This window comes from Megascapheus bottae, chromosome 10 (assembly GCF_031878675.1).
Source record: "Megascapheus bottae isolate mThoBot1 chromosome 10, mThoBot2.hap1, whole genome shotgun sequence".
In the NCBI taxonomy this organism is placed as follows: Eukaryota; Metazoa; Chordata; class Mammalia; order Rodentia; family Geomyidae; genus Megascapheus; species Megascapheus bottae.
In genome coordinates, this window is record NC_143518.1 from 58846035 (window position 1) to 58952812 (window position 106778).

General features: G+C 41.0%; 1 protein-coding gene across 2 annotated transcripts; it reads right to left on the minus strand.

Annotated features, from left to right (window-relative positions):
* Positions 1 to 2314: 2314 nt before the first annotated feature.
* On the minus strand, positions 2315 to 84992 carry Camsap2 (calmodulin regulated spectrin associated protein family member 2). 2 transcript variants are annotated; one of them, XM_090341447.1, is made up of 18 exons: positions 84318 to 84992; positions 68928 to 69187; positions 43559 to 43720; positions 39470 to 39553; positions 34473 to 34505; positions 30942 to 31083; positions 29907 to 30046; positions 23693 to 23786; positions 20312 to 20405; positions 16369 to 16403; positions 15742 to 15811; positions 13202 to 15404; positions 10678 to 10814; positions 10077 to 10297; positions 7760 to 7832; positions 6710 to 6825; positions 5567 to 5685; positions 2315 to 5175 (listed from the first exon to the last, which is right to left on the minus strand). In XM_090341447.1, exons 1-18 carry the CDS (start codon positions 84454 to 84456, stop codon positions 4867 to 4869), a joined length of 4431 nt encoding a protein of 1476 aa, XP_090197573.1. In that variant the 5' UTR covers positions 84457 to 84992; the 3' UTR covers positions 2315 to 4866. The 2 variants fall into 2 exon arrangements, with proteins under 2 accessions (XP_090197573.1, XP_090197574.1); XM_090341448.1 differs by lacking the exon at positions 34473 to 34505 and having other exon boundaries at positions 84318 to 84991.
* Between the last annotated feature and the right edge of the window lie 21786 nt (positions 84993 to 106778).

Here is a 106778-nt window from a genome sequence, read left to right on the forward strand (position 1 = left end):
AGTGTCTACCACTTGAGCCACAGTTCTACTTCCAGGTTTTTCTGAGTAGTTTATTGGTAAGAGTCTCATGGACTTTCCTGCATGCTCTGGCTTTGAACCATGGTCTTTGGATGTCAGCCTCCTGAGCAGCTAGGATTACAGGTGTGAGCCACCAGGCAGTTAAGACTTGCTGTTTGAAGAGCAACTCAGACATAGCAACCTCTACTCTATGCCACCCTCTCCTAAATTACATCAAACCACGAACATCTCCTGTTCTCTTTTCAAAGGTAAACTGCTCAGCAGTAGAGCATTAGGCTAGTGTGTGCAAGGGCCTGGGTTGGATCCTCAGTACCACTAAGAGGAAGCAAAGCAAAGTTGCCATTTAAGACACAGATGTGTTGCCAGCATCTCTGTATGTGAAGGGCCGACAGAGTTTCTCTCTCTCTCTCTATTAAAGATTTTATTAACAGAGCCTCTCTTTTTATCGATGCCTTTTCCAGTTCCAAGGTCCCAGCTTCCCAGCTGTTTTCTTCATGTTTTATTCCATATTATCTCTGTGTAAACAGGCTAAGAATTAAAGGTGTGTGTTTCTGTCACTTCAGAACGTTTTTCTATGGCTCAGTGCAACTCATCAATTAGCCAGGAGGTCAGAGAAAGCAGATGGAGTTTGTGTGTGGGCTCCAGGGAGCTTTATATGTTACTTTAACATGCCTAGCTTTTAGAGATAAATATTTTTATTTGAAAACATACAGTAGCTGGGCGCGGTGGCTCATGTCTGTAATCCTAGCTACTCAGGAGGCTGAGATCTGAGGATCGCAGTTCAAAGTCATCTTGGGCACTAAAGAACATGAGACTCTTATCTCCAATTAATCACTAGAAAACGGGAAGTGGGGCTGTTGTTCAGGGGTAGAGCAGTGCGTTAAGCTGAAGAGCTCAGGGACAGCGCCCAGGCCCAGAGTTCAAGCCCCAGGACCCACCAAAAAAACAAACAAACAAACAAAGAAAACATAAATTACCAAGGAATACTGTATAAGTGTAGCTCTCAGTTGAACCTTGAAATTCTTAAGTTTCCAAGAAGGAAAATCACATTTATTCCTGGAAATAGTGGGTATTTCTACAGGCAAATAATTATACAAGATTTTTTCTAGGAGGGGGGGGGTTATTATCATATTTTTCTTTTGTTGTCCTTGTGCAAATAAGCAGAATCAGCAAAATCAGAAGAAATAGTCAAGGATTGGCCTCTCAAGCTTGGTGCAGTAGCACACGCCTGTAATTCCAACACCTGGATTGCTGAGGCAGGAAGAATGCAACTTTGAGGCCAACCTGGAGTATGTAGATAGGCCTTGTCTCAACAACAAAAACAAAACACAAAAATTAAAAAATAACAAAACCAAAAACCTACAAATCTGCCAGGTGTCAGTGGCACATGCCTATAATCTCTTAGCTACTCAGAAGGCTGAGTGATCTGAGGATTGCAGTTCAAAGCCAACCTGGACAGAAATGTCTATGAGACTCTTATACCCAATTAAGAAGCAAAAAGGTAGAAGTGGAGTTGTAGATCAATGGTAGAGTGCTAACCTTGAGCACAAAAAGTTAGGGACAGCACCTAGGCCCTGAGTTCAAGCCCCAGGACTGGCACAAAATACTAAACAACAACAACAACAAATTGAATAAAATGCTGACTTCCTAATGGCCTCTGTAGATCAGTGCAAGCTCAAAGGACATATTGTATTAATTTTAGTACAACTTAATTATAACTCATCAAAAATGATGACCAATTTTATACACTATATAAATAACAGACTCCCAAGCTAAGCATTCCAGAGCTACAGACTTCTTTCCCCTTTTCTTCTCTTTTAATGTTTAAGTGTTATGACAATGTCACTCCTTCCCTCACTCTCAGTTTTTGCCTCCCATCTCACCCACAAGTTGTATTACTTCATTTTTAACACTGTGTCCTGTGAGTGCCATTGCTGCATTTGTTTAGTCATTGTTTCCTCCATTTTGCTACAGACTTTTTAACATTACCTTAGGTCACTTTTCCAACACTGTCAAATATTATTGAAAACTGCTGGGCGAGGTGGCTCTTGCTTGTAATCCCCAGTGACGTGGAAGGCAGACACAGGGAGGACTCCATGTAGTCTGAGGCCAGTTCAGAAGACCTCCATTCTCAACAAAACCGCTGCATCCTGAGAAACTGTAATCCTAGCTACTCATAAGGCTGACATCCTCAGATCTCAGTTCAAAGCCAGCTCAGCCAATGACAATTCTCCTAAGCTCAAGTAGTTTTGCCTTTCCAAACCTTATTCTATTTAAGAAACAGAAAAGGAGGCAATTTGGTGCCATGCTTTTATTCAAATGGTAGGGGAAAAACTACACTGTACCAGGAAATAGCAAATATGACAGAATTCTACAGCACAGCATCTTTTAGAAAACCTGTAAGCAATGCTTTGGGGTCAACAGGTAAGCACACCACACACTGTACACTGCCCAACAGTGGCCAGAGATCCCAACCTCAAGTAAACTGCCTAGAAGCAGCCCAACAAAACCCCAATGTAACAGTCATTCTGAAACAAAATTTGAACCAAGAAGAATAAAAAGCTTTCCACGACTGTCAAATGCTAGACGACGGCAGGCGCCACTGGCAGTCAGGATGAGCGAGCATTTGGCAACTGTAGTTGAATACTTAAAACCAGCTGATCTGCACGGAGGTAAGCACCGGGTGTTCCAGCAAGGGGAGAAATCCCTCGGCTTTACGAAATGGCATACTTTATAATTTGTAGAACTTTAAACATAATTTTTTAAAAGCTGCACCATAATAAAAAATCTGTGGACTTAAAGAAATATATCAATATGCCTTTTACATTAATAAAGTAAAATCTTATACTGAGAGCAATGAACTTTGTGGCAACATTCACATTCTACCTTCAAGACACTAGATTAGACTGCTGGACACAGCCGACTAAGAGCTGAGGGAAGTTAGACCTGCTTAGTGCTCAATAGTTCTTCATTGTTTTGCTTCCAATTTCTTGTTATCTAATACCCAAGTAATAGAACAAATGATTGCTTTGATAAGGGAAACTTAATTGGCCAACAAAAACAAATTTAGTAATATAAAATGCTTATTTCTTGTTTTGAGTATTATCCATATTTTCATTAGATTTGCTTAAAATTTTTAAATTAGTCTAGAGATGTGTTGGATCATTTCCCTCTATTGTGACAGAAATTGTCTGAAAGGTAAAATGTGTATTTCCCCATTTTTAGTATTCATATATTATATACATAATATGTATACACTTAAAATATAAGAGTTACATATCCTGGTCTCTTCCATGCAAACAGTAGATCACAAATAGTTTTGAGCTACACACATATCTTGCACAGATATTGGAAAAAAAATCTGTGAACTTTTTTACAGTTTTAACAAATATACATAAATATAAGAACATAAATTACAGTAAAATATTGACAGCATTTGAGAAAATGTTGATAATCCAGATGCACTGATGCCAGAAGGCCTTATAATAGAAAAGTACAGCTCAGGGACAGCTCATTCCTATCTGATTTTTAAAATAAGTAAATACATTGTATGAGACATTAATGTTCCCTCTGAACACCTCTGTTAGAGAAATGTACATATCTTCATCTCTACAGCCAAGAAAGAAAAGGTACTACACGTCCCATTTATGGTACAATACTGTCTTCCCCCTTAGTGTACCCAGGTGTCACAACACTGAAACATAACAGGGTCACAGAATCATTCAAGTCATTTCCTGAGAATGAAGTTTTCCCCAACGAACTCTCTGCTCTCCACTGCTAATGAACAATGATCACAGAGAGATTTCAAGTGTGTCCTCATAGTCTATGATGTTCCACATGGAAAGGATTAAAAAGAAGAAAAACCCAATGCAAGTAAAATAAATGTGAAGCGATTTTAAAACTGAAATACAGCCCTTGTACAGGTTCTAAAATTCTAAAAATAAATTTCATAGCAGTTATAAATAATGCCAAGACTCCCAAGAACTTGCTTTAGGAAGTCTTACATTTTTCACACTGAAAGACTACTTGCAAAGTGCCATTTGCTTCTGCCAACTGATAAAGTGACTTACTTTGAAAAATAGAAAAAGCCTGTTTTTGTTAAAATCTCCACTATTCTGAATTGGCTAGTCATGTAAAACAGCACTGATTTAATCAGCAACTTCTTGTATTTCTTGGTTAAGCTCATGTGGTTTAAAGCGAACCTACTAGCAGCTTTTACAACACCTCCTCTTATTTAGTAGAGAAATGTTAATACTTGAGTGAATAATAAATAATACAGGATAATTCTTGCAAATGCTTTAACACCATTAAAACATGAGGGTTCCTGTAAAATGCAACACTAGTGTTTCTCTTAACGGCAGAGAAAGGTGCACGTTACTTCTGAAGGCATTCTTCCTACTGTCAGGTCTCCACGGGAAACAAATACAAAGGTAGCTTAGAATGAATCCCCAACAAACCATCTGAAGACAAACATAGAGTTAAAGGTCAAAAAAAAAAAAAGCAACAAGTACAACACATAATTCGTGATCCTAGCCACATTTCTACCCGATGCCCACTGGGTTCACAATTCAGTGCTTCAGGGTCTCTACCACCAGGCAGGGGAACCGGCCAATGTCCAAATCTCCACTTGCGAATCAGAACCTTTCCTTCCTCACTTGGACTTACCGGCTAAGTGAGACTCTTCTGCATTCCAAAATACTGTGGTTTACATTCCAGTTGTTCACGACATCGGCTAATGTCCAGTTCCAGTGAACAAAAGTCTTGTTGGCAATGAGAAAGATTTTCTCTAGGCAGGAATGATGAAGTGCAAATTTACCACGAATGTTCTGAAGCAAACATTTCCCACTCTTATGCCTTAGTGGTAGGGAGAAGTTTTTTGGGTGTTACTGGTCTTTTGGTCTGCCACAAATGGCTATGAATGGTAATTGCATCAACACTGGCGGATAACGTTTTCGCAGGTATGTGGCTGAACTGTTTCCTGTCAGAATTGTATTTGTAAAGTCCCTCAATCATCTTTTTAGTGATTGATTTGGGGCCTATCCCAGTCAGTTTACTGATCTCTTCAGTTTCTGGGCAGTAAGTATACAAGGACCTGAACTGACAGCCTGAATCCCGGAACAGAATCAGGAAGTTGTTGGCATCCGACTTCTCCATTTCCTTTAGAAAACAAAATAGTAATAACAATAATGAAGTTTCAGTACTCATGTAATGTTTGTTGATCAAACTTTATAACACATTTTATTGGTTTTTGCAAGTGCTGGGAATCAAATCCAGATCCTTGAGCTTGGTAAGCAAGCAAGCACTCTACCACTGTGCCACATTTTAGTGACAAATTTTAGTCTAGTCTTCATACGGAATTTAAAAAAAATTTGCAGTCTTCCGAATTCAACTTGAGAGTGAACTAACTCAATCTAGTAACTGAAACGTCTAGTTTCATAGATGCTGTTGAAGTGTTAGGAGCTCTGGGGGTTTTTCCCCTGCACTGATAGAAAAAATGTCTATACTTTCAGAATGTTGATGAACTTAATTTTCATGCAAACATACTTACCTCCAGTATTTTTTTCTTCTGACCTTCATTTACCTTTCCAGCCAAACAGCAATGAGCCAAGGCATTTTGTATTATGTGTTTATTGGATTTTGCACTGGGTTCTTTGTAGAGCTTTGGTCCTGTGGTAAGCATTTAAAACAATAAGAAAACATTGTTATTATTTCTCTTATTTTAATTTTTTTGCTGGCTCTGGCGTTTGAATTCAGGATGTCTTACTCCACCACTTGAACTACACCTCCAGCCTGGCTTTTTGCTGGTTATTGGAAATGTAATCTCAAGGAGTTTCTGCTTGGGCTGGCTTCAAACCGTGATCTTTCTGACACCAGGCTCCTGAGTCAGCGGTTGTCTGAATTCTTGGTACCTGGCTATTCTTCAATACTGTAACTATTCCTATAGTATGAGATGGCTGGTAAAGAAATCCCGGGCTTCTAGGTTTCTTCTTGGCTGCACTCCAGTCCACACAGGGACACATCTGGAGGATGTACCTATGGCTTTCTGAGGCTGCAAAGACAACACTGCTGTAGCTCTCCCCTGTCTGCCTACTCTTTCTTAAGTCTGGTCATTTTACTTCTGGTGAGCTAACGTGGAAATGGCCCATGAGTAAGATAATTGTATAAGAAGAAAACAAAAGCTTCATCTTCTTCAGGATTAACCAAGGGATTAACAGGGCCATGGTGCCCAATTTCAGCCTTTGTAGCCCACCATAGGAGGCTGTACCAAAAGCCAGCAGATCTGTAACTGGGGCTCTGTGGGGCTCCCTGTCTCCACGTGGCAGGTGAATGGGGCTCTCCTTTGCTTGCCCTCCACACGTGCTCCCCCCACCAACCTTCCCAACTTCCTCATTTCTCCATTGCACAGCAATGAGGATTTACATACTGTACATTAGACTCCCCTGAGCCTTCCTCAGACCCAAACTACCACGCAGAAGTGGGTACTATTTTAAAGACAGAAGTAGAGGAATAAGAGCTAAGTGGCGTCACTGGTTTTACTTAGAATGCGTTTCTCCCCTCCATCAATCCCCCTCTAAGTACAGCTCTGTCACTGAGACTCAGCTACATGTAGATAAGGACTTGCTGTTTTAGCAGATTTAGGCAAGACCATTTTCCGCAGTAAACACACGCACGCACGCACGCACACACGGACCTGTGTATTCTGTTCCCGAAGCCACTGATGAAGTTGTTGATGCATTTTCCCAGTCCTTCTCTCCATTTCGACTACCACAACGACTTGGAGACAAGAAACCTTCTACAGACTCTGACCTAAATGGAAAACCAGAGTCTTCTTAGGTTTCAATCAGAAAAAGGTTTGGGGACCAGAAAGTGTATGTGCAAGTATCAACCAAACAACCTAGAACTTTAAAAATAAAATGGTGATTGTGCTGTGTGTCCAATTTCTGTATATTCACACACGTGTATGTGTGAGATGCATATAGCTATAAGTATTTATCACACATATTTGTTCCCAAACCATAGTAGGCATATTATAAATATCTGTTGAAAGAATGCATGTTTCTCCACATGACAACTGCAGCAACAAGGGTGGCAACACAATAGATAAGAACTCTAAGACAACTACACCAGGAGACACACTCTTTTGTAACATGGGTATTATAGCACAGCAAAACATGATACTGACTTTCAAGGACAAAGGAGATCTTCCCTCTTGTGTTAAATCTTGACACTGTTTTAAGAGGGGGGGAGTAGGGTGGGGAGAGAGGCAGGGATGGAGAGGCTGCTCAGGATATATATATATGTGTGAGGCAATGTCACAATGGAAGCTCCCCTGTACAACTATGTACGCTAACAAAAAACAGACTAATACATTCAAGAAGGGATCTACTTTGGAATAATTCTAGTGTTCCAGTAGAAGAACGCTTACTTACCAAGCTAGAGAGGCTAACACTAGAGGATGTGTTTCCTGTTTCTAACCATTATGACTTAATCACAAACATAGTGCAACTACCTTTGTATAGTTGCATTTAGTATCAGAAGTATCTCATCAACGTAAAGATAAAGACACTGAAAGATGAATATGACTCTTCATAATTTCTTTATAACAGAAACCCTTAAAACTTATGAAAATCTATGGTTATGATTCAGTCATTACAAAATTCAAAACAAACACTCTACAGATTCTTTACTGAAAACTTTGTATAATTGCAGATACCCTATTCTTTACTGTGTGTGGATTTACCTTGGCGTCCTCTTGCCTGAATGAAGACTCTCAGTATCACCAGTGTTCAGTGATGCCAAAGAAAGGCTAGAGGCTGAAAAAACACGATAAAGTCGTGATCCTGAGCAGAAACAAAATCATAACTTTAAAAGAAGAAACAGAAAAGAGTCTGTTCATTAGAGAACACCAGCACAGAAAATGGGCTTCTTTCTTTTCCTGTTTTCTTTCCTCTTAGTCTAAATGTATAATATGCTTGCATGCACATGATTTAAAGAACCTAATTTTTGAAAACAGTAATACTAACTTGATGTTCACAAAAGAAAGTGCTGAGATGAGACCAGATACCACCATCCATTTTTTTGTCAAGAAAGAAAATATATTTAAGTAATACTGAATATCAAATTCTTGGGCAGGAAATTAATTTATTAACTTCAGCCAAAAACTTTCACTGAGCTAGATGTGGTAGTAGTCAACTGTAATACCAGTACTCAGGAGACCTAGGTAACAGTAAGAGTTCAAAACCAGACTGGCCAAAAACATAAGAAGGGGTATCAATGTGTGAGAAGTAATATACCTACTATCTGGTGAATGTAACTGTAACTCCTTTATACATTACAATTAAAAAAAAAAAACAGACTATTAAAGAGTGATATCCTTCCTCAAAACCAACCAACCATGGGCTGGGAGCATAGCCTAGTGGTAGAGTGCTCACCTAGCATGCACGAAGCCCTGAGTTGAATTCCTTGGTACCACATACACAGAAAAAGCCAGAGGTGGCACTGTGGCTCACGTGGCAGAGTGCTAGCCTTGAGCAAAGGTGTCCAAGCACAGTGCCTAGGCCCTGAGTTCAGGCCCAAGACTGGCAAAACAAAACAAAACACTGACCAACCAATTAATCAAAGATAAAAAGGTTTCCTTGACCAAAAAAGACACATTTCCCTTTCAATAGTCAACATTACTTTTCCTTGTGTTTAGGGTAATTCAAGGAATTCTATTCTTTGTTTAGTGGTTATTTTGTGATGCTGGGAGTCAGACCCAGGGTCTCATCTGTCTGAGGCACACTTTACAATTAAGCTACATCCTTAGGCCCAATGTGGAAATTCTTTAACATTTTCCATGAAGTTTACTTTAAATAAAAAGGTTTTAGAAAATAAAAGTATGTACCTTGCTTTTTTTTTTTTTTTGGCCAGTCCTATGGTTTGAACTCAGGACCTGGGCACTGTCCCTTTTGCTCAAGGCTGGCACTCTTCCACTGGAGCCACAGCTCTACCTCTAACTCTGGTTAACTGGAGAGAAGAGTCTCATGGACTTGCTGTGCTGGCTTCAAACCAAAATCCTTTCATCATAGCCTCCTGAGTAACCACGATTATAGTCGTGAGCTACTGGCACCCAACTTATTATACTCATGATTTTCTTATATTCCTTACTGTGCCAAAGTGTTGACTGGGGGTTTAGCCAAGTGGTAGAGTATTATGTGCAAAGCCTTGGGTTTAAATCTCCAGCATATACTCCCCAACACATCAAATATACGTAAAAAAAAAAATTCATGCACATAACATTTATCCTAACTGGGGCTGGGAGTGTGGCCTAGCAGTAAAGTGTTTGCCTGGCATGCACAAAGTCTTGGGTTTGATTCCTTGATACCACATACACAGAAAAAGCTTGAAGTGGCACTGTGGCTCAAGTGTTTGAGCAAAAAAGTGATCAAGGGTTGGGTGCGGTGGCTCACACCTGTAATCCTAGCTACTCAGGAGGCTGAGCTCTAAGGATTGCGACTCAAAGCCAGCTTGGGACTAAAGTCTGTGAGACTCTTATTTCCAATTAACCACCAGAAAATAGGAAGTGGAGCTGTGGCTCAAGGGGTAAGGCGATAGTCTTGAGCTGAAGAGATCAGGGACCACGCCTAAGCTCAGAGTTCAAGTCCCACAACCGACTAAAAAGGAAAAAGAAAAGTGACCAAGGACAGTGTCCAGGGTCCAGGCTCTATGTTCAAGCCCCAGGAATGATGCCAAAAAAACCCAAAATTTATCCTAACTGTATAAATATTTAAAGGGTAGTTACTAGTTCAAGGGGATTATATCTGAGGACAGAATTCCTTAGTTACTATTTAAATTGTTTTAGCTTTCTTATTTGTTCCATTGAATATATGTTGAATATATGCATGCATACATAATACACAGAAGTTGAGAAATCTGCACTTGCTCATTTTGATTTTCCAAACCAGACTATGTGTAATCTCAAATTGTATCCAATTTAGTACTGGCAAAGCATGATCACGTTAACATGACAAACCCAGCTGGTGTTTTATGAACAGACTCGGCACAGTAGTCTGTGTTACCTGGAGGACCTTTGATTGGTGTTTTGGGGGACTCGACATGATCTCTGTGAATGGATTTCGGCCGCTGCTTTTTTTGCTTTGCCACTTGAGGACGGGGCTTAATGACAGTGTCCATGTCCTCCATTAGCTTCAGCTGTTTCCGCCTCATGTATTCTTGCCTGATAAATTCTCTACGTGCTCGCTCATCTTCTTTCTTTTGACGTTCCTCCTCAGTTTTACGCCTAAGAAATAAAAAAGAGTTACAGGTCTGATGAGAGAAGAGAGAATTTCCATCTTCTGGGATCCTGGAGAAAACAGAAATCCATTATTGAAAATCCACTTGAGAAAATTCAGGTTGTTTCTCAGTCAAGTTATATTGACTTGTATCAAACATTGAATAAGATGTGTGTTTCTGGAGTACTTTGGCATGTGAAATCAGGCAATACTTTAGGAAAATAAAGTAACTGCTAGAAATTACCAGAGTGTAGCAGACTGTAAACATCTCTAAAATAAACCCGCTTACATGTGAGGGAGGACGTTCCTTAGGCATTCACTGTGCATGCCCCCAGCCCTTCTCTCCCTCCACAGGAGGTTAAAGGACGGCCTTGTTCCCTCCATTCACCTGGTTTCTTCTTTCTTATGCTCCATCTCTGCCTCCAGTTGCTGTTTTCGAAGCTGACTTTCCTTCTCCCTCCGTAACCGTTTCTCCAACAGCGCTGCTCGTTTCATTGCCATGTCATTTTCTGCCTTTTGATCATCCTAAGAACAAATTGCATGGAGCACTTCAGGTAATGATACCCTCATTTTCAATTGCTGTAGTTGCATATCGTGCTTACTTCAACAACTGGAAATCTGAACTATTCGGACTCTGCCTAATGGAGGACTGTTTTGGAAATTATGATGGAAAAGCTGAATTAAAGTGTTAGTAATTCTGTTAAATAACTTAATGGCCATGAAAAGAAAAAAGGTTCTTAGATCTTAATAACTGAGCACAGGGAGTTTACCCTCAATTTTTTAAAAAACCTGCATGTACAATACATGGTCAATAAAAAGGATAAAACTTTCCCATAGTAGTCAGCTAATGTAGTGTCACAATCGAAACTATAAATTGTTTTTGAAGTTGAGGTCACACAGTTTGATAAGTTCAAAATTACATTGAATGCTTTTCTCTCTCTTTGTAAATATTGGTACTAGGGTTTGAACTCACAGCCTCACACTCTTGCTTAGCTTTTGGGTTTTTGTTTTTTTCCACTCATGGTTGACGCTCTACAACCTGAGCCACAGCTCTACTTCTAGCTTCTTGGTGGTTGACTGGAGGTTAAGAGCCTCGTGGACTTTTCTGCCAGGGCTGGCTTTAAACCTCGATTCTCAGATTTGAATTTCCTGACAGCTAGGATTACAGGCATGGGCTATTGACTTCCAGCAAAAGTTTTCTCTTTGAAGAGAAGATGAGTGAAATTACATTTCTCTACTGAGGGACCTTCAAGCTGACAGTCACGATTATATCTCCTAGGCTAGACTCTTTCCCCCACCCCCCCTCCCCTGCCCTCACCCCGGGTTGGTTGTATGGCTTGAACTCAGGGCTTGGGTTCTGTCCCTGACCATTTTTGCTCAAGGATAGCACTCTATCATTTTGAGCCACAAGCTCTACTTTCAGTTTTCAGGTAGTTAATTATCACTAAGAATCTCATGGGCCAGGAGTTTGGCCTAGTGGTAGAGTGCTTGCCTAGCATGCACGAAGACCTGGGATCAATTCCTCAGTACCACATACATAGAAAAAGCCAGAAATGGTGCTGTGACTCAAATGGTAGAGCTTTAGCCTTGAGAAAGCCCAAGGTCAGTGCTCCGGTCCTGAGTTTAAGCCCCAGGACTGGCAAAAAAAAAAAAAAAAAAAAAAAAGACTAACAGACTTTCCTGTCTGAGCTGGCTTTGAACTGAACTGTGATCCTTAGATCTTGCCTTCTGAGTGGCTAGAATTAGAGGTGCAAGCCACTAATGCCTAGCTTTTTCTTGGCTGCTGTTTATTTTTGCTTGTTTGTTCTGGCTAGCTACTACGGGGGCTTTAACACAAGTCTTGCACTTGCTCAGCTTGCATTCCTTGAGCCACCTGCTCCTCCTCCCAGCCCCTGCCCCAAGTAATGGGAGATGGAGTCTCTTGACTTTTCTACACAGGCTGGATTCAAACCATGATCCTCCAGGTCTCGGCATTCTCAGTAGCTAGGATTACAGTTTTCACCTGATACTTAGGGACAACCCTAATTCTCATAGGACTTCTAAAATACCTTGGTGCTGAGAAAAATAAATACTACTTTTCTTTTTCTGTACTAGTCCTGGAGTAGGTTCAACTCAGGACCTGGGCATTATCAATATGCTTTTCTGTTCACGGCTGGAATTCTACCATTTGAGCCACACCTCTGCTTCTAGCTTTTTGATGGTTTATTGGAGATAAGAGTCTCACAAATTTTCCAGCTGGCTTTAAACCACAATCCTCAGAACTTAGCTCCTGAGTAGCTAGGATTACAGAAGCTTATTCCACTGGTGTCTAATATATTCACAACAAATTGCTGTCATTACAGACACCAACATATGAAAGAGACATGACACCTTAGGTCAAGGAGGAGTGAAACCACTGGAGGAAGAAGTATAAATAACTAAGGCATTTTGAGTAAAATCCCAGATGTACAGAGAATGGAGAAAGTCAGAAGACAACATTAACCAACATTCAGGTGTGTCTATAGGCATGCACCTGTATCTAATGAACTACATGTGTACCATTATTCTCTGGAAATAAAAAAAAGATCTAGAGCCGGGCGCAGTGGCTCATGCCTGTAATTCTAGCTACTCAGGAGGCTGAGATCTGAGGATGGTGGTTTAAAGCCACCCTGGGTACAACAGACCCATAGACTGAAAATCTTATCTCTAATTAAATACTAGCAAAAAGGAAGTGGGGCTGTGGCTCCTGAGTTAGGGTGGTAGCCTTGAGCTGAAGAGCTCAGGGACAGCCTAGGCTCCAGAGTCAAGCCCTATGACCAGGGGTAGGGGGGAGATCCAGTACCTCTGGAAAGAGGGAGGATTGCTGTAAAGAAGAATGTGAACTTAGAAAAAACGAAACTCACACACCCTGAAACTATGCAGACTGACATTACCTTAAAAAAGAAGCCACAGCACACTTTCTGATCATCATCAGCAAACTGTTCTTTATCACTTTCTCCATCATATTTTTCAATGGACACATCGGTCTTTTCAGGGGGTTTCAAGTCCGACAGGGAGACTTCAATCAGGTTAACATTTTTAGGAGCGGTGGGTGGGAAGGTGGGCTTAGGCGAGGGGTCTGTGGGCTGCTTCAGTTGGTCCTCATTTGCTGTCAGACACACAGTCTCCATGACAGGCTGGGATAGGACTTCAGAAACCGTGGACTCACGAGGCTTGAGCTCCTTTTCTTCGGGGTTATGCTCTTGTGGTCCTGAGGCCCCTCTGCATTCCAAGTCCTCCTTTTTAGCCTCCTCCTTGGGTTTGGGTTCCTTTAACTGAGGCTCCCCGTCATCTCCAAAGCACACAAAAGACCGAGTCTGAATGGGCACCTGACTTGGGGAAAACCTTCTTAGTCGGGGAAGACTATCCACAGAGCGAGGGGGTGTCAGGGTTCGATTCAAAGGAGTTATTTTTAACTCGTTGGGCCTGGGAGTCCTTTGATTCTTAGCAGAAAAGGAGGCGCTCTTCCTGCTGGAGGCCTGCGGGGAGGGGTGAGTAGGGCGGGGAGAGTCAGATGAGAAGGGTGCTATGGTGGATGATAGGCTGGCCTGCCTGGAAGTCTTGAACTCCCGAGCATGTTTCTGTGGCGAGGGCTGTGGCGGTGAAATCACCCAGGACTGCTGCTCCCTCATCTGCATTAGCATCTCCTGCTGAAGGGACAGGCGCTGCATCTCCTGCTGGAGAAAATGCAGGGAGGAGTTCAGCTTCTCGATGGAGCGAGTGTATTCTAGGATCTCCCCTTCATTGAGAGTCTCTTCTGAGGGGCTCGCAAGGTTCCACTGCTTCTCAGGGTCCCCCGGCGTGGTTGGGGACTTCAGCCACTTGGCTGGGGGATTCTCCAAGCTTTCTTTTATATCAGCCAGGGACTTGCTCCTCTGTCCATCTGGTTTGTGTGCTTCCTTCTCCTTCACTCTGTCCGTGTAGACCTTCTCGTCCTCGGCACCTGCCGCCTCCTCGCGGAGCGGGGAGATGCCGTCTCCCTTCTTCTTCACTACAGTAAGGAAAGCTGTCCTTCCCATCTTCTGCCTCTGCTTCGTGAAAGCAGCTTCCATTTTCTTCTTCTGGGCTTCTATTGCTCGCCTCTTTTCCTCCAGTTTCATCCTAAGATGCACCATTTCTGACGCCAGCAGCTGCGTGGTATCCCGTCCTGGCGGAAGGCTGGACTCCTCAGGGATGTGGGCCCAGGCAACCACGTGAGGGATATTCAGCTCAGAGCCCTCTGGTGTGGTTTTCTGAGAACTGCTTCCGCTACTCTTCCCATCGGTATGATTCAGTTTCCTGAATTTCTGCTCAGCAAAGCTGGTCATTTTAACACCAGAACTGGAAGAAGCACTGCTTCCCGGCTGAGACTTGGTACTTACAGTACTTGGACAAGGACTCAGGGCTTCCCTGGGGTTGCTGGCTCTGATGTCATAATCCTGGAGAAATTTAGATGCGTCATCCATGTCAGAGTCCAAGCTGACAGTGTAATCCCGCAAAGAAGAGTCTTCGTCCATTGTTTCAGGAATGTCTTCAGAAGGAACATGAATTCCAGTGTCTACTTCTGTAGTGTCAGTCACAGGACTCAAGGCACCTTTTGTGTCACTTACATTGTCAGGACTCGACTGATTTAGCTTGAGATTGGAGTTAAGGATACTCATTTCCTGGCTATGAAGAAAGAAGCCATTAGCAATTTGGTCTGGCCGAGGTGCGTGAGGAGATTTTTCGGTATCATGAATTATCTGTAATGCTTCTTCAATGCTTGGAGTCTCAATCTGATTGCCAAACTCATCTAGGAGTACTCTGTTTTGTAAAGCTCCGTTGGGAAGCTTGTAAGAAATATTCTCGTTAGAGTTCAGCTCATTCGCATGAAGGGGCATGTAAGATTTGAGGTCGCTGTGAGGGTCTACATTAAGTTCTTCTTCAATGCTCTCTTCTTCCTCCCCATTTACTGGCTTGAAGGACAAGTTTTTCCGAATGTGTTTAGAGACACGATTGTTGTTCAGAGGGAGTCCTTCATTGCTAATAGAACGAGTGATTCCTCGGTTTGGAGTGGATTTTGGCACACTATCTTCTTTATCAAAAGAAATATCAAATGAAACACCATGCACAGATGATCTAGGAAAAAGTTTAGAGAAAACCCTTAAGTAATGCCAGAAAATGGATGATTTTGTGAATGTCACTAAATAAAATTATTGGGAAGTCCATTTCTTTTTTTTCTCCAGTTATTACAATTCAAGTGACCTCAAGGTAAGGTTATGCCTGTTTCTCTACTGTTTAAGCTTAGCTCCAGACCTCTCTACTATCTGCCTATGCTGCCCTTTAGATCTGCATACTAAACTAAAAGTCTAGATTTGGCATTCTGGTTAACAGCAATGGAGAGAGAGAGTTGGGGGAGCAGATATTTCTAAGTTTCATAAGGTGAATACACTTAAGACAAATTCTCTTTGCTTACCTTTTTTCTTTGGGCCATGTTCCTATGAAACCATCAACATATGACATGGATGAAGACCTTCTAATTCCTCCTTCAAATGGAAAACAGCCATTAAAATCATGTACAAAACGGGAACATACAGAAATTGAACAGATTTTATATATTTGAGGATTCATCCACAACACTGAAAGTAAGTAGATACCCTGGCGGCTCAAGCAGAAGAATGCTAGCTCTGAGCTAAAAGGCTAAATAAAAGGTCAAGGTCCTGAGTTCAAGTGCTGTTGCTTGTACAAAAAAAAAAAGTGAAGGCTGTATAGAATGGCACACACTTGTAATCCTGAATTTAGGAGGCTGAAAGCTAGACTGGCTTGAGTTCCATAGTGAGAGTCACTCTTGAAAAGAAAGCACCAGGACTGGGACATAGCTCAGTTAGGAGGGAGCTTTCTAAGCAGGTAATATGCAAGGCACTGGGTTTGATTCACAGCACCACATAAAAAGAAAAGCAAGCACCGACTCCGACTTTCTTTTCTTTTGTATATTCACAACGACTTTTCTGATGGGGTATTTACTTACATCAAATCTCAATCATTTCCCAGATAGCCTACCCGAAATAGCATTATTTTGGATAAGGTTTCTCAAATACATTACCTGAGGCTGAAGAAGGAGCATGGGGCCGTGAGTACCTGGAAAACAAATGACAAGGCTGTGTGAAAGTGGCTCTCCCTCACTGCAGTGTACAATACATTCGAAAGATTGATTCTGTTTCAGGTCTTTCACAAATTTTATACAGAATGGCTAAAGAAATAATACTATATCATTTCTGATTATAAAATGTTTAAGTAAAATTTTATATAGTTTAGTCAACTTTAAGTTCCCTCATATATATATTTCAATGCTCTTAAGAGAAAAGATACATTATTTTCATTCTACCAATAGGAAAAAGAAATAAGATTACTAATGAAGCTCAGCAATTTGAAATGTATGTTCTAACTAAATTTCTAAAAGCTACAGACAGAAAGAACACTTGGAAAAGATGACAAGAATGCCAGCCTCCTCGTTCATGGATTGGTGCTTCTATGTCCCAGCTGTACACTGAAGTCCTCCAGTCCTACAAAGAAATACAGCTCTCTTTCCTTATTTCATTCTATCCTATTCCACTTTATGCAGGAAATTAGACTGTCTCAGATCATAATGATGTTTGGCTGGATCAAGCGATTCTCTCAGTTTAAAGCTGCCATTTACCCTCCTGCAAATAAAGTGAGGGTAAACAACATAAATTGGGGGGACAGGATGGAGTGATTTTTGTAGTTCATCCAAACAACATTTCAGCTAATATAAACTGTTCTCAGCACACACGAAGACCTAGGTTCAATTCCTCAGTACCACATCCACAGAAAAAGCTGGACGTGGTACAGTGGCTCAAGTGGTAGAGCTCTAGCCTTGAGAAAACTCAGGCCCCGAGTTCAAGCTCTAGGACTGGAAAACAAAACAAAACTGGGAATAAAACAAGTCAATCAAAGGATTTAAAGATATTAATATATATATATTATATCCATGTCACATTACTATTTAAGGAAAGCTTAATTAATGACCTTTTCCCCAAAGCACACACCTGAAGATGAGGCACACTCTGCCTGATTGTGTGCTCTCCCCCCAACCCCCACTGCTCACCATGCATAGCAGTCTTATGTGTGGTCACTTGTTGGGGCTCCAAGACTCTCACTGTACCTTGTCGACCTCATTTGTGATAATCACTTCCACAGTATCTCCTCTCCTCAGCTCTACATAAACTTAGATACAACTTCTTTGTTTATTAAGATGTATTTACTCGGCCGAGAGTTTGGCCTAGTGGTAGAGTGCTTGCCTAGCATGCACGAAGACCCAGGTTCAATTCCTCAGTATCGCATACATAGAAATAAGCCAGAAGTGGTGCTGAGGCTCAAGTGGTAGAGTTCTAGCCTTGAGAAAAATCCAAGGACAGTGCTCAGGCCCTGAGCTCAAGCCCAGGACTGGCAAAAAAAAAAAAAAAAAAAAAGTTATTTACTATTTTCTTTCCCAGATAGCTAAAATATCTGAAAACCCATGTTCACATTACAGAGGATTTTGTATAGCTCTCAAATAAGCTGCGTGGCTGGTGGGAATGTTGTTTGCTTGGCCTATCTTTTATCCTTATTTAGACACAAGGACATTTGTAGATGTGACTAACTATATTACTCTTGAGTATAGAAGCCTTCTTCAAAACTTTTATAGAGTATTAGAGAACTACAAGGGGTCCTGTGGAGGCTCACAGAAGAAAGAAGACTAGGAGCCTAGAATGACATAGAATAAATAACCTTTAAGGAAAAGACTTTGATATCTGTGTTATTAGAAAAAAAAAGGTTTCAGCTAAGAAAAAGTAGCCACTCAGGAAGATGAGAAAGAAAAGATAAATAAGAAGAAAAAAAATGAGTCTATCATGTACCTAAATTAAAACATTTTTCTGCCAGGTGCTGGTGGTTCATACCTGTAATCCTAGCTACTCGGGAGACTGACATCTGAGGATCACAGTTCAAAAAGCCAGCTCAGGAAGGAAAGTCCAAGAGACTTATCTCCACCTAACTACCAGAAGATCAGAAGAAGTGCTGTGGTTCAAAGTGGTAGAGCACTAGCTTTAAGTGAAATAGTTCAGGGACAGAGCTCAGGCACTACGTTCAACAACCCGCCTAGCATGCATGAAGACCTGGGTTTAATCCCTCAGTACCATACATGTAGAAAAAGCCAGAATGGCACTGTGGCTCAAGTGGTAGAGCACTAGCCTTGGGAAAGCTCAAAGATAGTGCTTAGCCCTTGAGTTTAAGCCCCAGGACTGGGGAGGGGGGGGTAAAGAGGACCCAAGAATATCAAACATTTTCTACATTTTCAAGGACATAAATATCACCATGTAACCAATCAGAGAATAAAATATTTAGAAGGTGTTTCTTCTGGGAAAAACTAGATCAGCAATATTTTAACTTAGTTCTTTTGTCTCCTTTTGCAGAGGCATTAAGAAATAAAAAAAACTCTGCTGGGCACTGGCGGCACACACCTATAAGCCCAGCTACTCAGGAGGCTTGAGATCCACTGCAGTTCAAAGTCAGCCCCGGCATGAATGTCCATGACCCTTATCCCCAATTAGCCACCAGAAAAACGGAAGCAGTACTGTGGCTCAAGGAGTACTACCCTTGAGCTGAAGAGCTCAGGGACAGTGCCCAAGACAAGCAAAATCAATCAATCAATCAATCAATCCTAAAAAATGCCAGGTGTTGGTGGCTCATTCCTGTAATCCTAGCTACTCACGAGACTGAGATCTGAGGATCACTGTTTGAAAGCAGCATGGTAAAAAAAAGTCTGTGAAACTCTATCGCCAACTAACCACCAGAACACCACAATTAAAGATGTGGCTCAAGTGGAAGAGCTCTCATCTCGGGCACTAAAGTTCAGGGACAATGCCCAGGCCCTGAGTTCAAGCCCCAGAACCCACACAAAACAAACAACAACAACAAAAAAAACTCCACAAAATGTTGAAAAAGTAATAAGAAAATTTACAGCAGTAATCATGAGTTAGGGAAAGAAAACTTTCTAAGACATAGCACTGCAGAGTTCGGAAAGGCAGGAAGGCCTAACAAGGAAGAATATCCCCTACAGTGTGCAGTCATGCCTCAGCTTTCATATTCAAAATGGCCCACACTTTAGAAAGAAATCTTTAATATGAAAACTAGATGGCAGCTTCACAATGGATGCTTTTTAATAAAGCCAAGCATCTATGCACAAAGTACTTTGAATTTTTTGCTCATAATTTTAAAATGAATTTTAATAGTTTTGCTCTTTTTTTTTTTTTTGTGGTTATAGGGCTTGAACTCCACCTGGGCACTGTCCCTGAGCTCTTCAGCTCAAGGTTACCCTTGTGCCAAGCCCCACTTTCCATTTTCTTGAGGTTGTTTCAGGTCCTTTTGTGCCCAGGCTGGCTTTAAACCTTGATCCTTAGGTCTCAGCCTCCTGAGTAGCTAGGATTACAGGCGTGAGCCACCACGCCTGGTGTTCTACTCAAATTTCCAAAAAATCCATAAACCATCATTTTTGTCAACTCAGTTCCTGAATTCATCCTTACAAAGCTAAATTTAATATTTTAATTGTTTTACTGCTGTCTCTCAATAGAAACTAAAAAACAAAACAAAGGGAAAAATTACTTAAAACATTTCTTTAGGCCAGGAGTTCGGCCTAGTGGTAGAGTGCTTGACTAGCATGCACGAAGACCTAGGTTCAATTCCTCGGTACCACATATATAGAAAAAAGCCAGAAATGGTGCTGTGGCTCAAGAGGGTAGAGCTCTAGCCTTAAGAAAGCCCAAGGACAGTGCCCAGGCCCCACGTTCAATGCCCAGGACTGGCAAAAAACAAATAAACAACAACAAAAAAACATTCTTTTAAAAAAATCTTAAATTTGAAAATATGAATATAATTTAGACTATTACAACTTATTTAAAATCCAACTATAAGTTTTTAAATTTTATTAACTACAAAATGGTATCGGAACTCATCAGCAATGGGAAAAGTGGAATCACTGAGGAATCTACCTTGAAGTGACGTCAGAACTGGATGAGCCATCCAAGAGGTTTCTTCTGGCAGCATTCAGGACAGGAACTGATGGCCTGTCTTTCACAGATTGCGCTAGAATAAAGATAAAACTCCAAAATCACTCATGCAGCTTGTTTCTAACATTTCAGGAAATCTGATTTACTAGTTACAGAAAAATCACAGTATTTGTAGCTTTTATTCCTCGCCTCCCACACCCTTTAATGGGGTTGGGGATGGACCCTGATATGTCACTCATGGTACAGGACAGCCCTCTTTTTCTCTCTTAAACAATTCCTTCTTCTTGCATCAAACCACTCCCCCTCCCAGACCTTCTTCCCCATTTGTTTTGTTTCGTATTTTCCCTGGAGCCAGGGTGAATTCAGGCTCTGAATTCCAGATCCTCTGACTCTACCTCTCAAGTGCTGGGATTGCAGACATGGTGGATCATCCCTATCACATTCTCTTTTTAAACTTGTGGTAAATCCTTCTTAAAGTGCTTTGACTAGTAAATATTCACATGGAGTAGAGCTGCCATAAAAGAGATACTTAAAGATAAATTTGTAAGCCTCATTTTGTGAAATCTTTCATAGAGTCTCAGATACATATGGCCACTTTTGCTTGTTGTGAAAAGTGACATTTGGTAGTCAAAAGTGGACAGGATTTCACTGGAGAATAATTAACTTACTAAATAGTTTAAATTTTTGTAATTTACTCTGGGTTTGGTTTTTTTTTTTTTGGTCAGTACTAGGGTTTGAACTCAAGGCCTGAACACTGTCCTTGGGCTTGCTTAAGGCTAGAACCTTACCACTTGAGCCACAGCACCATTTCTGCCTTTTCTATGTATGTGGTACCAAGGAATTGAACCTGGGTCTTGGTGCATGCTAGGCAAGCGCTCTACTACTAGGCCAAACTCCAGCCAATAGTTTACTTTTGACTGACATTTAATATAACCGATGTTGGAATTCACAGCTTCACAGATGAAATCACAAAAAAAATAAACTTTATGTTAAATGCAGTAAATTGTACAAATATTATTTTGAAATGACTATTAAGTAAGACTTACCATTAAATAATTAAGACCTTACTTAACAGTCCTAGAGAAGGACCATTTTTTGTTAGCCATGGGGCTTGAACTCTGGGCCTGGCCACTATTCCTGAGTTCTTCACTCGAGGCTACCACTGTACCCCTGGAGCCACAGCGCCACCTCCAGTTTTCTGGTGGTTAATTGGAGATAAGAGTCTCACAGACTTTTTGTGTCCAGAGTGGCTTTGAACCTCAGTCCTTAGATCTCAGCCGCCTGAATAGCTAGGATTATAGGTGTGAGCCACCGACAATGGCTGAGAAGGATCATTTTGTTGTTGTTGGCCATGGAACTTGAACTCAGAGCTTGGTCACTGTCCTTGAGTGCTTTTGCTCCAGGCTACCACTTTGAGCCACATCTCTACTCCTGGTTTTCTGGTGGTTAATTGGAGATAAGAGTTTCACAAACTTTCCTATTTAGGCTAGATCTGAACTACCATTCTCAGATTTCAGACTCCTAAGTAGCCATGATTACAGATAAAAGGCACCAGTGCCTAGCTGAGGGAAAGATCTTAACCTCTTTAAATTTTCTTTGTTATTTAATTGGCTTAATGTTCAATATTTGCTTTACACAGGTGAGAGACTTCAACAGACCATATGTCCACTATTATGTTTCACAGAACTCTGAGTGAAGTAAGTTAAAAATATCCCTTGGGGGGCTGAGAGTTTGGTCTAGTGGTAGAGTGCTCGCCTAGCATGCACAAAGACCAGGGTTCGATTCCTCGGTATCACATACAAGGAAAAAGAAGTGGTGCTGTGGCTCAAGTGTTAGAACACTAGCCTTGAGAAAGTCCAAGGACAGTGCTTAGGCCCTGAGTTCAAGCCCGAGAACTGGCATATACCCTTGGGTATTCTTTCCTCCTTGATTTCTTTCTCTCTTGTTTTTGTGAGGTGACAGAAGTAACTAGAATGATTGGGAAAACTTGGGGCCACGGAATGCTGCTAAGTATCTGTAAGGCATAATAATCATGCTTTATGTTTGGCAAAAGGAAGAACTGGTCCAGTAATTTTTTTTGCTGGAAAGGCGATTAGGAGACTGAACTTATCATTTAGAATCATTTTTCCCTCTAAAAGTAAGCCTCTTCTTTTGTAATGGAAGTGAATGGAAAAATCTATTTTGCTCATGCTAAATTTTGCTTTATAGGAACTGGTAAAGGGAGTCTTGTTCTTTATTCCTGGGAATCTTTATAGTAACCATTTTGTTTCACATTAGTTTTGCTCTTATTGAATATCACCAACAAATTATGATATATTAATAATAATAGCCTGCTCAGTTTGAAAATATATGTGCATTTAGCTGTGCTGTCAACTTTGGAAAAAAGTATCCCAGTTTACCGTGTTGAGTTGGCATTGTACAGAAATTAATAGTCATATTGGTCTAGAAACGTTAAACTTAATTTTTTTTCATTTGTACAGGGGTAAACACACTGTATTAAATATGTAAGGTCTTATCTATGTGGTTTTGATTACAGAAACTAATAAAATATTCTCTAAATAAAAAAAATATATGTGCAAACAAATCCTATTATGCTTTAATAGAAAATTTGAGTTGTAGATTAACACCAGGTCATTCTGTGAATGGATTCTGGATAATATAATGCTAAAACAAAGAACCAGGGATAGGAATAATCAAAAACTAGAAATAGAAGTAAAAGATGCAAAGAGAAGCAAATGTTACACACTTAAATTAAAAACAATGTACAATAATGCTTCAAATTCCAGTCCATTCTCTTTATTTTCTTTCTTTTCATCACAATCATGATTTAGGCATTAAAGGTATTAAAATATTTATACTTGATCAAAGCTATAATCAAGTTGATGGTACCAGATCTCAAAAGAATAAACAGACAAGGGGCCGGGAGTTTGGTCTAGTGGTAGAGTGCCTGCCTAGCATGCATGAAGACCTGGGTTTGATTCCTCAGTACCATATATATCCAAAAAAGCCGGAAGTGGTGCTGTGGCTCAAGTGACAGAGCTCTGGACTTGAGAAAGCCCAAGGACAATGCTCAGGCCCCAAGTTCAGGCTCCAGGACTGGCAAAAGAAGAAAAAAAGAAAAGACAAAAAAAGAAAAAGAAAGCACAGATCCCTGAGTTCAAGCTCTAGTACCGGCATACAGAAACACATTAAAAACAAAACAAAACAGGGAATGGAGCCATGGTTCAAGGGGTAGGACAGCAGCCTTGAGCTGAAAAGCTCAGGGGCAATGCCCAGGCCCAGAGTTCAAGACCCATGACCCACAAAAAACCAGACCATGTAGAATTTGCATTTTTCCTACATTAAAAATGGAAGAGAGATTACCTCCATGTGGATGAACAACTCGAGGCTGCACAAAGGACGGCTTCACAACCTCAAACCACCAGAAGAGCTCTGCCATGAACACCAAGTAATTACTCTGAATAAGAAAGGTAAGGATAATTTTTAAAATAACAATTTTTAAAACACCAACTTAGGTAAAAAGTAATCACAAATTCATGCATGATGAACAGAATTATAATCTGTTTTATCTATTCAAATAGAGGCTTAAATCCTACTTGAGTGCTTGCCTAGCACACACAAAGACCTGGGTTAGACTCCTTGGTACCACATACAAAGAAAAAGCCAGAAGTGGTTCTGTGGCTCAAATGGTAGAGTTATAGCCTTGAGAAAGCACAAGGACAGTGCTCAGGCCCTGAGTTCAAGCACAGGGATTGGTACAAAAAAAACCAACAACAAATTATTACTGAAAATATTGAGGTTTCCCCACTGTTGGGCCTTCTTCCTCCTATCTGCTAATTTTGAATAATCTTCAAGGTACTCTACATCCTCCCATAGGCTTCATGCACTCTTGGTTTATAATCCTCAAGGTGCTTTACTTCCTTCATTATGCTCCATGCACTCTGGTTTGTGTCTTCTATCTCTTATCTGACAGTTCCAGAAGATGACTATATACAGGAGAATCAAGGATAACTCTCATCGACACTTTCATATATTAGCATGGAGAAGACCAGGAGAAACACACAATGAGAAGAATCATCCCCAGCTATTGGTGTGTCAGTCATTAAGGGTAAGATGATGGAAGAAAGGCAGACTTTGGTAAAGTTTTTTCTTTAGGTATTTGTTTTCCCTCTTAACTTCCATGACATTCAATGTGCTCTACGAAATAGTTTTTTTTTGTTTTGGGTTTTTTTTTTTTTTTTTTTTTTGGTGTCTATCCTGAGGCCCTGAGTCCAGGGCATAGGTACTCTTCTGGTTTTTAGGGCTTTTTTCTCCCCCCTCAAGGTTAGCACTCTACCACTGACCCACACCTTTACTTCCAGCTTTAAACTCATTAACTGGAGATAAGAATCTCATGAACATTTCTGCCCCAGCTGGTTCAGAAACACAATCCTCAGATCTCAGCCTCATGAGTAGCTAGCTAGAATTACAGGCATGAGCCACCAGCTCCTGGCAGGGCTTGGTTGGTTTTCAATTTTTTTTTTTTTTTTGCTGGTCCTGGGCACTCTTCCTAATAAGCCTCTTGGTATTCAAGGCTAGCTCTCTACCACTTGAACACAGCATGACTTCTGGCTTTTTCTGAGTAGTTTATGAGGGATAGGAGTCTCACAGACTTTCTTACCTGGACTGGATTCAAACCATCTTTGAATCTCAGCCTCTTAAATAGCTGGTGATTACAGACATGAGCTACTGGCACTCAGCTCTGGCAGCTTTATTAAAAATTACCCAGAACACAAAACACATATTTATGGAATAGAAATACAAGTGAGGGATGCCCACTCTTCCCACTTCTCTTCAATATAGTGCTGGAACCCTTAGCCAGAGCAGTAAGACAAGAGAAGGACATCAAAGGGATCCACATAAGGAAAGAAGAAATTTAAACTATTCCTATTCACAGATGACATGATCCTATACTTGAACAACCTAATAAACTCCACTCCCAAACTCCTAGAACTAATAAACCACTTTAGCAACGTGGCAGGATACAAAATCAACCTTCAAAAGTCAGTAGTTTTTCTGTATGCCAACAATACATAAACAGAAGGTGAAATCAAGAAAATGATTCCATTTGCAATAGTCCCCAAAAGAATAAAATATTTAGAAATTAACTTAACTAAAGATATAAGGGAATTATTTAATAAAAACTCCTCTATAAAAGCCTATAGAAAGAAATCAAAGAGGATACCAGGAAATGGAAAGACATCCCATGCTCATAGATGGCCATACTGCCAAAAATGATACAATGCAATACCCATCAAAATCCCAAAGACATTCTTTACTGAAATAGAGGGCATAATCCAAAGGTTCATATGGAATAAGAAAAGACCTAGAATAGCCAAACCAATTCTAGGCTAAAAGAGCAATGCAGGTGGCATTACAGTATCAGACCTCAAACTCTACTATCGAGCCAAAATATCAAAAACAGCATGGTACTGGCACAAAAATAGACCAGAAATCAATGGAACAGAAGATTCAGAAATAAAACCACAAACCTACAGTCAACATATATTCGACAAAGGAACCAGAGATATACTGTGGAATAAACACAGCCTCTTCAATTACTGGTGCTGGGAAAACTGGACAGCCACATGCATAAAATTAAAAATTGATCCCAGCCTGTTGCCAAGCACAAGCATTAACTCAAAATGGATCAAAGACCTCAATATCAGACCTGAAACTCTGAAACTGCTACATGATAGTGTAGCAGAGACACTGGAACTCATAGGCACAGGCAAAAACTACTGCATTAATTACCCCTTAATACCTTAATAATAACAATGAATTATACTAAAAATATTTCAAGGATCTTGGTAACTATCTTAATAACATAATTGTATTGTTGGGCCACAAGAGGGCAGTACAGTCAAGAAATATTTTCCTCAGGAACTAAGGCTCATGAAGGTTTTTTTTTTTTAACCCCTGAAATTATGATGATTAAATGACAATAAACTGCCATCATAGTCCAGGACTGACAGCACATTAATTTCACTTAAAATCTTTGCTTCTTAAGGTCAGGTAGAGTTACATATTTAAGTGTCAATAATAGGCAATACAAATAGATAAAAGAGAAGACAGGATAGAAATTAAGGTTTGCCTTTGCCCCCCACCCCTGTTTCCTGTGTACCCTTCTACATTCCTTTATCTGTCATCTATTTCAGTTATCTCTCACCATTCACCAGTTAAAGTTTGTGGACACTTAAGAGTCTCACATAAAATGTATATTGTGTGCCTGTCCTCAGTCCAGGATGTAAGTCACATCTGAGTTACTTATCATACTAAAGGTTTAGTACAATATCTACCTAATACAATGTAAATAGTTATTATACTGAATTGTTCATAGAAAAATCACAAAAAAGTACGTATATGTTTGGAATAAATGTAACATTTTCCAAATATGATCAATCTCTACTTGGTTGACTCCACAGAAATGAAGCCCAGGGAGTTCAGAGGGTTGACTGTAAGAGTACAAGTTTGTATATGAATAGAACAAGCAATCTGGAGTTAGGGATATGGCTCACTGGTCCTGGGTTCAGTCCCCAGGGCCACTAAAAAAAAGAAAAAGATATATAAATTGCATCATGCAACATATTGTTTGTTAACTACTTTTATCAGTTAATGTCTGGAGAGCTGTGTTTCAGTAAAAATATTTCTACCTCTTTCCTTTAAATAATTAAATTGTATTACAAAACATTTCAACTTAGATACTACTAAGACAGGTCATTTCCAACTTTTTAGCACCCTAATTCTTATATAGGCCTCCTATGCTGGTGTGTTTGTATGTGTTGTTTTTTCGTCTCTTTCAGTGCTCAAGACTGAATAAGGGACTAAAGTTTTCCGTGCATATTAAATCAGGTTAATGTGAAACTGCCCTCTAAAATGACCAGTTTGGTGTCAGTTTTATACTACCTGTAGGGGAAGAGAGAGCTCATTTCCTAGTCCTCATAAATAGCTGTTATGTGAGTGGAAATGAGGCCCCAGCAACTTGGATGAAACAACTTCTTTCTATTCTTTAAAGAATTGTCTATTTTAAGCCAGGCACAGTGGCTCACTCCTATAATCCTAGTTATTCAGGAGGCTGAGATCTAAGGATTGTGGTTTAAAGCCAGCTTGGACACAAAAAGTCCATGAGATCCTTATCTCCAATTAACCACCAGAAAATCAGAAATGGCATTGTGGCTCAAGGGGTAGATAGAGCTGAAGAGCTGAAGAGCTTGAGCTGAAGAGCTCAGCAACAATGCCCAGGTCCAGAGTTTAAGCCCCATGACGAAGAGAGAGAGGAGAGAGAAGAGAGGAAAGAGGGGAGAGAGGGGAGAGGGGAGAGGGGAGAGAGGAGAGAGGAGAGAGGAGAGAGGAGAGAGGAGAGGAGGAGGAGGAGGAGGAGAGAGAGAGAGAGAGGGGGGGGGGGAGGGAGAGAGAGAGGAGAAAGAGAGAGCACAAGCAAGCAATGTCTATGTTAGGCTGGGAGTGTGGCCTAATGGTAGAATGCTTGTCTATCATACACAAAGCTCTTGAGTTCAATTCCTGGTTTCACATACATAGAAAAAGCCGGAAGTGGTTCTGTGGCTCTAGTGGTAGAGCGCTAGCCTTGAGAAAGTTAAAGGTCGATGACTAGTCCCTGGGTTCAAGTTCTAGGACTAGCAAAAAAAAAAAAGTCTATTTTAAGTACGCCCAATTTAACAAAGCATCTTTATATCTGGACAATGCTGTAATTAAGTGTAGTATTACTACATGACACTACTAAAGGTGCCAAGTGTACAAACTCAAATGTAAACCACATGCCTCAGTATATTTAGCAAGATAATTTCTCCTTTGAGACTACAGTACTATTTAAATTGTGAGTGTGTGGTTTTTTTTGTTTTTGTTTTGCCAGTCCTGAGGCTTGAACTCAGGGACTGAACACTGTCCTTGGGCCTTCTCAAGGCTAGAGCTCTAACACTGGAGCCATAGTACCACTTCTAGCTTTTTCTATGTATATGGTGCATGATAGGCAAGTACTCTACCACTAGGCCAAACTCCCGGCCCCATTTTGATTTTTTAATAGGCATATGGCAGCAAAGTGACTAGGCAAAATACAATGGAAATAATATGCTTAACTTTTCATTTCTAAAAAAAGGCAAGATTGCAAAGCTTCAGAACAAATCAAGAGTTTTCTTCTGGTGTGTTGGGTAGAGAGAGGTACTAGCTGAGTTCCTGGAGGAGTGGGTGCCTCATTCTAGAGACACTTGCACTGGCTTACCATGGGAGGGTAACCACTAGGCCAAACTCCCGGCCCCTAAATCAAACTTTTAAATTAAATCTATTATATGTTTTTTGTTCTCAAAGCTTTGCGACCAAAGTGGCAAATTTTAGGTAAGAGACATCATGAAATACTATAGCCATGGGCTGCTGGGAAAACATGGTATTGTTTCACAATATGCTTCTGGGTCAATAAACTATTTTGTAAACCTAAGGTAGGTGAGTCTGGATGGACTTGCTGCTGAATTTTACCAGACTTAAAAGAATACCAATGTTCCGCAAACCACTCCATAAGTTAGAAATAAGGCACATTTCCAAACTCATTCTAAGGAGCCAGTATTCTTTTGCCTCCAAAGCCTGATAACAGAAAATAGGCTGAGCACCAGTGGTTCATGCCTGTAATCTGAGCTATTCGGGAGGCAGGGATCTGAGGATTGTGGTTTGAAGCAACCTAGACAGGAAAAGTCTACGCCCCAACTACATACCAAAAAGCCAGATGCAGAGCTGTGGCTCAAGTAGTAGAGTGCCAGCCTTAAGCAAAAGATCAAGGACTGTGCCTAGGCCCTGAGTACAAGTCCCAGGGATAGACAAAAAAGGAAAGAAAAGGAAAGGAAAGGAAAGGAAAAAGGAAAAGGCAAGGCAAGGTGGGATGCCTGTAATCCTAGCTACTCAGGAGGCTTAGACCTGAGGATTACAGTTCAAAGCTAGCCTGGGCACTAAAGAATGAGAGACTCATCTCCAATTAACCACTAGAAAATGGGAAGTGGGGCTGAGGCTCAAGGGGTAGGGCAGTAACCTTGAGCTGAAGAGCTCAGGAACAGAACCCAGGCCCAGAGTTCAAGCTCCATGACCCACGAAAAGAACAAGGAAAAAGAAAAAAAAGATCCTCTGTATATCACCTTAACAATAAAGTTAAAAAGAGCGAGTGTGGCTTAGTGGTAGAGTGCTTTCCTAGCATGTACAAAGATCCATGTTCTATTCCTCATTCAATTCCACATATATAGAAAAAGCTGGAAGTGGTGCTATGGCTCAAGTGGCAGAGCACTAGCTTTGAGAAAGCCTGAGGACAGTGCTCAAGTCCTAAGTACAATCCCCAGGACTGGCAAAAAAAAAAAAGAAAGAAAGAAAGAAGGAAAAAAGAAGAAAGAGAAAGCTAATAATGTCTTTTAAAGTTAAAATAGAAAAACAATTTCTTTTCACTAATATACATAATATGTAAACTTACGATAAGCAGGCCATTATTTCTCTTCAGTATTTTCAACATACTTTAAAAAGGCAAGGGCAAAAAAGAACTTAATTTTACCTTTATGGATGAAGCAGCATACAGCATATCTTCCAGGGAGAAATGGCAACACTGGTTCAAGTATTCTTGGCAAAATTCCTGAATCAGCTGCAGATTGTATAGGCTATCAGCCAAAGACATAGTTTCTTTCAAACAAATATCTTCAAATAAAGAGCAAGATGAAGATTTAGGCTTAATCTTAGGAGCACTAATTTCATATTAGTACTTATTTCATATTCGTATTTTTTATTGTATTTTACTGTCAGGGTTACAATAACATTTGTCAAGTAGTAGGCACATTACTTCCTGAACACTGATATCCCTTCTCTTGTTTTTGTCCCAGTTTCTCTCCCCCACCACCTCCCAATCATCTTCTTTTTCCACTTCCCTTTCCTATTTCAAGTAAACAAACAAACCTATGTACAATATACTGGGTAACAATGTCAGATACAGTAAAACATGAGATAATAAGGGGAATAAAGAGTAAATAAATAACTTCACATAGTACCTTAGGAACAACAATCACAAAGATCAACTTCTTGTTTTCGTATCTTAGAGTTCATTTTGCTTAGTGTCATCCTAGATGACCATATGTAAATCGCTTTTTTATTGTACCTTATTGTTGTGGTAGTGTATAGAGGGGTTACAGTTACATTTGTCAGGTAGTGGATACACTACTTCTCGAAAATTGATACCCTTCTTCTATTTTTGTTGCCTTATCCTTCCCACACCCCATACCAATCATCCTATTTCCCCCTTTCTTTCCCTATTTCAAATAAACAAATAAACACATCCTCTGCTAGGAGAATCTTAGATGTGTACTAATTATTACAAATGAGGGACTTTCATATTCATATCTTATTTCGTAAACAGTACTTAGTTCAAATACACAATTATGTGAATCTAGCAACCACATTTTCAAAGAGTATTATCATACAGAAGTTTTCAATTATCTTCCTCAGATATGTCAGTGTTTCTTTTTTAAAAAGCCTTGATTATTAAGTAACTGTCTTGCCCTCTAGCCACAGTTCAAAAACATTTCGGTGGAGCACATACCTTCTAACCTAACAACACCAGGGCAGTAGAAATGAATGAGGGCAGCTAAGGCACAGCCGTCGGTGCAATCCTTTAACAGATTTTCTACCAATGGAATGCAAGGCAACTGCTTAAGCAATGTTTGTTCTTTCCTATAACGAGCCTGAGAGAAAGAGGAGGAGGGGGAAGAGGGGAAAGAGAAGGGAAAATGTTAAGTACTAAGCAATACTCAGAAAATAAATCAAGAATTGTAAACTCTAATATACCAGTAAGAAAATATAAATGAAGATGAATAAGAATACTCACCAATATCCTTCTTTATTAAATAATACTATATATTACTCAAGTTAAATACACAGAGAAACAAAGTTTAAAAATGTGATAGAACATCATGAATTTACATGAAATATTTAGTTTATGTGCTTAAAAATTGCAGAACAGATGTGAACACTTTGCATATAAATGCTCAGTTCTGTTCAGTAAGTGATTTAAAAAAATCACTTTAAAACTAAATTTTACTGAGATGGAAAGTTCTCACACAGGAATGCTAAGAACTCTTACATAGGAAGAACAAAAGTACCTTTTGAACAATTACAAGAGTTATCAGAAGTGGGGGAATGGGAGGACAGAGGAAGAACATCCCTGTCTTGTAAAAGAAATCTGGAGGTACAACCCATCACTGGGTGCTGGTGGCTAACACCTGTAATCCTAGCTATTCAGGAGGCTGAGATATGAGGATCGTGGTTCGTAGACAGCCAGGACAGAAAAGTCCCTGTGAGACTCTTATCTACAAATGATCACTCAAGAACTGGAAGTGGCGCTGCGGCTCAAGTAGTAAAGGGCTAGCCTTGAGCACAAAGAGGCAGCACTTGGGACCTGAGTTCAAGCTCCACAACTAACAACAACAAAACCAAAAAATCATCATTTGGGAAATAGGAATCATCACAGCACAAAAGATATACTGTTCTGTCATTCAAATGCTGACAAAATGAACCAAGTGTCAACAATCTTGTAAAGAAAATTGCTCCAATCCAACCTTTGCTAACCAGTAAGACAGTAAGCATAAGGATTCCTACTCCCTTTCAGAAAAACAGAAGAAACCACTGTTTTCCAAGAACTGGATACAATTTTTTTTTTTTTTTTTTTTTGCCAGTCGTGGGCTTGAGCTCAGGGCCTGAGCACTGTCTGTGGACTTTCTCAAGGCTAGAGCTCTACCACTTGAGCTTCAGCACCACTTCCAGCTTTTTTCTTTGTATGTGGTACCGAGGACTCGAACCCCGGTCTTCGTACATGCTAGGCAAGCACTCTACAACTAGGCCAAACTCCCGGCCCTGGATACAAATTTTTAAGACAGCACTCAAAAAGGGAGGGAGAGAGGGAGGTAGGGAAGGAAACCGGAAGTGTGCTGTGAATGTGGTTTAGAAGAACTTTCAAGTCTGGGTTCCGATTCCAATTCTGCCACTTACTGGCTTACGGTCTGGGCTATGCTTCCTACTGTGAGATGGGTTGCTAAGTGTCTACATCACAGAGCCACTGGAGGACTAAAGGAGATGATGGACAGTGTGTGGTGCCCCCTGTTGGGCACACAGCCATTGTTAGACACTAGCTCTTCAAAGGCCAAGGAAACAGGGTTCAAGATTTAGTGATGGCATACACTGAAGTATTTTATTAGAAAAATTTACAATTATAGGTGAATCACTAAAAGGCAATCAAACTTTTTCAAAGGTAATCAAACTTTTTCAAATTCCATTTGGTGCTCTACATTTTTTTTTCAGTCATGGGACTTGAACTCAGAGCCTGGACAATGTTCCTGAGCTTTTCTGCTCTGTCCAAGGTTGGTATTCTACCACTTTCAACCACAGCTCCACTTCTGTTTTTCTGGTAGTTTGAGATAAGAGACTCATGGACTTTCCAGCCTAGACAGGCTTTGATTCTCACATCTCAGCCTCCTGAGTAGCTAAGATTACAGGCGTGAACCATCAGTGCCTGGCTTACATTTTAGAGTTAAAATATTAATATGAGGAAAAAAATACCTTTGTGCAAACAAAAGTAGAAAAATTCAAGTTTACTAAAAAGAACACTTAACATCTGGAGGTAAACTCAGCTTTCTCTAAAATAATATCTTTCGGACAAACAGTAATGAAAAACGTATTTATTTCTGTCTTTCTTACTAGCTACCCAAGGACAAGAATCACCGTTTGCTTTTAGGAGACAGTTTTTAAATGAACTATGAAGAGGGAGGATGAGAAAGAACAGCAGAAGGCGAGCAGGCAAAGAAAACCAAGAAATGAAAAAGAAGAAATCAGCTAGTAGATTCTCCTGGCCCTATGCCACCACATCTGTAATGTACTGCTCCAGATCCTTTCCTCCTTTCCCTGCTCAGGGCTGGGTTCAAGTAGGTGCCCAGGTCAGTAATGGACTCAACAGATGGGTACCTGGGTCATATATAAAGAGCTGGTTTGTATTGCTATGTTCTATTTCCTTCTGCCAGGACAGAGTATGTGTGGTAATAATAAATAAATGTCCATGGTTTAAACTTGACAATTAGAACTGCCATGTCCTACACTTTCTTGAAAATTATATCCTAGAAGATACACCAAGTTAACCAATTTTAAATGTAAAGTTATGTATAACTCTCAAGACAGTTCATCTATAGTTCATAAAAGTTACACAGAACCTTTTTGTTGTAGTTGTTGGTCATGGGGCTTGAACTCTGGGCCTGGGCATTGTTCCTGAGCTCTTCAGCTCAAGGCTAGCCCTCTATTACTTGAGCCACAGCACCACTTCCAGTTTTCTGATTATTAATTGGAGAAAGAATCTTATGGACTTTCATGCTTGGGCTAGCTTTGAACCTCAATCCTCAAGTTTCAGCCTCCTGAGTAACTAAGATTATAGGCATGACCAACGCCCTGCCAACACAGAACCTTTTATATTTGGGCATGCTATGTGATTTATAAACACACTGTATGAAAATACTTCCTATTCTTTTTACAAACTTGAAAATCTGGCAGTCAAAAAGAGGTCCATGGGCCGGGAGTTTGGCCTAAGTGGTTAAAGTGTTTGCCTAGCATGCACGAAGATCCGGGTTCGATTCCTTGGTACCACATACATACAAAAAAGCCAGAAGTGGTGCTGAGGCTCAAGTGGTAGAGCTCTAGCCTTGAGAAAGTCCAAGGACAGTGCTCAGGCCCTGAGCTCAAGCCCAGGCCTGGCAAAAAAAAAAAAAAAAAAAAAAAAAAAAAGAGGACCATATTTTCTATATGTCAACCTTTATAGTGTATTTCTAAATAATATTTTTATTACTAATTCTATGAAGTAGTTCTTACATGGGTTAAACACAGTCCCTTCAAGGTTTATCTAAAATGTTACTCCTTCAAGTCAAATCAGAATTTAATATAGTTTTGGTCCAGTACTGGTGAAGTACAAAGAAAGTTTTGCTTGTTATTCAGTGACTAACATAATTACAAGAAACAACACTACCAGCAAGACAAAAACAATACCATTCTACAAATGAATTCTGGAGAACAAGTTGAAATAGCTGGGTAAACTTACTGGAACCAGTTTCCAAAACCATTTGGAAGGAGACTTCAGAGGAAGCAGCAAGGAAAAAAGGGGAAAGCAAAAGGTAAACGGAAAATTCATCAAAATTATCATCAATGAACAAATTATAGCAGAGTTTCAGATAGTGGAGTTCCAAGTTCATAGTTCTCATAACATTTTCTCATATGTAAATTATTACTTTAGTTTAAAACATTAGATTTCTAATAATGAAGATTGGCCCCTTCTCCATCCCTCTTTTTCCCATAGCAAAACTTATTTTAGGATACCTAGGATATGCTGGATATTTTGGCAGAAGAGAATTTTATTTCTGAGATCTTCAATTACATATCATACTGAAAATAATTCCATATCATTAAAGAAAAGCACAAAGATTCTAGTGCTAGAATTACAATCAGAATTTCTTTCTCATTTTTTGGTCAGTGGTAGGATTGGAACTCTGGACCTGGGTGCTGTCCCTGAGCTCTTCAGCTCAAGGTACCACACTACACCTTGAGCCACAGCACCACTTCTGGTTTTCTGGTGGTTAATTGGAGATAAGAGTCATTGACTTTTGTGCCTGGGCTGGCTTTGAACTGTGATCCTCAGATCACAGCCTCCTGAGTAGCTAGGATTACAGATGTGAGGCACTGGTGCCCTGCACGATGAGAAGTTTTAAACTAATTAGACCAAGTCTGATCTTTCCGAAGGGAAAAGAAGAAAATTCATCCTGATAAGTTAAAGTACAATACAAATAGCAAAGTAGTAGAAATGACTGAAAAATAAGGGACAACAATTTTTCTAGCTAGGGTGATACCCAAAAGAATAGAAATTTTCTTTTCTCTTTTTTGCCAGTTGTGGGGCTTGAACTCAGGGTCTGGGCTTGGTCTCTGAGCTCTTTCTCTCAATGATAATGCTCTACCACTTTGAGCCACCACACCACTTCTGGTTTTCTCTTGGTTAACTGAAGATAAGAATCTCACAGACTTTCCTGTGTAGGCTGCCTTCAAACAAGCTATGATACTCAGCTCTCAGCGTTCTGAGCAACTACAATTACAGATATGAACCACAAGCACCTGGAACAATTTTTCTTTAACAAAGTGAATATAGTAAGATGCAGTGGCTCACACCCACAATCCTAGCTATTCAAGAGGAGATGGGGGAGGGGATCAAGGTTTGAAGTTAGCTCAGGCAGAAAAGTTCAAGAGACTTAATCTCAACCCACAGCTGGGAGAGGAGACACATGCCCATTAGCCTAGTTGTGGGGAAAGCACAATGGTTGGATGTCACAGTAGTGAAGGATTGTTACAACCCCAACGAGAAGCACACTGACAGAGATGCACAAGTCAACTCAGAAATAAGACCCTGCCTTGAAAATAATCAATGTGTCAGTCCCCCAAGGCTAAAACTTCTAACCCTATCTACTTGAGAGGCTGAGGTAATAGAAATTTTGGCTCAAAACCAACCCAGGCAGACAAATCTAGGAGATATATCTCCCAGATTTAAATTAACCAGCCAAAATCTAGAAGTGAAGCTGTGGCTCAAGTGGAAGAACCTGCAAGCAATAAAGCTGAACAAGAATTCGAGGCCTTTAGTTTAAGCTTCAGTACTGACATACACACACACATACACACACACATATACACACACACACACACACACACAATAGAATAATTTGTTCTGTGAGACTATGTGTCATTTTTTTGTTTTGTTTTGTGTGTGTCAATCCTATAGCTTGAACTCAGGACCCACTCAAGGCATGTGCTCTGCTATTTAAGCCACAGCTCTACTTCTATTCTTTTGGTCATTAATTGGAGATATGAGTCTCATGGACTTTTTTGCCCTGGTTGGCTTCAAATTGTGATTTCAGCCTTTTGAGAAGCTAGGATTACAGGCATGAGCCACCAACACCCAACAAGAGTATGTTTCTTCATAATGTATACATTTCTTCATCATGTATACCCATACATGGAGATGTAAATGCTGTGTTAAATAAAACCCACAGTCATCTGTTTATTCATTCAACATTGTTCAGTTAGTAAGGGCAACTACATGAGGCCTAACAGCTATGAAAAAGTCATCACAGTATAATTTAAGTACTGTCTAAATTCCACAGTTTTAAAAATGTCATTCAATCTGTTTGAAATACAAATTACATTTTTTCCACAGAAATATAATTGAATCTTAGATCATTATACAAAATATGTTTCTAGTAGCATAGAATTTATTTTTCATAATAAACAAGATTCCTGTGGGAAAATTCCATTAGTATTATAACTTAGAATGATAGAACCTTACTCTCATTCCTATCCAGGGCTACATTATATTATAACATCTTCTTGGCAACATCTATATTGTGGAAAAGAGGGGGAAAGATGACAGGAAAGGTTGGGAAAGTGAAAGTGAAGGGATAGGAAAAAGAAACATGTATATAGGGTTCTTGAGAAAAAAGAGATTTATACTCTAATAAGCCCTTAAGGGAAAGGACCCCAACAAAATTAAGAGGAATGATGAAGCCCAGATTATGTTTTCAGGGGATAATATCATCACTATGCTTGTTGGGGGAATGGATCATGATTCCCAAGTATAAAATTGAAACAAAATTTTAAATGGTACTTCACAAAAATTTTTTATAGCAATTTGATAAGAGACAAAAGTTTCCTTCTCTTTTTATTTCCTGTTTTCGTGGGGTTTTTTTTGGTGGGTTATGGGACTTGACCTCTGGGCCTGGGCACAGTGTCTGAGCTCTTCAGCTTAAGATTATCACCCTTCCCCTGGAGCCATGATGCCATTTCTGGTTTTCTGGTGGTTAATTGGAGATAAGAGTCACGTGCGTGGTGTGTCTGTGTGTGTCTGTGTGTGTTGTATGTGTGTCTGGCCTAGTGGTAGAGTTCTTGCTTAGCATGCACAAAGACCTGGGTTCAGTTCCTTAGTACCACATACATAGAAAAAAATGGTACTGTGGCTCAAGTGGTAGAGCTCTAGCCTTGAGAAAGCCCAAAGGACAGTATTTAGGCCCTGAGTTCAAGGCCCAGGACTGGCAAAAAAAAAAAAAAAAGTCACATGGATTTTTGTACTCAGGCTAGCATTGAACCACAATGCTCAGATCTCAGCCTCCTGAGTAGCTAGGATTACAGATGTGAGCCACCTCTTCCTGTTCTTATGAAGGTATAAATGGGAAATGTGTAAATGGGAAAAATGGGTAGAAGCACTGTGAAATTATTAACTAATCAAATGAAAATTGAACAGAAGTACAGTGAAATTATTAACCCAAATGAAAAATAAGGTCCTTTGCTAGGTACATCTGTAATCTTAGCTACTTAGGGGCTGAGGCCTGGAGGATGGAGGTTCAAAGCCAGTCTGGGAAGAAAAGTCCATGAGACTCTATCTCCAATTAACCAGCAAAAGTTGGGCTGAAGGTATGGCTCAAGTGGCAAAGCACTAGCCATGGGCACAAAAACAGGGCTAGAGCTCAATATCCTGAGTTTAAATCCTGATACTGTGTAAGAAGGTCTCTGAACAATTATAACTTCCTGTACTATATATGATTAATAATTACTGTTCATGCTATAAAACATAAAATATACTTTTAATCTAAGCACATAAAAAATATTCAGTTCCTAGCCTGGCACAGTGGCTCTTGCCTATAATCCTAGCTACTCAGGAGGCTGAGATTTGAGGATCGCAGTTCAAAGCCAGCCTGGGCGCTAAAGTCCATGAGACTCATATCTCCAATTAACCACCAGAAAAACGGAAGTGGCACTGTGGCTCAGGGGTAGGGCAGTATCCTTTAGCTGAAGAGCTCAGGGACAGTGCCCAGGCCCAGAGTTCAAGCCCCACCATGGATTTAAAAAAGAAAAAGTTTCAAAGAAAGAAACTTAGCTGGGTGCCAGTGGTTTACGACTCTTACAAAACTTAGGAGGATGACATCTGAGGATCATGGTTTGAAGCTAGCTCGGGCAAGAAAGTCTGTGAGACTCATGTCTAATTAATCACAAAAAAGCTTTACAGGGAGCTGTGGCTCAAAAGTGCTAGCCTTATGTGTGATTGTGGTTCTTAATGTACTATGTTACTTCTCATGTCTTTGCAGTATCTTATTGCAGTACCTCTTATTACAGTATCTTACCTTCTTATCTGGTATATTGTATATACGACTATTTGTTTATGTGAAATAGGAAAGGGAAGGGGGAAAACAAGATGAGGGGAGGAGGTAGGAGAAGGGAAATTGGGACAAAAACATGAGAAGGGGTATCAATGTTTGTGAAGTAATACACCTTCTATCTGGTGAATATAACTGCAACCCTTCTATTAATTACAATAAAAATTCATTACTAAAAATAATATAAAATAGGGGGCTGGGAGTTTGGCCTAGTGGTAGAGTGCTTGCCTAGCATGCACGAAGACCCGGGTTCAATTCCTTGGTACCCCACATACATAGCAAAAAAAAAAAAAGCCGGAAGTGGTGCTGAGGCTCAAGTGGTAGAGCTCTAGCCTTGAGAAAGTCCAAGGATTTTAAAATAAATGGGCTAAAAAAAAAAAGAATGCTAGCCTTGAACAAAAGAAGCTCAGGGACAGCACCTAGGCCCTGAGTTCAAGCCTCAGGACCAACACAAAAAAATTTTAGAGGTGAAATCTACGTTAATATTCTTTCCTAGTGAAGCATATTATGTAGGAATATCATTTTAAAGGTTTGTCTTTACATTTAAAATTATCTTTTTGTTGTTTTATACATTTTTCTAGCAAACACTATTATTACCAAAAAGTCTCAGAAATTAAGTTCCAGTCATTAATAATTTTTTCACAATATTGCCCCATAAAACCTTCATGTTATATTCCTACTTGGTATTTGATATTGTTTCCTAAGGTACAGTTAACAACATTGAAAAATTTAATAAACCTAAGTACTAATATTTCCCAGTGCCTATAAATGAATACATATAAACACACACACACACACACACACACACACACACACACACACGCAGAAGTTTTTTTCCCATTGAAATGTATACCTTTTGACCTCCTGGAGCTTCAACTGTGTGATGTTCTTTCATTTTCTGTTCTTGTTCCATTATGTCTTTCAAATGCTCATTTACCTTAAAATATAAAAACATAAATTTGAGAATAACAATTCAAATATAACAATGAACAAGATGTACTTTAATGTCTGGTTAGATGTCTGATGTCAAACATAATTACCATATAAATGAAGAAAATGCCACTTTAACAACCAGAAAAAAAATCTTAAGAGTTACTTGATATACTAAAATTATTTCTTTAGTTTATCACACAAGTTGTAAAACATTTACTTTATGTCAGAAACACGTAACTGGGTACTAATGAGGAAAAAAGGTTCTAAATGGAAAGAATACAAGTGCTAAGTGAAAAAAAGTTTATTTTAGAAATAGTAAATGAAAATTGTTTTTACTACAGTCAAACATGTTCTCTATCAGCAGCCCACACCATGAGTGCAGTCATTAGCAGTGATTTCACACTTGTGCAGGGTGAATGGGTACGTTTTACTGAGTCAGAAATCCACAGTTAACAGACAAATTCCTACATCTGAAATTGCTTCTCAGGAGAAAGCCCAATTTAACACCTTCCAGATTATTCAGTATTCAAGTAGCCCACAATCCAAGAAAGGTTAAGAAATAGTAAGTAAATCTTGTATATAAATTATCTCTTGATAACACTTTGCACAACTTTTAATTTCAAACTAAAAATGTTGAGATTGATGTGGTAATAGTAATCTAGAGAACATTAGTGCCATTGGCTACCATTAGAAACAAAGGAGAAAGACTATATATATTTGTGGAGAATTTTCTTTCCTTTTGTTTAAGTCAGCTTTTTACTATAAACTTTTCTAATTATTTTATCAATCATTTCTAGGTGTTTGTAACAGTCTGACACAGTGAGAAAATCACTAACATGTTCTGTCTTGGTACCACCATATAAGGAAGTTTTAAAACCTCTGTACATCATGCAAGCATTCTGTACTGTGTGTTAGTGAGAGGCAAAGAAGACAGAACCAAAATATGGGAACATTTATCATCTTTTGTCTTTCCCTGCTTCCCTCCTTTTCCTTTTTATGTTTTCATTCCCCGCCCCCCCCCCCGCCACTTTTTTTTCCTTTAAGAAAGAAACACTTGCCGGGCACAGTGGCTTGTGCCTGTAATCCTAGCTACTTAGGAGGCTAAGATCTGAGGATCTTGGTTCAAAGACAGCCTAGGCACTAAAGAACGTGAGACTCTTATCTCCAATTAACCACCAAAACACCAGAAGTGGAGCTGTAGCTCAAGGGTAGGGCAGTAGCCTGGAGCTGAAAAGCTCAGGGACAAGTGCCCAAGCCCAGAGTTCGAGCCCCATGACTGAAAGAAACAAAGAAAAAAGAAAGAAACATTTTTCCAGTTCACCATTGCAACTAGTTTGTCAATTCTGAAATCATTTTAAGGATTAAAAAAAAAATTATCCAGGGCCAGGAATTTGGCCTAGTGGTAGAGTGCTTGCCTAGCATGCATAAAGACTTGAAGTTTGATTCCTTGGTACCACCTATATAGAAAAAGTTAGCAGTGGTGCTGTGGCTCAAGTGGTAGAGTGCTAACCTTGAGAAAGCCCAAGGACAGTGCTCAGGCCCTAAGCTCATGTTTAGGACTGGCCAAAAAAAAAAAAAATTATCCAATTTTGTTCACAAAGCAGAAACAGTCACAGATTAACATTTTAAAATATTGTGCATTAGTTTTATTACATAAGTTAATATGTATTTATGACATACAAACCCTCAACCTAATTTTAATTATGCTCTAAAATCTAAGTGCCAGTGATTGTTTATAGATTCCCTTCTTGAATACTTGTTTGTTAAACACATTACTTGAAATATAATATAAAAATAAATGTTAATAAATTCTTGAAAAAAATATTGTGCATTAGCTTGTTTTACTCACATATTCAACAGACATTTACCGAATGCCAGCTATGTGCCAAATACTATGAAGTGGCTAGAATACAGCAAAATGGTCCTTGAAAGAAGGGAACTTGGAGACTTCAGAAAAGAGGCTGTTTCACGAAGACCTCTGCTATGCAGTCTGAAGGTCTGCACCTCCAAATCCATACACTAAAGATACTCAATGCCACAGTAAAGAGAAGAGGGATCTTCTGAGATGGTCACAGTACTTACCCTCCATAGCCTATTCAAGTAGGGTGTCATATAGATATAACACACACACAATGAAATGATTCAGTAATTAGCAACTCTGAAAAGTGCTATGCAAGAAAGAAATAGTGTTACGAGCATAAAATTAGGGTTGGCAGGTGGCTACTTTAATAAGATTATGGGTAAAAAGCACTAGTGCTACCCAAGTTCAGAAATGATAGAACAGAGAAGCACCAAGGTGTACAGTGAACTGGGAGATGAGCTGCCCAAGAACAGGAAACATCGTGCTCAATGGTCCAGGGGTGAGAAAAGCCACACAGCTGGGATGAAGTAAGAGAAATGAGAGACCAGGAGCCTTGGCTAGAGAAGTGCAAAGGTGAGATTAGATGGTTCTTTCTAGGACATAGCAAATGCTATGTCCTATTTAAAATGCAAAGGAAAGCCTCTAGAAAGTTTTAGGTGAAAGGATGATATGATCCAAGCTTCAGTATAACAAGAAACTGGGAGTTCCAGTCTTGATCACTTATTCCAAAGTGATCATATATTCAACAATTAGGTACGTATCATGCAAAACCTCTGGGCAAAATGCAAAGGATGGACTGTCTATGTAGCTTAGAGGTAAGAGTGTGTATTAACATGTAAAGTCCTGGTTCAATCACAAGCATCAAACATATATTTTTGTATGTATATATAAAAATATAAAACTGAATCCAGGTGCTGGTGGCTCATGCCTGTAATCCTAGCTACTTAGGAGGCTGAGATCCAAGGATCATGGTTCAAAACCAGCCCAGGCAGAAAAGTCCATGAGACTCGTCTCTCCAATTAACCACCAAAAAACTGGAAGTGGCTATGGCTCAAAGTAGTGGAGCACTAGCTTTGAGCAAGAGCTCAGGGACAATGCCCAGATCCTCACTTCAAGCCCTACAACCAACGACAGACGGACAGACAGACAGACGGACGGACCTGTTCAAGGACCCCCACTGAATGAACCCATGTTTATATGGCCTTTTTCACCATTCAAATAGTGCATAGCATTTGAATGTAAGCAGAAAGCTGTAATCTTGTTGGTTTGAGAAATTAAGGGAGAAATCTGATAGTCTCTTGGTGAATGGACATTAAGGAAGAACAGACTAAGAAGGATGGATATGCAATTGGGAAGACACAAAATCCGCAGGTAAGTAATCTCAGGTTTATGGTTGCGTTCCATGCATGCATAAAAAGTACTCCTGACCAAACAAAACAGACTGATAGACTGAAGAAACTACCCTGGCAGGTCAGATAGTCAAGCCTGACCAAACAGAGGAGGCGCAGTGAACACCTAGTTTTCACTGCAGCTTCACGGAATTATGTGTGTTTTAGAAGGAAAGTTTAAGGAGAGTCAGCCTGGAAGCCTTAACTGACGCAACTGTAGAACGATTCCAGAGTAAGAATGGGGATGGAGAAGCAGAGAAAGCTAATGAATGAGTAAATAACTCTCTAGAGAGGTTCTGTTGTTCAAAGAAATGGGTTGTATCTGTAAAGGAAAGTCTTTTTTCACTACAACAGGAAGCCCTAGAGCAAGTTTACAGCAAACATGACCCAATATGAAGCTAAAATGAGAAGAAACAGAAATGTGATGTCCAGTGAACCTACAAGAAATTAACAGGCCTGGGTTCACTGATGTAATGATGAAGTTGGGGTTTTTGGTTTGTTAAAAGTGTTTGAAACTGTAACCCTGCTGTATATCACCTTTATACTAACAATAAAGAAATTAAAAACAAAAAACAAAAGCTGGGCGTCAGTGGCTCACGCCGGTAATCCTAGCTACTAAAATCAAAATAATTCAAGTATAACACACAACTTCAGCTTCTGATGTGATTTAAAACAATAGTAATCAAGTAGCAATGACTAATTTAAAATCCACCTTTTCCAGTTAGTAGGCTCACTTTTACTCAAGTAAGAATAAGCCTACCTTGTTTATCCAGTACATGACAGCATCCTCAATATCGTAGGGCAGATCTGTGGCTTGAAAAAAGGCTGAGTACTGTTGAGCACACCCAATTACTTTTTCTATGCTGACCATCTCTACAGTGTAAGCCATCATTAGGGTATCTACCATGGCCAAATGCGCACTCTGAAAATAAAAGAGATCAAACAATTAAAACTACACTTAGGAACTGCTGTATGTATGTGCATATGCATATATATAGAGATGTATACATACACATATGATGTATATGTATGTATATGCGTGCATATGTACATACACACATGTATACATGTATGTAAAAAAGTTCCTAACAAATGGCATTAAAGACAAATCAACCTTAGTAAGAAAACCAATACATCAAATGCACCAATATTAATACGTTATTTAAATACTCATTAAGAATCTGTATTAAGATATTCATAATATCTGCTTCTAAACTTCCATGATCCTGTTTTCCCCTTTTTTATCATCAACATTTATTCATGTAGATATCAATGAGCACACAAAAACTGCTGTTCAACATTATTAACCATCAAGAAAACAAAAATCAAAACCATATGGAGAGATCACTGTAAATCCCATAGTTGCATAAATGTTATTCTCAGCAATTTAGAGAGGCACAAATATCAGGACTGCCATACTGGCTGGCCTTGGGATAAAGCAAGACCCTATCTCAAAAATAACCAATGCAAAAAGGGCTGGGGATAGGTTTGAATGTGCCTATGGCCCTAGTGCCTGCTTAGCAAGTGTGAAGCTCTGAGTCTAAGTCCAAAAATATTATAAAAATAAACCACATGTGTATATATACACATATACTATGCATGTGTATATATGTTGTATACACACATAATTCAATTTATATTTAATGATATGTCTTATATGACATACACATATACATATGATTCCATTTGTATTAAATGTCTAGATTGGAATATATAAAAATATACAGAAAGGGGGTTGAAAATATAAAGAAAGTAAGTTATTGGTTGCTTAGAGTAGGGATATAGCTAAGGAACATGGGAGTGTTGGATACACAAAGTTTGCAAAGTGATAATAGTACTATAAAATTGATGATAATGATGGTTATTATATTTGTGATGGTGATTATATTTTTTAAAAACACTGGTTTGTAAATTTTATCTATCTGTTAAAGTTTTAGCAACAATTTGTTTTACTATGACATGGTTAAAGTAGGAAGAGATGTTTAAAAAGAGAAGAGGCTTCAAGTATGGCAGGCTGCCATGAGCCATGTATCTGCAGAGTACCTCTGTTTCTCCTCCATCCCACTAGTACAAGGTCTGAATTCAGGGCCTGACTTTTGCTTGGCTTTTTTTGTAACTGATGCTCTATCACCTGAGCCATGCCTCTGGTCCTACTTTTTGCTGGTTATTTTAGAGATGGAGTCTCATGAACTGCTTGTGCGTTGGCTGCCTTGAACCTTGGTACTCTGGACCTCAGCCTCTTACGTAGTAGAATCTACAGGCTTGCACAGTAGTACCTTTACTGCTCCAGGTGAGTAGTCCTTTACTTATACTGGTACACTTTCGATAGTAGGTAGATTATCATGTTTATTTTATTTTTTATCATGTTTATTTTATATATTTTATCCCACCATACCTTTAAGCTAGAAACATATCTGACAATGAAAGATAGATGCTAAATTAATTCTGAGTTCCTCACATAAATTTTACTTTCATATGGATTTAAATAATGTGTTTTTTCTCTTTGTATTTTTGTAGGGTTTTATAGGTGCCCAGGACTTCATACAAAGTAGGCAAGGGCTCACTCTACCCTCAGCTACACTGCCAATCCTTCTTTTTCTTCTTTTTAGTGAGGTTTTGCTATGTATCCTACATTCTGTTAAAAGATCATTACCTTTGATATTTCTCACATATCCTTTATTCTTTTCTCTCTCTCTCTTTTTTTTTCCAGTCCTGGGCTTGAACTCAGTGCCTGGGCACTGTCCTTGGACACTTTTTGCTCAAGGCTGCACTCCTGCCACTTGATCCAGTGCATCACTTCCAGCCTGACTGTGTATGTAGTTCCGGGGAACTGAACCCAGGACTTCATGTATGCTAGGCGAGCACTCTACCACTAGGCCACGCTCCTAGCCCCCCTTTATTCTAGAATCTTGAGAGCATTCTACAACTTTTATGAAATTTATCAGAAAATATTTCTAATCATGTCTGTCCTTTTGTATAATAAGGAAATCTTAGCTTATAAAAAAAATACAACCACCAAAAGTTGGTTGGAGCTAGGTATGATGGCGCATGCCTATAATCCAAATATCTGGGAGGTAAAGTCAGGAGGATGGCAAGTTTGAAGCCAGTTTAGATCAAAAGTTCCTGTCTCAAAGAAAAAAAATGGCTCAAGTAGCAAACAATACTGACTTTTCTTAAAAACAAAGTCAGGAATGTGCACTGATCAGCAAACACTTTGCAGTTACCTACAGGAGGTTAGGACTGTTGTTCCAGGTACCACATTGCATTCAACCTGGAGTAAACATAGGTCAAAAGCCCACCACTGCTGCTCTGCTGTACCCAAGTAGGACGTGAATAAGGAAGCTCTACTAAGAGAGGGGACCTCCTAAGACCAAGAACCTTACCATGATACGTTCATAAGCAAGTTCTTCCTGGTTAAATATGTTGAATATTGAAAGCAAGTTTTAAAAAGTATGACTACTGGGCTGGGGGAGCGGCTCAGGCACCGGTGTACAAAGTGCAAGATCCTGAATTCAAACTTTAGTCCATAAAAAAATACAGGATTATGCTGGGTACTGGTGGCTCACATCTATAACCCTAGCTACTCAAGAGGCTAGTTCAAAAGCTAGTCCTGACAGGAAAGTCTGTGAGGCTCTTCTCGCCAATTAACCACTAGAAAACTGGCAATGGTGCTGTGTTTCAAAGTAGCAGAGTGCTAGCCATGAGCAAAAAGAGAGAAAAAAAATGTATAATTACTATCATTATAATGTTTACATTATAATGCTTGGCTGTGGCTTAATTCAGCCTCGATTTTTTTTTATTATAAAGGTGATGTATTTAGCCAGGTGTGGTGACTCACACCTATAATCCTAGCTACTTAGGAGGCTGAGATCTGAGGATCACAGTTCAAAGCCAATCCCGGCCGGCACTAAAGTCCTTGAGACTCATCTCCAATTCAGCACTAGAAAACTGGAAGTGGTGCTGTGGCACTGGGGGTAAAGCGGTAGCCTTGAGCTAAAGAGCTCGGAGAGAGTGCCCAGGCCCAGAGTTCAAGCCCCATGATCCACCCTGCCCTGCCCCGCAAAAAAAAAAAGGTGATGTACACAGGGGTTGTAGTTACGTAAGTCAGGTAATAAGTATATTTCTTTTTGAAGTGCCACCTGTTCCCTGTTTTCTCCTAGTATTTTTTTCATCCTGATCCCCCTACCCCACAAGTCATATGAACATTTTGAAAAGTGTCTAGTGAGCATCACTGCTGAATTAAATCCACATTTGGTCCCACCATTTATGGTGCTATTCCTTACTCTCCCCAAATCAGATAAATTTACATGTAAAGCAAGAAGTACAGAAATCATAAACAGCAACAAAGGGGGAAACAAAAAAATCCACATAAAGTAAAATAAAAAGCTTCTTGTTTCCATTTTGAACTCAGGGCTTGAGCACTGGCTGGCTCCCTGAGCTTTTCTTCTCAAGGCTAGTGCTCTACCACTTGAGCCACAGCTCCATTTCTGACTTTTTTGGTGATGAATTGGAGATAAAGTGTCTCCGAGACTTTTGTTACCAGGCTGTTACAAATAGTGATCCTCAGATCTCGGCCTTCTGAGTAGCTAGGATTACAGGTGGGCCACTGATGCCTTGCTTTGAAACAAACTTCAATGAAGCAGGTGAGAGTTCTCTTTAATCTGTTCATACAAGCATAATAAATATCTGGTTTATCACTTACATTTGGTGAATTTATTAATCATACTGCTTCGTGGAAACTGTTTTCAAAGAAATTTAAAATTAAAAGTATTGTGCAAAAAATAGTATTGTCCAAATATCTACTACTATGCAGTGCGGACCACTGAAAGACATGTCTTCTGATCAGAAACATCAGCTTGCTCTGGACTGCCTCTGACTTCAAATGTCAAGTTCAGAACGTCTCATGTGGCGATACTGGATAGACGCAATACAAGAATTTCATATCAATAGCTAAGTATACACAGTAAACACAGCAAATTGTTTAGAGAAAGTAAATTGTTTAGAGCACAAGTTTCTGGGTTTCAAATCTTAGAGACTGACTCATTAAATCCCTAGGGCAGAGAGGTCCAAGAATAACACATGAAGCACAGCCCTGTCTGTAAGCATTCCTCACAACCACAGAGATCACCTTCTATGGCATATGTCCAGTCACATTTCTCTACAGAGCCTCCAGTGATCTCCCAAAGCCTCCCTGCAAGATCTCTCCAAAAACTCACAAGACACTGTAAACCTACACACACACACACACACACACACACACACACACCTACAAGCAAACAGGCCTTTAAAAAAAAAAAAAAAACATTTGTGTACTGGGAATTAAATGTTAGGCTTTGACTTCTCCCTTGACTTTGTGTAGGTGTGTGTACGACGGCTCTACCTCTTGAGCCACACCTCCACTTCCCACTTTTTCCTGCTCCAGCTGGCTCTGAACAGAGTCTCAGATGTCAGCCTCCTGAGTAATAAAGGTCCAAGTGTGAACCACCAGTCCTTAGCCCAAAACGGTCTTGGTCTTGGGATGAGGTCACCCTTGTTACTGATTGTTGAAATCAAGAATTGTTTCAAAGAATCTGATATAATCCTCTTCATTTTTCCTGAACCTCTTGAATATATACACAGTTTAATAGAGAATGCATATTCCTACTGCAATGCTATTCCCAAATAAACTTAATCTTTTAAAAATCTTTTGTGTTATTTAGAGTATATACACATTTGAATCATTTCTTAAGAAATTAAAATACTGACACACCATCTGCTAAGTATAAATGCAAATAATCTTGGCTTAAACTCTACAGAAAATACAACATATTTTGGTCTATTAATAAATGTCTTGTCACACACTGAAAAACTGCTGAGAAATCTTATATTTGCAGCAATTTAAAATGTGTACTCATAGATTTTTGGTACAGTAAGTAATTCAGATTGCTTTCTTGCTGAGCAGCAGTGGCCCATGCCCGTAATCCTACTCTGGAGACAGATGTAAGGATTGTGGTTTGAAGCCTGCTTAGGCAAGAAAGCCTAGGAGACTCTCAGCTCCAATTAAGGACCAAAAAAGCTGGAAGTGGAGGTGTGGCTCAAGTTGTAGAGCTAGGCTATCTTGAGCACAAAAGCTCAGGGACAGTGTGACTGAGTTCAAGTCCCAGGACTGGCCAAAAAAAAAAAAATCCTCAACAAAATTTTAGCAAACTGAATTTAACAGTACACTAAAAAGGATTATATACTAGTAGAATATGGAATTTTCCCTAGATAAGCTAGACTGGGTCAATAGTTGAAAATCAATTAATGCAACTCCTCAGATATCAACAGGCTAAAAAAAAATTCACAGAATAGTCAGCAGATGGAGAAATAAAGCACAACAAAATATATCTAGGCATGATTTTTTTTAAAAATACCATTCTTGGGGAAAAAAGAAATAAGAAGGAAACCTTCTCAACTTGATAAAGAATATCTACAAAGATTACTAACATTATACAAAATAGTAAAATACAAGAGGTTTTCCCATTAAGATTAGGAACATGGAAAGGACATGTCCTGTCATCACTGTTTTCAATACTGTATTTCAAAGTCTATTTAATGCAGTAAGAAAAGGAAACAAAAGGTAGAGACCCGGAAGGAAAAAAAATAAAACTATCTTTCTTCATTATTATAATTGTTTATGGAGAAAACAAAAAACAAATTTTAAAAAGAGTGCCTATAATTATTTGATTACAGCAAAATTAAGAATATTAAGTTTAACATACAAATCAATCACATTCCATTATAGCCCCTTAAATCTGAAATATGTCAGCATGGCTCCAAGAAGACATGCATAATATCTATGAGAGAAACACAGGATGTTGATAAATAAAGAGGCATATGCTATATCCATGGACAGAAAGACTCAACGTTGTCAGATATCAGTTCTTTCTGGATTGGGATCAAGATTCAATTGCAATCCCAGTCAAAAATTCTTACAAATTATTTTATATCTTCTAGTGGTACTGGGGTTTGAACTCAGGGCTCTATACTTGTTAAGCAGATGCTCCACAGCTTAAACCAAATCCCTGGCACATTATGCTCTGGTTGTTTTTGATAGGGTCTTGGTTTTTGCCCAAACATACCTAGATCTTTCTTCTCAATATAGCTAGGATTACAGATGTACAACACCACAGCCAATTTTTTTTTTTTTTTTGCCAGTCCTGGGCTTGGGCTCAGGGCCTGAGCACTGCCCTTGGGTTCTTCTTCTCAAGGTTAGAGCTCCACCACTTGGGCCTCAGCACCATTTCTGGCTTTTTTCTATGTGTGTGGTACCGAGGAATTGAACCCGGGTCTTTGTGCATGCTAGGCAAGCACTCTACCGCTAGGCCAAACTCCTGGCCCCACAGCCAATTATTCTGTTGAGATGAGATCTCACAGATTCCGACCAGACTGGCCCAGAACCAGGCTCCAGCTGATCTCAACTGCCCTTGTAGCTGGGATAATAGGCATGAACCAACTTGTCCAGCTTGGTTGGGAGAGGAGAAGACTCACAAACTTTTTGCCTTTGCAAAATATCCAAGATGATTTCTACCTCCCAAGTAGGTAAGAGTATACGTATGAGCCACTGGCACCTAGCTCTTGCAAAGTCTCTTGTAAATATTTCCAAATTTATCTAAAGTTTATATAGAAAGGCGAAACAATGGGCTGGGAAGTGTGCCGTAGTAGCAGAGTGCTTACCTAGCATGCACAAGGCCCTGGATCCGATTCCTCATTATCACATACACAGAAGCTGTGGCTCAAGTGATAGAGTTCTAGCCTTGAGAAAGCTCAAGGTTAGTGCCCAGGCCCTGAGTTCAAGCACCAGGATGGGCAAAAAAATAAATTAAAAAAAAATTAAGCAGACAGTAAACAAGAGCACTGATGGAGAACAACAATGGGAGAACTGACTGTCTGACTACAGTAATCAAGACAGTGTGAAGCTAGCCAAAGAATGCACAGACTCACAGAGCAGAGCCAAGAGACAGACCCACACAAGTCTTCAACAACTGATCTTTGACAGAGGAACAAGGGCAGAAGTACAATGAAAGTTTCTGTAACACAATGTGCTGGCACAACCCCATGAAAAGAATGAAAAAAGACAAACCTATCTTACACCCTTCACAAAAATTAATCAAAATAGATAACAGACCTAAACGCAGAAAAAACACAAAACTACAAAACTCTTAGAGAGCAACAAATAAGGAGAGGGATAATTGGGGTGGGCCTGTCTGCAGCCCTTGGCAGGCAAGGGTAAGTCATCCAGTGACTTCTAGGTTCCAGGAGAGAGGATGGGGGAGTGGCTGCATGGGTTGATGGTGCTGAGGAAGTGTGGGCTCCAGTAATCAGCCTGCTGGCAGCTGTGGTCTAGAGGGCTGTGGTGCAAGGAGAGGTCTCCCTCAGCAGAGGGAGCGCACAGCTCTTCCTAGGTGCTGATGCCTGATGAAACTCAGTTTTATTTGGGCAAGAGATATGTACACATAAATGTACAACACTCACACACATACACACACACACACACACGAGACAAAACCAGACAGAGGCCTGTTCGAAGTCAAATTCTGAAGCCACTGTCCTTCTCAGCCGGCTCAACACACACTCAAGTACGCTCTATCCGCCGCTGTATGCCCCAAGGATTTAAACTAATGGAAAGTAAGTGAATGTGTGCTCTTGAAGACAAAAAAAAAAAAAGAATAACAGGAGAAAATCTAAACAATCCTGTTTGCAGTGTGTGTGTGTGTGTGTGTGTGTGTGTGTGTGTGTGTGTGTGTATCTGTCTGTGCCTGGCATACAGTACTGGAGCACTGGTACTGAAGCTTAAACTCAGGGCCTTTTCCTTTAGCTTTTTTTAAATAGCTAGTGGTTCTTCATCACTTGAACCATGCCTTCCTTCTGGCTTTTTGCTGGTGGGAGATAAAGATCTCTTAGATTTGTCTACTTGGACTGGCTCTGAACTAAGATCCTCAGATCTTAGCCTCCCAAATAGCTAGGATTACAGGTGTGACTCCAGCTGGCAATGTCTTCTTAAGAAATGACAGACAGCAAGATATGAAACAGGGACTGATAAGTGGGACTTCCTTTTTTTTTTTTTTCCCTGTGCAAAAAGGACACCATCAAGCTAAGCACTAATGGTTCATGCCTGAAACGCTAGCTACTCAGGAGCCTAAGGTCTGAAGATCATGGTTAGAAAGCCAGCCTGGCTGACTCTTATCTCCAATCAAAATAATAATCATAATCATAATCATAATAGCCAGAAGTAGCATTGTGGTTTAAGTGGTAGAGGACTTGCCTTGAACAAAAAGAATCTCAGGGGGCCGGGAGTTTGGCCTAGTGGTTAAAGTGCTTGCCTAGCATGCATGAAGACCCGGGTTCGATTCCTCGGTACCACATACATAGAAAAAAGCCAGAAGTGGTGCTGAGGCTCAAGTGGTAGAGCTCTAGCCTTGAGAAAGTCCAAGGACAGTGCTCAGGCCCTGAGCTCAAGCCCAGGACTGGCAAAAAAAAAAAAAAAGAATCTCAGGGACCCTGAGTTCAAGCCCCAGGACTGGCAAAAAGAAGGAGGAGGAGAAGGAGGAGGAGGAGGAGCAGGAGCAGGAGCAGGAGCAGGAGCAGGAGCAGGAGGAGCAGGAGCAGCAGGAGCAGCAGCAGCAGCAGCAGCAGCAGGAGGAGGAGGAGGAGCAGAAGCAGCAGCAGGAGGAGGAGGAGGAGGAGGAGCAGGAGGAGCAGGAGCAGCAGCAGGAGGAGGAGGAGGAGGAGGAGCAGGAGGAGGAGGAGGAGCAGGAGGAGGAGGAGGAGGAGGAAGAGGAGAAACTGTCAAGAGAATGAAAGACAAACTACAGGCTGGGAAAAGGTTTTGTAAAAGACCTATATTCTTGAAATATTCTCTCTCTCTCTAAATTTAGAATAAGAAAAAAATCCAATTCAAAAATAGACACATCCCTGAATCTGGGTGGTCCTGAGACTTGTCTTCACTAAGTGATGGCTGACTTCCAAGCTAAGATCTAAAGCTTTTCCGTTTTTGCTGCTTCCACTTTCACACTGAAAACGACGCTGCCGTGATGTCGTCATGTGAAGCTCTTTCTAGCTTCCTGGAGGATGAGAGACCACATGGAAGAGAATCTAGGCCCTCAAGACAACATCAGTCAACTGCCAGACAGAGCAGCCATCTTTGACCTCCCAGCCACAGCTGAACTACCCACCCTTGTCTGCAGCTACAGAAATGAAATCTAGAGAAGCCACAGACAGGAATCTTTGGAGCTAACTCAGCCGAGCTCCACTCAAATAGCTTGTGAACATGAAAATAGTTTTGTTGTAAGCCATAAAGTTTATACAGTGGTTTGTAATGTAGCAAAAGTTAACAAATCCCATCTTGTATATATTTTTTTCTTTCTTTCACTTAAACAGTTGGAAGGCCCTATAAAAATGCTTTTCCATATTTCTCTACGGTACATGTTTTAGAAGCTGGCACTAAGGACTTTCTATTTGTGCTTGCCAAGCCACTATTCAAATGGAGAGATGTTTCCTTGGAAAGGAAGGGAAGGAAGCTACTAGCACATAAATAGCAAACAATATGAGTGAGTGAGATAAGGTTATACTTTTGGTAGCCTTCTTCTTGAAATACAGTAAAGAAATGCACCTTACATTAATAGTATAAAATTAAAGTGTACGTGATAATTTTAGTAACTAAAATTCTGAAAGTCTCCCTCTCCCTTCAGCATGGCATTTGAAATACTTGAGAATTAGAAGAAATAAGAACCGGAGCAAGTGTCATCATGTTTTGTCTCAGGCACAACCAACTTTTCTCTGCAAATGACAAGAGAACCATAAATAACCAACCCAAGGCCTGATGGCAACAGCCAAGCAAGAGCCCACCACATTACCATGAAAAAGACTATTAAAAAGAAATTTGTTGATAGCAAAATGAAAAGTAAAACCATTCTGGGAAACTGGTTCAAAAGATTCTGAAACGTTAAACACTTATATATGGTCCACTCATTCAAATCCTAGGTATTCTTTTTACCCAAAAGCAATGAAAATGAATGTTTACAGAAAAATGTACACAAAAAGGGCCGGGAGTTTGGCCTAGTGGTAGAGTGCTTGCCTAGCATGCACAAAGAGCGGGTTCGATTCCTCGGTACCACATACATAGCAAAAAGCCGGAAGTGGTGCTGAAGCTCAAGTGGTAGCTCTAGCCTTGAGAAAGTCCAAGGACAGTGCTCAGGCCCTGAGTCCAGGCCCAGGACTGGCAAAAAAAAAAAAAAAAAAAAAAAAAAGAAAGAAAGAAAGAGAGAAAGATGTACACAAAAGTACACAGCTGCTTTTTACTATACAGGGCTCTATCGGCTCACACCTGTAACTACCTACTCAGGAGGTTGAGCTCTGGAGGACTGCGGTTCAAAGCCAGTAAGGTAGAACTGACTGCCCCATAGACTATAGCTCCAGTTAGTCCCCCTCCCCCAAGAAAGCCAGGAGAACTGTGGTTCAAGTGACAGTTCTAGCTTTTAGGAGAAAAATAGATGCAGGTCAGCACTGGTAGCTCACACCTACAATTCTAGCTACTCAAAGCTGAGACCTGATGATCAGTTTCAAAGCCAGCCTAGACAAATCCTCAAGACTCTTATTTCAAACTAAACAGCAAAAAGCCAGAACTGGAAGTGTGGCTCAAGTGGTTGCTAGACAAGAGCAAAAACTGAGTGACGAGAATGTGAGACTGAGTTCAAAGCCTAGTACTGACCAAAAAAACAAGCAAACAACAATGACAAAAAAGCTGGGTACATCAGTGAGTAAATGAATAAACTCTACCATTCACAGAATAGTGCTCAGAAATAAAAAAAGGGGGGGGAAGCCCTACAACATAAGGATGAATCAGATATATGAGCAAAAGAATCTAGTAAAAAAGAGAGAGGCCGGGAGTTTGGCCTAGTGGTAGAGTGCTTGCCTAGCATGCACGAAGACCCAGGTTCGATTCCATTGTACCACATACATAGAAAAAGCCAGAAGTGGTGCTGAGGCTCAAATGGTAGAGCTCTAGCCTTGAGAAAGTCCAAGGACAGTGCTCAGGCCCTGAGCTCAAGCCTTGAGACTGGCAGGCAGAGAGGGGGGATGGAGGGAGAGAGGAAGACAGAGGGAGGGGGGGGGGAGAGAGAACGGGGGGGCACGCACACACACTTACATGCTGTTTTCATCTACATACAACTGTAGAACAAGCAAACTTATCCACGTTGACAGAAATGACATTGAGTTCTTAGAGTTGGGTGGGTATGAAGACTGATTGCAAAAGAGTTTCTGGGTGTAATAATGTTCTCTAACTCGATTGCAGTGGCATTCACATGAATGTATGCCCAAACTCATCAACTAGTTTATTTTAAAAGATTTTGGTGGTGCTGGGATCAGACCAGGGCCCTGAGCATTTAGCAAGACCCTGAAGCCTCAAACTCAAACTACTTCATGTGGTTATATTTTATACAAATTAGCATAAAGTGGACTTTTTAAAAGCCCTGATGGGAGGAAGTGGATGGATTTTTACAAAGCTTCACCTTCCTCTGTTAAACATGGGAAGGTCCTTGCATGTGGGAGGGTATCAGCAGAGTTTACTATAGCATTATTTGCACTGCCAAATAAGGAGTCGACCTAGATGTCCCCCGTCAGATGAACGGACAAAGAAATGTGGCACAGATACACAATGGGATATTATTCAGCCACAGGAAAAAAGGAAACTCTGCCTTTTATAGCAATATAGATGGTACTGGAGACCTTTATGCTAAGTGAAGTAAGTCAGGAGCAGAGAGGCAAATGCTGCACGTTCTCCGAGGTAGAAATTACATAGCCCATCCCAGCGTAGAGTACAGACGTGTGGTTACCAAGGCCTGGGAAAAATGTGGGAGAGAAGCAGATGGAAAGAACAGACTAACAAGCAACTGGATAGGAGGAACAGTTCTAATATTCCCTAGCACAGTAGGACAGCTACAACTGATAGCCATCAACTGGTGTTTCAAAATAGCTGGTTGAATATTCCCAACACAAAGAAACGATAAACAGCAGAGGATACAGATGCCAATAACCCTGATAAGATCTTACACTGTTTATGTATATCAAAATGTCACACTGTATCCCATGCAATTACTGTATCAATTGAAAGTAATTTCTTTTTTTTTTTTTTTTTTTTTTGCCAGTCCTGGGCTTGAGCTCAGGGCCTGAGCACTGTCCTTGGACTTTCTCAAGGCTAGAGCTCTACCACTTGAGCCTCAGCACCACTTCTGGCTTTTTTTTTTTTTTTCTATGTATGTGGTACCGAGGAATCGAACCCGGGTCTTCATGCATGCTAGGCAAGCACTTTAACCACTAGGCCAAACTCCCGGCCCGAAAGTAATTTCTTAATGTGGGCTAAGAGTTTCTTAACACACAGGTATTAAGTGAAACAACTATCAAGGTGCTCTAAAAATTTCCCAAGTGGTGTTAAATTTCTTGTATTGTTCTTGTGTTACTGAAGGCATGACAAAGTCACTATCTGGCTGTGAGACCAGCCTACAGAAGTTTCTATTATAATAAATGAAATCTAAAGATAATCCTTTTTTTCTTTTTGTTAGCATATGGCTTGAACTCAGGGTCTGGGCACTGTCCCTGAACTGTTTTGCTCAAAGCCACCTCCAGTTTTTGAGTTGTTAATTGGAGATAAGAGTCTCATGGGGACCTTTTCTGCCCCTGCTGGTTTTAAACTGTGATCCTCAGATCTCAGCCTCTTTCCTAGCTAGGATTATATGTGTGAGCCATCAGCACCTAGCTAGACTAAAGATAATCTTAAAAGTCATTGCAATTATTTAAAGTTTTCTCCACAAACAAGTGTTATGTCAATATCTTAAGGAATTAATGGAGTTGTCAGTTAGTCATTAAAGACATGCAAACTGGAAAAAGCATAACACAGACATGAAAACCCACAAAAGATAGGCCTTATGAAAAAATCCACTGAAGTAGACAATTATATCCAACAAATCAAGACATAAGTACAAAATGCATGTTTTTCAAACATATTCTACTCATAGGAACCTGGGCAAGTTTTGTTTTATGAACTTGTATGGACAGCTCAGGCTTGTCTGCCACCACTCCACATAATGGCTCTTAACTTGTGCCAACAAAGTGAAGTAATATTTATCTCTTCTGATTTGCTAACCAAGATAACATTCTACTATATTTTAACCAGTTATATATGTTATACTTCCAAGTATGTCTGTTTTATGGCTTTACAGATTTGGAAGTTTTTCAGGCACATTTGAATCTGAGCCAAAAATTATTCTTTAAATCTCAAAAATCTAAAAGCAGGTACACAAAATACACCAAAATGTTTTATTATGTAAAGTAACTAGCAGCAAAAGCTCTAATTAACACTCAAAAATTCTGCTTGAGAGGAAGTTTGTCAGCAGGTTTCCTTTAGCCGGTTGTATATGAAAAAATGTGCTGGACAGCATTAACTTATTAGAAGACAAAGAAACTCAACCACAATTATGGCTGTACCCTAATTTTCTTCCAGCCAGAAGAAAATTTTTTTTCAGACAGACTTTATTTCCCAAGTTCTATGTATTAGACAGGGAAAAAAAAAAAAGGAAGATTTTGATAGTTCCCATGGTAATACCAGGTTTTTGTTAAGTAAAAAGACAATTTGCAGCCAAGTAACAGCAGGACAGTTCACAAGTGTTAAACACAGCCAAGGCAGACATTCAAGAAGCATAATGAGAAGAAGTATAGCCTTTCTCCAATCTACCAAGTATACAGAAGTCACCTATTTCCTTTCAGCCATTGACTAATGCTGGCAAGCAATGCCCCGATTAACTCACAAGCCAAAGAGGAGAAACTAGAATCCAGCCTCCCTCAGTAGACCCTGACCAGAACCCACACCCATGAGGAAAAGTAAAAGAATATGTGTGGAAGTCGCCTTACTCACTGTGTGGCTGCCCATGTGAAAGGAGTCTGAAAAGATGGACCAGTACGACAGAACAAATGCAACTTACTCATAAAAATTTCACTTTTTCCACCAAATTAAATGAAAAATAACCTAGTGATAAACTCCCAAGAGATGTTTATTCCTACTTCATGAAACTGTTAATTCTTCATTCTATTTGTTTAAACTGGAAAAAAAAATCATATAAAAGGATCCAAAAGATTGTTACATCTTTTTTTTAAAAAAATCCTTCCAATGGTAACACATTACAGCACCAATTTCAACTAACTGGCAATATTATTTGGTTCTGCTCTGCTTCCTGGTGGCTGCCAGGGGAACAACTCCACTCTACCACACTCTTCTACCATGATGCTTCCCCACCACAGAACAGGAACATGGAAGCAGCCTACCAAGAACTACAATAAAATAACCTCCACCAGGCCTCCCACTGTCATCCTACACCTTCTCTGGTACTTCCTTCCTGTTAAACTTTAGGCCATCACTTGCAGTCCAGCTTATCAACAAATCACAGTTCAGAAGAATGGCAGGCTGCTGTCCGCTTCTTAAGAAAATGCTGACCACCATGCTGACAAGAAGACTATCAATCTCTCCCCAGGAAAAGAAGTATAAGGCTATCAGTTTTATTACACCTAACAAATGAAGTTTCTGCCTGTAATCCTAGCTACTCAGGAGGCTGAGATCTGAGGATCACAGTTCAAAGCCAGCCCTGGCACTAAAGTCTGTGAGACTCTTATCTCCAATTAATCTGCTGATTCCCAAATGTAAATCTACGCAGGACTTCTAGAAACTTCAGGCTCTTCTAACTGCTTACCTGATTACCTAAAAGGCATTTTGAACTTTACAAGCCCGAGCCTGGAATATAATTCCTGATTCCCCAGCAGCCTTGCCCTATCCTGTTCAAAGCAATCTGAAGGAACTTTGCAAAAAGTAAATCAGATCACAATTAAAATCAATTCTCTAATGACTTTATACATCCAAAATAAAATGTGACTTCTCCTCCTGGCCCACAGGGCTCTACTGGCTTTGACTGCAGTCTTTCCTCTAGCCTGCCGTCTCATCACTCCTGGACAGTGGTGCTCTATACCTCCATGCCATGCTAGACTTTGACACATCCCAAACTCATCCCTACCTCTGCACCATGAAGCTTACTGTTTCTTTTCTTTTTTGTCAGTCATGGAGCTTGAACTCCAGGCCTGGGTGCTGTCCCTGAGCTCTTCAGCTCAAGGCTACCGCCCTACCCCTTGAGCCAGAGCACTACTTCTGATTTTCTAGTCATTAATTGGAAATAAGAGTCTCGTGGACTTTAGTGCCCTGGCTGGCTTTGAGCCTTGATCCTCAGATCTCAGCCTCCTAAGTAGCTAGGATGAGAGGCATGAGCCACCATGCCAGGCAGCTTGCTGTTTCTTTCGCTTAGAATGGTCTTTCCCCACATCACCACAGGCTAGTTTCTCTGGTATTTTTAGGTCATGGTTTAAATGCCAGCTCTCTAGACAAGCCTTCCCTGGTCACCACCCATGAAAATAGCATGTTCTACAACTCGTGGCCCTCCTAAGCTATTCTCTGCATAGCATCTATCATTCTGAAAATGTCATACTGGGATTAATTGGCTACTGGTTATCTTTGCTATGAAAATTACACCTCCATCAAAGTAGGGACTTGTTCTGTCTTTTCATTACTATATCCCACTGCCCAGAGCCACAGTAATTTTGGACAAACACTTAATGAGTGAGTAGTGCAAGTCATACAATTACAGTCATGTGGCTCTGAACTTCAAATTCTTGAAAATGCCCCCTTCAAGAAATTCTTAACAGGCCCCTTTGTCAACATAAACGTTCTTTCTTATTTTATTTATTCATATATTGCCAACTTGGAGCCTTTGCATTTATTCTGTCAGCCTTGTTTTTCTCCTATCTTTGAAAAATCTAACCGGTTCCTTTTGGTGTTAGAGATCTCTGCTCGGATACATTCTTCTGGACAAGGGTGCCCTGACCCACTCTAACAGAATGGCACAAAATTCCTACAGCTCACTGTCCCATGAGGCTGGTTTTGTTTCTGTATGGTTCCCACTTCTCTCTACAGTTATGTTTTTAAAAGCTTTTGTTTACTTGTTTGTTTACTGAAACATAACATTTTTTTCCTCTTCAGGAAAACAGTAATTGGTAGTCTCACATCTCTGTAAATATACCAAAAGAACTTCCTGAAAAGATAGGCCCTAGGGACAGCTCTGTAACTCAGCCAACTTTATAACACAGCCCACTGTAACATTCCATTCAGAGACTCAGCAACACAGGCTCAGAAGGAATCTAAGTCCTGTGAAGACCTTTTCCCCCAGTTATGTAAAGATCTTCATTGTATGCAAGCATCTAAATATAACAGATTTTAGATGTTGCTATTTAAAATGATCATCTATTTTATAATTAATTTTAAAAAATTGCTAAACTGCCATCACCTACAAACGACAAGACTGGGCTAGGGTGAGTGGCCACGGTGAGTGGCCAGGGTGGGTGTGGGCAGAGGCTTGCTTCACTCTGATTGTCCACTGTTCTATGGTACTGCACTGTCATTCTACAAGTGAACGACATTCTACTTTTAAACCAAACACATCTAAACATATATCAATCTGTGCTCCAACTGAGTGTGTGTGTGAGTGTATTTTAAGTTTTTATTTGTTTTTGTTTTCTAACATTTCTAAACTTTAGGGGAACATGGTTACTTCAGAATAAAATACATTCCAGACACTGGAGGAAGACTGTCTACCGCTAACTTAGTCTATAATAAATGTAAAGATAGTCTTCTTTGTTGGGAAAACTAATGATCCTACTTACATAAACTTTTTTTTTTCTTTTCCCACTCCTGGGCTTGGGCTTTCTCAAGGCTAGAGCTCTACCACTTGAGCCACAGTACCACTTCTGGCTTTTTTCTGTGTATGTGGAACCAAGGAATCAAACCTGGGTCTTTATGCATGGTAGGCAAGCACTTTAACCACTAGGCCAAACTCCTGGTCTCTAAACTTTTTTTTTTTTTTTTTTTTTTTTGCCAGTCCTGGGCTTAAGCTCAGGGCCTGAGCACTGTCCTTGGATTTTTCTCAAGGCTAGAGCTCTACCACTTGAGCCTCAGCACCACTTCTGGATTTTTCTAAGTATGTGGTACCAAGGAATCGAACCTGGGTCTTCGTGCATGCTAGGCAAGCACTCTACCACTAGGCCAAACTCCCAGCCCCTCTAAACTTTTTTTTTTTCCTATATATGTGGTACTGAGGAATTGAACCCAGGTCTCCATGCATGCTAGGCAAGTACTCTAACCACTAGGCCAAACTCCAGGGCTCTAAGCATTTTTAAGGTTTGCTTTTTTTTTTTTTGCACCTATCCTGGCACTGGGCTTCAGAGCCTAGGCACTGTCCCTGAGCTTCTTTTGCTTCAGGCTAGTACGCCACCACGCCTCCACTTCTGGCATTTTTGATGGTTAATTGGAGAAAAGGTTTCATGGATTTTCCTGACTGGGCTGGCTGTCAAACTGTGATCCTCAGATCTAGGTCTCCTGATTAGCTAGGATTATAGGTATGAGCCACTGGCACCTGGCAACTGTGTCAATAGTTAAAGTTCTTTTGTTTTTAAACGATATATAAAACCATTTAAAAAATTACATCTATTACTGAGGCATATGTAATGTTTCAGTACATGCATATTATTCATACTGTCTAGTTAATATACACTGAATTCAGTTTCAATAATTATCTAAAACTAGGGCTGGCTGGGCACTGGTGAATCATGCCTGTAATCCTAGCTACTTAGGAGGCTGAGATCTAAGGATCACAGTTCAAAGACAGCCCAGGCAAGAAAGTCTGTAAGAGTCTTATCTACAATTAACCACTAGAAAGCCAGACAAGGAGTAGTGGCTCAAAGTAGAAGACTACTAGCCTTGAGCAAAAAATCTCAGGGACAGTACCCAGGATGTGAGTTCAAGCCCCATAACACACACACACACACACACACACACACACACACACACACACACACACACACACACACACACACACACACACACACACACACACACACACACCTAGGGCTGATGAACAGAACTAACTAAATCTTCACTGCTGTCTGATATGTGGGGAGAAACTACAGCTGAAACATATAGATCTCAATGTAGCTTTTGCCACTTTCATTGTTCTTTTTGAACATAAGGTTATTAAAAGAATATAAAATGTTCATTACTTAAGTGAATTACCTATTTTATAAATAACATCTATAGTAATTTTCTTCATACTTATTAGCTAGCTCTGAAATGGGATAAAATAAAAGAGTATATATGTGAAACAGTATATACTACATTTCAAATCAAGTAAAATAAGTAAGTTTCTAAATTAGGGAATAAGAGTGTATCAAAAATGCTATTTCAGGAAGCTTAATCTGTAGCTTTAAGCCATTGATTAGATGAGTCAAGGAAGCAAATCCATAAATGATCTTCAGTTTCAAATATTCCTTTCAAAGCTGTTTACAATTTGTGTGTGAAAAAAATATTTTTAAAAGAAACTATAGGCATGGTAGTTTGTAGCGTCAACACTGTCATTTTACCACTCTGCTCTCTAAAATAAACAATTTAAGATTTCTTAAATGTGGATTTAGGATCCATTCAGTTTAGTTGATTACCATGTTTTTTCTAGATATAAGGAAAAAAAAGTCAAGTTACATTGATTAGGTTAATACTTTTTTGTTTCTGTATTATATGGGTAACCAAGTAAAGTAACTGTGAGTCCTATGGCAAAATGTATTTCTAACAGGAGTCACAGTCAAAAGAATTCCAAAACACTAGGGTCTCTTCCAGCTTTAAAATCATACATTTGTAGCTAAGTCTGTCCTTGAATAGGAAAGAATATTAATGGGTAGCCTTTCCTTTATTTAATGTTTAGCTCCATTAAATGGCAATCAAAGGAATCTAACTCTACTGCACTAGGTCTGTAACTTAAGCAACAATGGGGGCTTACTGAGAAGCCAGGGAAGAGCTGAAAGGCACAGAAATGGAGCAACCCAGTGACAGAACAAAAAAAAAAAACAAAAAAAAAAACACGACAGAGAAACAAGCCTAGCAGGATAAAGCATCAAGGAACAAGGCCTGGCTCCTGAACCAGGTCAATCTTTCCAACAAGTTGACAACTCCAGCTATAGGCAAGGCCCATACAACTCACAAGCTTTAACTCTAGCACAGGGCTTTGTGAGGCAGCAACAATTCCAGTGTGGGAAGGCAAAGGAAAGAGAAAAAGGAAGGGGGGGGGGAGAAAGAGAAGAAAGGGTGATGTCACATTGTTCTTGAGATCAGCTTCTCCGTTCTCAATACTTGCAGCATATCCAACAAAATTAGTGGAAATTACTAGATTGCCTTGCACATTCTTTTTTTTCTACATTACTTTATTGTTTTTTGTTTTGTTTTGTTTTTTGCCCATCCTGGGATTGAGCTCAGGGCCTGAGCACTGTCCTTGGACTTTCTCAAGGCTAGAGCTCTACCACTTGAGCTCAGCATCATTTCTGGCTTCTTCTATGTATGTGGTACCGAGGAATTGAACCCAGATTTTCGTGCATGCTAGGCAAGCATTCTACCACTAGGCCAAACTCTCAGCCCCACTTTACTGTTGTTTTAAAGGTGACATACAGTGGGGTTACCTCTACATACATCAGATATTAAGTACATTTTCTATTGCATAGTATCATCCGTCTCCTCATTCTCACCTGTTCCCTCCCTCCTCTCTCTACCCACAGATGGCATAGCTCTCTTTCCTTGATGGCCTGTGCAGCCAGTAAAGCATAGTCATCAGCAAAGCAACAAAATAAATTAAGGAAGAAAGTCCTTTGCTTCCCTATTTTTGGAGTTCGTATGTATATTTAATATCTGAAGAGATGCTTGGGTATTACGCCTTTGTGATTCTCTCCTAAGACTATCCACTATCCTTTTCTGGTCTCGCTCTATGTGAGTATCTGGAGTTCTGTGTAACTTGTCATATCCCAGAACACTTTAGATCTAACTTCCACATATTAGGGAGAACAAATGCCATTTCTCTCTCTGGTCCTGGCTTACCTCACTTAACATGATTTGTTCAAGTTCTATCCATTTTCCTGCAAATGACATTATTTTATTCTTTCTAATGGCTGTGTAAAATTCCATTGTACATAGGTACCACATGTTTTGAATCCATTCAACTATAGTAGGGCTTCCTTATCTTGTCTTTTGTGAAAAGTGGGACCATGGGAAGTGGGGCTTGGCTCAAGGGTAGGGTGGTAGTGGTAGCCTTGAGCTGAAGAGCTCAGGGACAGCACCAGGCCGAGTTCAAGCCCTATGACCCATCCCCAGCCCCCCCCCCAAAAGTGCAACTATGAACTTGGATGCTTTGCACATTCTTAAGTACTATCAAACTCAGGTCCTCCCCGACTTATCAACTGTGTTTCACTCTCCACCTATGCACCCTACTTAACAACTACAATTACTTCCAGGGCACATGAAATTAGCATAACTTTAAAACAGGAACAGACCCAGTAAACTACTCTGAAACGAAGCTTGGTAAATGGTCAGGATTACAAACCAACATCAGGCAGATGGGTTTACAGAAGTGAACTGTTCTATTTCTTCTGCTGCACCACTTCCTGTCTACCTATTAGTGAGGCAAAGGCAGAATACCTACAGTGATTAAGAAGAGAAGGATGCGCAAGTAGACCTTGCCTTCTCTACATGGTACTCACTCTGCATTCTTCCTTGTCTGTCTTTTCAAGGCCTCAATTTGTTCCCCAAGAGAACAGGGACCACACTCTCAGCTAAGTACACGACACAGTGTGTACAGTGTACACATGCATACTGCCTGGCCCAGAGTAAACTAAATAGAGCTACTAGCTGCAAATCATAAAGCTCTAAGAGCTAGTAGGACAGTAATAGTTTATTCTAACCCAACAGAAAACCTACTCACAAAGTGCTCTGAGATAGACAGTTTCATATAGGCAGAGGGAAAAAAAAAAAGAAATCAACAACACAACAATGGAGTGGGCAGAGAGAAAATGAACACAGAGAACAGTGGGACAACTTACTCCAGGATCCTATAATCCACAAACCAGTGAGAAATGCTTAGCTTCAACTCAGTCTCGAAATCTAACCTTTCCCACACATGCTTCCGTGTAGTCATAATGCTTTCATGTTTCAAACAATTCCTCAGTCCAGTCACCACTGTCACCCATCTCTTTCCCTACCAGTGGAACCCCACTAATCAGTCCCCATGTGATGCACACCCCTGGCAGAGACTGCTCACCTCTAGGTTCCATGCCTATTGCTTAAACTTAAATTTAGAGCATGTTATTTCATGCTATCTAATTAGATGGGGTTTCTCCCATTCTTTTTCCTCACTAGATTTTTAGGCTCATTACCATTCAAGCCTGAATGTCTACCAGTGATCAGCTGGTTAAAATTGGAAATGGAATCTTATGAACCTTTCTGCTCCAGCTAACTTCAACCTCTGGGTTTCAGCCTCAAAGTAGCTAGGCTGATAGGTGTGAGCCACTGGCACCCATCTCTTGTAACCTCTTTGTAATCTCATTTCCCAGAAGAAACCCAAGTTCATACTTTGATTTGTATTTTGTCTAAAAACCACTGTGTATAGAGAAGAAAAATCAGACCTTCTTTCAAAAATAACCAGTAAAAAACAGGTGTGGATATGTGGCTGAATGGTAAAACATCAGTGTAAGTAAGCTTAGGGTCATGAGTTCAAACCTTAGTCAGTACCACAAAAACAAAAACAAAAAATCCACTATCATTTGGTTCCCAAAAGCATGACAAACTCTTTAAAAAAAAAAAAAAAAGGGAGGAGGGAGGTTATTCTTTTAAGTATTTCTCAAACAAGACTTTACTAGTGGTCTGACAAATAATTTTCTCCCCTATATTTTCAGTAAGGAGAAATATTACAGTATTAATCAAACTGAAAGTATACAACTAAAATATGTCAGTGTATGTGATTTAACACAAGGTTAAGTTGATATATGAAGTATATGAAGTATGAAGTTCTCAAGTTCTAACATAAATTGAAGGAAGAACCAGAAAAACAAAAATTCTAGACCATTTAAATTAATTCTATAAATACTACATAAGTGAATTCAAAGTTATGTGTAGGATCAATAATGTAAGTGAAATCTAATCAATGCAATGATCTGTCTACCAAATTGATACTTCAAAAGTAATTTTTCCAAAACCTTCATAACTGTGTCTACACACACACACACACACACACACACACACACACACACACACCCCTACCTTACTCTAGGAAAAAATGCAGGAAACATACTCAATTTATTTCATTCTTATTAATGAGGTTCTGAAATAGATAACCTACTTTTTTTTTTTTTTTTTTGCCAGTCCTGGGCTTGAGCTCAGGGCTTGAGCATTGTCCTTGGACTTTCTCAAGGCTAGCACTCTTAACACTTGAGCCTCAGCACCACTTCCAGCTTTTTGCTATGTATGTGGGGTACCGAGGAATTGAACTTGGGTGTTTGTGCATGCTAGGCAAGCACTCTACCACTAGGCCAAACTCCCGGCCCCAGATAACCTACTTTTAAGGACATCTGGGTTTTTGATGTGTATCTTGTCAGTACCTGAAGGAGCATCAGACTAAGCAAACCCTGACCAGAAAATCATCAATGTGCTTTGTAACTGTGCTATCGATCTTGAAACGAAGGACGTGGAAATAAATGGAAAGAGTCCAACAAGCAGAGGTAAGCTGTGGAGGAGCTGAATGTGACACACTGATAGGGACACGGGGTAAAACTGGACTTGCTCCTGGTGCTGGTAAATGATACATAGTATATGTATGCTGTACTCAAGTGCCAAAATCAGAGGCTAACCGAACCACAAGTGAAACTGGAGCTATCAATGAAGGTTGAAAATCCATATCTAAGTAAACTAAACGTTATCAGTTATCCTTAATAATTTTATTACAAATCTATAACTAAACTACTCAAGACATCATGCTCCACATCCTACTTTTTAAAAAAAGTAAAGTATTTATGCCAGGTGCTGATGGCTCGTGCCTGTAATCCTACCTACCCAGGAGGCTGAGATCTGAAGATTTCCATTCAAAGCCAGCCCGGGCATGAAAGTCTGTGAGACTCTTATCCCCAATTAAGCACCAGAAAACCAGAAGTGGTGCTGTGACTCAAGGGGTAGGGCACTAGCCTTGAGCTGAAGAGCCCACACCCGACTAAAAAAAAAAGTATTTATTTACTTATTTGTTTTTCTATTATTTTTGCAGTGTTGGATACCAAACGCTGTACATGCTAGTAGGTAAGCACTCAACCAGTAAGTCACAGACACCTCCAGCCCCGAAAGTAAGTTTTCAAGATAGAGAAAATAGACAGGAAGCAAAGCAGTAGGTCATTATTACATCTAGTATCGGCCTTGGGAAACTGATTTGCCAGTCCTGGGCCTGAGCTCAGGGCCTGAGCACTCTCCTTGGGTTTTCTCAAGGCTAGCACGCTACCACTTGAGCCACAGCACCACTTCCAGCTTTTTTCTGTGTATGTGGTACCCAGGTCTTCGTGCATGCTAGGCAAGCACTCTACCACTAGGCCAAACTCTCGGCCTGGGAAACTAATTTTTGTCATCCTTCTTAAATTTTATAATTTCATAATATAATAGCATGTTTAATGATTCCTGCATTTTGTTAAGCTTAGTTGAAGCAGTGAAACACGTGGATCTCAGTCTTCAGAGACAATCATACTTATCCTAGACAATTCTAGAAGTTTACATGTGTTTTTTTACAAGCATGAGCTAACGCCAGTGCCAGTGGCTCATACCTGATCTGAGGATCAGGATTCAGAACCAGCCCCATGTGGGTGAATCCAGCCCAGGAAGACAAATCTATGAGACTTCAATTAAAATCAACTTATGAAGCCAGGTGAAGGTGGCTCATGCCTGTAATCCTAGCTACTCAACAGTCTGAAATCTAAGAACTGCTGCTCAAAGCCAGCTGGGCAAGAAAGAAAGTCTGTGAGACTTTTATCTCCAATTAACCATCAGAAAAACCACCAGATATGGTGTTATGGCTCAAAATGCAGAGTGTGAGAGTAGAGTGAAAAAGCTTAGATGGTACCCAGGCCAAGTTCAAGCTACATGATCAACAATCAATCAATCAATCAAGTTGTAATGTAACAACCTTGACTGAACAAAGTTCAGTGAGAATAAGAGGCCTTGAAGTCAAGCCTCAATACAAGCACAAACAAAGAATGAGTAACGGTTGAATAAACTAAAATATCTGACATGTGGAGATTTTACTAAGAGTTTATTCCAACACATAAAACACACTAATCTTGCCTAATAAAGTGAAGAATGCCTTTTTCATCTCTGCTAGCTACTCCCTAAGATCAAAGAGAATTTTTAATTAAATAAAAATTATGTCTAAACAGCTGGGTGGACACTTAATGACTCATGCCTACAATCCTAGCTACTCAGGGAGCAGGAATCTGGAGGATCCCAATTCGAGGCTAGTTGAGGAAAAACCTCCACCAAATTTCATAGACTGACTCAAGTGGTAGAGGGCTAGCTGTGAGCATGAAAGATGAGAGAACCACAGATGAGAGGCACCAAATTCAAGACCTAAACCTGACTAGCCTCCTCCCCCACCCCCACCGCCTGCCCCACCATGAAAAAGGAAGGAAAAAAAATAGAAAAAGAAAATCAAAATAAGTGAAAATCACAAAACTCATTAAACTCCAAATATTCCAAAATAGTCTGCTATAATTAAAATCTTCCTTGTTGGGCATGGTGGTTCATACCTATAATCCTAGCTACTCAGGGGACTGAGATCTGAGGATCACAGTTCAAATCCAGCCTAGGCACTAAAAAGTCCATGATACTCTTATTTCTAATTAACCACCAAAAAACTGGAAGTGGCGCTGTGGCTCAAAGGGTAGGGCAGTGGCTTTGAGCTGAAGAGCTCAGGGGCGGCACCCAGGCCCAGAGTTCAAGTCCCACAACCTGAGCCAAAAAAAAAAAAAAAATTAAAATCTTTCTTTACAGAGAAACAAGATTTACAAGAAATGGTTACTAAATAGTAGACAGAGAAAATAACCAAATTTCAAAAACATTTTCTTATATTCATAGTCAACAGTATGCATTTTAAATTTAAAATAACCTTGGATATAGAAAGACTCACCATCTGTATGGGTTTCTTGTGGAGATCTCGTTCAGTTACCAATTTTTCCTGGTCGGTGACATAAAGACCTTTCTGTGCTAAAGCCTGGATTACAGCATCATGGCCCAAAAGTGGTTTTGCTGCATCGCTCTTGAGAATGAGACTCCCGGCACGACAGTACAGTTCAGCCGACAGAAGCAAATTAACAACGGGTGGTTTGATGTGTTCCTGGTCATACTGATCTGTGTAAAATGGTTCTCGAAGTTCCTCTGGCACATTTTCTATAAAGATTAAGGAGGGAAAAAAAATCTATTACAAGATTTTTTATAAAAGAAACATATTCAAGTTATTATTCATATCATAGAACTAAAGGTTCCTTCTAAAAACAATATCCCATTGACTTTTGAAAAATGTTTTGGACCTTGGCATGTAATCTACAATGAAAGACAGACATGATTCCCTGTACAGAAGATACCATTTAGAGTGTATTCCAAAAGGGGACTGACTGCAAAGTAAACATGAAGCCAATTTTTCTGAGCCTAGTGGCTCTACAGAGTGGTCAAACATACAGAATATACTGTAAGATTCCTTAAAACTAATTTCAGTGAATAACTGCACAGGCAGGCAGACAACAGAAAATCAACACAACAGCTTTTTCAGGAGATGAGTGGGCAGCAGTGCCACCTGAGAAGATCAGCCCCTTGCCCAAAGTTTTGTTAACAAGTTGAATAACTGATGATCTAGACTATCTCTCCCTCTGTCTCAAGGCCCCTTAGTCTCTCTCCCCTCCTGACAAAGCTTACCCAAGTAAAGTTATGAGGGGTTCTTAGAGCTAATAGAGATCTGCTTTTAAAATCTGTATTTAGCTGGTATGGTAGAATACCCCTGTAACACCAGCATTTGGGAGGAAAAGAAAGAGGGATCATAGGTTTAAAGCCAGCTAGGCTACATAGGAAGATTGTAAAAAAAAAAAAAATCTTTTTAAGTCTCATATTCATTGCTGATGACTATAAAAGTTAGAGGTGAAAAAAGATGATTTTATAGGAACTGAAGTTTCATGGCAGTAGTAAAATAGGAAGTGAAGGACACAGACTGCTAAAGACAAAGGAGAAGTGCCTGGGAATACATCAGGGAGGTAAAGGTGGAAAGCAGAGGTGATGAAGCCTGGGTCAAAGGGAAACCATGTCAGCATTAAGAGAAAGAGGAAAATGAAAGGTACTGCCAATGTACAAACAAGACCCTGACCTTAGTTTTGGTCATGCTGAATTGGAAATGACAGCGAAAATATCCAAGAGAAAATCTCCAATAAGGAGCAGGAAATATAGGACTCAGTTAAAGAGGCCAGAGTGGAGGTATCAATTTGGGATTTTAGAGACAGCTAAAAATACCCTTCTTTAATAATTGAAAACACTTCCCTTCCATCACACGGCATTACCTAGTAATGAGCTGACTTTAAACTTAATAGAACAGCCTCACTAGTGTAAACTATGGAAAGTAATGCTGGCACATACCTCTAATTCAGTATCATAGGAACTAAGTAGTCGCTATCTAGCAAAAGTATCATAAAAGAGAAACTGTCTTAAGGTAACACTATGATGTACCAATAGGTTCTCCACTTTCTATATCAATTTAAAAATGATCTGGTATGGGCTGGGAAGTTGGCCTAGTGGTAGAGTGCTTGCCTAGCACGCACGAAGACCCGGGTTCGATTCCTCGGTACCACATACGTAGCAAAAAAGCCCTAGCCTTGAGAAAATCCAGGGACAGTGCTCAGGCTCTGAGCCCAAGCCCAAGACTGGCAAAAAATAAAAAAAAGAAAGAAAGAAAGAAAAATGATCTGGTATTTAAACACTAGCTGTACAAATAGAAAGTGCTCATTTTCCAGATCACAATTTTATCCACACAGTACTAATGCACATACATAACATGTACTTACTATGTTTGCATTCATTTTTACACATGACCTTGATACTATCTTACTGAAGTATGCAGATAATATAAAAACAAATAATGAGAATATAAGTCTGGGTATGGTGGCTTATGCCTAAATCCTGGGTACTCAAGAGACAGAGAGAAGATTGGAGAACTGTGCTTTGAGGCCAGCCAGGCAAAAACTTAGGGAGACCTTATCTCAAAAAACAAGCCAGGCATGGTGGTATTTGTCTTTAATACCAGGTACTTGGGAGGTGGAAGCTCGTCTGAGGCCTACCTGAGCCAAAAGTAGACCTGATCTGAAAAGCAAAGGAAAGCAAAAAGAGACAAGACTGTGGCTCAAGTAAGAGAGCTGCCTAGAGCCTGGCCCTGGTGGCTCATGTCTATTATCCTAGCTACTCAGGAGGCACAGATTGAGGATCATAGTTCAAAGCCAGACTGAGCAGACAAATCCAAGAGGTCTTTCTTCTCTTCTTTTTGGAGAACCAATACTGGGGATTAAATTCAAAGTCTGGGCATTGTCCCTTAGCTTTTTCTTTTTTTCCCTCAAGGCTAGCAGTCTACCACTTGGGCCACAACTCTATTCTGGAGAGAGGGGAAGGGGAGGGAGGAGGGGGAAAGGGAGAGGGGGAGAGGGAGAGAGGGAGGGGGGAGAGAGAATATGAATATGTGTGCGCTTAATTGGACATAAATGAGTCTCACAGACTTTCATACTCTGGTGGGCTTAGAATGGTGATCCTCAGATCTCTGTCTCTGTCTCCAAGCAGCTAAGATTACAGAAGTGAGCCAGTCTACTGGTGCCTGGCCTTTTGAGAGACTCTCACCTCCAATTAACCAGCAAAAAGCCAGAAGTGAATGTGTGGCTTGAGTGGCAGAATCCTAACCTTGACTGGAAAAAGTTAAGGAAGAGCTCAAAGCCCTAAGTTAAAGTCCCAGAATGAGGTGGGGGGGGGGGGAGGAGGGAGAGACAGAGAAAAGGAGAGGGAGAGGGAGAAGAGGGAGAAGAGGGAGAGGGAGAAGAGGGAGAGGGAAAAGGGGGAGAAGAGGGAGAAGGAGAAAAGGGAGAGAGAGAGGGAAAAGAGAGAGAGGGAAAAGAGGGAGAGGGAGAAGAGGGAGAGGGAGAAGAGGGAGAGGGAGAAGAGGGAGAGGGAGAGGAGGGAGAGAGAGAAGAGGGAGAGGGAGAGGAGGGAGAGGGAGAGGGAGAAGAGGGAGAGGGAGAAGAGGGAGAGGGAGAAAGAGAAGAGGGAGAGGGAAAAGAGGGAAAAGAGGGAGAAGAGGGAGAAGAGGGAGAGGGAGAAGAGGGAGAGGGAGAAGAGGGAGAGGGAGAAAGAGAAGAGGGAGAGGGAGAAAGAGAAGAGGGAGAGAGAGAAGAGGGAGAGGGAAAAGAGGGAGAAGAGGGAGAGGGAGAAGAGGGAGAGGGAGAAAGTGAAGAGGGAGAGGGAGAAAGAGAAGAGGGAGAGGGAGAAAGAGAAGAGGGAGAGAGAGAAGAGGGAGAGGGAAAAGAGGGAGAAGAGGGAGAGGGAGAAGAGGGAGAGGGAGAAGAGGGAGAGGGAGAGGAGGGAGAGGGAGAAAGAGAAGAGGGAGAGGGAGAAGAGGGAGAGGGAAAAGAGGGAGAAGAGGGAGAAGGAGAGGGGAAGGAGGAGAGGGAGAGGGAGAGAGGAGAGGGAGGGGGGAGAGGGAGGAAGGTAGATAACTTATCTAGCAAGCATGAGTAAGGACTTGAAGTCTCAGTATTGGTAAAAAGCGGTCAGAATAAGAATATACATTTATACTTTCTAAGGATCTTCAATATATGCCAGGTTTTGTCCTAAAATACGAATTCTGTTATTTAATCCTAACATTCATTTTAATCCTCACTTGACAGATAACTCTAGAAAGGTTATCCTGCCCAAGGCCACATAAAAATGGCAATGGTATGCCCAGGTGGAAGACACAAGTGCCCTGGGCTGCCTTCACTTTACTAAGTGTAGCCATAACCCCAAATTGCAAAATATGAGTCCTTAAAAACCCTTCACAAATATAATTTAAATAAAAACACATACATACAACACAAACTCCATAATGAACACTGAAAAACAGGTTGCTTTAAAAGTAAGTCCTCAAGGCACCGGGAGTGGTAGAGTGCTTGCCTAGCATGCACGAATACCCGGGTTCAATTCCTCGGTACCACATACATAGAAAAAAGCCAGAAATGGTGCTGAGACTCACGTGGTAGAGCTCTAACCTTGAGAAAGTCCAAGGACAGTGCTCAGGCCCTGAGCTCAAGCCCATGCATTACTGGCAAAAAAAAAAAAAAAAAAAAAAAAGTAAGTCCTCAAGAACTGACACAATTAGGAGAAGCTTCAAAACATCTTATCATTTTACCAATACTACAAGATATTATTTAAAAAAAAACAATTTGGAATTCTATCACATTTTTAAAAAATGAACTGAAACAGCATAGTAGAAAATAAGCAAGCAAAAATGAAGATAAGAAATTTCACTCTTTTCCAAAGTAAAAAGGTAAAAAATTAATGATTATAGTATGGTTGATGGATACACCATTACTACAATTGCAAAGGATGAGACAAGTTTTACTTGTACATCAGGACTTAGGCAGAATCTCTCTTAAGTATGTTATTACAAATTCTGATGAGTCTCAAGTTTTGAAATTAACACACACCTGAAATGCTTGAGGTACAGGTAGAAGGATAAGATAATACTGCTGTTTGGGCAATGTATAAAGCTGGGTCAGCCAGCAATCGCCTTGCATTCCTAGAGGTGCTATCAATTTCTTCCACAACTGAAGGGACAGGTGGTAAGAGGGAAATGTATTGTACAATCATCACTGCATTAAATCATGGGAACATTATCTTCCTTATAGCACTAGCCTTGAGCTAGAGAGCTCAGGACAGGGCCCAGGCTCTCTTCAAGCCCTACCACTGACCAAAAAGAAAAACAAAGAGGCCGGGAGTTTGGCCTAGTGGTTAAAGTGCTTGCCTAGCATGCATGAAGACCCGGGTTCGATTCCTTGGTACCACATACATAGAAAAAAGCCGGAAGTGGTGCTGAGGCTCAAGTGGTAGAGCTCTAGCCTTGAGAAAGTCCAAGGACAGTGCTCAAGCCCTGAGCTCAAGCCCAGGACTGGCAAAAAAAAAAAAAAAAAAAAAAAAAAAAAAAAAAAAAAAAAAAAAAAAAAACAAAGAAAAGAAATTCTGGTGCTCTAGGAAACTGCAAGTGTCCATATGAAAACACAGTGTTTACAATATATCTACACATAGCTGGAGAAAAATAGATGTAGCAAGTTATATACGCAAATGTATATGACTGCTAGCTCTGCCTACAAAGTGGCAATCCAAAAAGCACTAGGCCTACTACCCATTATCTTGGTGTCTGATATTCTTTCCACTAAAGGAAGGAGAACTCCTGGAAGAAATATTCCTTTCCAAGGCTAAGGCAGAGAAAAGACAGCTTAGAACATCTGTGGGCCAAGCTGGACACAGTAGCTCACCTCTGTAATCCTAGCTACTCAGGAGACTGAGATCTGAGGATGAAGGTTCAAAGCCAGCCAGGCACAAAAGGACCTGAGACTCTTATCTCCAATTAACCTCTAGAGAATGGGAAGTGGGGCTTGGCTTCTGCCTTAAGCAGAAGAGCACAGGGACAGTGGGCCCCATGACCCACAAAAAAAAAATGAACATCTGTGGGCCAGAAAGTGAATACTGTAACAAAGGATGAGTCCATGTAGTAAGATACCAGATCCCATTTACCAAATCTAAGATAATTTGACCATCAAAATATATACTGACAATGAAGAATTATAATCCAATGAATAAAATAAGAGTCCATGAATCCATCCTAATATAGGCAAGTTAGTTTAAAAAAAGGGGGGGGGATAAGGGAGTGAGGGGAGTCGGGCCCGGTGGCTCACACCTGTAATCCTAGCTTCTGAGGAGGCTAAGATCTGAGGATCACAGTTCAAACCAGCCTGGGCACTAAAGAACATGAGACTATTATCTCCAATTAACCACCAGAAAACAGGAATCGGCTCTGTGGCTCAAGGAGTAGGGCAGTAGCCTTGAGCTGAAGAGTTCAGGGACAGCATCCCAGGACCAGAGTTCAAGCCCCATGAGCAAAAAAAAAAGGAAAGGGGGGGAGTCCTCCCTTATATTAGAATAACAATAAATGAGAGAAAACAATAGCAATAATCAATAGTAACAACTAGTTCATGCAACATCATCATTATAGTAAATGTTTGATAAGCTATGTCTCCATAAATTACAAGTTAAAAATAGAAAAAGAGAAAGTGTGAGGGGAGGCAAAGTGGGAGAAAAACATGAGCAGGGGTATCAATGTTCAAGAAGTAATGTACCCACTACCTGATGAATGTAACTGTAACCCCTCTCTCTATACATTACCCCAACAATAAAATACAATAAATAAAATAGAAAAACAGTCACTTTGTATTAGAAAAAAACTAACAGATAACATTTTAACCGGGTGATCAAAGTTATTATAGACACTTGAACAAAAACATGTGGCTCTTGAAATGATTTAGAAAATATAACATTTCTTCAGTGGCAGTCTTACCAGACTTGAGAAGTTACTATCTAACTATTATGAAACATTCAAACAAATCCAGGTTAAGAGAGATTCGGCAAAATAATTTCCAATTTAAAATAAAATAAAAAGTACATTTAAAAAATTTTTTAAAGAAGGGCTGGGAGTGCTTGCCTAGCATGCACGAAGACCCGGGTTCAATTCCTCAGCACCCCACATACATAGAAAAAGCCAGAAGTGGTGCTGTGGCTCAAGTGGTAGAGCTCTAGCCTTAAGAAAGCCCAAGGACAGTGCTCAAGCCCTGAGCTCAAACCCAGGACTGGCAAAAAAAAAGAATCAAATCAATAGTGGCAGCCCAGTACTAGTGGTTCACAATAGTAACCCTAGCTATTCAGGAGGCTGAGTTCTAAGGACTGTGATTCAAAGCCATCCCAGACAGGAAAGAATATTGAGACTTTTATCTCTAACCACCAAAAAGCAGGAAGTGGACCTGTGGCTCAAGTGGTAGAGTGTCATCCTTGAGGAAAAAAAGCTCAAGGACAGTGCCCAGGCTCCAAATTCAAGCCCTGGAACCAATGTGTATGTGCACATGTGATGCGCACACACACACATACACGCACACAATGAATATTAAAAGCTCAGACCCTTGGGAGATACTGGGAAGAAGCTCCCATTTCTCCTCCCCGCCCACCTTCCTAGCACTCCTGTGTATGAAAGAGAATGCTAAGCTGTTGCGACCTTGTAAGGATGGGTAGGAAGACTTTCATCCAGCTCCATGTCCTTCCTTGAGGCCATCTGGTAGAAACAGATTTGCAAAGATGGTGCTGTTCAGGGGGCCCACAGCACATCTCCAGTGAACAGACATGTGGCAGTAGGGTGGTAGTAAAGGGCAGGAGATCTGAGAGGCACAGCACTGGGTCAACCAGAGAGGTACCAAGACGAGACAGGAAAAGGAAAGCAGGCAAGGAGGAAGGAGGGTTTGATTCCTCAGTACCACATAAACAAAAATTTAATTTAAAATGTTTTTAAAAAATCTGTCAAAAAACAAATGGAGATGTTAAACATTAACATTTGTTTATGTGGTACTCAGGAACCCAGAGCCCCACGTGTGCTAGGCAAGCACTCTACCACTAGGCCACTTCCCTGGCCCCAATATTTCCATTTCTTCATCTCAAAAAAACAGACACAAACCAGAAACCAGTGGCTCATGCCTGTAATCCTAGCTCCTTAAGAGGCTGAGGATAGCAGTTTGCAGCCAGACCAAGTAGGAAAGTCTCTGAGACTTCCATCTCCATAAACTACCAAAAAAAAAAGAAAGCCAGAAGTAGAGCTGTGGCTCAAGTGATACAGAACTAGCCTTGAGTAAAAAAGCTCAGGAATAGCACTCAGGTCCTGAATTCAAGTCCCAGGACCAGTATGCACACGAGCTCACACATTCACACAGGTACCTCAAGAACACTGTTGCGCACCACAGTAAGGAGTACCAGTGTGAGGACAACAGAGGGGGCTCAGGCGTCTCTTTAGTCTCTGTTTTAGCCTGACTAGCCTGTAGGGAAAAAAAAAATATGTAATTTTTTTGCCAGTCCTGCCTTGAACTCAGGGCCTGAGCACTGTCCTTGGACTTTCTCAAGGCCAGAGCTCTACCACTTGAGCCACAGTACCACTTCCAGCTTTTTCTATGTGTGTGGTACTGAGGAATTGAACCCGGGTGTTTGTGCATGCTGGGCACGCACTCTACCACTAGGCCAAACTCCTGGCCCCAAATATACTTTTATAAAAGAATTCTTAAAGGGCTGGAAATGTGATTTAGTAGCAGAGTGCCTGTCTAGCATGCATCAAGCCCTGGGTTTGATTTCTCCATACCACATACACAGAAAAAGCCAGAAGTGGCACTTTGGCTCAAGTGGTAGTGTACTAGTCTTGAACAAAAGAGACTCAAGAACAGTGCCCAGGCCCTGAGTTCAAGCCCCAGGACTGGCAAAAAAAGAAAAAGAAATAAATGCCATGGCACAATGGGAAACAGAACATCCATTAACTCCCTAATTATGGCAAATTCAACCCCTTTGGTGATTAGGTTTCCTCTAAATAACTGAGAAGTGGTGTACATGTGTTTACTATCATGAGTCAAGCAACATTTCAGGATAACCTCAGAAGAGGAGTAAGTGGCGGAAGGAAAACTGAAGGGATCCTATGTACAGGCCTTTAAATCAAAACAATATATTGATAGGATCAATGTTTAAAAAGAAAAGCAAGTGGCACTGTGGCTCAAGTGGTAGAGCACTAGCCTTGAGCTGGAAAGCTCATGAACAGCTCCCAGGCCTATAGTTCAAGCCCCAAAATAAAAATAAATAAATGCTCAGTTTTCATGATTTTTACACGTCATCACTTCTAGATCTAAAACTAACCAACCAACCAACCAACCAGCAAAAACCTGTATACTTAACTTACAGAGCTGTATTACAAAAAGGAATATAATACAGAGGTCAAAATACAAGCATTACTGTCATGGACTTGGACTCCAATTTTGGTTCCATAGTTAAACTGATCAAAAGTCATTTTAGTTATTAACCCATAAAGCCTGTTTCTTCATTTTAAAAACTGGAAAATTCTCATATTTCCTAAATTATTATTTTCAATCTGAATACTTTTGAAGTCAGAATGTCATTCTTTCATTCCTTTCTTTCTTTATTTATTTTGCCAGTCCTGGGGCTTGAACTCCTGTCCTAGCTTTACAAGGCTAGTGCTCTACCACTTCAGCCATAGCACCACTTCCAGCCTTTTCTGTGTATGTGATACTACTAGGGAATGGAACCCAGGTCTTCATGCTTGCTAGGCAAGCACTCCACCACTAGGCCACACTCCCAGCAGGATGTCTTATAAGTAATTTGCACTTTATACAATGGCATGCTTAACAAAATAGCATTCTGAACTCACAACATTTGTTTCAAGTTTATAGCAATGATTCTTACTCTAGAGTACTTGTGCCTCAGACACATCCAGCAATGTCTTCCCTAGTCATGACAGGAATGACGGGTAGGAAGATGCCTGGAATATAAGTGTAAGCCAACTATGCTTCTAAAATCCCAGTGCACAGAACAGCCCGGTAACCCAGAATTATCTGCAATAGTTCTGTAGTTAATAAACCCTTCTTTACAGGCTTAGATGAATAAACAAAAGAATACCTATTTAATAGGGCTGCTCTCAGAACTAAAATAAAAATGCATGTAAGGTTCTGGGAGTGTGGCTTAGTGGTAGAGTGCTTGCCTAGCATGTATCAGGACCTAAGTTTGATTCCTCAGTACTACATAAACAAAAAAAGCCAGAAGTGGTGCTGTGGCTCAAGTGGTAGAGCACTAGCCTTGAGCAAAAGAAGCTCAGAGACAGTACCGAGCTGAATTGAAGTCCCAGGCCTGGCAAAGAAAAAAAAAAAAAGCATGTAGAATATTCAGGATAGTAATTAGCACAAAGTACATGTTATGATAATAAATTAGAAATCATTTTTATTTTTGGTCTAATGTATGCAGGCTAACTTGCTTATCTACTAAATAAATACCAAAATTCCTTAATGAGGCCTTCCACGTTATTATGTGGTAATTTACCTTTCAAGCCTGGATCTCACTACTTGACTCCGACTCCACAGCTTCCTCTGGGCTATCAGGTCTGGCTGGCTTCACTGGTTCCACCTGGTGTCTCACTCTGCAACCACCATCTCCCTACCTGCAGTGTGTTCTTTCCACTCACTCACTGGGGTCTAGTTAGACACTGGTTCCACCACACAAGTCTCCCTTCCAAAGACCACTGAGGTGAGGAGATCTTACCCTGAACATTTATCCTTCTCATCCCACTAAAACACAAACTCTTCACAAACAGATGGACATTGCTTAAACGTAACTATGGCATCCCACAGCTAGACCAACCCCCTGAAATTCTCTTCTTAATTCTTGTCTGAATTCTAACTGCTCTAATTCTTCCTCTTTTTCCTTGGTCTCTTCCCTCTATCCTTACTAGTCACTATTGTAAATTCTGTCTGGAATTTCGTATCTCCCTTTTACAGTCACATCTACTTCCAATTTCAACCACACTGCTATAAACAGACTACCAAATTATTCCTTTCATCTGCAGACCTGCATTTATAACTATTTCATAGGATTTCTCAGACAAGGTACTGTGGCCAACATTTAAAGTTCAAGGTTATCAAAGCAAAGCTGCCTTGCCATTCCAAGTTTCTCTACCTTTGTCAAGTGGCACCGCAACTCATCTAGTCACTAAGTCTCTACCTCTCAAATAATCTGACCTTCCTAAAACCTCGGGTTATCCTAACTACACAGGAAGCTGAGATCTGAGGTTCAAAGCCACCCCAGGCACAAAAGGACCTAAGACTCTTATCTCCAATTAACCTCTAGAAAATGGGAAGTGGGGCTTGGCTCAAGGGTAGAGCAGTAGCCTTGAGCTGAAAAGTTCGGAGACAGAGCCCAGGCCCAGTTCAAGCCCCATGGCTCACCAAAAAAAACACAAAAAAAACTTTATCCTCTCATATAGGTTATTCTCATTTAAATGACTCCCCATGTACCCCAAATTTAGTCCTTTAAAAACACTAAGGATTTAATTTCTGCAACAAAAGAAGCAAAGCTTCTTTTCCATACCTTTGACTTCTACCAGAATGGTAGCTGTAAAAAAATAGATTGGGGGGCCCGGGAGTTTGGCCTAGTGGTAGAGTGCTTGCCTAGCATGCACGAAGACCCGGGTTCGATTCCTCGGTACCCCACATACATAGCAAAAAGCCAGAAGTGGTGCTGAGGCTCAAGTGGTAGAGTGCTAGCCTTGAGAAAGTCCAAGGACAGTGCTCAAGCCCTGAGCTCAAGCCCAGGACTGGCAAAAAAAAAAAAAAAAAAAATAGATTGGGGTTGGGACTGGGGCTTAGTGGTAGAGTGCCTGCCTAGCATGCATCATGCCTGGGTTCGATTTCTCAGGACCACATAACTAGGAAAAGCCAGAAGTAGCACTGTTCAAGTGGTACAGTGCTAGTCTTGAGCAAAAAGCAGCTCAGGGACAGTACCTAGCCTGGAGTTCAAGCCTCCCAAGACTGAGGGGAAAAGAAACTAAAAAGAAAAAAGAAAAGAAAGAAGGAAGAAAGAAAAAAAAAATAGACTGAAATCAGATTTCCCTGGTTCTGATCCCAGCTCCATTAGCGGGGTGGGTCTGGATGAGTGCCTAAACCCCTGAGCCTCACTTTCCTCATCAGTGAAACCAGAATGATTTAAGAGTTTCCACCTCATAAGGCTGGAAAGAGGATTAAAATAAGACACTATGTGTAAAGTGTTGGACACACAGTAACTGCTCAACAAATTACTAGCAGATTTGCTGTTACTTCTTTTTTACCTCATACCCAAACTCTTAACAATATTAGTCCCATTCACTCATTCTTTACCTTGTTTCCATAATCCTCATAAATGCACTAAGAGTCAGATAATCTGTAGGATTTTTCAAAGAACTGTTAAGCAATATAAAGAACTGTAATAAGGTCTATTTATAATGGTAACTTATTTTGTGTTACTAAACAAAATGGAATATAAAAAGGTAAATGGTAAGTGAGTAAGGTTGAAATGATCAACTGATACCGGAAAGATTTTGTGGCTGGAAAGTGACTACTGCACTGAGAACTCTGAATTCAAGAATAAGGAAAATTGTCACAAGAGTTCAGCCCTGTTTCCCCAAAAGATTTAAGGGAGAACACTTAAACACAAACTCAGGCTTACCATTGTTTAAATGTGTCATGTTCTTCAAATACAATAATAGAGGCCACATAGTTTAACTTCCTCCGCTTTTGCAATTTACTTAAAATAACTTGAGTATCAAATTGTTACAAATTCATCTACACAAACTTATTCTTCATTTGATCCAAACTGTAGCTGCATTTTTTCACAAAAAAAACAATCAAGACCTGAGCTATGTAGTATATTTTTAGGGTAAAAGAAGAAAAGTATTCAAAGTTCCGGACATAAGATTTCAAAGTCAACAAATACTCCATATCTACTTTTTAGGTGTCACAATGCTAAGCACTTTAGGTTATTGTCCCACAACTTATCTAGCTAGCATTTAAAATAACTTTCAGCATATGGTTCTAAAACTGACCAACTTTTACATGTCAAAAGTTAGGCTTTCTGACAGAAAAGCACTATGTGATATTGTTAAATAAGAGATTTTAATAAGTGATCCTTGAAAATTAAGCTATTTTTTTTAGTACAACTAGCTAATAATACCAATTGATTAACCTTTTCTGTTCTGTAAATATCTACAGCAAATGAATACATCAAAAATGTAAAATCTAGGCTGGGAATTTGGCCTAGTGGTAGAGTGCTTGCCTAGCATGCACAAAGATCTGGATTCGATTCCTTGGTACCACATACATAGAAAAAAGCCAGAAGTGGTGCTGTGGCTCAAGTGGTAGAGCCACAGTGGTAGAGTCCTGAGCCCAGGACTGCAAAAAAAAAAAAAAAAACCTAAACTAAATCTAGCCAGGTGCCAATGGCTCACTCCTGTAATCTTAGCCACTCAGGAGGCTGAGATCTGAGGATACTGGCACAGAGTTCAAGCCCCATGACCAAAAAAAAAAAAAAAAATTAAATCTTACTTTCTTGTAAGATACAAAAGACACATTCATGTTGTGTTGATATAGCATAAACACCATGTAAAAATATAAACTTAATACTGTTCTAATTTCTTGTTAGTGACACTCTTAAGGTCTTGACTATAACCTTTTTATCCATTCTAATTGTTGCCAAGGCAAATGTAACCAAAAATATTCATCTAAACCATCTCAAAGTAGATTAAGATGTACCCAATTGTTAAGGAAAGTTAACTAGACTTTAACCTGTGCTATGTGCACATTTTTCACACTTGCAGATAAAAGGATTGCTCTGTGGAATACTGTATATTATAAAACGCCAAGACTTCAGAATCAGGAAGACCTAAGCTGACACACAGAATAGGCTACTTGCCAGATGTTTAAAGTCATGCAAATTAATGTCTCTAAGCTCGTTCTTTCACCTGCAAAAATGAGTAGAGTGTTCAAAGGGAGGCTGTAGGAAGAGATGAAGTAATATATTTAGAGCAGTGGACATACAACAGGTCTGCTGCACCTCTACTCATAGCTTATCCTTCAATTGTAAACTTATCTTCACCACTTCAGTGTAAGAGAGCTGTCCAGCTTCTCCGTACTCTGGTTTACTCATTTGGTTTAAATGAATAGCACACTACTGATATCATGGAGTTGTGCTCCCCAAATGCAAAATTTAAGGCAAAGTATCTAGCAGAGTGCCTGGCAGAGGTCAGGTTCCATCGACAGTGTATTCCTTTCACCTCCTTTCTTCTCAAGTACATTCAATGATCCTCTTCAAGTGGTCCAGGATCTAGTAACTGGTCTGACACATATTCAGAAAGTAGGCCATTTTCTGCTTAGATTCCTTTGTGCATGCACAGCAAAATTCTGCCTTCTGTACTGCAAATACCTCTCCATTTGAGATGGAAAGAAAATATTTCTCTGGTTCTCTGCCTTCTATTTTTTCCACATTATTTTCCACATAGATTGCTGAATAAATTTTCATCTTTCCTAAATACTTAACTAGCTTTCACTTACCCTCCAAATGCATATCAGACTTGGCATGCTGCTTAAATTAAAACCAAAATACATGTATTATTTCCTTGCTTACATTAGAAAATTAAAAACAAAAATATTCATACTGTTCCCTCCTATTACTCTAGATACTCAGCTCTGAAAAAAAAACTTTAAAATTTTAATTCTTTCAAGACATGCTTATTCATCATGCCAGTTCAATACCACATTGTGAGAATGAAAATTACATCCACATTAAGTTTCCCCCAAAACTAAATCACTTGAATACTATCCTAGTGAAATTCACACATTAGGATACACAAGTCCTGAAAACACAGAGAAAAATATTAAGTGCAAACAGTAAAATTGAACTAGACATTTGTCCCACATATTTTCACCATTCTAAAATTGGAAATCAGCCACTCTCAAAACAACACAATCCATATTAAACATCTGAAAACGGTAAATATTAAAGAACTTCTCAATAAATCGTATATCCAAACGTAATGAATTACCAAACAGAAAAGCTGGCAAAACGACTCTTACAAATGAGCAGATTAAATCAGGGGAGCATCGTCTCAGAAAAGACAGCTCAATTTTTCTTAAGCATTCCACAACGTGGGCTCCTAAAGCAACAGCTAAGGAATTACAACAGGAGGCCCCTTCCTGTTATTCTGCACATGGGAATATGAAGGAGTATATTTTAATTGCCACACTCCTATGGGATTTCTGTCAACAGTATAAGCCCTCAAAAAAAAAATTCCACTAAAAAAAAAAAGTTAGGATTTAATGTAAAGCCTTTTTAAAGAGTACGCCTCACTAATAATAAGAAACGAACATACCACCCTAGTCGCAACCTAAAGTGGGTTTAATAAATGGTTTAATAAAAAACCTGAGATGTTCCCATGACCATAAGACAGCTGATACGGGACTGAAAAAAAAAATAACAAGATTAATGCTGCAATATTAACGCAAGCCACCTTGGAGCAGCCACCATTACAACTGTCAAAAACCAACACAGTCCCAGATCGAATATAGGCCATCCACCTTGTTCCAGTACACAGAAAGAAGCCAGCTCGGGTTTCTCGGGGGTGGAATCGTAGTTATGACGGAGGGAGAAATGGAGGCGGCCAATGTGAATGCGGACCACTCGGTAAACACACGACAGAACTGCTCACCGAGAAGAAAAAAAGAAAGACGAGAAAAGGCGCTTCCGAGAGCCCAGAAAAAGAAATCCGGGGACCTCCCGCCACGGGCCGGGCCGCACGGGGAGCCGGCGCCGGGGAGCGGGCAGCACCGCGCCCGGCCGGGGCGAGGACTCCACCTACCTGTCCCAAAGGCTTTGGCCACCAGCCAGGCCAGATTGCAGGCGATCTTGGCCCTGGAGAAATCGTAGTGGTCGAAGGGCTTGATGGCTGGAACAATGAAGGTCTTCCGCATCTCCCTGGGGTCCGCGGCATCCCCCATCTTCCCCGGCGGCTCCTCGGGAGGGGCGGCCGCTCCCCTTCACATGGTGCGGCCGGGGATCGCGGCGAAGGACCGGCGATCTCGCGCCCTCGGGGCCCGGGTCGGGGCCAGGCCCGCCCGGCGGCCGACCCGGGCGGCGCAGCTCAGCTGTGGGCGCCGGGAGCAGCCGGTCGTCTACCCGCGGGAGCCGCGGCCCCCGGGCATAGGAATGCAGCGGCGGCGCCGTGTCCGCGCGTCCGCCCCGCGTCGGTCGGTCGGTCGGTCGGTCGGTCGGTCCGTCCCCGCCGCCCGGGCCGCGAGCGCGCGGGTGAGCGAGGCCTCCTCCCCTTTGTCTCGGGGTGGTCAGCCGGGCCCGGAGGGCAGGCGCAGGCCCGGAATGCTGACGGGGAGCGGGAGCGGGCGGTCCGCGGCGGTCACGTCGTGGAGGAGGCCCCCGCCATGGCGCTGCCCGCGCGCCCGGCTTCCCTTCCTCCCCTTCCTTCCCGTCCCCGGGAGCCCGGTGCCGCTCCGGCCGCAGGGGGGCGCGCGGGGCGGGGCGCGGCGGGGAGGAGGGCGGCGGTGGGGGCGGCCCGGACGGCGCGGCCCGGCCCGGGACGGCGGCGGCGGCGCAGGCTGAGGAAAACGTCAAAAATCACTGCAGGCCCCGGCGGCCCCGGCCCCGCCGCCGCGCCCTCCGCGCCCCTCCGCGCTGGGACGGCGAAGGCCGTGGCCTGCCGCAGGCCGCACAGCGCAAGCTCTTGGCCCCGCCTGATCGGTTCTGTCCTCGTATTTTTTGTTCTTCGCCCTCGGGCTGCCCGGCACCGTCGCCTCACTCGGCCGTCGCCGCCGCCGCCGCCGCCGCCGCCGCCGCCGCTGCGGTTTTCCGGCTGCGGTGCTGGATGGAGAGCAGAAGCGGAGACTGAGCATGCGCCGTGCAGCGTCCGGGCCTCCGCCCCCGCCGCCCCGCGCACTGAGCATGCGCGGCCTCTCCCGCCCGGCCCGGGCTCGCCGCGGCTGCCTTCTCAATCATGGCTTGGAAGAGGCTGCTGGACAGGTCGGGGTCCTGGGCTCTGGGCTGCTCCCGCTTGCGAGGGAGGAAAGGGGAAGGAGGGAGGAGGCAAAGGCCAGCCGTCACCTTTATATCCCCACCCGGAGGCTCAGTCCCCCAAAATCGCTTTTCCTTCTTCATGCTGCTTTGGACCACACTTCTTGTTTTCTTTTTCTTTCTTTTTTTTTTTGCGAACTTGAGCCCAGAATCCCATTTCATACGGGTTACCGCCGGCTGGCCGTGGAAGTGAAGGGGGGTTCAGGGAGTGAAGGCACCCTTGGGCTGAGGGTCAGGCCTGAAGGCCCCCACCGTGGTAAGATGCCTTGTGGTGCCGACTGGACACTGTGTGGAAAATGAACTGGGCTGGGAGCGTGCGAGAGGAGTGACCCTGTCCGAGAAGCAGCGCACTTCCTCCCCACCCACCCCCACTCCGGTTGGGGGGCTTGAACTCTGGGCCTGGGCGCTGTCCCTGAGCTCTTCAGCTCAAGGCTACCACCCCACCCCTTGAGCCACAGCACCCCTTCCCTTTTCCTGGTGGTTCATTTGAAGATAGGAGTCTTAGGGTCGTTAGTGCCCTGGCTGGCTTTGAACTGCAGTCCTCAGATCTCAGCCTCCTGAGTAGCTAGGGTTATAGGCATGAGCCGGGCAAAAGTCGTCTTTACCTGACATGTAACTGTAACCCCTTTGTACATCATCTTTATAATAACTTTTTTTTTTTTTTGCCAGTCCTGGCCCTTGAGCTCAAGGCCTGAGCACTGTTTTGGGGTTTTCTCAAGGCTAGAGCTCTACCACTTGAGCCACAGCACCACTTCTGCTTTTTTCTGTGTATGTGGTACTGAGGAATAGAACCTGGATCTTCGTGCATGGTAGGCAAGCACTCTACCACCACTAGACCAAACTCCCTGCTACAATAACACTTTTAATAAAAATTTAAATACATTGGGCCCTGCAGGTGGCTCGTTCGGCAATCTTAGCTACTCAAGAGGCTGAGATCTGAGGATCGCATTCCCAAGTACACTGGGCAGGAAAGTCCATGAGACGCTTATCTCCAACTAACCACCAAAAGGTTGGAAGTGGAAATGTGGTTCAAATGGTCAACTACCAACCTTAAGAAACGAAGCTAGGTGACAGGACAGTGCCTAGATCATGTGTTCAAGCACCGTAACACTCCCCCCCCCCACTACCACACACACACAAGTAACTGAGCTCCTTCCTCCTCACTAAAATTTTCTAAGTATAGGCATATTCATCAACACCTCCATTCCATTCTGTCAGAAGCAAATCTTTTCACAAAGCAAACTGGTATCTTGTGATCTAGTGTGTACAAACCCCTACAGTTTTAAGAACTCTCATTTCTCAAATGAGCATGCTCCATGGCAGTTCTGGCAGACTTGTTCATTGTGCTCCCTCTACCCACCCACTTGTTTCTCCTTACCTCAATCCTCGCCACTCCTTCCAGGAAGCCTGCTCTGATTGCTACTGATAACTTCCCAGTCAGGGGTGTCACCATGACACCCCTATTGTTTCCAGAATGCCCTGTTCACACTGTATGCCAATCATAAATCACTTCCCTTTCCCATTGAAGACATATGATGACAGAGTCTATCTCCAGCATATAAAGTGCTCAGCCCCTAGAGGTTGCTCAATTAATATTTGGAGACAATATTTCCAGTGAATGTTTTTACAGTAAGCATGTTGTGTTGACTTGACTAAGTCCTCACTTGTAATGATAAGTTCTAGTTGTAAAATCCTATCTTAACTTCATTTTTATTATCTGCCATTCAACAAGGCAGTTTATGAATGTAAAGCATCTTGATGAATGTCATGTCTTTCATCATTCTCCCCATCCGTCTTAACCCCCTTAACTTCCTGTTATAGATGAGATGACTAAGACTCAGGTCAAATTGGATCCGTGTTAAAAAACTAGTTCAGGCAGCCTGAAGACTGGAATCCCAAACGGTCTTAGCCATAGTTTGTACAAGTAGAGGCATTACCCCTTAAGAAGGAAGCAAGACATACAGAATAGGAGCACCTATGGACACTTACTTTCTAAAAGGGAGCTGTACGACAAGCCTGCCCTTTGATTCCACCTAATCCCTACAAACCCCTTTCACTGAACCTAAGGAGGGCCTCCATTCAATGCGCCTTGCTGGCAGTGCATGTCAGTGAGAAACAGAATCTGCCCCTGGTGGTGGCTGATATAATTTATTCATTAATTAATATTAGTAGGGTTTTTCTCATGGGTGAGGTCCTTTGAGAGATCACAAAAGGGATAATAAAATTAGCGCATTATCATATAGATACTAGTTCTCAAAGCGTGTTCATATGGTAGCTAATTTCCTCATCCATTTTATGAAGTAGGCACTCATTATCTTCCAATTCTAGATGCAGGCACCTTGTCCTTTGCCTGCTCCTTTGCTGGGTTGCAGTACACAAATGAACCGAAGGGAATATAAAAAGAAAATGAGGCCTGCTCTAAGACAGACGAGAACTGAGAGCATCACATAGATGGAGGGATTGAGAAGTTTTCTGAGAGACTTCTGTGGTCAAATATTCTCAAGTCCAGTGTTAATTGGATTCTAAGCACACAAATCAAATTAAGATAAACTTAACAGTCTTCGAAGGTTGAAGAGAGACTCTGACACATTTTGTCAGTTGTCACACTGATCAAAAAACAAATCCAAGCCCAGAGATCATGGCCTAGTCACTTTCCTACTGCATGTGAGCTAACCTTGCACTTTGTTCAGAGTGAGTTCAGGGCAAATGCTTGTTGAATGTCATTGAAAACTATTTCACCGTCACTGAACAAGATGGGGAAGAGAAGGAAACAAAGACGTGGCTAGACCTGTCCTTGGCCATGCCTTAGGAGAAATAACATTACTGTGACCCCATTGGGAAAGGCGCAAATTTAGGAACGGAGGGAAAAAGTCCCAAACAATGAGTACCTTTTACTTTCAGGGAGGCTGTGAAACAACTTGGGGTCAGAGTAGGAGGCTATTATTAACAGGAAAACACCCTGAATACAAAGAAGGAGGATTCATTTTCAGGAGGCAGATACTCTTAATAGGGTGTTCTTTGTGACACTCACAGAATGAGCCTTTTGAAAGGTGGAAATCTTCCTAGACAATCACTGACGGAAAGAAATGCTCTCTTCTGCCTCCTTAAGATAGCTGACTTTGGCTAGGTGCTGGTGGTTCATGACTGTAATCCTAGCTACTTCAGACACCTAAAGGATCAAAGTGTGAGGCCAGTTTACAAGTTTGCTAGACTCCATCTCCAAAATAACCACAAGAAAGCAGAGACAGATGCATGGCTCCATGATAGAATGCCAATTATGAGTTCAAACCACGATATAGACAAAAAATAAGAAAGAAAAAAAAGAGGAGGAAAAAAAAGATTGCTAACTTTGATGACTTTGTTCAAAAGGAAAACAAAACCTAGAGATTCTTTGGGCCTTATTGTCCAGCTACAGAGCCATTCTTCTACGTTTTTTTTTTTCTTTTTGTTTGTTTGTTTGTTTTGCCAGTCCTGAGCTTGAGCTCAGGGCCTGAGCACTGTCCTTGGACTTCCTCAAGGCTAGAGCTCTACCACTTGAGCCTCAGAATCACTTCCAGCTTTTTCTCCTTTGTATGTGGTACCAAGGAATCAAATCCAGATCTTTGTGTATGCTAGGCAAGCACTCTACCACTAGGCCAAACTTCCGGCCCTACATTTTTTTTTTCTTTTTTCCCCAGTCCCTTTGGCTTGAACTCAGGGCCTGGGCAATGTCCCTGAGTTTCTTTTGCTCAAGGCTAGCACTCTACCACTTGAACCACAGTGCTACTTCCAGCTTTTTCTGTTTATGTGGTACGGAGGAATCGAACCCAGGACTTGATGCAAGCACTGTACCACTAAGCCACATTCCAGCACTCTTCTACATCTTCATGTCCATGCTGAGTCCGTTATCCATCAGACTATTTTTCCCACACTAATCACTCCCATCTAAGTTTTTCTCTCCTTTTTCCTGGAGATGCCAAAATACAAGGCAATTTCAGTCCTTGAATAGAGTTACAAGTTTATTCATTCCTCAGTTTTGATTGGCTATGTGGGTGATGATGATACAGTATTGAATCAGACAGCTGAAGAAGCAAATTCATAAAACCGGGAGAGCCTATGGCCTGAATACCATTTTCTGTTAATGCCATGTCACAGGCTGGAGGTCTTGTTACTTCTTCTGTAGCAATCTGCCATGTTTCTGCTCCAAAGCAAAGAAATATTAAACCAGCAAGCACTGCAAAAAGACTGTGATTATTTTTCTTAAATAAGAAGGATGTTTAGATGCATTACCATCCACTTTCAGTTATTTCCCCTAATACTGAGTACTTACTGAGTACTTTCTGTGTTCCGGGCTGTATACTCCATGTATTAATTTATTTAATCCTTTCATAGCCCCACTATTATCTTCATTTAGTAAATGGAAAAAATAAGGTTCAGAAGGATTAAATATGATAATTTGATTTGAAACTCAGCCTGGGTTTGAATCCTCCATACCATATATACAGAAAAAGTCGAAAGTGGTGTTGTAGCTCAAGTAGTAGAGCACTAGCCTTGAGCAAAAGTGTTCAAGAACAGTGCCCAGGACCTGAGTTCAAGCCCCAGGACTGGTAAAACAACAACAACAACAACAACAACAAAATAAAACAAAAAAAAGTAAGCTTTGAAACAACCAGTTTAAAAATGGAGATTGACAGAGGGCACTAGTGGCTCACGCCTGTAATCCTAGCTACTCAGGAGGCTAAGGTCTGAGGATCAAGGTTCAAAGCCAGCCTTGGGCACAAAAAGGCCATGAGACTCATCTCCAATTAACCACCAGAAAACCAGAAACACCAAAGTAGCTCAAGTGATAGAGCACTAGCCTTGAACAAAGAGCTCAGGGATGGCGCCCAAGCCCTGAGTTCACGCCCCATGGCCCACCCAAAAAAAAAAAAGAATGGAGATTTGAAAACAGCTCAGTGACAGAGCAGTTAGCATTTGTAAGACCCTATCAACCATGAGTACTTAAATATATAAAGAATAAGTAAAAAAAATAACTACCAACGGATGGAGGAGGTGGGTAATGCTTAGTTGATGATAGTGAGGGGTTCAGTTGGCTAAAAAGTACAGCAGCATCTGAGTGGTGTATCTGATAGCCTATCTCTCCTACCACAGTTGTGGCTTTCATTTGCAAATAGCTAAGAGATGTTTGTAGGGATCGCCTAGTCTGCCTCCACAACAATGCTGGTGGGGCCTGTGTGGTGTGGTGCTGGGTGTGTGGCTACAATCGGTGGAGCACAGAGAGGCCACAGAACTTCCTTGACTCCCTCTGAGACTCCATGTTTATACTAAATGAAACAACCGGGCCCTTGGGTTCCCAGGTATCGTGTGGGGACTTCCCCAGATCCCTATGACATTTTTTTCCTTTATGTATTCCTTACACAAATCGAGCTTGCTTAAGATCCCACTATTTCAAATACCACCGAAAGCTGCTAAGGGTGTTGGGAAATAACAGAAAGAGCATGGGACTAGAGTTAGCACTCCAGGCCAGACCTATTCTTTATTCCTGCCAAGTGCTTTGGGAGAACACATACATACCATTTCTAAGCATTCTGATTTCCCTTGCTGTAAAATGGAATGGACCCAGGCAAGTGCCCACATTCTGCAGTGGAAGATGGCATTTTACCAGACTGTAACTGTAAACCACTCCGATGCCTAGCCTTAAGACTTCAAGTTGTAGACTAATTACTTTTGTTGTGAATGTGTGCTGGTATTGGGATTTGAACGTAGGTCTGAACAGCGTCTCTTACCTTTTTATGTTTAATGCTGACACTCTACCACTCAAGCCACAGCTCCACTTCCAGTGTTTTAATGGTTAATTGGAGATAAGAGTTGCACAGACATTTTTGTCTGGGCTAGCTTTGAACTGTAATCCTTGTATCTCAGCCTCCTGAGTAGCTAGGCCAGTGCCTGGCTTATTTTTTTGTCGGTTGTGGGACTTGAACTCTGGGCCTGAGTGCAGTCCTTGAGCTCCTCAGCTCAAGGCTACCACCCTAACCCTTGAGCCACAGCACCATTTCTGGTTTTCTGGTGGTTAATTGGAGATATAAGTCTCACAAAGTGTAGTACCCAGACTGGCTTTGAACCATGATCCTCAGATCTCAGCCTCTTGAGTAGCTACGATTACAGGCATGAGCCACCTCACCCAGCATTTATTTTTCTTTTCATCAGCTTCATATAAACAACCTAAATGTCTACCAGTAGAGAAGATAAGTTAGATAAAAGATGCAATAAATGGAAATCCATCACATCACACAGAGCTCCAGGACAGCATATTGAAAAATAAGAAGTGAAAGATATATAGGGCAGTATATTTAGTATGGCATTTAAAATACATGTATTTCAGGGCACTGGTGGCTCACACATGTAGTCCTAACTATTCGAGAGGCTGAAATCTGAAGGTCTCAATGTGAAGACATCCCAGGCAGAAAAATCTGTGTGACTTCTCCAATTACTCACCAAAAAAAGCTGGAAGTGGGTGGCTCATGCCTGTAATCCTAGCTACTCGGGAGGCTGAGATTTGAGGACCAAGGTTCAAAGCCAGGCTGGGCACTAAAGAGATTCTTATCTCCAATTAACCACTAGAAAACTAGAAGTGATGCTGTGGCTCAAGGGGTAGGGCGGTAGCCTTGAGCTGAAGCACTCAAGGACAGCACCCAGGCACAGAGTTCAAGCCCCATGACTGACTAAAAAAAAACAAAAAAACAAAAACAAAAACCTGGAAGTGGAAGTAGAGCTAGGACTCAAATGGTAGAATGCTAGCCTTGAGCACAAAAGCTGAGGGACAGGGACCTGAGTTCAAGCCCCAGACCCAATCCACATACACACACTATATGAATGTATGTGTATATACACATACAACACATATACAAAAAAACATATATTCATTGGCTAGGGCTGTAGCTCAGTGGTAGAATACTTACCTAAAGTGTGTAAGACCCTGGGTTCAATTCCAAGCACTGAGGAACAAACAACATACAGAAAGCCTGAGGAATTGCAGGACACACAAGTAACCAGAAAACTAGATGAGAGACAGATTGTTTTTAATATGCTTACTCACTTTTGATTCATTTTGATTCATATGCATCCTTATTCAAAATGTAACTTAACAACTTACTTTTCAAAGTTTTTATTGTTATTATAAAGGTGCTATACTGAGGGATTGCAGTTCTGTAAGCCAAGGAGAGAACATTTCTTTTTGGGCAGTGCCATCCCTTCCCTCACTCTCTCCCAGTTTTAACTATTTCTTCTCTAAACTGATAATTCCCTTTTTATTCCCGGCAATGAGGCTTCTGTCCCTACCATACTACCAGCTGCCCTCATGGTTACTGCATGTCACACTGCACCTCTCAGGGTTGTGTTCCTGTGCCCTCTGTGGCTTCCTGTGCTTATCATAACCCCTTTGTTCTGAAATCTGCTTCTCTCTCAGCTCTATGGCCACCCTGTTGGCACCTGGATCTCACTTTTCTAATCTCCTCTTTGCTGCCCTTCCAACCTTCTTTGTTTGCTCACTTGCTCAGTAGTAGTCAAGCCTCAGTCCTGGTAGTCCTCCTTCTCTTCCCTTCCTGCCTTGGCATCAAAATGGCTTGAGTGGGTTATAGAAACAGGTTGCGCTATTAACCCAGGCTGAACTTGAACTTGACTCCTTTGGCTTCTCTGTCTGCTGAATCCTGGGATGACAAGTTTGTACTCCTCCTACTTTTCCTAGTGGCTTTTGTAAGCTTTATATCTCTTCCCTCTGCAGGGCAGCATCTCAGCTCCTGACCCCTCTCCTTGGTAGCTTCTCCAAGTCTCCTGAGCATTTTGACCCAACTTCATCCCAGAATCTCAAATTCAACAGTATCAGGAGAGGAAAAAAAAAACCAGCACTCAGTTTGTATTCTAGTCCCCTTTTCACAGACTCTGCTGCTGCTGTCATTCTCCCAGAGCTTCCCTCCCTCTCATCCCACTCCATCCGGGCAATGCACACAACTTACTTCCACATTCTTCTCTATTCCATCCAAGATCTCCTTTCCTCTCATTCTCTCCCACTCGGTTCCTCTCTTTTCAACTTAGAGGCTGAAACAACTTGAACTTTGATGATTCAACAAATCCCCACAGTGGGCAAACTTTTGTAAGTGTAGATATGTGTCTGATCTTGTCCTAGGCCTTTCACCTACTGCATCTTATTTAATAATAATAATAATAATAATAATAATAATAATAACAAGCAATGAGCTGGGCGGTAGCTCATGCTTGTAATTCCAGCTACTTACAAGGCTAAAATCTGAGGATTGTAGTCCAAAGCTAGTTTGGGAGGGAACGTCCCTTCAATTCTTATTTCCAATGAACTGCTAAAACAAAAAAATCTAGAAGTGGCTCACATGATAAAGTGCCAGCCTTGAGTGATAAAGCTCAGGGACAACACCCAGGCTCTGAGTTCAAACCCCAGTACCAGCACACACACACACACACACACACACACACACACACACACACACAGTACATATTAATCTTACTTTATAGATGACAAATGAAGGCTTAGAGGGATGAAGGGGATTCAGAGTTTCATGAGAAGATGGAGCTGACACTCAAACTATGGCTCCTGATTTCTAGTTCAGTTATCTTCCACTCCCCTGCTTGTGTAACTGGATTCTAGGCCAGAGTTCTCACTCAAAGCAGACTGCATGTCAGGTCCAGGCACTCATCCCAATCAATCTGCCAAAGAGAGAGTGGTGCAATGGTGGAAGGAGAAAAGGAACAGGCTTCTGGTGGAAAGAGACAGAGTAAAGACTGCAGACTGCACACACACACACACACACACACACACACACACACACACACACACTTTTGAGTTTCTAATTACCTATTATACTTGCTTATCAAGTACTGTCAAACTTTTGACTTTGAAGTTCCTCTAGAAGATGACCATCTAAACTGCTCTCAGGACCTGGACCATATTTACTCCTCTCCACGACTTATTAGTTTGGTTAATTTTATTGATCTTCCTCTATGATGCCCTTGGACATTCCAATGTTTATCTTTAATGTCTCCTCTTCCATGAAGCCTTCCCAGTTCCACCCTCAGTTTCCTGGACCTATGTATGCTCTCTTAGGCTCTGCTTTGTCTTGAGAAGAGACAGTCCTTGCTTCACAACCCCCAACAATGCCTGTTAAAAAAAGAAGCCGTAAGAAGTACTTGTTGAATGGATCAATCAATGAATTAACAGATGACAAAGAAAATATTTATTAACATATATTCTAGTGCCAAATAAGTCAATATAGCTGAACTAGTTTGACTTACATGGAATTTTTTTTCTCATTTTTTAAAAAATTTTGTCAGGGTTATGTATAGAGGGGTTACAGTTACCTTTGTGAGGTGGTAAGTACATAGCCCTGGGCTTGAGCTCAGGGCCTGAGCACTGTCCTTGGACTTTCTCAAGGCTAGAGCTCTACCACTTGAGCCTCAGCACCACTTCCGGCTTTTTCTATATATGTGATACCAAGGAATCGAACCCAGGTCTTCGTGCATGCTAGGCAAGCACTTTAACTACTAGGCCAAACTCCCGGCCCCAGTACATTACTTCTTGAACATTGTTGTTACCTCTTCCCATGTTTTTCTCTCCCTTTCCCTCCCCCACCCTGTGCTAAGTAGTAAAGTTCATTTCCAGCATATTGTCCTGTGAATATCACTTTTACACTGGTTCATCATTTGTCTTTTGTCAAATCAACTTATTTATTTACTTATTTATTTTTGGCAAGTCCTGGGGCTTGAACTCAGGCCCTGAGCACTGTCCTTGGGCTTTCTTGAGGCTAGAGCTCTACCACTTGAGCCACAGCACCACTTCCGGCTTTTCTATGGATGTGGTACTGGGGAATCAAACCGGGGTCTTTCTGCATGCTAGGCAAGCACTCTACCACTAGGCCAAACTCCTGGCCCTACATCAACTTCTTTTTCCCTTTCCCTTCCCTGATTCAAATAAACAAATATATACACGCAATACTCCAGGTACCAAAGTCAGATACAACAACCAAAGGGGATAAACCATAGGAGAAAAATAAGAAAAAAATGAGTAAAGAAATAAATCCACATAATACACTGAAAACAACAACCATAAGGATAAATCTCTTGTTCCTTATCTTGAGGTTCATTTTGTTTAGGCTCATCCTATATGGCCATATACACATCGTTTTTGAGCTATTGCGATCCTCTGCTAGGAGATTCTAGATGTATACTAATTGTTACGAATGAGGGAGGCTGTGGAGCCTATGTTCCTTTGGGTCTGGCTTATTTCAATATGATATTTTCCAAATCTTTCCATTTCCTTATGAATGGGACATCATCCTTTCTGATTGCAGCAAAGAATTCCATTGTTTTGTTGTTTTTGTTCTTGTTTTTGTTTTTTGGTCAGTCCTGGGTAGCTCAAGGCTACCGTCCTACCCCTTGAGCCACAGTTCCATTTCCAGTTTTCTATTGGTTAATTGGAGACAAGAATCTCATGGTCTTTAGTGCTTTGAACTGTGATCCTCAGAACTCAGCCTCCTGAGTAGATGGGATTATAGGTGTGAGTCACCACACCCAGCAGAATTCCATTGTTTATTAATGGCTCATTCCCAGCAATTCCTAGCTGCTAATTTATTTATTTTATTTATTTATTTATTTATTTATTTATTTATTTTTGCCAGCCCTGCGCTTGGGCTCAGGGCCTGAGCACTGTCCCTGGATTTTTTCTCAAAGCTAGGGCTCTACCACTTGAGCCACAGCACCACTCTGGCTTTTTCTACGTATGTGGTACTGAGGAATCGAACCCGGGTCTTCATGCATGCTAGGCAAGCACTCTACCACTAGGCCAAACTCCCAGCCATGCTAATTTATTTAGTTAGTGCTGAGGCTTGAATTCAGGACCTCGGTCTCTACCATGGCTTTTTCTACTCAAGGCTGGCAATCTACCATTTAAGATATAGTTCCACTTTTGCCTTTTTGGTGGTTGGAGATATGAATCCTATGGACTTTTCTGCCTGAGCTGACTTTGAACCGTGATCTTCAGATCTCAGTGTCCTGAGTATTTAGAATTGCAGGTATGAGCTTCTAGGGCCTGGCTAATTGTATTTGTATTATATTTTGATAAAATTTATTCTAACAAACTGGAAACAAACATTCCTCATAAAACTAGTACTACCCTCCCTCCCCCCCAAAAAAAAACTATTATTACAAGAGTTTTTCCTTACTATTTCTTTCTGTTAAAACATCTTTTCTCTTATGAAATGAAAATGTTGAACTTTGGCAGGTCATCTGAAAAAATAAAGGCTTGATAACCTTTTATTCCTTCCACTCCAGTTCACTCATTTGGAAAAGCTAGCTGTTCGAGAAGCAGCAGCGTCTGGAGGTCATTTCTCCAATAAGTGAACTAAGTCCTACTCAGCTTTTTCAACAAAATTAGCTCCTAGCAGCATTCAGAAACACAAAGCAAAATTCATTCCTTTTGTGTATGATATTTGCTATGGAAACTGTAGTTGTTTCAAATATGTTGGTATTTGCACAACTCATGGCATATGAGCTAAATTTTCCCTCTTTTGCAATATCTAAAAATACAATGTGAAGCGTTCTTTAAGTATTTGTTAGGAGTTACACTTCAATGTTTGTATGCCTCTCTTAAAACCACCGGCAGATCACCAGAAATGGTCATTTTGTTTCTTTCATTATGGCTTGTAGGCAGCTGGAAAAATAATCCAGCACTTCTTTGTGATATTTGATCTTTTAGTTAGGATAACAGGAGAATTTTAAATCTGAGATTTTGATGAATAGAAACAAAACGTAGCTTCCTTCTCCTGCTCTCGGTATTTTTTTTTTCATCTGTTCTCCATCTTCCTGTTGATTTTCTAGGCTAAAGAAATGTAACATCCTGTTTAGATTCCTAGGCCATTCATTTAAAAGTTCTGGAGAAAAATGCAAAAAGGAAAATTACAGCTTGATGCTGAGGCTTTGAAAAAGCAAAAGCTTGTGTCATCCAAAAGAATATTCTTTTATGGAATTTAGATAATTCAGAATGTTATGTTCACTGTGTGAGAAATACTTTACTTTTAGATTATTCTACATGAAAGCAAGAATTGGAAAGAAAAGCAACAAAATGCCCTGTGAGTTCAAAATGTGCTGAGCTGATCTTTCTGATTTCCAAACTCATAGAGATCTCTTTCAAAACATAAGAAATGAGGCCAAGAGTTTGGCCTAGTGGTAGAATGCTTGCCTGGCGTGCACAAAGACCTGGGTTCAATTCGTCAGTACCACATATATAGAAGAAAAACAGAAGTCCCATAACTGACAAAAAAAGAAAGAAAGAAAGAAAGAAAGAAAGAAAGAAAGAAAGAAAGAAAGAAAGAAAAGAAATGGTGCTGTGGATCAAGTGGTAGACCTCAAGCCTTAAGGAGTCCCAAGGACAGTGAACTCAGGGCCTGAGTTCAAGCCCTACGACTGGACAAAAAAAAAAAAAAGAATGTTGGTAGCTCCTGGTTATAATTCATGTTTGTAATTCCAGGTACTCAGGAGACAGAGATTGAGAGAATCATAGCTCAAGGAGAGCCTAGGCAAAAGTTTAGCAAAAGTTCATTTCAACAACAACAATGAAAAGCTAGGTATAATGGTGTATGCCTGTCATAAGTAGGAGGGTTATGGTATAAACTGGCATGGACACAAAAATGTAAGACCCTATCTAAGTAGAGCGTTTGTCTAGCAAATGGTAAATTCAATCCACAGTACTGCCAAAAGAAAAAAAAATTATTTATATATTTGTGTGGGTCATGGGGCTTGAACTCAGTCTGGGCGCTGTCCCTGAGCTCTTCAGCTCAAGGCTACCACCCTACCCTTCAGCCAAACCCCACTTCCCATTTTCTAGAGGTTAATTAGAGATAAGAGTCTCAGGTCCTTTTGTGCCCGGGGCTGGCTTTGAACCTTGATCCTCATCTCAGCCTCCTTAGTAGCTAGGCTTATAGGCATGAGCCACCACACCCAGCTTAAAAAAATTTTTTTGTTTCAATTTGTATTACTCATACAAGGAAAGCATTTAAATTCTACATTCTCTCTCTCTCTCTCTCTGTCTCTCTGTATGTGTGTGTGTGTGTGTGTGTGTGTGTGTCAGTTTCAGTGTTTGAACTCAGGGCCTAGGCATTGTCCCTGAACTTTTTTTACGCAAAGCTATAATTCTATCACTCGAACCACAGCTCTACTTTCAGCTTTTTGGTGGTTAATTGGACATAAGACTCTCATGGACTTTCCTGCCCCTTCAAACCATGATCCTCAGATCTCAGCCTCTTGGGTAGCTAAGATTATAGTTGTGATCTACCTGGCTTATATATTTCCCCCTCTTTTTTTTTTGCCAGTCCTGAGGCTTGAACTTGGGGCCTGGGCACCGTCCCTGAGCTTCTTTTGCTCAAGGCTATTTATGTGATATTGAGGAATCAAACCCAGGGCTTCCTGCATGCTAGGCAAGCACTTTACCACTAAGCTACATTCCCAGACCCCTATTTTCCTTTTTTCTCAATAGATACCTCAGGAACCATTCACAAGGATCAACAAGCTATAAGATGTGTCTTGTCATGAAATAATTTATTGCTGTATTTCCCACCAAATATTTCCAGCTGTATATCTAAATGGTATCACTTTATGGAATAATTGCATGTAATAAATCAATAAAACCTCAAAGGATTATGTGCTTTATTAGGACTCTATTGCAGTATGACTCTTCATAGTGCTATCTCTTCTAAATCATAAAACCTAATTATGAAAGCATGACCTATATACACAGTCTATAATTGACATACCAACCTAACACCAATCTCCAAAGAGGATGCCCAGATTAGAAAAGAACATGATTAGCCAGACACCCTGTGGCTCACAGTTATAACATGATTAGCCAGACACCCTGTGGCTCACAGTTATAATCCTAGCTACCTGGAGATCAGAGAAAGGGAGGATTACAATTCAAGGCCACCTCAACCAGAAAAGTTGGAGAGCTTCTTTCTCAACCCACAGCAAGCTCAGTGACTCTACCTGTCATTGTAAGTTTAGGGAAGTTTTTGATTCTAGACCAGCCTAAACCAAAAAGACAACACAACTGGATCTGAACATTGGGAAGCTGAATGCTATGTTGCAGGCCTGTCATCTTGGCAACTGTTAGGGTCCGTGATCAAAGGAATGAGTCTGACGCAAAAGTGGAATTTGGAAGTTAAGTTAAACAGAGTTTTATTCCGCACCTAGCATCGAGAATCATACTGACCCATCAGGGCCTCCTCTAGGATGTGAGAGAGCGACCCCGCCTAATCTTACAGGCTACCTTTATAGACCCCAGCCATGTGGTTGGATTGGCCATACACAGGTGGCCAATGGAATTCAACATGGTTGATTGATGGCTGGGGCAACCACTGACACACTTGCTGTTTGAACTGACCTATCATCTCGGTGGGCTTCTGGGAGGGAATTCTCTGGCAGGCCAAGGGGGGTGGGGTGGGGAGGAATTCTGGTAACTCCACCTGGTTTAACTGCTCTTGTAATCTGACTGTTACCAGGGATTCTGCAGCCCCCGCCTTAGGTCAAGTCCTCCTTTGTCATAGGGAAATGCCTATGGGGATGGATTTGGGGGAGGTCAAGAAAGGGGTCCCTTCAGCAACCACGGAAAGCCTCAAATAGGCAGATTATGGTCCAGGCACCAAGGTCTGAAACAAAGCCCCAAATAAAAAATGACCAAAAAACTGGGCACTAGTGGCTCATGATTGGAATCCTACCCAGGAAGCTGAGATCTGAGGATCACAGTTCAAAGCCAGTCCCAGCAGGAAAGTCCACGGGACTTTTATCTCCAATGAACCATCAGAAAAATGAAAGTAGAGCTGTGGTTCAAAGTGGTAGAGTACCAGCCTTGAGCAGAAACGCTTATAGACAACAGCCAGGCCCTGCGTTCAAGCCGTACAATTGACAGAAACAACACACCTAACTAACAAAAAAATAGCCTGGAGGGCTGGCAAGTGTAAGAAGCCCTGAGTTCACACCAAAGTATTATCTCCCCCTGCTTTAAAAAAAAAAAAAGCCATGGCTTAATTTTTAAGTCTTTTCATGAAAGTCCAAAGAAGTATTCAATTTAATTTATTCTATTTTCATAATTTTTGCCAGTCCTGGGGCTTGAACTCTGGGCCTGGGTGCTGTCCCTAGGCTCCTTTTGCTCCAGGCTAGCACTCTACCACTCCACCATTGAGCCACAGCTGGCTTTTTCTGTGATTAATTGGAGATAAAAGTTTTACCAACGGGCCAGGACTTTGGCCTAGTGGTAACGTGCTTGCCTAGCATGCATGAAAACCTGGGTTCAATTCCTCAGTACCACATACATAGAAAAAGCCAGAAGTGGGGCTGCTGTTCAAGTGGCAGGCCACTAGCCTTGAGAAAACCCAAGGACGGTGCTCAGGCCCTGAGTTTAAGCCCTACGACTGGCAAAAAAAAGTCTCACCAACTTTCCTGCCCAGGCTATAGAAGCATTCAGTTTATAAAAACCATTTCTGCTCAGCATTACTTCAGCTAATGAAACACTACAACAAAATAAAACAGCTGGGCACTGGTGCTCAAGCCTTAACCATAGCTACTCAAGAGACTGAAATCTGAGCATTTTGGTTCAAAGTCAATCCAGGCAGGAAAGTTGGTGAAACTCTTTTTTTTTTTTTTTTTTTGCCAGTCCTGGGCTTGAGCTCAAGGCCTGAGCACTGTCCTTGGACTTTCTCAAGGCTAGAGCTCTACCACTTGAGCCTCAGCACCACTTCTGGCTTTTTTCTATGTATGTGGTACCGAGGAATCGAACCCGGGTCTTCATGCATGCTAGGCAAGCACTTTAACCACTAGGCCAAACTCCTGGGCCTTGGTGAAACTCTTACCTCCAAATAATCACCCAAAAAGTTGGAAGTGGAGCTGTGGCTCAAGTGGTAGCACTCAGGCCTCAAGTTCAAGCTCTAGGACTAACACACACCACCACCACCACCAACAACAACAACAACAATAACGCATGAACAATACAAAATGATAGTGACAAAAAAAGCTCATGGTGTTGTGTTAGTATGGACATTCCATGACCCTGCCTCATGAAAGCCCAGGCCTCCTTAAGTCTTCAGTTCTTCGGTATAGTGATTCACAGTGTCATTGATTTTTTTAAAAAATAATTGTACAGTTAAACTATTTAAAAATATACTAATTATGATAGTTTAGAATAGTACACAATTCTTTTTACTATAAGTTTTTTTTAAACTGACTTAATAGTTTCTCAGATACTTTTTCTTCAAGAAAATTCTCTGAAAACATACTACTTCACTTTTTCCAAACCAATGTCAGCTCTTGCTAAATTGCTAATGGAATTAAAACTGTGTTACGTAACAAATCCTAACCAAGCGTATGATTGGTTTTTCAAAGGTCTCATTGAAAACACCCATGTACAGAGCTCCATGTACCAAGGAGGAAAACTAGGCTATAAAATGTCTGATTGGCTTTACTGACTATCAAAAGTTTGACTTGGGGTGTGTGTGTGTGTGTGTGTGCGTGTATGTGTGTGTGTGCGTGTGTTAAGGATCTGTGAAAAGCAATCCTTTGACACAATGTTGTATGATACATGAAGGGCTTCAGCCAAGTTATAAATCTCAGCAAAGGGAGGTTTAAATGGCAAGTGTTGGGCTGGCCCATACCCTTCCTACAGCCCAACTGTGACTGAACAAAGACGCATTCATAAGTCTAGTCAGACACTTCATGCTTCAGTCTGTCACCAGGAAAACGTTCCTAACTCAGGCATAGCTACAGTGAGGTCCATCAGGAGAGCTCAAAGTCATTGGAAATAGTCACAAAAATGTTCCTGGCATCAACGAAGGTGCTGGACCTCTCGATCAAGCCTTATTCTGGCAAATAGTTTTCATCAGGAAACAACGTGTACTTGCAGTTTAACAAAACGCAGGAACTTCAAGTTCTACAGATTATTTAACCAATATGGGATTTGTCTGCTTGTTCTCTTTAACTTCATACTATGTCTTCAAGCAGAGAGCCACCTCTTTACTAGAAAAAAAAATAAGCATTAAAAAAAACCAGACGCATTAGAAATCACAGTAATATAACAGGATAGTTCATATTCTAGCATCTTGTAATTATAATCACAAAATTATAATTTCATAATTTTTGTTGCATTTCAAAAACTGTTACAGACAACATTCTGCCGTGGGAAAAAAAATAGTATCAGAGGAGCCAAGAGTGTAACCTAGTGGTAGAGGGCTTACGTAGTATGCACTAAGTCCTGGGTTCGATTTTGGGTACCACATATACAGAAAAACCTGGAAGTGGTGCTGTGGCTCAAGTGACAGAGCTCTAGCCTTGAGAAAGCTGAAGGACAGTGAGTGCCCAGGCCCTGAATTCAAACTCCAGGATTGGCAAAAAGAAAAAAGAAAAAAATAGCATCAGAATAGATTTGTATGTGTGGCTGGAGTTGTAGCTTAGTAGTAGAGCCTGGACTTGTATATGTACAGGTTCTGGATTATATCCCCAGTACTGAAAAAAAAAATTCTATCTCCAGTATCAGAAGGGAAAAAAATACAGGTAAATATAAGTATCAACGTTTTTCATTTTTAATTCTTGATTTTTAAATTTTGTTGCATTTGTTTATTATTTTTGGTGACAGTCCTGAGGCTTGAAGTCAGGGCTTGGGCTCTGTCCCTGGGCTTTTTTGCTCAAGGCTAGAGCTCTACCACTAGAGCCACAGCACCAATTCTGGCATTTTGTACTTAATCAGAGGTATGAATTTCTTGTCTAGGCTGGCTTCAAGACAAGATCTCCAAAACTCAGCCTCTTGGGTGTTAGGAAAATGGAAAAGGAATGGACCACACTCAAGTCTCAACAGACTAGGACTGCTTATTGCCAGCAAGAGGAACAGACTTTCCTAAAGTTCAGGAGGTTGTGAGAGGAATTGAATTTAGGGATGGGTTTATATGGTTCTTAACAAGGAAGCAAAGGATTAAAAAAACAAAAACAAAAACAGGCTAGGTCCCTTGGGGGTCAAGTGCCATGTCCTTGGCCATGGTCCTTGGTACTTGGCCTTGGTCCTTGGGGTAGGGGCTTTTGGCTAAGGCAAGGATGGATTAACTTGCCTGCATTCAAGCCCGCGAGCGCTCACCTGGTGCTGTGTTTGATCTGGAGAAATAAGGTGGGAGTCAAGCCTTTCATGAGTAGCTAGGATTACAGGCATGAACCATAGTTACCTGACTAACTCTCCATTTTGATTCTCCACATCTATTTGTCTATTAATAAAAAACAAACCTGCAACAGGGAAGCAGGTCAAACACATTTGTGTGTGGATGTATGTATGTGTGTGTTATGAATTTTGAACTCAGGGCCTTGAGATACCACTGCAGCTATAAGCCAACCCTATTTTTTTAAAAAATATTAACACTGATTTTTACATCATATTTCAAATGTCATGTTTAACAAACAAGTATTCAAGAAGGGAATCTCTATATGCAATCACTATAAGCCAACCCTTTTTAACTTTAGGGCCTTTTTGTCCTCTCAGAGTTTGGAACTTTTGCCTCGTAAGTTTTCAGTGAAATCCACCAGAGTAGCTGTATTGTAGGTGTGAGACGCTGCTCCTAGGTCAAACATTTTTGGGTTTTTTTTGGTCAGTCATGGTGCTTGAACTCAAGTTTCTGATCCTCTTTGTGCTCAAGGCTAGGGGTCTACCACTTGCGTCATTTCCCGTTTTTTGAGTGGTTGATTACTGATAAGAATTTCTTGAAGACTTCTCTGCCAGGGCTGGCTGGGAACCAAGATATTCACATCTCAGCCTCCTGACTAGCTAGGATTACAGGTGTGAGTCACCAGAAGCCAGAAGCTTTTATATTTTTTGAGGTAGGAGAATACTTATGGTCATGAGTTCTAGCAACTTCTTAGACAAAGGCCAGTAAGGTGAGTAAGGCCATTTACAAATCCAGATTACCCCAGGCCAGACATGCCTTTCATTTTTTCTGCTCCAGCTCACTCAGGAAGTTCCCAGATTTTTTGTTTTTAACATTTCAAGGAATCAGACAGATTTAGATAGCAGCCTCTTTTTTGTTTCCCAGTCTTGTAATTTAACACTGAACGGAAGGGGAGTTTATATACTTTTTAAAATACATACACTTTTGTTATAATGTCTTTATGAGAATGTAGTCAATTAAATAGTCCTACATTTTACCTATGTGGTTATTCTCAGTATTTTAAATTATATATGCTAGAAAATTAAAAGAACTGTGAAAATCAATAAAAAGCTGTTACATAGATAGATAGATAGATAGATAGATAGATAGACAGACAGATAGATAGATAGACAGTCAGACAGACAGACAGACAGACTTGGTCAATTCACTTCGTGGTTTTAACTTTTGAATCTGGCCCTTTTGGTATTTGTTAAAAAGAATATAATTTCTGGGGCCAGGAATGTAGCCTAGTGGTAGAGTGCTCGCCTAGCATGCACAAAGCCCTGGTTTCGATTTCTTGGTACCACATACATAGAAAAAGCTGGAAGTGGCACTGAGACTCAAGCGGCTAAGTGTAAGCCTTGAGCAAAATGTGTTCAAGGACAGTGCCTATGCCCTGAATTCAAGCCCCAAGACAGACAAAAAAAAAAAAAAAAAGAAGAAGAATCATTTTATTCTGCCCCAGAACAAGCTTTCAGGGCCTCTCTGTTGAGATCTCCTCGAAGAGTCCGACCTTGCCCGGGCCAATCTCCCTCCTCACAACAACCCTGTTTTCTTTAACCTTCCTTCCTCATACATTTACCTTTTTATTTTCCAAATTACCCAGGAAATCAGGTCTCCTCCAGTGTTTATTAAGCTTTGTTCCCTGCTCCAGGTTGAAAGAAAGGGGAACCATCAGGTAGATAGGACTAAAAGATGGAGGACATACATACAGAACACATGGAGATAACATAACCTTCATCATGGTGCTTCTTGTTCTCATAGTGCCTCAGGCTTCTGTGAAAACACTTCTTTTTCCCATGATGCCCTTGGTGCCTCCTCAACCAATGGAAAGAGCCAGATCATTAAGCAATTAGCACAAAACCCAGGGAGGAGCTATGGGAGAAACACTGTGCTATAAAAATCACTTTCCATTAGACGCCGCTGGACTCCTCTCAGGGGCCCCTCTCCTGGTGGAGTGCCTCCTTACTTTCTTACCTGGTTTTCCCTTCATTTCTAGTCAACTTACTCTGTTTAAACACCTCCCTGCCTTTTAATTCTTCAATATGCAGAGAAAATAAATCCAATCTTACACCTCTGGATGGCATTTAAGGTCAAGGCTTCCTCTCCTCAATCTGGATTCTACTGTTGAATGGAACAGACATGGTAAGCTTCAGCTCACATGTGTACAGTTTTTTTCTGTAAATACATCAAAACCTTCACTGAAGTTACCCCCATCTTGTTCCAAAGGCCCCACCCTTTTTTGCCGGTCCTGGGGCTTTATCTCAGGTCCTGGGCACTGTCCTTGGGCTTCTCAAGGCTAGCACTGTATCTCTTGAGCCACAGCACCACTTCAGGTTTTTTCTGTGTATGTGGTACCGAGGAATCAAACCCATGTCTTCCTGCATGCTAAACAAGCACTCTACCACTAGGCCATGCTCCTGGCCTCTCCAAAGCCTTTCAGATACTCATAGGTGTAACTGGTTCTGTGACCAAAACTTGAGCAGTACTTCTCTTGCTCTTAGTTATATGTATAATGTATTTACATACGTAATTATGTTTATATATTTATTGATTACCAATTGTGGGGCTTGAACTCAGGGCCTGGGCACTGTCCCTGAGTTCTTTTCCTTAAGACTAGCATCTACCACTTTGAGCCACAGTGTACTTCTGGTTTTCTGGTGGTTAATTGGAGATAAGTATCTCTAAGTTCACCACTATGGTATAGTTTACTGGCCAGGTGCTTGTGGTTTATGCCTGTGGCATTGCTAAGGCTGAGATCTTAGGATTAAAGATCGACTCCAGCCTGGACAGAAATACCCAAGAAACACTTATTTCCAATTAACTATCAGAAAAGCAGAGTGGAGGTATGGCTCAACAGATAGCTATGGAACAGTTCTCAGGCCCCAAGTTCAGGCCCCAGTGAGCACAAAAAAAGAAAGTGATAGCATGGAAGGAAGGAGGAAATGGAGGGAAGAAAGAAAGAACAAGAAAGAAAGGAAAAGAAAGATTCGTTTATGTAAACATTTCCTAAT

Bases quoted from the DNA above. Each gene is read 5' to 3' on its own strand.
- Camsap2 (XM_090341447.1), bottom strand. From the start codon at position 84,456: ATGGGGGATGCCGCGGACCCCAGGGAGATGCGGAAGACCTTCATTGTT. The intron at 15,812-16,368 runs GTAATGTATTTG...TTCCATTTGAAG, and splicing joins TGCTCCTTCTTCAGCCTCAG to GAGGAATTAGAAGGTCTTCA. The intron at 5,176-5,566 runs GTAAGTATGTTT...TGTTTTCTAAAG, and splicing joins AGAAGAAAAAAATACTGGAG to GAAATGGAGAAGTCGGATGC.